This window comes from Oenanthe melanoleuca, chromosome 1A, assembly GCF_029582105.1.
Source record: "Oenanthe melanoleuca isolate GR-GAL-2019-014 chromosome 1A, OMel1.0, whole genome shotgun sequence".
NCBI lineage: Eukaryota > Metazoa > Chordata > Aves > Passeriformes > Muscicapidae > Oenanthe > Oenanthe melanoleuca.
This window is the reverse complement of record NC_079334.1, coordinates 25,895,101-26,039,279: the sequence shown is the minus strand read 5'-3', so window position 1 is coordinate 26,039,279 and position 144,179 is coordinate 25,895,101. Positions and strand designations below refer to the sequence as shown.

General features: G+C 38.2%; 4 protein-coding genes across 9 annotated transcripts in view; all 4 read left to right on the top strand.

Moving 5' to 3' along the window:
• SCYL2 (SCY1 like pseudokinase 2) overlaps positions 1-29,607 on the top strand; it is a 34,023-nt gene extending 4,416 nt beyond the window's left edge. Inside the window, exons 3-18 of one of the 2 annotated variants that reach the window (XM_056508867.1) lie at positions 3,824-3,981; positions 7,829-7,973; positions 8,630-8,779; positions 9,361-9,582; positions 10,404-10,520; positions 11,885-12,010; positions 13,473-13,649; positions 16,948-17,070; positions 18,332-18,445; positions 18,888-19,020; positions 20,557-20,675; positions 21,262-21,362; positions 21,896-21,962; positions 22,086-22,172; positions 23,265-23,384; positions 23,978-29,607. In XM_056508867.1, coding sequence (XP_056364842.1) covers positions 3,824-3,981; positions 7,829-7,973; positions 8,630-8,779; positions 9,361-9,582; positions 10,404-10,520; positions 11,885-12,010; positions 13,473-13,649; positions 16,948-17,070; positions 18,332-18,445; positions 18,888-19,020; positions 20,557-20,675; positions 21,262-21,362; positions 21,896-21,962; positions 22,086-22,172; positions 23,265-23,384; positions 23,978-24,628 — 2,610 coding nt within the window. In that variant the 3' untranslated portion in view covers positions 24,629-29,607. The remainder of the gene's footprint in view (positions 1-3,823; positions 3,982-7,828; positions 7,974-8,629; positions 8,780-9,360; positions 9,583-10,403; positions 10,521-11,884; positions 12,011-13,472; positions 13,650-16,947; positions 17,071-18,331; positions 18,446-18,887; positions 19,021-20,556; positions 20,676-21,261; positions 21,363-21,895; positions 21,963-22,085; positions 22,173-23,264; positions 23,385-23,977) is intronic. The other variant, XM_056508874.1, reaches the window with a different exon arrangement.
• A 16,577-nt stretch (positions 29,608-46,184) lies between these two features.
• SLC17A8 (solute carrier family 17 member 8) lies at positions 46,185-66,194 on the top strand. The gene is made up of 11 exons (XM_056508855.1): positions 46,185-47,437; positions 49,908-50,026; positions 53,280-53,394; positions 53,864-53,951; positions 55,822-55,908; positions 56,770-56,909; positions 58,458-58,607; positions 61,132-61,264; positions 62,523-62,633; positions 63,827-63,954; positions 64,594-66,194. The coding sequence occupies exons 1-11, from the start codon at positions 47,324-47,326 to the stop codon at positions 64,930-64,932; spliced, it is 1,524 nt and encodes a 507-aa protein (XP_056364830.1). The 5' UTR covers positions 46,185-47,323; the 3' UTR covers positions 64,933-66,194.
• Positions 66,195-82,759: 16,565 nt separating this feature from the next.
• On the top strand, positions 82,760-117,924 carry NR1H4 (nuclear receptor subfamily 1 group H member 4). 2 transcript variants are annotated; one of them, XM_056516398.1, is made up of 10 exons: positions 82,760-82,899; positions 88,001-88,140; positions 96,059-96,421; positions 101,591-101,731; positions 105,055-105,188; positions 105,701-105,799; positions 106,375-106,474; positions 107,421-107,567; positions 116,205-116,318; positions 117,247-117,924. In XM_056516398.1, exons 2-10 carry the CDS (start codon positions 88,056-88,058, stop codon positions 117,483-117,485), a joined length of 1,422 nt encoding a protein of 473 aa, XP_056372373.1. In that variant the 5' UTR covers positions 82,760-82,899; positions 88,001-88,055; the 3' UTR covers positions 117,486-117,924. The 2 variants fall into 2 exon arrangements, with proteins under 2 accessions (XP_056372373.1, XP_056372371.1); XM_056516396.1 differs by having other exon boundaries at positions 82,761-82,899; positions 101,591-101,743.
• A 948-nt stretch (positions 117,925-118,872) lies between these two features.
• GAS2L3 (growth arrest specific 2 like 3) lies at positions 118,873-135,862 on the top strand. Of its 4 annotated transcripts, none has more exons than XM_056481968.1 (11): positions 118,873-118,983; positions 121,767-121,819; positions 122,595-122,722; positions 124,057-124,103; positions 125,028-125,196; positions 125,585-125,703; positions 126,386-126,527; positions 129,057-129,120; positions 129,800-129,938; positions 130,782-130,889; positions 131,599-135,862. In XM_056481968.1, exons 4-11 carry the CDS (start codon positions 124,086-124,088, stop codon positions 132,973-132,975), a joined length of 2,136 nt encoding a protein of 711 aa, XP_056337943.1. In that variant the 5' UTR covers positions 118,873-118,983; positions 121,767-121,819; positions 122,595-122,722; positions 124,057-124,085; the 3' UTR covers positions 132,976-135,862. The 4 variants fall into 4 exon arrangements, with proteins under 4 accessions (XP_056337943.1, XP_056337940.1, XP_056337942.1 ...); XM_056481965.1 differs by having other exon boundaries at positions 121,767-121,826; XM_056481967.1 differs by lacking the exon at positions 118,873-118,983 and having other exon boundaries at positions 121,413-121,819.
• Positions 135,863-144,179: the final 8,317 nt, after the last annotated feature.

Genomic DNA, 144,179 nt, shown 5'->3' with positions numbered 1-144,179 from the left:
ACATGAGATTACAGATTGATTGGTAGCACTTGGTAAGTGGCAGTTAAAATCCGACTGGACAGACTAATGTTAAGGGTACTGAAATGGCACAAAGAACTCAGCACTATTTAAGTATATTGTTCTCACCTCTGTAACTGATACTTGCTTTAAGCCTTCATTGTTGGAGAAATAAGTGGTTCTGCATTCATAGCATAGAATTTGGAGCCAAGATCAATAATTCATCCGAGTTAAAAATGATCAGAGAAGAAGGAAGAAGTTTGCTTTAACATGGATTGGTTCCCCAGTTTGTTGAGTCTTGCAACTTTTTTTTGGTAACAATTCTGGCTTTTTACAGTTTAAAATAACTATGAAGTATGTCATGATTTGTTGTCAGCAGAAGACACTGTAGTTTTTTGCTCAGCTACCATACAGAAATTGAGCAGTTAGAAACGTTAAGTTAGGAGATACAGTAACAGGAAGGCATGGGATAGAGAATGAGGTTGTGGAGGAAGTTAGTTGTGCTTTCCCTGTGCTGCTTTCAGATCAGTATTGTTCCCTTTTAGTTTCCTTAAAGTATTAGGGTTTAGAGCACTAATACTCAAACTTTTGACCCACTTGAAGTCATATGTATAAATGAATATGGGGCTATGACTTCAGAAGAAGGTTTGCCAAAAACAGAGTTTAAGAATTGTTATTACTGAAATTTTTTTTTGTTACACTGGAGAAATGTGAAAGTTTTTTTTCAAATTTGAGGAGGAAATACAATTTTCAAAGTGTAAATAGAAGTGCAAATAAATTAGTCTTTAGTTAAACGTAATACTAAGTGGTGTGAAGTCACTTAGGCAATGCATCAGCTTGCACATGTACCAAAAAGAAGTGGACACAAAGGAATAACTTAGGAAAGTGTTTATACAGTCTGTTAGATCATAGGCAAATAAACAATAATAAATACAGTACACAGAACAAATAATCTGCAAAGAATGTGTGATCTGATTCTGTGTGACAGCCTGAATAATGTTTAATCAGGTACTTTTGCCATGTCTTCATGCATTTTTTTAGCTACTGCAGAGCTCTATGCATCTTTTATTTACTGAATTTTCCCAACATACCAATTGATTTGGTCTTTTTTTTTTCTGGCCTTACTCAGGTGTAGAAAGAAGTGGTAACTCTGGAAGCATGTTAATTTTGATAGGTTCTATGCAGTCTATGTGCCCTGTAAGAATTTGACCTGTAGCAGGTTTATCCTTAAGGTATGGAGCTGTAGCAAGTTTCTTTCACTCTGTAGTTGTATATGTATATGTAGAGTATATGTAATTAGGTTCCTGTCAATTACGTTTTTCAAGCCTTGAATGTTCTGACCAATAATTTTACAGAGTTTTAGTTCATGTGCTCCATGTTGTCCTGCAATATCTCTGTAAACCCTGACCAACATCTGTGCAGTTGTATGCCATCATTAGTAATTAAACAAGGCAGCAGTTGTACTGCATGGAATTTTGGGTGGCTGGTGTTTTGACATGCAGTTATCATTCATTATTAATATTACCAGTTAGGTAACATCATGTCAACATTCACTTTGCCATTGCAAAACAAAACTGTGCAGCAATACAGCTTATGGTGTGTAGTATTGCAATATAAGTTCTTTTACATTATTTTTTATTTCTCTCCTGTGTACCTTCTGAATATTCTTTGGACTGGCTGTCATTTTCCAGGTGATGGCAGTCACTTTTGGGAAGTTGTACACATTTGCTGTATGACAAGTGTGTATGTCTAAATTGAAGCTATAAGCTTTTTTTTTTGCAGTGTAAGTAAGAGCATAATTACTCCTGTTGTTATCACTTTATCACAACACAAGTAATAGTTTAAGTCATTGCAGCCAGATAAAACAGCTAAATTTGGAAGTTTGATCAGAAGATCTCATCAGAAATCTTTGTTTTTCAGGATTATTTTTGTTCCTATTTTAAGTCAGCGGACAGTTACAAATATTCCATCTCTGGTGACAATAGATATCTATAACTTTATTCTTCTTTTCTGAGTTCTGGCTGGTTCTTGCCTTGCTGCTTTTTCAGGCTTTCTGAATGTTTATTTGTTATTTTTTAATGCACCTTATCTTTCCTTGCTTACTGTGTAGGGACTGAGTAACAACCTAACAGAGTGTGAGGAGATTACTTACTTGTGTGCATATGCTTGTCTGGTGCTATTTCAAGCTGATTTGCTGCTGTTTGTTTGAAAGATTTATGAGTCTCTCTGGTTGTATATAGATGTATAATTTCACAGTATATTTCAGCTCATCTTAGATTTATTAACTTAGACTTTATGCACTTACACTTTTTCTGGCATAATATGGCACTTGTCCTTCTGCTTAGAAAGTGCAGTCATAAATAGATAGGGTAAGGTCACAAGGTACTTGCCAGCTCAGTTGTAAAGCTATCAGAATTCAGAAGGTAAGTCCCAACAAAAGGCTACAGACAGTCAAGGGTGACCTAATGGCCTATAGTCAGCTGGTTAAGGATCTGGAGCACAAATTGTGTTCTCTTGTGCCAGATTCAGGGAATTATGATTTAAAGAAACTATGCAGGATTGCAGCAAGCACCAAAAGAACTTACTTAGACCCATGACAAAATAGTCAAACCATAGCTGATTAATATACATTCTGATTCTTTTCACTTTTCATCAAACAGAATTTTTTTCAGAAGTGCTGTCTTAGTTTGAAATTCTGTTATTGGTCATGTACTGCTCAATGTATGTCTTCCATCTTGTCATTGCTCTTCTCTGCCTTGTGTTAATGTTTGAGCCATCACACTTAAAAGCTGGAGCAGGGAGCCAGTATGGATAGTGGCAGGAATTCACCTGCTAATGGGTTAATGAAAATAGCTGAAAAACAATTGCTTTGTGTATTGGGATGAATTTCATATTTTGGATAGCCTATTTCTAAAAGTTTATAGGGTTTTTTTTAATTAATAATGTAGCTGCTCCTGTGAGATTTTAATTAGAGTAGTAGTTATAAAATGTGCAGTGAAAGAGCATTGAGTTCCTCTTGGGACTGAAAACTGTATTTTCATACTATTTTCTACTGTTTCTAATCTTTATTATTATTCATAATGCTGTTGTAACAGCATATAAAAGTCTGTCTCATGATAAAAGTTTATAATTCTTTTTTTCCATCAGTTGATACATTTCACATTAAGGACTTCTCAGGTGGTGATGCAGTCTAGTTTTTTTATTTTACATGGACCTCTGTAATTTCAAAGTTTCATACAAATTTCTTAATTTTTTCCTTCTCCAGTTGCAGAAGTTGGAGAGGATTTGTCTGGTTTTAACATTTTTATGACTATTTTTTATACACATTTAGGCATTAAACATTCTTAATGTTTTATCATGTGAGTGATCTTATCAGATTAATAGACTACTGTGACTATTTTGTGAGGTTGTACTGACTTGGAGCAGAACACTGAGACAGGACCTGGTTTAATAAAGCAACACTTGTTATATACTCAGAATATTTTAACTGTTCATAGTTGATATAAATGCTTTCATCTACTTAAAATCAAGCTGATTTCTGACTGTGGATCTGCTGCTTTGTCACTGCGTAGGTAGAGGTTATATTTTACACAGTACTGTTTATACAATAAAAGAACATTAGTACCTTAACATGTATATTTCAGAGTTTATATACAGTAACCTCTCCCATGATTGGGACTAAGTAAGAACAAATCAGTTTCTTCATTTGGTTATTGTATGGGTGGGATTGTACTGTTGATTCAAAAACCACGTTTGTGTATAATTATGCATAAGCTTAGGCTTTGGCTGTTTATATACTGAGTAAATTATATTGCTTTTTTTTCAGGAAGTGGCTGTTTTTGTCTTTGATAAGAAGCTAATAGACAAATACCAAAAATTTGAAAAAGATCAGATTATTGATTCCTTAAAACGAGGTGTTCAGCAGCTAACTAGGCTTCGACACCCTAGACTACTTACTGTTCAGCATCCATTAGAAGAATCCAGGTAAGCTGTAGTAGAGAATCATTGTTTTGGTGTTGGATATAAACTGTCTGGAACATTGAATACATACATCTGATGAGATTCAAGTTTAGTATATTTATTCATATGACAAGGTATTCACCCTACCCCCATATTTCCCCCCTGCCTCGCCATAGAATGCAGTTCTAGTGTGAATCTAATTAATAATCTATTGCTTGATTTCAGTCTAGTTGCAGCTGTAAGGCTACACATGACAATATGAAAATTTGGTTCTTTAATTAATATTGCTTTTAAGGAACTTTTCTTAAAATGGTTTTCTCTCCAAAACTTATTCATACATTTTGTTCCATGTATGAGTTGTGTTTAGTACATGCGAGATTAGGGATTTTTGGTAAATTGTTTGTGTTGTAGCTAATATGTTGATAAGGCCCTCAAGTGCCAATCAAAATTTGATTTTTTTGAATTTTGCCAGGCAAAATTCAGCACGTTATTCTAGTGCTTATTTGATTTATGAAAGGTTGGTCACTAGGCACAGTAACTGGTTAGTCTTGCAGATTTATTGTTCAGCTGTAGAGATAACAGCACACTGAAATCTAACAAAGAGAATCAAGTTTTTGTATTAAAATAGGAAGCTGATCCTGATACTACCAAATAAGATCATGGAGATTTTAGGGGTTTTTTTCCCCAGATAAGAAGGGGGTTGGACTAGATGATTTCCAGAAGTGCTTTCTAACCCCAGCCATGCTGTGATCCTAAATGGTAGCCTGATAAAGATTCATTATATAATGCCTTTCTTGTCTGTGTTGTCTTGATTTTTTTTCCAAATGGCTTTTAGGGGCTGAGAATACTGTAGGAATGCTTCTTCATCTTTGCAATGCCTGCTTTGAGACAGGTTTATTGGATTAAATTGCACTTGCATATTCATATCTGTCTTCCCTCCAGTGCTAAATACATTTCACATTAACAGGTGTCCAAAGCTGTCATTGCACCTGTGATCTAGTATGTCCCTTACAATGGCCTAAAGAAAATCAATTAGGTAGTTGAAGACAGCTCTCAGTAGTCTACAGCAGTAAATAAACTATTACATGCTAAATGGCCTAGGATCATCTCAAATTATAGTGTATGCAAGTGAATCCCAGAGTATACCTCAGGCTTCCTCCTAAAATTGTCACAGTTTTCCAGTTGACTCAGCAACTTTTCCCCTGAACTTTGCCTTTCAGAAAAGGCTAAGATTCATACCTTTAAGAAAGCTTTGGTGGTGTTCTTGTGAAGCATTTAAGCCTTTTGAGTAAAATTAACAGTGTAGTTACATCAGGACTGAACTCTGAGTTTTTAGTAATGCCTTACACTTTGCTTCTGCTGTTTTTGTTTCCATACTCAGCACACTCAGCTGCTGGTAGAAACACCAGAAGCTCAAAACCTTTACAGTTGTTTGCTGTGCCAGAAACTGATGTAACAGTTTTTGGAGGAGATTAGTGAAAGAAAGGTTTATGTAGAAAGGTTTATGTGTGTGGCCTTGTGCAAGCAAGCTGTAAGATTGCTTTAGGATTTCAGGTCTTTCCAGAGCACTTACTCTTTAAGAGACCTCTCGTGGGCCTCGGGCTAGACTCTAACTGTTTTGTTTTTTTTTCTTGTTTCCCCAAAGTAACATACAGTTGTTATGAACTGCTTGCAGGTGATCCATTATTCCTCTTTTATGAGGCAAATAGATATTTGATGTACCTGTAGGGCTGAAGTACATATGGAAATAAAGGCCATACCTTTCTGACCCTAGTGTGCAAATAGTTTTTCCACTATGAATAGAGTATTTCTACTGAAAATTATTGGTATCCAACATAGTTATGCTTAATATAAATGTACATAATACATATAATGATGTATACCTCTTAAAATGTATTTTTATGAGTAACTCCTCATTTATACTAAATATTTAATATGAGTTTATTTACAGATGGTCTTGAATTCCATGAACAGCACTGGAAGGCATTAATTTATATTTAGCTTGTTATTTTAGAAAAGGATTAAAAAAACCAAATTTTGGATTAACTCATAATATCATTACTACCCTTTGAAAATGGTAGTAGTGTGAATTCTCCCTGCTAATTTATTAGACATTGGATTTGAAAACATATGTATTTTTGGCTGTCATTTCTTATTTTTAGAATGTTTTTATCTTACGATTCTGAATTTCATGTTGATATTATTCCGAAAGCTGTTAAGGCAGTTGCACTATATAACAGACATCAACTTTTGCAATATTCTGCTGTTTTAATTAGATTTACTGCATCCCTCCAATACTGTGGCTTGAGCCCTTTTTTTTTGTTTACCTCCTAAAGTGAAAAATAAACAGCCATCTTTTTATTCCCTCAAAACGGGAGTAATCAGAGAGTTTGTTATGAAAACTGTTCCTCAGGTATTTTCCATCATCTGTGCCTATAACTAAACAGATAAGCTCTGTAGTAAAGCTGAAGTCAGAATGAATATAAAGGACTTTGTTCTCGTTTTGACTTGTGTTTATAACAGGAACAAGTTTTATAGCCCTAGTCATATTAATAGAAACATGAAAGGTATGTCATTAACACAGTGGTAGTGAGGAAACCAAGCAAAAACATTCTTTCAGGTTGGCTGACACTTAGCATGCAATGTATTTTACTTTTCAGTTGTTTTTCTTTCAGAGAGGCAGTAGATAAAACTAAAATCAGGATGAATACCAAGAGGTTTGCATGTTTCAATGGCCTTATTTTACTTCAAAGGTCAAGCTTGTTAATTATTGAAATATATAAAAAATATGTGGTAGTTTCATTCTGAGACCTATCTTCTGATTTTTTTATGGAGTGATCAAAAAGTTAGGCTCTGTCTTCTTGCCTGTAACTTTGTATTAAAAAATGTATCTTTGTTATTGTTACTCAGTTTCTGTTTTCTGTGTTGATACTGATGCAGTATTTAGTGTTCTCTTGACTTAATGATCGTTAAGGTATGGGTGCTACCATCCATGTAGTGCTTTCTCAAAAAAACCCCTTTAAAACAATTAAGGAGTGAATTGCAATGGCTGTCCAGGGCCTCACTGCTGTGCAGAGCAGTATGAAGAATGTGGATATAAAGAATGACTCTGTATTGGATGAAGTTCATGAAATTGAGCTATGTATTGTTTTCAGGACCAATTTTGAAATTTGAAATTTTGACAGTGTTACAACCAGTCCTTATGTGTAGAAGTTTGCTTCTGTGCTTTTCAAACACAATTGACACAAAAATGCATAAGCAAGACCATTAATTTTTATGAAGGAAAAAAAATCAATAAAATAATTTAGAGAACAGTCACTTTACATGCAAACTACAGTTTGTATAACAAACATATTTGTGTTTACAGATTTTCATCTCTACCACTTACTGAAGTAAAAGAATGTTTAGGTGTTCCCTTATATTATCTTAATTTAGTTTCTGATCATTGTCTGACCTCATTAAGTACTGCTTCAGTCAGGGACACTTTGGTTTGAGGCATAGGTAGAAGTCTAATTTTACAAGTTTTAATAGTAGTAAGTATTATTTGATCATTTTTTCCTGGATGAGGACAAGAAAAGCATTATTTAAAAAAAAAATGAAGCATTGTATGAATCATTAGTGATTTATGTGAATATTAGGGTATAAAATAGCCTAATTTTAGTATTTTTATAAACTTCAGGCATTTATGTGTTTCTCTTTAGTATAATATTAAAAAAATTCAAAACCTGAAATATAACATGGCTTTTGAATGGCTTTTGGTAGCACCAGGTGCTTTGGCAGTGTATATTATGGTGTTTATATGGTTCTTTATTTGCAGTCAAGAGATATATTGCATTTATGTACAAGAATTTTTAATGCATTTCCTACACAGGGATTGCTTGGCATTTTGTACAGAACCAGTCTTTGCAAGTTTAGCTAATGTTCTTGGCAGCTGGGACAATCTACCTTCACCTTTACCATCAGACATTAAAGAATACAAACTTTATGATGTGGAGACCAAATATGGTTTGCTTCAGGTATGGTACAGGTTGTCTTTATAATTTTTTTTCTTCTTTTAGCATTACTGGTCTTTTTTTAATGATTTCAGTACACTGCCAAAGTTTTGTCTGCCTTTAATAAATCAAATAATAGTAAGGTGAGAAATAGTAGTGCCCTGATTGCTCTTCAGTGTGAGAGAAGATAAACTCTAGAAGCTCTAAGCTGCTACTCTTTTTTTGATTGTTTGAAATGTAAAATTTCAAATGTAAAATAGAAAATACAATTAATTTTTATTTTCCGTGTAAATGTCTATGCTACAACTGCCTCTTCCATATGTGAATCTTTTCTTTACATTCTGTGGAGAGCCATAAGCTCCCAGGTTTTTTTTGGTGAATATGTTGATCAGCTTCATAAAGATTTTTGTTCTTCTGAGATGATGTGGCCTGAGGGAAAAGGGGAGTGCACCACCACATTTACACTGTGATAGTTAATTGACATTAGTAGTCTCACCTGCTGGTTACCCATCTGTGTTTCCTTCATGCATAGTTTTTAAGGCATAGGCTAAAATAGTGATGAAAAATTGTTTTAGTTAACTTAGGAATTTAATTGTGACCATAGGAACAGAATTTTTGTAAATTTCTTATAGGATGTTTGGGGAAATATTTAACCTGAAATAATAATCTTTTATGGACAGGTTTCTGAAGGTTTGTCATTTTTGCATAGCAGTGTCAAAATGGTCCATGGAAATATTACTCCTGAAAATATAATTTTGAATAAGAGTGGATCATGGAAAATTATGGGCTTTGATTTTTGTATCCAGTCAACAAATCCATCTGAACAGGAGGTAATAATCTTTATATTTATCATCATTCAGTTTCAAATTCAGGTCTTTGCCTGAAACCAGTTTCATGATCTTGCATTACAGTATAGAACCACTTATTTAATAGTCACCTCTGTATTTAGTTTGCCAAACATTAGAACATATGGCCCTGGTCTGGATTGAAGTGCTGCATTTGATTGTCTCAGAAAAAGAGCCTGAGTGGGCTCAGTGGGGTCACAGTAGACTAGTGTGGTTTCAGACAGAGCTTGGAGCCTGTGACACTCCTCCCCTTCATGCTTCATGCTTCAGTGCCTAATGCTGCCTCTTAAAATGAATTCCATCATACTCATGTTTCCCCATTACAGCAGTGCTTTGATTTTACATTACACTTCCCAGCTCTAATACTCAGAAAAAACTGCATCAGCTAATCACTCTAAGCTACAGACAGAGATTCTTAACAGTTTTGCCTTACTCTGTTTCTGTTTGATTCATAATTGAATTTGAGCGGCTTAATTATTTTTTGTTGCTTGAGTTTCCTTTTGAAAATGGTCTTTAAAAATCCTTGATAAATGTACTTTGTTTTACTTCTCATACTTCTCTTGTAGCCAAAGTTCCCTTGTAAGGAATGGGATCCAAACTTGCCATCCTTGTGTCTTCCAAATCCTGAGTATCTGGCACCAGAATATATTCTCTCTGTGAGCTGTGAGACAGCCAGTGACATGTACTCTCTGGGAGCTGTTATGTATGCAGTGTTTAATAAAGGGAAACCAATTTTTGAAGTCAACAAGCAAGATATTTATAAAAGCTTTAGTAGACAGCTGGACCAGGTATTTGTTCTTTTTATGGCTATTGTTTGTTGATTTTCATATTTGAAAAGCTATTACTGTAAAATAAATTTAAATATTGAGAACACGATCTCTGCTCCAACATAAACCATCTGACAATAGTATCCTACCCTGCAGACTGTTGTTATAACAAGAAAAAAATTGTAGCAAAATATGAGAAATCAAAATATGTTTAGAGGAGGTTACATGTACCAACTTTATAAACTAAAAATTGCATTTTTCACCTGATTTCTCTGTAACCTGTTGAGTGTTGGTCTTGTGAAATAATGCTTACCTGTCGGTATGAAACACCTGGCAGTGAATTACCTGTGTAGGACCATTGAAGAGGGCTGGGTTTAGAGTGATTTGACACTTGACAAGGCAGTTGATATCCACTTAGCTATCATTATTTCACATTCTTTGTGGACTGTGGATATTAACAGAAGACTGTGTCACAGTTAATTGCATCAGCTGACATCATGTCTCTTCATATGCAGGTTTCCTTTGTTGTAACTTCTTTGGGTGCCCATTGCCACACAGTATGTACTGTGTTTAAATGTGTGTAGACAACACCTCAGATAATGACATTTGCCGTTTTAAATACCATGTTTGTGTTCTCTGATAACCTGAATGCAATGGGAAGTTGAAAAAACAGGGGTGGGATCTAAAACAGGTAGGTTCTTGGGAAATAGAGAAGACTGAGCAAGAAGGGAAGGATAGAGAAAGCATCATGGGGAAAAAAGTGTAGGCCTGTTGTATATTGGGACTAGTTTCATGCAGGGTTTTCTGACTTCATGGTGTCCATGCTTGAATTGCTTCCACAGCTGAGCCGTTTAAGCTCCAGTACTCTGCAGAACATACCCGAGGAGGTGCGTGAGCATGTAAAGCTACTCCTCAACGTAGCTCCAGCAGTCAGACCAGACGCAGATCAAATGACTAAGGTCAGTCCATGGAAAGTACAGTAGCCATAGGAAAGGGAGAAATTAGTGTTTGATTTGTAGAGCTATTGTAAAGAGTTTTCTGTTAATCATTTTAGCTGAAATGTTAAATATTTTTTAACCATTTAGATGCAACGTTGGTTGATGCCAAAAGTTATCCGTATGCTGACGTTTATTTATATGGAAAAAGTGGATGCTGAGACAGAATTTGGAAAAATTATTAAATTATTCAAAAATTATTCAGTGCAAAACTGTTTTATTCCTTCCATATAGTTGGAAGCTTTTCTGTGTTGCGATTTTATACAATTCAGTCTTTAAAATTATATTGAAAGGATTTGAAAGTGAGTAAATTATAAAGGGCAATAAACATAAGGATTAACTTTGGCTTATGATTTTTGATGTATTCCTAAGCATGCAGAAGAATAAAGTATGTTTGGAAATTGTTTGCCCTAACAAAGCAAAATTTAATTGCCAGTAGGATATAATGCAAATTTTAATTTGGCAAAAGTGTTGCTCCATTTTCCTATCTAAAAGTAGAACTTAAAGTATCATTCTTCCCTGGTCTTATGCCCCATTTTCTCCAATCTAGATAGCCTTTCAGATTGCTTATTATAGATTTGTTTTGCTAAATGATTTTATTCTTTTGCTGTGGTGTAAAAAGATGGTATGCAGAGGTAGAAATCAGTGTTTTAACTGTTGAAAGAAATAGTGGGTGGAGAAGGGAGTGGAAGCAGTTGTTGGTTTTGTCCAGCTGTGTGCTGAAAGATGGGAGCAAGGGAATTGGCAGATATTTCTCAGGTGTCAACTCAGTTTTCTGAAGGATTACAACAAAAAAAATCTCTAAGCGGTTGTGTTATGCAGTTATGGCTTTATAAAGATGTTGAGTCTCTTTTACCATATTTGCACACTGCACAATGAGTCATAGCGTAGAGATATCAGAGCTTCCAGGGTCTTCTGGGGTTTCCTGGAGTGGGAGCAAGATGTGGATAACCTAGTAGGTAATCCTTTGTTGTAATATAATACAGCATAATGATTCCTAGAAGAATATTTGAAGTTTTTATTTTTCATTGCGTTTTTTTGTAAACCACTTACTGTATGTGAAGTAATGTTTTAACTTAGATACACATAACATGCATGAGTTTTTGAAAAATGCTAGGAAAATTTTGTCTTAATAACAACCTGTATATTAATATTATACTACTTGATATGTAAAAATTTAATTTTCTAATAGTTAGCTGCAATCATGTCATTGTAAAGGCTTACTGTCATGCATTGAAAGGGTAGATAGATGATTATACTTTGGAATTATTGTAGCAGTGTCAGTGTTGTCCCTCTCCAGATCACAAACCTTTTAATCTTATTTTTAGATACCATTCTTCGATGATGTAGGAGCAATGACGCTTCAGTATTTTGATTCGTTATTTCAAAGGGATAACCTGCAGAAATCACAGTTTTTTAAAGGACTACCAAAAGTTCTGCCAAAACTACCTAAGGTATGCCTGAATGATGTCTGAATGTTGAAATAGCAAATTTGAAGATATATGAACATCTGTTAGCATTTTGGCTCTTGGAATGCTGGGCTTTCTATAGCATTGTACCCTATTAGACTGCTATAGAATAGAGTGGAAGAAAATAAAGGAAGATTACAACATACTTACTCTGGAAGTATTCCTCAGTAATCAGTAATACTTCAAATGCAAAGTGGCAAATAAGCCAAATAAGGAACCATCATTTGCATGTCCTGTTGTAGTTCATCCCAGTTTGAAAGGAAGTTGTCTTCTCTCCACCTCCGAGGCTTTCCCTGTGTTTCCAGATGCCATCCTAGCTCTTTGAAGCCATTTTGCCACCTCCTCTTCCTACAAGATTGCTTTGGGTTTTGTCATAGCAAGGCAGTACTTTAATGTTGAATGATGCAAAGCCTCCTTCCTTCAGTAGACTAAGTGCTTTCTTGTGCTGGCAGTGCTCAGAAATCTCAAAGGCAAATTCCTGTCAGTACATACTTCTCTCGTGCACTGTCTAGACTGGCTCCCTTTCCTTTTGTGGTGTACTTTAATTTATATAATCTATAATGCATATGTGAGAAAAAAGTAGTAGAAGTTTAATACATAATAGAATAACTGAGCTTCACAACCAGTGCATTAAATTTCTTTATTTTTAATTCTGTTTTGTACTACACAGTGCAACATTTAGACTCCATATTTAATACTTTATTCTTATTAATTCGGTAATATTTTCCTTTGATCAGAAATGGTTGCTGCTTTGAATTTGGAAATAAGTGGCATGCATTTCATCTAACTTTAGACAGCCACTGATTGACCAAATCATCTTTAGGGCATTCTTTTTATTTTTTTTCTGTCTTGAAAGTGTATTTTATGAGGGAAGTAACTGTGCCCTTGAACCATATATTTCTGTTTATTGACTTCAAAAGCATTTAAGGATGTCTAATGTTACAGTAGACATCCACAGTTTAAATAACGTTTCATCAGCAGAATCCTATTTAGGGAATGTACCTAGGAGGTATAGTAGAATTATGTGTTTTTTCAGTAAATGATGGGACACCCAAAAAAAAAAAAAAAAAAAGCAATTTGAAGGGTTTTTTGGGTATTTTTGGGGTTCTTGTTAGGGTCTTTTTAAAGAAAGCATATAGAGTATGGTTTTCATAACTTGTGTGTGGCTCAAAGTCCTATTCTCTGTACAGTTTATTACTTTTTGTTGATCTTCACCATTGTTAAAGTCTTCATTTATGTTTTGAGTGCAAACAGAAAATTAAGCAGAGTAGCACAATGTAAATTAACTACAGTGTACTGTGCAGATAAGAGATCAAAACTGAAAATTATCTGTCTACTTTATTGTAAATATCAGGCTGATACAAAAGCTGCTGAACTGGCACAATGGTAACCTACTGCAGTGCAGTACACGATTCATATTTGTTTGTTTGTTTGTTTTTTCTTTTAGCGTGTTATAATTCAGCGAATTTTGCCTTGCTTGACTTCTGAATTTGTGAATCCTGACATGGTACCCTTTGTCTTGCCTAATGTTCTATTAATTGCTGAGGAGTGCACCAAAGAAGAATATATCAAGCTCATTCTACCTGATCTTGGTCCTGTTTTTAAGCAGCAAGAACCAATCCAGGTATGTTAATATTACTCATATTACAGTTTTTCGTTTTTGTTTTGTTTTCCCTGAAAAAATGACTAATTGTTCTATTTCCCTTTTCCAGCTTCACTCACATTGCCCAGTCTGCTCTGTAGTTGGCCAGGCAGTCAGTCTTGTTTCATTCAAAACAGATTTTTCCAGGAAATTCTCAAAGCTTCTGCCTTTGCTTTTTTAGATGGGTTCTGAGGGTATATTGCATTTATAGATGAGATTGGCAAAAAAGGTTTAATTTACCCCTTGGTTTTGGTTGATTGTAGAAGACAAATTTGTAAAATTTTTAATTTTAACACTTTCATGGGCAACCTGAGCAGAGTTGTACAGTACTGTGTTTGCATATATTCTACCAGTAGATGAACCTGGGATTTTTTGGGTTGGTTTTTTTTCTTGTATCCAGTTTGCTGACATGGGGATCATGGGGTGGAAAAATTGTAGCTTTGACACTCTCTAAGAAGTGCTATTTATTCAAATTAAGAGCAGTATTTTATTTGAGGACTGTGCAAAAATTTGTGAAATTAATTTAATTTCTTTTTGACAAGTGTAATGTATAAGTAAAATATGCTGCTTTCCCTGCTGTTTAAATGTATAAGAGTATTAAGACATAATTGTTACTGTAAAGGAGCAAAAATTTGCCTCTTTTTGTCATCATCATGATGATTCCTGAGAAATCTGTCACGAAGTGGGCCACTGTGCCTCCACAGTGACAGATGTGCATTCCTTCTATCTTGCTCCTGTGTGCATTATATTTCTGCAGAGCACTTAAAGGGCAAGGTAAACATAGCAGACCTTTTATTTCTGGGTTTCAGAAAACTGGACTAGAGAATTAGGAGGTGGGGAAGGGGACAGCTGTCTAACTGAGAATGCTCAGGAAATTTGAGCTACTTAATGCTGTTTATATTTGGTACACTGAAGCTTTATGTTAGTTTTTTGTCTTGAAAAAAGTCAATGTTTAACCATCCAAAAGCCAGTGAACATCTCATTTGTGCTGTGTCATCTTAAAAGGTAACTCTGTTCTGCTGCCTTTAACATTAGATTTGTGACATGATCCTTGCTGCAAAAAGTTTGTAGCAAGGATACATCTGGAGCATAATGAACACAAAAAACTGGTGCATATCCTGAGAGATGAAGGAAGCAAAATACAAACTTGGAGTCAGTTTATAGAGATGGAGCTTTGCAAAGTTTTTCTGTTGACTATCTAGACATTATTGAATTCTTACACTGCTATTTTTAAAGAAAAGTACTGCATGGCTTATTCAACTATTATTTCTGTGGTTTTTTTTAGTATGGAAGAGTTTAAATAATCTAGGTCATGTTTTCATAGTTAATATGTCAGGAATTCTGGAAAAAATACAAAGGCTCAGAGTGCCAGAGGAGAGAATTCCAGGTTTGACTGTCTTTGTACAAGACAGAAATGTCTAATTTCTATGTGCTTGTACCTCCTGGAGAGGGGCATTCAGGGAACTTGCCAGTGTTTCTTCCAAACACTCTTTCAAGATTTGTATGAGAGGCCTGTTGCTTGACTTTAGTAGGATATTTGAGTTAGGGAATGCATGTATCATAGGAAAGTTGCTCTAATTCAATATGAAGGAATTGTTAGATAGTGTTCACAATGTCTTTTTGTGAGGGAATTCATGAAATATTTAGATAAATTTATTCTTTGAGTTAGTGTGGAGTAACATGTGCTCTACATTGACATCCTAGAATGTCCTGACATAGCTTCCCAGACAAACCCTTAATTTTTATCTTATATTACAGGATTCTATAGGCAGTGGGCATAGGATGTGCTGTAAATTCATTTTCTAATTGACTACACAGAAATGTTCCCTGACAAGTAATGGGCTCTGCATTAATGAATGAAGCATTGTTACTTAGAGTGCAACTGCTGTTAAGTGCTTATTAAATGGTGTGTGTGTGAATCTGTGACTTCTTAAGTTTTACCTGAACAGATAAAAAGAATCAAATAGGATCCTAGAAACTGTAATTCCACAATATTTCATGATTAGGGTTGTTAGAGAAGAACAGGTGTTAAGAGCAAGTGTAGGTCTTGGAAAATCAAGTTTAGGACAAAGGTTGTATATTGAAGAAAAGTAAAAAATCTGGCTTTAAAATTGATCTTGTCTGTTTCGCCCTGATTGTCCAAAATATGGGAATATTGCATTAGAATCAATGTTCATGGAATGAATGATTTTTTTGTGTGTGGGCAATTTGGGAAATTATAAATAAACAATAAGAAGACACATATTAGCTGCACTATAAAAATCTACTTTTCTTCTATAAAGAGAAGGGGAAATAAATACAAGGGGGAAATTTGTAACGGGATCTTGGTGCATTTCTGTTTCTGCACTGTTTTTTTAACATAGAAGCACTGATTGCCATGTATTTTTTTACAAAAGTTGAAGTCTTCCTATAAAATACTTTGCTTTTTGTTATAAATGTGATATTTTTAAAGATAATTTATCATCTAGCTTAACGCATTTTCTGAAAGGAGTTCTGGTATCAATGGAGACTCACTGTCCCCTCTAGCACCTGTGATAACAATCTTGAGTTACATAATGCTCTGTATTTGAGACTGAGCTGGCTGAGTGATTTAGAATAGTGTTTAACTTTTGGATAGCTAATCTTAAGCAAGATGGATCCCACTATGCTTATGTGCTATTCTGGTGTTACTTTTTAAGTTAATGTGATGTGAATATTTTGTTTGAGATTGTTTATTTTATCATACACAATTTCCATATGAAATAGAGTAAAGGCATTTTTTTCTCCATCTAGTAGCCATAATATTATTTTTATTATGTCCCTGATTTTAGACACGTGGAATACAACTTGTATGTGTAGAGTTGTGATCAATGCTTTGAGGACAGAATTTGAGTTACAGCTTTTTGGAAGTTTAGCTTTTGCAACAGTGATGTGTGTTATAAAGGTTTTCTGTGGGTATATTTTAACAAAAGACTATAAAGAGAAACGAGAACTATTTACAAGTTCTTGTAAGTAGAAGCAAGAACTCCTTACTGAGTCATTATGATTTGTTATTTCAGAAGTTCAGTCTAGAACATGCATATTTTGTTTGATTTGTATTTGCTGTTTTTAAAATGCAATAACATGTCAAAGTGTTTTTTGTCTTCCATGCCTTCAGGCAAGCAACATGGTAAGTGACTACATTTACTGAGTTATAAGAAAACTTCTGAAGTTTTTTTGATGTGATACAACACACTTTAAATTGTAAATATATCATTTGCAGTTAAAACTTTTGGCTTCTGAATTGTCTTTCTTTGAATAGATATTGTTAATCTTCCTGCAAAAAATGGACTTGCTTCTAACCAAAACTCCACCAGATGAAATAAAGAACAGCGTGCTACCGATGGTTTATAGAGCCTTGGAAGCACCTTCAATTCAGATCCAGGTATAGTAGTTGCAGCCTTTATTTAAAACTTTCCTTTTCCTCTTTCAGCTGACATGCCAACTTTGTGTATACTCATGTGTTTGTTTACATTAAAAAAAAAAAAAAAAAAAAAGCCTGAATGTTGAAAATATGAATGCTTTATTAAAGAATATTTGTTTCTGGTAAAGTAAAATTTAGTTCCCTTTTTTTCCAGGCGGGTAATCACTTGGCTAGTGTTCTAATGCTCTTATCTTAAATTCTTACTAGCCACCATAGCAGAATGTAGGATATGCATTTATCTTTCACTGCCTGAGCAGCAGAAACCATGCAGGCGTGCATGCTAGTACCAGTCAGTGAGAGTTGCTTATTTTGTGCTCCTACTGGTGAGAGCAGTTGTGCTGACAGTATTTCTGTTACCTCAGGAGACCTGATGTGCTGTAAAATCCTATTAATATACATTCTCATGACATTTTTATGTATTCTTTTTTTTTTTTTTTTCTTCTCAGGCTTTCTCTACCTTTCTAAGGTTCTTCTGGCGATTTTTTTAATCACTCAACTGCAATTAACTTCCAGTTACCCAAAAGCATTCAGAAGTGGGAGATAAACAAAATATTTCTCAAAGGCAGTTTTGGGTAATCAAATGTGACTTCTGCCTTTGCAAAGCCTTTGTAATATTAGGGACAAAGGTTTTTATTTCTGATTACCTGATTCTGATTTTATTGTGATTACCATGAGTTTCTTTCTGCATCAGTACTTTGATTACTGAGGTGTTTACTTGCAACATATGTTTATTTTTGAGATTGGGCTAAAATTGTGTTTGTTTTTTTCTGTGTTGCTAAAATATGGTTAACCTTGACATGATATTTTATCATTCAGTCTGTCATTGTACTGCAGTGTTATTGATAGTACTCATTGAAATTTTCTTGATTTATGTAGGAGATTCATAGTTTGATGTAGTAAAAGCTGGTTTTTATATAAAGATGCCTTGTGAAAATGCAAGATATTCTTGCTGCTTAAATATAATGAAGTTATGATGTTCTTTTTTCTAAAATCCATTTTTGAAGGTTCTGTATACATACCCTAAGGCTTTATTTTTCTAGCTTTTTTAAGTGAGTCTGATGGAATAAGGGCAACTTAGTGGAAGATATTTCCTTAAATATTTCCTTAAGAGGAAAGCTTAAGAAGATATTTCAAACTAACTGATATTTAGTTATATTAGTACTAATTTTATAATAAATATGCATGTTTCTTTTTAAACTTGTGTGGATTTTTTTTTTTTTAGGAGCTTTGCCTAAACATAATTCCCACTTTTGCCAATTTAATAGATTACCCATCAATGAAAAATTCATTAATTCCAAGAATTAAAAATGCATGTTTGCAAACTTCTTCTCTCGCTGTGAGTATCATAGTAATGTTCTCTAGTGTTCAGAAAATATTGTAACCTTTAATTACTTTGGGTTTACCATGTCATTTCTTTAAAGAAAAGCCCATCAATGTGCTCTGATTTCGTACTAAAATTTTATTTTAAAACTTGTTAAAAGTGTAAAAACACGATTTCTTTGCTCTAACAATTTTTAAAGTTGTTAACAACTTACTGTGTTAATAATACTGTAAAAATTACTGAAGCGGGTTCCACAGTAATACAAATTGGGTTTGTCATGCAGAAAAGCCAAGTTTTTGTGGGCATAAAAACAAGTGCTTTTCTTTCATTATACAAAAGCATTTTTTAACTTGTCTTGAATTTTTCAGTACAAAGATTTTCTCATTAGTTTTGTAAAGTTGTTTTGCTTTTTTTTCTATAAATAAGGAGTTTGTTTAATTCTTGCCATACTTCACAGGTCCGGGTAAACTCACTAGTGTGCTTGGGCAAGATTTTGGAGTACTTGGATAAATGGTTTGTGCTTGATGATATTTTACCTTTTCTCCAACAAATTCCATCAAAGGAACCTGCGGTGCTCATGGGAATTTTAGGTAACTAATGCTTCCAAATTTCTTGTTTGTGCTTTGATACTATAAATCCAAGAGCTTTCTGTATTATCATTTTTACATAGTGTGGCCCTAAAATGACTATTTAAAACTTTCTGGTTCTTGAGTATGTCCCTGTTCAGTTGCCTTATGTATGACATTTGAGCACTAGTACATATATTTTTAGTTTCAGAGTACTCACTGCAGTTCTTGGGGTGTGACACTTACATGGACTGGGTGCTTGGCAGAGACAGAGGCTGTTTTCTTCAGAAGAATATATGAACCATCATCTTTCAGATGCTGGAGCTTTTGAGATGTTACTGTTGCCTTCTTCTACCACTCTTGCATAGCAGATGCTATAAATGATGGTGTACAGATCTGCTCTTCTTTGTTAGACTCATTTTGTTGAATATTTAGGCACACAGTTGTGCCTGTGCACAGAAATGGAGCACAGTTTGGGTGAGGTCTCACAAAATGACTAACAAAACCTAATGGCCCAGTACTTCTGGAAGGGGAGACCTCACTCCCACTTGAGCTTTCTTCCTGGTGCTTGCCTATCTCAGGATATGTGATTTTAGCAAATTGAATGGGCTTAAGGAGTCCAGATGACCAGAGCCACTGCCAAGAAAGAGATGTGACTACTTGGCCAAGTCTGGAAGACAGTGACTATTTCTCCTCCTGACACCAAAGTGATGTAACAATTGTGACATCTGAGCTGCATTGCCAGTAATCCTCATTAAACACTCTACTAATATGTGATGGCAGCATTATTTTTATTTGCTCAAAAGCAGCAAGAAGGAATCTTATCTATACTGATTTAAAGCTGTCTGTTTCCCTTAATCCTTGCAACTTTGACTTGTATTTGCTATCTAAGAATAAGGGACACTATTTTTTGCTTTAGTTGTGTTAATTCTACTCAGATACAGTGAGAAAGTGAATCCTGGTTTGGAAATGATGGGCTGAAATCAGTTTTATATACTCAGGCTCTCCTTTCTTCCAGAGTCATATTACCATCCTTCATCTTCTTTGTCTTGGTGACAGCTCTGTTCTACTACCATGGAAAGTGGGGAAAGCTGCTGTGTCTTTCATGCTGATATGTTCAGTGTTTGCCACCAGAGCTGGACTATTTAAGCAGAGGACTCTTCCTGTCAGAAACACTACAGAACGCTTGGGCTTAAAACTGGATCTCTCATGTCTGTCAGGATTCTTTTTTCAGTGATTTTAAAACAGACAAAGATTATGCATGAGTTCTGATATGTGTAACAGCCCAAGCCTTCTATTTAACAGTGTTTATAAAAAGCCATCAGAGAGCAGGATGATAATCCGAGGACATCCTCTTGTCCTGAACAGTAGCAAAGCCTCTTGATATTTGTTGTGGATCACTACTTAGCCTTTAAGATTCTCTTGGTCATGTTTTCCTTGCTTGCACACAAACACAGTGGTTGCTCAGATTATCAATACATGTATGAGTGTGCTACTTGGAGTTTGTTTACATTGTTTACTAAAATTAACAATTTCTTCTATTTTGATGTTCTGTGTTAGGTATTTACAAATGTACATTTACTCACAAGAAGTTGGGAATTACCAAAGAACAGCTTGCAGGAAAAGTACTACCCCATCTGATTCCTCTTAGTATTGAAAACAATCTTAACCTCAATCAGGTAGGAAGATGACTGTTTTGCAAGCTTTTCCTTGACAATTATCAGAGAATAAATTAAGCTGTTGTCATAAATTCATACATTACTGCATGTCTGTGTCTATTGAAAAAATAAGCAATACCAAAATCCTTCCCAATTTTACTGTATTTCTGTGTTTGAAGATTGTTATTTTTCAGTGTATTTAACTGATCTGGTGTAAACTTTCTGAATTAATACTATCACCTTCCAAATACCCTGCAAAAGTAGTTAGCTACTAACATAATAAGTATTCAAATAAAATGCTAATTGCTATGAAATATTGGAAAGAGAATAATAGGTCGGTTTGTTTGTTTGAAAATGAATCTGGTAATACTCGTATTTGGAAGTTTTGTCTGCATTGCCCCATTTCAATTTTTTTGTGTCATGTCTTATTCTCTGTTTCAGTATGCACTCTGATTGTTATTTACTGTTTAATGCATGATAATGAAAGTAGAGTATGAATTATTTAAAAGTCTGCACCTTATCAGACATTATGTATTGTAAGTTTATGAGGTACCTATCTGAATTCCATCACTGCCAAATTCTAATTTCTTATGTATTTCTTTTCCAGTTCAATTCTTTTATTTGTGTTATAAGAGATATGCTCAATAGATTGGAAGCAGAGCATAAAACAAAACTTGAGCAACTTCATGTCATGCAAGAGCAACAGAAGTAAGTGTTAATGTTTGTGTTGGAGAAGTAGTCACTTTTTTGGCAAATGTTAGAGAAGTCTAGCCATAGCAATAAAAATATCAGGTAATTCTAAGTTCAATAGTTGAGAATTACCTCAAATGAGCACAGTTGTCAGAAGATCTGCTTCTATGTGCTAAGTTGCTGAGAAATAAACCATGTCAGAGAAACATGAACACTGAAGCCTTTTAGAAGGCTGTGATATTTTAAAGTATTTGGAGCTATTTTATAGAGCTTATGAGCTCTATAATAATGAGGTGAGATTTCTCAGACAAATAATATCTGAAATCTCGGTCACGCTGCTTAAAGGAAGAACTGAAGACCATGGGAAATTAGATGTTTACTATTTCTCAAAGGATCATTTGCCAGTCTCCTGAAGGCATTATATAAAAGTGGTTGCTCTCATAATGCAATTGTTTGGTATTATTTAAATGCAGAAGAATGATATGCGTTGTTAGATTGGTGTTGTGGATGTGATTGCAAAGTTGTCTTGTAATACACTCTGCACTGTGTAGATCCTTGGACATAGCCAGCCAAATGAGTGGGTCTGAAGAAGCAAGATCTAGTGGTACAGGCAATCAGGTAAGCAGCTATATGTAACTTACACACAGAATGCTGAAATTTAAAATCACTTGGTTGATATTTACATGGCCTTAAATTACAGTATTTCAAATAATGAAGGTTTTTTTCTTTGAACTTAAACAGATTGACAAGGTATTTAATAATGGAACTGACCTTCTAACTAGTGGATCTGATAGTAAAGAGAATGAGATGTCATCAATACAGAGAAAGGTGTGCTTTATTTTTTAATTCCTCTTTGTCCATCTGTCTAATACAGGGCTAATAGTGTTGCAGAAAAAGTATGTGTAAATATGTACCATATTTAAAGCTTTAGTGGAAAAACAAACTGCTTTTATTTATAGCACACCACCATACATAGTCACATGAGAAGGCCCATGAAAAATGTCCAAATCATATCCTTCAATTTCTGTGTAAGCCTTTCCTTGAAAATAACTTTGTACAAAGTAAGCAGCAACTAGGATTATACATTTGTGATAATTTTCTTTCTCCTTAATTATAGATTTAAATGAAACTAAAACTTCACCACTGGATTTGGGTAGGAAAAGCAAAATAAGTATCCTTATGATAAAATGACAAAGAGAAATGAAGATAAAATGTTCAAAATAAAATTTTACTGTACCTTTCAAACTTAAGTGAAAACAGTCCATATGTGGTTAAATACAAGAAGCGAAGGAAAGACATAGCATAACATAAAATATAAGCAGCAATACAGTAAACATAAGCTTTAAGTATTGTAAAATTATTTTCATAGTAATAATTATGGAAATGGTTCCCCAGAATCTATATATTTTATCATTTCTTTTTCTAGTTATCTGAATCCTCACACTAACTTTAGACTAAGGGGGAATGATTTAATTATTCCATCCTTCAGTATTAACAGAAGCAGATTTAAAATCCTCTAAAGACTCTTGAGCAGTTTGAAAATGAAATTCTCATTTCATCTCCATGGTCAATTGCATTTCTAAATCAATTTAGTAACCATATAAAATCAAAAACTGTGGAGAACACTTTTTCTTATGCCAAATATTAAGGAAACAAAGCTAAAGTGGTTTTGTTGATTTATCTCTTTTATTTGAGATCTTCCCAGATTTCTCATTATGCTGCTCTTAATATTATATTTATTTGCTTTCTAGCAATATGGTAAATATTGTAATAGATTTCACTTATTGGCTTTCTCTTTTGTGTAAATAATTGTATTGTTTACCACATATTATTGAAACAACAGTGCTAGTATGAAATAAAAATTTGAATATCAGAATAACCATTTTGTGTAACTTACTACTGGTACTTTCCCTTTTAAAGGCCTCCCTTACACTGGAAGAGAAGCAAAAGTTAGCTAAAGAACAAGAACAGGCACAGAAACTAAAAAGCCAGCAACCTCTTAAGCCCCAAGCAGCTTCAGTAACACCTCCAGTGAAGCAGGTGAGAGACACCAAACAACTGCACTGTTTCCTTTGGAGCTCTGATGCTTTTTCAAGGGTTTTATGCATTTAGAATTTTTTTCCTCCTGTGAGTCACTTTTATTTTCTCTGGTGGTACAGTGGCACAGCTGAGAAAAGCTAAATTGAATTTTCATGTGCCTTCCATTTGCATCATTAGCAATATTCCCAGTTTTAAAATTGCTAGAGTTTTCAAGGGTATCATTATTATCAGAAGGTCATTGTACTAGATAAGGAAAAAGGACGTTCTAGGAAAGGTTTTTCTCTGAAGAGTTTATTAGGGAACTATATAAAGGATTTGGAGATAGGAATGGGACATTTAAGGAAATAGTCACAGTACTACTTTGTGTGTAGTGTTAGATGCCAAATTAAAGCTGCATAACAATTAGTTCTTAGTAGCAAAGAACACAAATAATGTCATTTTTCTTGTGTATCATTACATTTCATGCCCAATTCCGTGCAGTGAATTCTAATTTCTGAAAAATTAATGCCAGGTCTGCAGGGGTAAGGATAAAATACTGTTGCCAGAGTGTCTATACAGAAAGAACATTTAACTGCTTTTTATGCGTTTTGCAGACAAAAGACTTGACAGATACCTTGATAGATAATATGTCATCTTTGACCAGCCGTCCTATCAACCAAGCTCAAGTTGCATCTTCAAACAGCTTCTCCTCTGTTCCTTCCATGGGTGTTGGATTGGGATTTTCATCACCCATTGACAACACAAAGAGAAATATGACAAACGGACTAAATACCAATATGGGGTTTCAGACTGCTGGATTCACTATGGGAGCAGGTCTCGCTACTCAGAATTTCTTCAGTGGTCCAAGTGCAACAGGGGCAACCAAGATGAACATTGTACCACCTGCCAATATGCCAAATTACAGTCCCATGAATGCTGCATCTGCAATCTCTCCACTGACACAACAGAACAGACCCCCAGATATGTCTGCTTTAGATAATCTTTTTGGTCCTCAAAAACCTAAAGTTAGCATGAAGCAGTTGGCTCAGCAGAAATCAAGCCAGTGGGTTAATCAGTTTGTGCCACCACCAGGGTCCCCAAATGCGAGCAGTACGGCCTTGGGACCTCAGATGAACATGGTAGCACAGCCAGGCTTTGGTATACAGGGTAATCCTTTCTTTTCTCCTCAGAACTTCGCACAACCAGCAAACACAATGACAAACAGCAGCTCAGCTAGCAATGACTTAAAAGATCTTTTTGGGTAAAATGTTTTGTTTTCTTCTTGCAAAGATTGATGGAATTTGGATCATGGGTAAGCTGATTAACATCTTGTTATGGTTAATAAAAGCATGACTTGGGGAGACTTTCAACCCAGCAAAGTAAAGACACTTGGACAGGAAAAAAGGCTGATGTTTCATTCACCTGGTACTGCACTGGAATTGTGTAAGTGCACAGTCATCTTACATGCTAAAGATTTCCTGTCTCTTTACCAACATGAGAGTGCTGAAGGTGGGATGCTCATATTCAGCTGAAAAAGAAGAAGTATATTGAAATTATTCAGAGGTGAACTCAGTCAAGCCCTATGAAATTTCCTACAAAATATTGTTAATCTTAAGTTCAGCAAAAATGCTTAGGGGATAATGACGCTATTGGATGCAAACCTGGAGAATTACTCATGTTGCCTGAATTTGTCACAAGCTGTCCTATTTTGTCCTATGACAGTTTGCAAAAAGAAAATTCTTACTCTGGCCCAAAAATTTTGATAGCCAAATTATACAGAGAGAGCTCTAACCAATAACTATGGGTGATACTAAGAAAGGAGCATATTTTGACTTTCTTTCTCATGTAAGTTAATGTAATGAATGTGGTAGTAAACTATAACAAGCTTCATCAGGCATAAGAAGTTGTTCTGAAATTTGGTTCAAGTTTGGGACAGAGTAAGAACACTGCTTCAAAGGTTATGCTGGTTTATAATCTCTTCTATAATGCCACATCCTTGTTACAATTCCCATAGCAAAAGCAACATACCACTTAAGCAGGATTTTAAAATACATGTGGTGATTTCATCACATTTATTATATATTCCATTGTTTTGGCTAATATGATACTGCTTCTAACTGATGTGAAAGAAAAAAAGTGTAGTTATGAAACCTCACAAAATGAATATAAATGCAAAATTCACATGTTGACTGCCCCAACTGTGTAACTAAACACATTATATAGTTACACAGAAAGGTCTTGAATTAATTAATAGTTTTGGCTCAGTTGAGATGATGAAAAAGGATCGCCTTATACAATTTGCACAGGGTCATGTGAAAAAGCAGACTTCCATAAATTGCCTTGACTAGAGTGACCTATTTCATTTTAATTTTGGTTTAAATCAAGTCCTTACGAAGCATAGATCGACATGAAGTGATTTCTTGAATATGGTTTGTAAGCTCTAGAGTGTATGATGAATACACAGGCATTTCAGATCCTTTTTATTGTATTACTCTAAATTCAATAAAGGTCTCCAGAAATCCAAATAGTAGTTTCTTCTACTTCCAGAAGGTATATGTTCAGCTTGCCCATGGTGGAATCTCTGCTCTGTCAGATACTACTGTTGGGTTTTAACTTTCTTTTCCTAAGAATTTCAGGAGCTTTCTTACCTAGTATTTTGAAGACTATAAATGGTTATTTTGAGAAGGAAAGAACTAGTTACCTTTTTTATGGAAAGCCTACCTGCTTTATTTTTCAAAGCCTTTCACTGAAGAAACTCTTCTTTTGTTTGCTGCTTAAGAAACCAAAGGGCCTTATGCTGTAAATATGACTTGTATTTTGTTATATTTCCACAGTTCTAAGCGGTGATAGCATTAAGCATATTTCTTAAAGAATCCTTTATGTATTATAGCTACTGCATTAGTCCTATTATTTTAAAATACCTGGGACCAATAAATTCATGGTCTAGAAAACAATACCTAATACATTGTGATGCTTATGTGCTGTTAATATTCATGGTAAGCACTGTAGGTTATGTTAAAATATCCATGTAAATTTAAGTACAATATTAGAACTGTTGAACTATTTAAGTTCTTTTACAGTTGTGGCACTCTATGTTCTCAATCACATTAATGTCTTCTTTTATGTCAATTCTTGGAAGATGTGTTTTTTTAGAGTAATCTAAGGCAAGCCTTTGAAGAATTACTTGAATCTGTATTCTTGTAAATTATTTGGAAAATAAGTTTATATTAAAAACAACATCTCATAGGACTCTACAATGTATTAAATTAATACATTTATGGCAAAGGCAGTCTTAAAAGTCAATGTCCTGATCTGGGGTTTCAGTCACTGATCCCTCTGGACTGGGAGCTTTTCAGAACTGGATTTAGTTTTACCTGCTGCAGGGAAAGTTAAGTGAAAAAATTTGATCTGATTTCATATACTAGACCTCCTAAACTGTGTGGTTTGGGGTATGTGCTTTTGGCATGGGCTATAGCAGAACATAACCTATTTAATAAGAGTGAAGTAAAAAAAACTCCTACAGGTTCAAATTAAAAGAGGCTCTTTTAGGAAGTGGTAATGCAATAGAATAAGGTCTTTATCTGACTCAAGCAATAGGACTTTTCTCCATTTATATCTGAGAACATTGATTTCTCTTTGCTGCAATTTTTTGAATGCTCAGAGTAGAAGAACAACAAAGAAAACTGAAAAGGGAGCTTATAAAAAGCTCTAACAAAATCTTACAGTTACTTAAAAATTTAAAAATAGTGAGTCCAATCCCTCAAGATGCTTCTTGCTTAGTGTGTCAGGAAACTCAGTGTGTTTGAAGTTCTCAAATTATTTCTTCTTAAAGGAAAGAGGACTTGCAAGAGGTAAGTCACCATGGCCACCTGCTACAATAGTTTTTCTTTAGGAAGCCTTGGCCAGCTGATCTCTCCACTTAAAAGTCATCATTCTGAGGCCTTGCAAGAGGTTAAAAGATTTGTTTTGTGGCCAGAGTGAATTGTTTGAGAGCAGCAATTGTGCTTCGCATCCAAGTCAGTTTTTGGAAAAGACAAAGGGGAAGGGACAATGTTACAAAATGTGGGTATTCCAGGAACCTCCTATGGCTGAACTTGGATGGAAAACAGTGCTACATCTAGCTTGGCTTGAAGCAGAGGGTCTATCTAGTCCTCATGTCAAGTAAAACAGAGAACACAGGTTTGAAATTATTACCTGATTAAGAAACTATAAATGCTGTTAACAAAATAGTAACCTGGTAGTAAGTGATTTCTTACAATGCTTTGAGGAAGACTGTAAATTACACTATATTTCTGCCCTTTATATTTCACCTAGTTTAAAGGAAAAAATGTGAAAGCCTCTCAGATGATCACAGCACCTGCTGTGCACCCACTGTAAGCATGTCTTCATTCTGCTGTGGAAATGAGAACAGAGTCTGGGCTGAAGTGCCCAGCCCATCTAGTTTACATTCATTTGTAAAGGGGAGGTAAAGGGAAGGGAGTAAGTTCCTATTCTTTAAGTGATTCATCTATATTTTATTTACTATAAAAGGAGAAGCTAAGTGAAAATAGCTGCACATCTTACAGCAGTTGTGCTTTGGCTGCTCTGGTGTATGCTAAATTAACATGAGAGCACCAAGACAGCAGTGTTTTCCATATTAGTGCTCTTGGTTCCATTTGGGTTTAAGTGTGAAAGTGTCTGAAGCATCCTGTCAAAACTCAGTCACAGAAAGCAAACTAAACCTGCTGGAGGGAAGGATTGTATTAAAGAGGCCTGGAAAACCTCTATTTGGGCTGATGGAGAGCCTTAAAAAACTACTGAGTTTCAGGTCAGCTTAGAACCCCTAGTTCTGACTCTTGAGAGAAATTGAAAATGAAATGGTACAGGTGTCACTGGAGGAGGGAGCTACTGTTCCTTTTCATCACGCAAATGGTGTGAATAAGGCCCAGAAGAGCCCTTGGAACTTGCTTATGCAGGAGGGCAGCAGTACTAGAGGAGTCTTTTGAAAGGTAAAGGAGTCCATCAATTATTTGGGAGATGGGAAGAGAAATTTTACTGGGAGCAAGGGTAGAATGCCCACGTTTGTTTTAATGAAGACATTATCTTCTCCTCACTGTGAGTAAGTAACATTGTGGGGAAGTTGTGGCCTTACACAATGTTGAGTACCCCAAGGCTGAATTTTTGGATGTGTAGGTGCACAACATTTCAAGCCTTATTCTTTAAAACTTTCCTTTTCTGTTTTGTCTATTTAGCAACAACTGGTTCACATTTTTATGGAATCTTAACAAATACCCTGATTGCCTTTTGAAGTAAGAAAAATGTATGTTGACTTTTGTATTATAACTGCTGTTGTAATGTTATCTGTGTCTGTAGATAGATGAGTGTGATTATATTCTAGATCATAGGATTTTTGGATTTTTCAGTTCAACTGCACCAAAAAAATAGAATTGAGAAGCTAGATTTGAATCAAATTCCATAATGCTTCTACACAGGCTAAGAATTATATGATACTTATATTCTCTGTTATAAATAATACATGCTTAGTCTGCCTGCATCTCTGTGACTTCAGCAGAAAAGGAAAGTTTTTAATACTTAAGTTTATGAAGACTGGATCTCACCTACTGGATCTTGCATTACAATGAAGTTTTTGGACTTTGGAGTGACCTTTGCTTATTGATTAAGGTTTTTTAATTGGGTGGGTGGGATATTGCTGCTTTGTGCCATTTCCAATGAAAGAAGTATCAGGAGGGGGAATACAGAAAAAAATACCCTGTTGTATATGTAACACTTCTTTTTCTTTGTTAAGAGATATGCTGCATTTTATATATTCATTGTAAACTTTTCCTTTGGAAAGCTGTGAGGAAACCTGTCTGGAGAATTTCAGATGAGTTAGCTGATTTTCAGGTGAGGTTCTGCCTTCTACCTTACCTTCCATTAGGTTTTGACTGCTTTGCAAGAAAATTACTCAAGGCAGTAAAACCAAATCCTACATCATACACCAAATGCTCTTGCTTTTCAGGCCTCACCCTTGTATCAACATAACAAATAAACCCTGAAGTTGTAATGTCTTTAAGGTCTCTGAAACAGGTCTAACTGCTGTACAGATTTCTGAGATGAAGCTGTAAATCAAAATGTGTTATAGTGAACTCAGGCCTTGTGCAAAATATTTAATACTTGTTTATTTGTCTGATTGTACAGTCTGTACTAGTGGCAGTTTTATGTTCTGATTGTAAAACATTAAAATTCTCATGAGATTTATAAAGTGATAATGTTGTGTCAGCCGTGATTCATAAATAGAACTGTCATAGCATGGCATTGGTGTATATCTGGTTTATTGGACAGCTCTTCGAAACCAAAATTATTCTTGTATCAACTTTTAGATCAGTTACTTTAAAGCTATGTAAAAGGTACAGTGACAGTTTTGAGAAATACACATCACTTTGTACTCTGAATTAGGTTGCCTATGGAAATAAATGAACTTTTCATATTTTCATGTTGGAAGATATTTTTATTGATAATTTTCATTACATGAATAGTAACTTCTGTAGAAAACTTCTTCCCTGTACATTTTGTTTGAAATACATTTTATCCCATGTAGTTTTGAGTTCATTTCATAGAGATTGCTGCCCAGAAATTTGTAAAAGATCATCACATAGCAGTGGATAAAAGTTCTGGGGAAAAACTGCCACACTAGATGCCTCTAAAATTAGCATTTGCTCTTTCTGATGACACGTAGTGATCTCAATTTGCATTTTTACAGCTCATTGACCCAGAAAACAGCCCTTTCTCTAAACCTGAGTTTCAAGATACACTGCTTTGTCAGGTTAGATGTTGCCAGCACTCTGAAGGAATGTAGTTCTCAGCTTTTTGTATGGTGTAAATTGTTCAAGCACAAGACATCTGATGCCTGATCTGATTAGAAGCATCCATTGCTGGCCAGAGATAGTGTGGGAGAAGAGAGTGAAAAAACAAAAGGATAGATTAGGTGAAAATTGAAAGGTTGCATCAGGTGGCTTCAGTTCTCTCTTCCTTTTCACTTGCTGAGGATGACAGCAGCCCCTCTCCTTCCACAACAGTATCCATCAAGTGAGCACAGTCCTGTCATATGCCAGGAAATGCCTGCCTTGATTTGCTCAGCTGATCACAGTCCTGATCTCTCTGGTATGTCCTTCATCTTGGTAATGTTCTCTTTGTCTCTCCATTTCTGGATATTGGATCCATAACTCCTACGTGTTTCTTAAGCAAGGAGGTTTCAAGTGCTGAAATCCAGGTATTCTGGGTTGGTTTGCTGTGGAGTAAAGTTGACATTTTTATAAACTCTTTCACGAATCCAGATAGCCTAAATCTTCAAACAGGGAAGCTGGAGATCTTTGCTGTTGGTTTTTCTTTGCCTGGAATCCTTTGATATTGGCAGCTAATTGTATTTAATCACTTAAATATCTCTAGTCCAGCCTTTGGACTTGTCATACACCAGAACTTTAGATTAATCTTCTTTATATCAGCATTTTTAGAGCTGTGTTATCAGCACTGCAGTTGCTCAGTAGCTTGGAAAATGGTTCATAAGGTGATTCTGATTTCCTGTGCCAAACTGAAAAAGCAGGAATGCAGTTTATACTCCTACCCATGTACAAACCCAAGAGCAGCTCAATAAATGCTAGTTATTCAAGCTCTGAATAATTTACTAAGTATTCTAGATGTAAAATTTAAACTCTGGACTTTAAAAAAAAAAATCTTTTTCTTTTTTTTCCTCTGTAGGACACCTGGCTATGAACTACTCTTGGATCTCTTATGGATCTATTGCAGTTTCGTCCTGCAAATTAAGGCAGTCGTGGGTGTGGGATGATTGGAAACTCAGAATGGTAGAAGTTTAATGACCTACCTATATTTACATAAAAACTTTTAGAGGTTTTCTTTTTTTCATCATTTTGCTTGTGCCTTAATTATTACTTGGCCTTTTATGATGGAATTTCTTAAAATGCTTCACCTTTTGCACAACATCAAAAGACTAGGTTTTACACTCTCCTGCAATAATTAGCCAAATAATCAAAGAAGTATCTCAATTTCTAACTACATCAATAAAAAAATTGTTATCTTTTACCTGAGAACCAAAGGGTTTGGGAGCTGAAGTTATGACACAGGCAGCCTTTCTTGATGTCAGTCTCTGTGTCTCCTTGATGCAACATAGTACCTGTAAGAATAAACAAAATCAAAACCTTGAAGAGCTTGCTTTCCTGTAGGTGACTTTAGAACCAAAGACCACACAGAAGAATTGCTTATTTTTTGAACATAAAAATAAAATATTAGAGCAGAGGACTAAAAAAAGTAGAACTGCAATTCCTGCTGTTGCCATGCTGATGAACTAAACACCTACCTATGGCACCAAAGCTGTGAATAAGCATTTCAGCCAGTATCACAGCAATGGCTTCAAATACTGCAAATAAGAAAAATGCTAATGAAGCAATCAGATGCCTCTGTAATTACAGCAGTAAATTTCATTTGAAAAATCTATCCTAACTTGGCACCAGATAAATATTATTTTTCTTTTTTAAGAATTTCTAAAAATAATTGTGTCTTACGATGATTGTGACTTGCAATGATTGTATCTTAGAAAAATCAAAGCAGGATAATCAGAAAAAAATAAAATCAGACTAGCATAATTTCTATGCTTTCATTGTTAAATGGGAGCCTCAATGGTAGACCTTCCTCAAATAGCCTTATCCTACAAACCCTGGCTTTACCAAAAAAAAAGTATTTGTGGAACTATATACAATTTTGATACAAGTTCTGCTTAAATTATTGATCTGGCCTAGAAAACTAGCAACAGAAGTATTTTCTATGTGATTTTCTGATTTGATAGATACTAAATGCCATTTCTGCAATTGGGGTGATTTCAGTATAAAGTACTAACATATTTTCATCATTATTCTGCACAGGATTAAATTATTGTTTGTCTGTTCTTTTTTATTATCTGGTAAGGCAACAGTTAAATTAGCTGTTTGGTTTTTTTTTTCAGTTTGATTGTCCTTACTGATTTTTTATGTTTCCTAAAGAATTCATTGCTTGAGTCTTACTGATTTACAGCCATTTCAAATAAAATATTTGCAGTGAAATAGCAAATATATATTGTAATATCATCATTGCCACAGTTTGCAAACGAGAGCCATACAGCTGAAATTCTTTGATTTAGCAAACACAAAATATTTCTTAAGCTAACCAGATCATTAACTGGGTAGGAAGTGTTTCCTTATTCTATTAATGATGTAGACAGGACAAAGCTGTGATTTCCTGCAGATTTCAGAGATTAAATAAGTGCATCCTAAATTACATGTGTCTCTTCACACATAATTTCCAATTTAACTGAGCTCAATCCCATACACAGCACTTTCTTTGTCAGAATTTTCCTTTGCCTGCTACTTTTCCAGGCCTGTTCTGGTGAAGCCATTTCTTGCATCTACTTTCTCTTTGATTTTTTTTCTGCATCAGTGCTCCCAAGAAGTGGCTGTAAATGGGCAAAAAAAACCTCAGAGGCTTCTGACAATTAATTTTCTGGTGATGCTTGGTAATGAATGCAGAATTTATGACAGCCTGAATTTTGTGCTTGTTGCTTTTCAGCTGGAGATTGTTGCTGTGCTGCAGAAGGGAACCTAACATGAGGCTCAGCATCTCAACTTGATGGTCCAACTCTGGCAAGCCAGTGGGATGGGCTGATGTGTAGGCATCTGTTTTCCTTGTTATCTATTCCACAGGCAGGATGAGCCTGAAGTAGAAATGTTAAAAACACTCTTATAGGAATGTTTAATTTCTCTGTGTTTGTTTTTTCGTTGGAAATGACTACTTTGTTAAATTGAATGACTGTGATTAGGAAGGTGAATAATTCACCTTTTTTTCCCACTCCCTGTTCTGCTGTAGCAGACATGTTCTGGTGAAAGGTAGGTCAAATATTCAGTATGTAAATATGCATAAAGATTAGAGACATTAGAAAGGAACTTTATTAAATCTGTGCTTTTTAAAACAAAATTTATTTGAACAAAAGTTCAAGTAAGTAAAAGTACTGTCCTGAACTGTGAGTTACTGGTCTTTCAAGAAGCTACAGTTGTTTAAGTTCATTTTTCTTAGGTTCTTTTTAATGCAGGTATTATGAGGGAAGACGTTTTGCTTTCTGTGTTGCTCAGTTTTTTAATTTTGAAAAAACTAGTGGTTTTAAATTGAAATAGAACTGGTTTCCTTTCCATTCTTTAAAAAGAGCTCCAGGTGATGCTAAGGTGTTTAGTCAGTGATTTCAGCTATCTTAGCAATGGAAATACCTTTAAAACTGTGACAAAAGCATGTGGGTTTAAACTTTTTAATTTATAGATTGTAAGAGATTTGACATATTTAGTCACTGACATCTGTTAGAACTTAAAATATTAATTTTGAATGAATATGTTGCTCAAAGAAAAAAATGTTTATTTATCATTTTAAGTTGTCCCTATGTCAAGTTTTAAACATGAAAATGGTACATGAAGGTATTCTGGAGTTTATTTTATTCTAGCATAACTAAGCCCTAACTGCAGTTCAGCAGAAACACAACTCCCCCTTCAAGTCAACATGAATATTTGTAGGTTTCCATCTCTGTTTTTTAGATTAATGGACTGCTCAGTCATCCTTCTCCCTCATTGCTTCTCAGGCCTTTGCAACTTCAAACCTGTTACCCACTGTCAACCCTTGTTTGATGAAAGCATTATTAAAATACCAAAGATAAATAATTAATGTAAGTTTTATGGTAACTGTTGCCTCATTAGAGGGAACAGCTTTGCACTTCAGGTGAGGGAAGGGCTGTAGGTAGAGGTAGCTCTGGTTAGACACTAGAAAATCCATGTAAGGGAGAGCTCCAGGAAGGCAGATTTTATAAATTCTGATCTTCATGTAGTAGTGAGTTTTATTTTTGTGTCCCACAGTTTTGGTTTCCAACAGAATTTAAAAGGAAAAATAATTTAATTAACATCTATCATGATATTTTCTTTTAAAGAGTTCAGATCTAGGGTTAGAGAAACACAATGAGCTACATGCTATAATATCAAAGACTACTCCCCTTTAAAATGTATTTTTCTAGTAAGAGGAAAAGGGAAAACACAGGTTTGAAGAGGTGGAATGATCATTTGAGTAACTTCTAACCAGAAGAGTTCTAAAAACATCAAAGCAGCTCCTTACTGATAGTGGCAGGCTGTAAAATGTTATGAGATGTTAATTTCAAAATTATCTGTAAGATACAATAAAACTGCCATAAGGTGTCACTATAACCCAAGAAACTTTCAAATACATGTCAAACATTATAGAAATGCTCTTGCCCAGCTACAATACTTTCCTTATATGAAAAATTGTGAAATTAATAGAAGACATATTTTTAATTAAAAACTGCATTTCTGTATCCACAGAAATCATCATCCAATGTATCTGTATTAGTGCAATGGTGTAGAAACTCTGCCCATTTTCTTTTTGTGAAGAAACAGACATACTTCACATAGGACCTTTCCACATAGAAATGCTTTAAAAGCTCTCTTACAGGGTAAGGTAAGAATTGAGTACTGAATTAGCAGCTTTTAGTAAGGAAAATTATAAATAGGAAATCTTTTTTCCCTTATTGTTTTATATGTTAATAGCATCCCAGGAGCCACTGTTTTTCTTTTGTGTCCAACTGTGATCAGATGTCTTTCCTACCAGCATCTGATCAGGAAGCAGAAATTAGAAATTAAAGAGGACTTGTTTTAAACATTTGGAATTTGGGCAGGTTTTGCTGCAGTTAGGGAAATAAACATAATATCTGAAAATTTGGTTTGGACTGGCTCAATATGAAGTGTTTTAACCCATCAGGAAAACACTAAGTTCTCATATATGATAAACTAGAAATCAATATTCTTTGAGTTCATCTTCATTTATAGCATAAAATTGTAGGTGTAAAGCCATAGGTTTCAAAATCAGAAGGACCAGATTGATCATTTACTCTAAACCTTTATGTAACACGGGATCCCAGGTCACCTCTTTTATCTTTGACATCAGATGCTGTAGATTTTGAAGGCTGAATTCCTACAGTACCCTCTTTTTTATGCAATGTTGCAATGCCTTTTACAGGTGCCAGCAGAAATAGGGTCTCTAGTACACCAGACACTGTACAAATACAAAGGAAGAATTGGCTTCAGCCCAAAGTTTCATGCCTAACAATGAAATATGCTTGTCATCTGATTGAACCTCTTAGGCACCACCTAAGGACATGGTTTAGTAGAGGACTTGCCAGTGCTGGGTTAACAGATGGACTCTTAAAGGTCTTTTCCTGAAAGAATAATTCAATGAAATCTCCCAGACAACTTTTACCAAGGCCTTTTTAAAAATAAAACAAAACAAAAAAAAACTTTAAAAGACACTTAGTTTTGAAACATCAAAATGTTTTAATTCAATTTAATTTTAATAAATCTTCAGCTAGGAAGAGAGGTCACTCAGGATTTTCTAGCCTTTGAGCTCTTGGTAAGAGTTAAAAAGGCAAAGTCATCTCGGTTTAAAAAAAAGAAGGCTCCTGCAAATAACAAGAGCAAACTGTGATTCAAAAATTATCTCAAGCACCAGGGATGTGATCACATGGCCTTGAACCAAAAAGAAACTGATTAAAAATTGACAAAGTTATTCTTGAGTATTTCCTCTGGAGGAGCCCAGCAGCTTTTGATCATCATTAAGGTTGGTCATTCAGCATGAAGTGAAGCATCTTTGTTAATTCAGCAGAGACACCAAGACATTAAATTGATTTTCTCAGGATGTTAATGTCAGGATGTCAATTGCTATGATAATTAAATATTTGTAAAGGGATCAAAATTTTATATTTTACAAGCATTGGGAGAAGTGACTACTTGGAAGACAATCAGCTATCCAGTCTGCACTGAAACCAGTACCAAAAATCTCTTAAATGTGGCAAAGACTTTACCCTATCCATTATGTTGAGGAATCATTGGTAGGAGCAGCATAAAGATGGTATTTCAAGGCTTTTCAGCAAAAGAAATAACTGTTATAAATTAGATAGCTTCTAGGTGCACATTTACTTGCACCTGTAGAAACTATTGCTCTACATAAGTTATTTTTATTGCTAGTTGTGATATTTGCAAGCTTGGTTTTCTTAAGGGGTTGCTACAACTCTGAATCAACAAGCCCTTTGTCTGCAAGGCACAGTGCTTGTCAGGAAGGCACATCTGTATGTGCACTTGACCAGTTTCAAGTTTTCTTGCAGCTCACTTTACTCTTTACACCTGAGGTAGTGATGGTGCATGAGTGTGGATGTGGTAAATGTAAATGAGACTGATAGAACTGTGGATTTAATCAGCACGTGCAGCTTGATAACCAGGGTGCCTTGGCAAGGGCAAACAGAGCTCTGAAGATTGCAAGAAGATTGGATCAAGTCTGGCTGACAGGAAATAAAATAAAATAAAATTTTTTAAAAAAAAGTAAAAATGTAAAGTTTGTCTGTGTGGTGTTCAACTAAATGATTGTTGTAAAATTTACTAGCCTTCCTACCTAAATGGTATATAAGCATCTGTATTTCTCAGTAAAAACTGGATTCTGACCACCAGTCAGTAATCCCTGTCTATCAATACATGAGCATAGAGCAGTGGCTGTCTGCATGCTGGTTCAGGTCTGTATTGGATCTAAAATATGGTTTTAATACACTTACTAGTGATCTCTGGGGATAGGAGTCTATAGTTTCAGTAGTATCTACAAGCTATGTGAGCCATATAGTTTTAATTTTGAAAAATATTTCCTTACAAGTGCAGGCAAATGCTGTGTCTTGGACTTAGCCTCCAACTTGCAAACAGCAGACTCAAAATGAAATTATATAATACATTGTGTTTTAAGGAGGTCTGAAATAGCAAAAGGAGAATCACAATGTGGTATAAGTTTTGAAAATGAAAATTAGGGCATAGGTTAAAACAGGAAAGAACAAAGCAGTAGCAATGACAGCTGGGTCAATAAGGGCTATCATGTTAGGTCTTATCAAGGCAGAGTTCCTCAGCTGATGCTCTGAAACGTGTGCTGGGATTGATGCCTGGGGCATCAGGATTAGTCCCACAGGTATTGCCATGATCTCATCCAGCTCATTCTTGTTGGGAATGGGGTAGTGCCCCTCTGGATGGTGTCCCAGCAGGAGCAGGGCTCTGCAAAGCTGCTGTGACAGTCTCTGCAGCAGTGTTTTGGAATCCAGGCAGTGAAAGAGTAACACACTTTATACCTTAGAGAAAGGATCAGTGAATTTCAAAATGAGCTACTGCTGTAGCACTGCAAAAGTGCAGGTAGTGAAGAAGAGGGGAAACCTGCTGTAGGAAATGTGTGATTCTGTTAAGGGTGAGGCAAGAGCTATTGCTCATGAGAGACTCCTACACCCCTGAGGGGAACATACCTTGCCAGGATAGATCTCTGAGGGAGCCACTTGAAACAGCCCCAGATGCATGGAGGACAGACTTCAGACATCTGTGCTAAATGCAACTAGAGAATGTGTGGATAAGTAAACAAAACGCTACATTTTCAGCATAACTCCTTTCTTGTGCCTGCTCTGTGCTCTCTTTATGCACACCAGGAGCAGAAGTCCAGAAAGATGGGTGAGATAAAACCCTTTTTTCCACAGCTGCTGGCAGGTATGGCTTTTGAGCACCACTTTTTGAGTTCCAGTCTTACAAAGTGAATTCCTAGCACTGGAGTTTGCACCATTTCCAGTTTGGAAATGGCCAGATGCAAGGCTGAGCAGTGTGAGGAGGAGGAAGAGGAGGTGCAGCTGCTCTCAGGGCAGCAGGACATGCTGCAGGGAGGGTTTCTGGTCAGTCCTTGGGTTGGCAGCCAGAGCAATTGCTGTTCCACCCAACAGAGAGAAACACAGCCAGAGATGCCCTGCTGGAGGCATGTGGGTAGGCAGTGCTGGAGGTACCCACGTTCCAAATGCTTGCTATGGGAGGACTGCTCTGCAAGGACAAATGTGTTTGATGTGCCGAGCCAATACTTCTCTACATCACATGAATTATTCAAAGAGGAGAAAGAAACTCTAACCAGTGCTGCAACAAAAGAGACTGCAGCAAAGCCAGACTCTCAGCTCCTAAGTATGCTCCTTCTCCCTCTCTTCTTCACTCCTGGTTCATACTAGGAATAAAGGATTTCAGTGAAAGCTGCTTGCCTGCCTCACATAACCTTGAGAAAATGTATTTTCCGAATCACCTTCCTCAAAGTGGAGCTGGGATAATCCAGATGTTTGGTGTTTGTATTTTGAAGAGTTCTAAAACCCAGAGACTGGTCGGCCATACAAGGAGCCAGGAGAGGAATGGAGTGGTGGATGGATAGTCCTTGCACAGCTTTGGCCCAGATTTACATCCCACTCATACCTACTCACTCAGTTCAAACACCCAAATGAGGAGTTTTTAAGTGAAATGAACTCAGATCCAGTTTGTTTCTCTGGAGGAAGTGCTTTCTGGGTTTCTATTTTTCTCCTCTCTCTCTCTGTAGAATCTGGATATACCAAGCTCTGCACAGCAGTTAGGGGGAAAGGGTGGCCCCTGAGCCTGGAAGGATAAGGGCAGTGCAGGGCAGGAGGGAGGGTTCAGAGCCACGGCCACTGGCTCAGGGACACCAGGTGGCCTGTGGCAGAACAGGAGCTGGGCTTGGTGGGTGAGCAGCTGCCTGCCCTCCACATGGCAACTCTCAGCTGGGGACTTCCAGGGGAAATCAATTCTTTTTGTGCTGATGGCCTGATAAGGCACTGTCAGGTTCTTAATTTAACTTTCCTTGTAGGAGTGAGGTACCAAACACAAAGCTCTCCATTTTTCTAACAATCTACAGAGTTTCTGCCTTCCACATCACCTAAAGGGAGGGACTGGTAGGGGAGGGAATATAGGAAATGGTTTGTGGCTTTGGTTTAGGGTTTTTTGCATTTTTTTTTAACTTGTCCATAACCCAAATCCAATATCTAATGCCTTGCCAAAAGCAGAAATTCTTTGACTCCAGCCAGTGTGCAGGCATGATGAGTGGAGAGGAAGGCTGCATTTCTGTAAGAGTTTTCATTAAGTGCTTTCTGCCATGCTAGGAAAGGTATGTTGTCATGAAGTCACACTGAGTTGGACTGGTTCACCTCTTTGAGCCACTCTGTGTTTCAAAAATGCAATGGATTCAATTTCTGGCTGGTCTTTCATTGCTTTTTCAAACAGCATCACACCAATGCCCCTCCATGTCTGTCTTCCCAAGGGCCCAGCAACATCAATAATAAATGACCAGGCATGGGAAGGCAGCCTTGGGTTCAAAGCAGCAAGTGTGCTGGGGTAGGGGCGTACAGAGTGAATGGGAACTGTAGCTTGCAATAATTCCCTCCCTGCAGAAAGGACTCATAAATATTTAATAAACTTCTGGCCCTTGCCATGGACGAGGTCTTATTAGCGAACTGGAGTGGCTTGAGGACAGGTATTGTGTCTGTTACTATAGCACCACCTTGCACAGGATCTCGGTGTGGAAGAGCAGGGGAGGGAGGGAAGCAGGGAGGGAGGGAGGGATGCACTGAGGATGAGCCCCAGCGAGGCAGGCTGAGGTGTGCCTGTGGAGCAGCAGCACCTGCAGCTCCCGTGCAGCCCCCGCAGCAGGTACGGACCCAGCACGGCTGAGATGCTCCAGGGGCCACGAGCCCCTGAGTGCTTCTGAGGGGGCTTTGCTCCACAGCTTTTCCCTTCTGGCTTTGCAAGACCTGATTCTTTTTTTTTTTTAATATATATATATTTTTTTTTTACCCGCTCCTTTCTTGAGCAACTGGTTGTTGTTGCAGAGGTCACCGAGGGGACTGGTGGAGGCTCCCGACTCTGGCTTTGGGAAATATGACAGCAGAAGTGAATGCTCATTAACATAAGGAATTTACTGAAGAAGAAAGACAAAATGCCTTTCAAAGGGCTTGGTTCACTGAAAGAAAGATTTTTTAACCCAGGAAAGGAAGAGGTGAAGAACACCATTAGTGACTCGCTGGGGAATCTGAGAAGGTAAAACCCAATAGCAAATTCCCAGACAGGACCATTGATTCAATTTATTAAGAGAAATGCAATATAGAAAAAATGTATAAACATAAAACGGAATATAGAGTTGCAAAATTAATATCTGCGTACAGAGAGCGAGACAGTGTGCTGTAAGACAGAAGATGTAAAAGGAGCAGTTACAACAGCATATGACATAGATCATAGACCATTTATACTAAACAAAAAAAGGTGAAAATAAATGATGAAATAATGTTCTAATATTAAAATGTGCTTTAAAAAGTGTTTAATTAAAAAAACTTCTAAATAATTAAATATGACTAACTCTGTGGTTTAGCTTGCATGAGAAAAAGCAATAACTTAATGGGAATTAACACTCCCAATGATGCCACTCTTGAAATTAGACTTAATGTTCCTAAATTACAGGTTTGAGGTTTTTTAAAAACTTGTTTCAAATCAGTAAGAGAAAATATACTGAATAGAGATGTGTATGTGTGAGTTTACTGACACCAGCAAATTAGAGAGAGAATAAGGAGAAGCAGCTGTTTGCTAGCAAAAGCAGAGAAAAGATTAAAGATTTTCATCTTAACCTGATGGGTTTATAAACCAAGACATGGAGAATTTTTCTTTTTAGAGAAATGAAAATCTGATGGAACAAATGATCAGTTTCATAAAGGGAAAGATATTTTTCATTTAAACAGAAGATTATTTCTGTTAGTAATGGCTACTGACAACACTTATTTGTGTAATCAATAGATGAGAGCCAGAGGGATTAGTGGCATTTCTTTCATGCTTGATGTTGTGCTTTAAGTCTTGGTGTGAATCAGGCCAATATTTTAACTGAAGGTGTTTCTAGTGACTGAATTGTATTTGCTTTCATATCCACCCTTTTGCCTTCTAGTGGGAATGCTATTTTGAGTCAAGAAGTAGCTCTTGGTATATCTAAACAAACCTTTGATCACAAGAAAATGTGTAAGAATTTACATATATCATACTGCAGTTATTATATTTCTTTATCACGTGAACAGAGTATCTGTGTTCTACACAGTTTCTACTTAACTTTTTTTATTTGCAGTGTTACAGACGAAGCCTGATATTTTGCTTTTTTTACTTTTACAATACGCCACAGTAATTCCAGGAAATCTATTTATCTTTTGGAACATTGATTCAAATCGTTTATTCAGTGATAAATTCTATTTGCTGTGGGCTCTGCTGGCCAGTTTAACCAAATACCTGTAAGGTTTGTATCTAGTGAATATGTGATGTGGCAGTACACTGGGCTCACTTTGGATTATCCAGATTGCTCTCCTCTTGTAGCTATGTATTAAAGATGTCATATTGGTTCCTACACAGTTGATAGTACAGGCAGCCAACTTCAGCAACACTGCTCCTGAGTCAAATCAACCTAAATATCACTTGAGATACAAGAAAGTTTGCTGAACTTAATTATTTTCTGTTTTAAATATAGGTATCTCAGGGCCTTCCTTAGAGATACCAATGAGCAGAGGAAATAATCCAAACTATAAAATCTTTTTACTACGTCTGCAGTCAGATTTAAATAAAAATTGCTCCAACTTGAGTAGTCTTGTAGGATTTGAAAGGTTCCATAAATGAATGAAACATGCATGTTTATTTTAATAGAAACTTTATTCTCTACAGCTTAGTGTACAAACGAGAGCATACACTTGTGCTTTTATATGGTGGTACATTTACCTACATACCAGCTGTTACTTTGACTTTGCTCTTTATCCAATCCAATCATCTTTCTTATGATGAAAATCAGCAAAGAATTTGGTTTCCTTCTAGCATTCATCACAATTTGATGAATTATTATAATGCACACCCTTGACTAGACCTCCAAGTGTGATTTCATTGACTGTGGTGTGTTGATGCCAAAACTGGCAAAGTGGGTAGAAAAATGTGTCTTAGCTTTGGTAAATATGACTGGTCTATGCCTTCCTGCCCCATTTCCTCTGTCTTGTAAACAAAGAGAGCAGACCCAGATGCTGATGCCTGGCAAGAGCAGCTGCTCCATAGCAATTGTCCACAGTCCAGCTCAACTGCTAAAGCACAGGCAGCATAAAGCAACTTACTGCCTCCTCACAGGTGGGCTTCTTTGGTGGGTCCTGCAAAATGAGTCTGCTCATAGGAAGTGACTTTAGAGTGTCTGGATCCTGAAAGGGAGGTGGTGGGAACTGAAATGAGAGATCCAAGAGCCATCTTTTCCTTAGGCTGTTGGCAGCTGTTCAATTTGTGAGATCTTAGAAGATGTTTTAGAATATGTTGTAAATGCTTTATATAATTTTTTTTAATGCAAATGTGTTTTTTTCTTTGTTAATTTTATACAGTGGGGCAGTAAAAAAATAATTACAGAATTCAAGGCTTGGGTGAATGAATATCAGAGTTGTGGCTCTGTCATCCTTATGTTTCTCAGAAAAGAAAGCTTTCATGCAGATCTTCCTGACAGACACACATTGTCCTTCTGTGAATTTACTGCAGTCAAGGAAGAAGTCAAAGGCTGAAGTAAGAACATAGGCTCTGCCCACTCTAAGGATTTCAGGAGTCCTGGACCAGCTAATGACAACTGTGGGCCTCCTGATGAAGTGGGAAGTGTCTAAGTGAGTTTACAGCCCAATATTGTCACTTTTAATGTAAAAAGACATATGGGCCATGCCACATGGCTGCTGTATGAAGTGTAGCCCTGATAGGTGTAGTTCTGGCTGCTGTAGATATCCCTTGGTGAATTTGCCTGAATTGCTGATAACTGCATCTTGCAGCTGGGTGAGATGCTTGCATTGGACAGGGCTCTCCGACTGTGCTGGATCATGGAGTTATTCCTCTCAGATTTTCCCTTTGTGCCCAAGCAGGGAGAGTTTAGTGCCTCCCAGACTGTGCAGCGCTGTGAACACAGCATGGGGTGTCCAGACCCAGCTGATGTGTGAGCTGTGCCTCTGTACCAGTGTTAGTGCACTCGTGCAGACCCAGGGGCAAACATCCCTCCAGTGCTCCCAGCTGGGCTGAGCAGAGACTGCCCTGCAGCCTGGGAGTACACACTTGGGACATGCAGCCCCTTGGGGCACGAGACTTGTTGTGGGTTTCATGTAAATGACATGCAGAAAACAGCAAGAGAGGTCCCATGCCCTGAGTAACCCAAGGGAATTCGGATATTTGTGCTGGGATTTGGTACCAATACATCAAATACTAGATTTATTATGGAAAATTATCAACTGGAAAAACCCCCAAAGAATTAGTAAGATCTTAGGAGATTGTATCTGCTTTTGGATTAATGATATTTTTTGATAATTACTGTATAGGTTTCTGAAGTTACACAGGGATCATTGTAGTTGTACTGTACAGTACATTGTACTGTATTTGTAGGTGTGAGCTTTGAACATTGTGTATGATTGTGCTCCAGATGCCTCTGAAAGATTGACACATCTGGTGAAATCCACTCTAGAATATGTTTTAACATGACAAATGTTAACATTTGCCTGTTACTGTGGAATCAATGAGTTTTTAATAAAATGAAATTAAATTCTAGTACACCTAATTTATTTTTTTTTTTTATCATTTAAAGAGAGAACTAATTCCTCTGCTAAAACCCCCTTAAAGACAGTGTTGAATGTATATGTGCTCTAGGGATTTCATTTATTACTGACAGGGATTTTTAAAATTTCTTTCATTATTTCAGAATTCTGTATATGCCAGACTAGGCATTCAATAAAAAAGAGAAATTTTGCATAAAGGTATTATGGGCACAGAATATGGATGCAGATTCAAATAACTTAGCTCTTCTTACTTGCCAAGTGTTGTACATTTGCTGAAAAAAGGAAAATCAGGTCTAAGGAATGAACATTTCCTGTGCACGCCTGTATATCCTGCATGAAGCTGATAATTAGAGAGAGAACTGGCCCTGAAGCAGTCTTCTTCTAAGTCATTGGTCTACAACTAGTAACATTTTTCACTGACACTACAAGAATACATGGATAAACTAAACCCAAAAAGCAAGTGCAGACCTGGCTGTGTGAATGTCTGCACTGCTCTAATACCTATGTGTCTGGACTGCTACTGAAAAAGTTTTCTCCAAGACAAACCTGGTATAGAGGCACTGAAATTAATCTCTGGGGATAGGAAATAAGCTGTGTGGATTTGGGGTAATGGATCAGTCCTCAACTTGCTTCCTTTACTTAATCAAATACAATAGCAGAATAATTAATTTCTCTGCAGAGACAATATTGGTCCATAGTTCTAGTCCTAGGTCACCACTTTTAGCACTGAATTTGGAACAGAAGGATGTTTTCATGCCTATCTGAATTGACAGCCAGTTGAAAACGTCCAGATGTTTTGGCTTTGCATGAAGGGTCTAATCTTTGCCCAGCTGCCCAAAATAATACACCCACTAATGTCTCTCTTATAAACAGATCCTGGTAAAGGTACAAATATTTGGAAAATTGTTAATTGATTTAATTCCATCAATGTCTTATATTCTTATAGAGGAAGACAAATTATTTCTTTTGGCTTGTTAATAACACTTTGGAAATGACAACAGTTCTAAAAAAATAATTATTTAATTGTTTTTTCACTTCTTGAGGTCTTTATTTTTGGTGTCTCATTTTGTTTGCACCCACCTCTATTAACACATGGAGCATGGAATGTATGGTGTCTTCCTTTTAAAGTGCCTGACTGAATTAAGTCTCTGTACTCCCATTTCACTAACAAATGCTGTTTCCCTGCAGGTGAATCATAAGATCTCAATCACCCCCAATAACACCACAGTAGGATCACATTTTCTGTGCTACCTTGCTCAAATGGAAAGTCTTTGCTTCAGTCTGACAATGAGCTAAGGATCTAACTTTGCAATGAGCACTGGTTTGAGAAAGGAATTAAATAAAATAATCCCAGAAGTTCCCTTCTAGCCTAAACACTGGGATTCTAGTTTTCTTGAAAATGTGAGCTGATGGACTCAAATAGCAGGCTTATTTTCTTTTTGCTAAGACTATGGCTGCAATAATGGGTTTATATTGTGATGTAAAAAGGAGTAATATAGTAAATGATGCTCCAGTTAGCTCTAGAGCCTAAAAATTATGTGATTTTAACGTGAAACTTTATATTTGGAATATATATTTAAGTGCACAAGAAGCCATACTTACCACCTATATCTGCAAACTGTCTACTGTGGAGTACTATCTGTTAGATTATAGGTAGTACATTAAACTTACAGCAACTGGGGAAAGCTGTGATTAAACCAACACTGTCCTGAGAAACCCAGCCCAGTCAGATGTAGCCCAACTATGTATGCTCTGCCAGCCTTTGCTTACAGTTGATTTTCATACTGAAAACTGAGGTTTCAAATATATTTCAAATACATTCAGCCAGATGTGTGAAAGAATAAGGTAAGTTATTTCTTATCAGAAAAGAGTGAATGAAATACTATCATCATTTTACATGGCAAGCTGTGCTGCGTTTAGAATAATTAACTATTCATATTTTCTCAGTACTCCATGGCAGGTACAAAAAGAGCTGGATCTAGAGCTCAGTGCTTCAGAGTGATGCCAAAACTGAAAGGCTGCTGATCAAGGCCTCTCTTAGTAAAGGCTTGACCTTAAGCTCATGGTTAGTGTCCAGTGGGTTAGTCACATATTCACAGCTAGGCATGCCCTCAAGTGTTTCATAATAACCTGCATTTTAAAATAGGCCTGGACAGGTAATGTTAGAAAAGCAATTATCTAGCTCTGTTCTGGTGGGTGTGTCTAGTTTTTTCTTACCTCACCTTTCCTACTAAAGACTTTGCCTGGTCCTGCAGCACGATGTTAATAGCCCTAATCAGGTTGAGAGACCAAATTAAACTTTAATTGCACTATCATGCAATTCCAGATTGCATGGAAGTGCCATTTTGTTTAATATGAATATCTCAGCTGGATTGCCTGTAGGAAAAAGGCTGGATATGCAAAGCCTGAGGAGCTGCACTCCTGTGTTAGTTGGCAGCTGTGACCTGCACAGGCTGATAGGACTGGGTGCCACTTGCTCCCATTCAGGCCCATCCCTGGCACCTTCCCTCCAGTTCTTCACTGCTGCACTGCAGTTGTCACACCAAATTTGATCCCAGGCAAAACCCTTTCAACCTCTGCTGCTGAGGAAAGGTGAATCTACTGCCCAGAAAGCCCCTGTTTGCCTTCAGATCTCATTCCATAGTAAGTATTTTGCATGTTCCACAATAGGTGTTGCAAGGGCTCACTTTGGAGTAAACGAAGTCTTTGTAATGGCAGGATATTTCAGAGAAGAGGGAACATGTGACTCCAAATGCCTCCAGGCAGAGGAAGTCTGGGCTTGTCTCTTTTGCATCTTCAGTAGGGGATCTGATGACAGAGATGTTTCTCCTCTGCTGTACTGCCCTGATTTTTGCCTCACAGGAGAAAACAAATTCCAGGGAGTTTGGGGCTGAGTGAAACCATGTCTGTGTTGTATTCATCCTTTTCCTTGAAACCTGCTGACAGCTCTGCTTAGTAGGCCTAGTTAGAAATTTTGGTTACCTAAATAATACGTAAACTGTAATGGAATGGAATTTATCCCAACAGACGTCCAGTTAGATATCATAGTTACGCTCATGAACAGCCTGTGAACATTTTCACAGCTGGCTGTCAGGCTAGATGGCTCAGATGTGCAAACTTCATGAAGTCCCTCAGGGCAAAGCGTAGTCTCTGCTAACCCTTCGCGGCCTAGTGAGCGAGCAGGAGACAGGAGACAGGAGACAGGAGACAACTCTCGCAGGTGGAGTTAGCATGGAGCAGCCCGGGCGCGTTTCAGCAGCTTTCCCTGAGGAGTGTCCGTCTCTCCCGCAGGAAGCTGGAGGGCGGCGCGGCGGAGCAGCCGCTGGAGCTGACGGCGGACGGGCGGCCGGCGGCGGGCGGCGGGCGGCGGGCGGCGCCGTGCGAGTGCCGCTGCTGCGGCCTGCCCAAGCGCTACATCATCGCCATCATGAGCGGCCTGGGCTTCTGCATCTCCTTCGGCATCCGCTGCAACCTGGGCGTGGCCATCGTCCAGATGGTCAACAACAACACCGTCTATGTCGACGGCAAGCCGGAGCTGCGGGTGAGAGCGCTGCGTCCTCCCGCTCCTCTGGGCGGATCCCAAAGTCACCCGAAGGCCGCGCAGCAAGGGCCTGTGTATCCACAGATTAAACATACATCTTCAAGATCTGAGGATTTGCAGTGTCATAGAGGATATAAGTACCAGAAATGAGAACTGAATTTGTATATTTCCCATGTCCCTGATCTGTCAGTTGTAGACAGATTTTGCTGTGGTGGCAAGAAGCTTTTGCTTTTTGCTCTCTCTCAGGGAAATGTGCTCTGATGCTGCTGCAGAAGGAATTATCAATTATTTTATGTAGGGCTGCAGCCACTTACAGTCATACCAGTGGATAGTTTTCAAGATCTTAAAGCAGTCACTGGCAATAAGGCATCAGGTTTTTGACAATGTGAATTGTTGTCTGGAGCTATTAAGAGCTAGGTGCCAAGCTGTTTTCAAATTTGCAGTGTTCCACACTAACAGCAGGTCCTACACAGCTTTATCAATGTACCCAGCAGGTTCAATCCACACCTTAGCATTGCCCATCCTCTCTTGGTATTTGGCTGTGATTTCAAGTGCCCCTTTATGGATTTTATGCCTGAATCTCTACATTTGCTCTACTTGTTGACATTTTTTGACAGCTTTTGAATTTTTGTCCTAGGAAAATCCACAGGAATCTTGGCTCTTGAATGAAATGCTGTGCAAATATTCATCAGCTTTTCTCCTAGATATTTTAACTTCGGTAAAGAACAGTGCAGAAAATGTCTATCATAAGTTTGCAATGTTAAATGTACGTCTGTCTCCATGACTCATTATCTCAGCTTAGACTTCCTGCTGAATTTGTATTTATTCAGTCTAATCCCCTCTCCCCATGGTCCTGCTGGGTCTTCCAGGCTCGGTATTTAAGCAAGAGAAAGTATGTGCCTGCATAGGTTGGGAATTTCAGAAAATGGGAATCAATTCCTTCCACAAACCTAAACTCATAGTGTTTGGGGACGAGCACCCCCTGAATTAGAAGGAACCTTCTTCCATATCTCATGGTATTTCTGCCTTCAGAAATTAACAGTACCTAGAAACTCAGCTGGAAATCACTAGTAGAAAATTAGGTGTTTACAGAAGTGCTTCTGCACAGGAAAGTGGGACACATCAAAATGCATACTGATGGGGAGGCAAACCCTTCAGCCTTCTGTAAACATGTCTGGCTAATTAATGCCACCTTGCTGTAGGTCAAAAAATGAGCTGTTTTTCAGTTTGCTTCTGTGTGAGCAAAAAAATCAATGTAGTGGGAAAAAACTGTTTTCCTTTTAACATGCAGAAAGTAGTATAAAAGAAGAGATTTTAAGGCTTATCTAAGGCTTTAACTACAATTGCTAGCTCTCTGTGGTATTTTAATGACAGTTTTAATTTTGAATTTAAAAGCTATCTATGCTGCTTCCTCACAGAATGCATAGCCACCTTTCCCAGACATGTGATTAGCATGAAAATGATCACAAAGCACAACATCATGTTTTCTTATTGCTCCAAAAGAGTTCTTCAGAGTTGAGGGCTTATGGAGAAAAATTTAACATTGACCTTACAATAGTGTTTATACTGATTCAGGCCCAGAATGGAGGGCAGAAAGGGCACTCTTTCTTTGCTTTATTTTCCCTATATTTTGCCCTGGGCATTGACTATCCCTCTTCTGAGCAAGGTATGTCAAAAAATGTCATCAGAAAATAGAAAAATTCTTGTTCAGGAAGACCTTGAGAAGACTGAAACTGCTTGGTATTCAAGGATGAGGTGTATAGTAAAAGCATTTCTCTTGGCTGCAGGCATTTTTGACTAGGAACCCCCCATGACCAGCCTATGTCTGTCCTTCTGTATCCAAAATCCAGCCCTACAACTGGCATCACTTCTGAAAAAAGATAAACTAGTCACTGGCTAGTGTTACCTGGTTTTATTTTCAGATTGCTTTGTCTTCAGATGTTCTCCATGTCCCCAACTCTTTTCTGCTCCCATGCCATTTAATGCTGACAGTAGATGATCAGAGTTCAGTCCTGACAGGGAGAACCATGAACAAATCTGGCTAGGAAGCAAGTCAACTCAAAGGACTTAGGCAACCTTGATAATCTAACAAAAATGGATATGTCCATTGAAAGGTATCAGGTTCTTCTTTCAAGAGTCTTTCAAGACTCTGAGCAGTCTTGAAAGCAAAAGCTTCAAGTTTAAGGAGCCCAGGGGAAGCAGTGGCAAGTGGCAAAGTTGAAGGTCCAGCATTAGCTGCTTTATGGCTGAAACCTTTCCTGCTCCTAAGAGCAAAGGCAGTAATCTCACAGGGGAATTGAACATCCTTTTCCCTTAACTGGGGGCTTTCAAGCTCAGCAGTCCTGAGCAGCCAGTGTAAAAAGGCTTGATTTGGAGCATGGGGAGCACGATTTCTGTGAGACTTCTAAGCCACGGTTACCTTACAGTGAGTATGCTTTATCTTGCAGCATGTGTCCCATTTCCTTTGCAGTCAGCCCAATTCAACTGGGATCCAGAGACTGTGGGACTCATTCATGGCTCTTTTTTCTGGGGTTACATTGTGACACAAATTCCAGGAGGGTTCATCTCCAATAAGTTGGCTGCTAACAGGTAAGAAAACAACAAGCAAATGAACTAAGCTTTAAAGCCTGACAACTGTTTTACACTGTGTAAATGAGAATTAATAAAACAGCAAATTAATGTGTTTCAGAAATGCACATCTGAAGTTGAACATTCAGTATTTATGTCCGTAATCAAAAATTATTTCAGAGGACAAGACTTCCATTATGGGTCTATTGCTGATTCTTTCAATTTAACTTGTTCATCACAAATATTTACACATTTCTTCTCTAAACAATAATGCTTTCTTGAGAGTTCAAGGAAAATCACACCTAATGCTTCCAACAATGGTTGAAGCATTTGTCTTTAAGAAGTTGCCTTAGTGCTTTTTGGCTCAACTTAACACCAAACAATAGTTTTCCAACAGCATTTGGTTTTCTCCTTTAAAAAATCCCTGTGGACTGAAGCTGGGCATAAGAGAATTACAGAACTATTTATGATTTGAGGTCACAAATTTATCCTCGTGCACACAAATATCCTTGCTATGGCTGGATACAGTACTGACTGTAATTAAGATTGTATAGAATTTCTAATAGAGCCTCCTGATTTCTGCTTGGTGAAGTCTGAGCATCTATATGGGGTTTTTTTATGATCAATGTGTCTGTCAGCCAATTTTTATTATTGTTTTTTTTTTTAAATTCAACTGCTTTTGAAAATGTGAATAAAAAAAGTAGATAATTTTGTCAATGTTAACTTTGATTTTGGACTTTACTTCAAAAGGTCTTCAGAACTTTGAACAAGATCACAAGAGAGAGGGAGGTTTTCTGAAGACAGCTGGTTGTGAATGAGCTCATGAGATATGCATATTAAGGGTATTTGGGATCTACAGAATAAATTTTAAAAAAGATGGCTGGTACTAACTTCATTCTCTGCAAACAAGATGTGACTTATCTACAAATAGTGTCAGAAATGGAAAAGGTCTTTAAGACCTTAGTTGTATGTTATATGTTATACTTTGCCCCAAATCAAAGTACTTTGCATTCTGCAAAGAGCTATCAGGGTTACAAGACTGCCTTGGCATATGAGTTCTTCCCACTCATATGCCCTTGTGGAAATTTCTCCAGAACTGAGTAATCCCACAGAATTGCCCAGACTCTTCAGTCCCACTCTCTTCTGTCTGTAAGAAAAGGCACTCAGAGTTTGGTTTGCACTTTTCTTCAGCACTGTTCACATCCTCAATTTTTCATTTCTCCATCGCCTAACAATGCCTAGGCAAAATGTTTTTCCATCTGCCAAGTAAGCCAAACAAATTAGCTGAGCTTAATCACTTCTCCAGCCTTTCTATTCTTGCCACCAGCTTTTGCAGCAGAAGGGCTCCAAAACACAGATGTTCACACTGTTGGCTGAATAATCCAGCATATTATTAGTTTAGCTTTTGTTTCCTTAATTTACTTGCAAACAGTAAAATCAACCATGTTTACACTGTAACTTGATGTGTTCTGTCAGCAGAGTGTTTTCTTAAGTCCAGGCTATGCACAAGCACAGAAAGCTCTGCATTTATCCCTGTGAGAGTTTCCAACTTAATCTAACACTATACTACAGCATCACATTATGGATTTGCCCATCATAGCTGGGTTTAGGAGTAGAATTTGCTGAGGAACAAAAATAGCTCAAGAGCTAAGATCAAAGAGAATTTCTATTTGCAGTACTAGGATTTACTAAGTCCTTTATTCTTTGTTTACCCAACCAATTTCAGCTTAGGTAGGTTCACCAGTGGTGCCAAGTTTCAGTTTCAGAGGGGTTATTTGCTAAGACACAGGGCAGGAAAACAGGGGTTCTGTGGCCAATGAACCTACCAGACCTAGAAAGAGAAAAAAACTTTCTTTTGTTCCAGCTGCACTCTGAAAATGAGATTCTATGCTATTACTGCCCTTACAGATTTAGGCAAAGATTCCTTTGACACTTGTTTAAAAGGTGCAACCTTGAGCATACAAATGGATGACCCACCCCAGGCACCTCTCTGATGTATATCTGTAATAGTGTGAGATTCAAATGGATCTCATAATGTCTGAAAGTATTGAGTGTTTTATGGGTTTGCACCAAAACCCTCTAACACCAGGTAATTTACTCAATACATTCATCCAAATGGATGTGATCTCTATTTCACCAAAAAGTTCATCAACCATTTACTGACACCATCCCTTTAGCTAGTTGCTTGTCCTCAAACACACATCTAAATGTGATTTCAGCACTGTTTGGTGGATGCATGAAACATGAGACACCTCTTGATATCAGTTTTCAGTAAGATCACCCTGCTGGACAGAGGAATCTGTAGCTGAAGAAGCCTGTTTTGATCCAAAAGTAGCAGCTGCCCAGGGATTGTGGTAGAGAGGACAGAAGAATATGTGAATTAATCGAAAAAAAACTTGGAATATTTCTTGTCAAAGTGGAGACCAACTTCTTTGGCATAAATGGCAAATACTCAGCCCTTTAAATAGCAGCAGAGAGTGACTGGTTCTACCTCAGTGCAAGTGATGCATTTACAACTTAGGCTTATTAAGAGTTGGCATTAAAATAAGTAGCAGAGATTGGAAAGTCAGTCTTTAGAGATAGCTGTTTGGATAATTAAACATGTTCTCTTTATTACAGTTTCTTCTTTCACATGGTTATTAATTCGTATGGTTTGCTGTAGTTCCCTGAGTCAATAGTGTTATGATGAGAGACCTGATATTTCTATTAGCAGTAAGAAAGCAAAAGGCAAAATTCTTTTCTTCAGGGATCACAACAGAGAGATAAGTAATACTTATTTCTCAGTTAAATGTTTACTTGGCTTTTGAAGCAGTCTCCTAAATGTCAAGATATGACTGTAAGCTTTGTATTCCAACTCATATTTAAAGACCTTTTTCTATATAAATAAGTTCCTTTGTCACTTCTCTCTGCCAGCCTACTCAGCTTCTTTGCTTTTGTGCTCTCTTGTCACTCAGATAATGAGGTGTCATGGCATGGGCTGTGGCTTTTGTCAAGGTGTAGAGAATTTAGATAAAACAGTGTTGTTTTCTGACTGTAAATTTTTCATGCTATAACACAACCACTGCTGTGAATAAGACCAGACACAAAAATGGAGTCACATGTATTTCCTGTGAAAAAGTTTTCAGAGACTGAAATGCAAACAATTTAAATACTTATTTAAAAATAATTGTAAATGTTTTAAAATAGGTTTATGAATATTTTGAAGTGGAACATGAAAACACTTCTGAAGAATAGATACTAATTGTATTCCCTTTCATGCTACTTTTCTCCATAGGGTATTTGGGGCAGCTATCTTTCTAACATCTACACTGAATATGATCATCCCTTCTGCAGCAAGAGTGCATTATGGCTGTGTGATGTTTGTAAGGATTCTTCAAGGTTTGGTGGAGGTAGGACCACACACCATTTTGATCTTTTCAAAAAGAGTTTGATTTTGAGATTTGGTGCAAGAAGTTCTAGGATCTCTTTCGATCAGGATTTCTGATCAATATGGTTTTACTTGCTACTGATTTTGAGATGAAAATTTTTAAATTATGTTGATTTCTATTTCTAAGTTCATTTAAAGTAAGGAAAAATGTATGTTTCTGGTGGAGCAATTTGAGTTATTTTAGTTTTCTTGTGCCATCAATTGAATGTACTAAACAGTGTTTTACCTCAGAACATATTATATTCAAGTAATAGGTAATTCAGATTAGTTTGACATCTTCACACTCAAACAATCCAGTTCTTCCAGAGTTACCTAACCCTTCCTGTATCATTCCATGGTGACAAACAGCTAGGCAGTAGGGATAGTATCAGCAGCTACTTCAAGTGGAATGCAGTGAAAGCAAATCATGTGATGTGTGAAATGTCTGCCAGGGCGTCACGTACCCAGCCTGCCACGGGATGTGGAGCAAGTGGGCCCCACCTCTGGAGAGAAGCAGGTTGGCTACCACTTCATTCTGTGGTGAGTTGATGGGCTTGTATGGTTTATGTAAGCATGTATCCCTATTAAATTTATTCTGTTAATTTCATTATTTGAAGGAAGTGCACAAAGCCTCTGCCCTTTGCTGCAATCAGCTTGTACTCTAAGCTTAGGAACTTGTGAGTCCTGTTTTTGTTTAATACATCATCATTTTATCATTTAAAGCCAACACTCAAAATGGTTCTCATAATAAACTAAAATTGGTCTAGAGGTTCACATGAGAGAATTTATATTGTATCTTTTTATTTGCATCATCCTTAGGGATTCCATTTATTGTACATACTCAAGGGATGCTCCTAAACAAGTACACACTTTAAAATTATCTGAAAAGGACTTTGGTACTTTATGCTGGTTGCTCAGTGTACTGCAACCAGTGGAGGTGATGTAACTTCTTGCCAGTAGCTGTTCTGTTTCATTCTGTTTTGAGTTATGATCAGACATGTACTTTGCTCTCTGTGTCCTTTTCCAATGCTGACAGCTGAATGTCTGCAGGAGTAAATTTTCAGTAAAAATGTAAAAGTCACAGAAAAGAAATTCTGTCCATCAGCAGTAGAGTTGTATGGCTGGGGAAAATACAGCACTAAAAAACAAGATAAAGGATAAAAGGAGGAGTGAAGCAAATGGGAAAAGTCCTGTGTTTGTATGTTATGAAAATTTTATTTTTACTACTGATGGCTTCAGGTTTTTATTATTTAGGTGTTTTCACTTCCTGCAGAAGAAAAGATTGAAAGAAAAGCCACTCCACCCTCAATGTTCCCTCCTTGAAATTCCTAGCATGGTGTTTCTAGAGAAAGATCCATCCTTCAGCTTGACACCCATTTTAGTGGCTACAGATCACTGATACTTGCATTTGAAAGGTGCACAGGAGCAATGGGAAAATTAGGAAAATCCAGGTTAAGTAGGTTCCTAGTTCTTCTATCTCCATTCTGACCTAGGGCTTTTCTGTAGGAAAGCTGTAGGAAAAATTAATTACATGAAGATGAGCAAGATGAGCAAGAACCATTGCAGAGAAATATTTGCTAATAAGTAGAGCATTAACAAACGTTTATTAACAAAACATGTACTACTCTCAAAACCACAAGTATCTCATTTCCTAGAATAATTCAGAGAAGTACTCTTCATATGTACAGCCATTGGCACTGTCTTGCATTGGAACCTATTGTCTGCATTGCACTTAAATACTCATCTCTTTCCACAAGACACTTAGAAATATATTTCTCCAGTATTATGTATTTCCCAATCAGAAACCTTGGCACAGACCACATTTTTATCCTTTTTTATCCCCCTGTCAACATTTGCCCATTTATTCCAGCTGTTTGTTTATGCTGTTGATATGATTTAACGTGATTAAATCATGGTTACACAGACCCAGGGTTGGTTTTAACACCCTCTCTGCTACCAGTGATTGTTTGGTCATGGGTCTAGGGTCATGACAAGAGTGTACAAACATATCTGCAGTCATCAGGACTGCATCAGGATTCCTCCATGAAGCTTCTGGCCCATTATCTTCTCCAAAACTCACCTCATACACCACAGTGCCAGGTGGGATTTCTCACTCAAGTGCACACATATAGCTTATGCCTCTCTAGTGTATTGTCATCAGTCTTGGTTTTGCAAATCCTATTTCTCTATAGGCACAACTCTGCAAAATAAGACCGGTGACTCACGAGGGGTCAGTGCTTCTTGTCACCCCAGTCAAAATTTTGCAGCTTCCATCCCATTCTCCATGTTCATGAAAAATCAAACACATCCCTCCAGTTCTGCTGTCATGAGCACCTGTCTGGATTATTGCTCTGAAAGCTGGGCACAGCTGCTGCAGCTGACATGTTTTACTGATCTCTTTTCTCTCCAGGGTCCTACGCAGGTGCAGTGGTGGCCATGCCCCTGGCAGGTGTGCTGGTACAGTATATAGGATGGTCATCAGTCTTTTATATTTATGGTGAGTTGCCTGACACGAAGAACATCTGCCACTAGATCAGTACTGCCAGTTGTTTACGAAAACCCGTCTAACAAGGATGGATCAAAGTTGTTTTGATGAATGAAAAGGTTGCAAATAGGTGCTTCAATTTATTCCCTACTTATTGCAGATTCTGAGAGCTCTCATTTCATAATCATCTGTTACAAAAGGTTGTAAATTTGTAATGACCAGCCTGCAGCCCATGGTTACCCAGTGACAGGGTTGGATGTGGTTGCAAAGGTTCCTCTGCAGCACAAACATTTGTGTGGGACCTGCCTCTTGTGTGGGAGTGCACACTAACAGCAAAAGCTACAGCAAGTGCTGCTGACAAGGAGCCAAATGGAGCTGAAAAACTCTGCCTTGAGAAATCTTCCCCATGCTGCCCATCTTGTAATAAAGCAGTGCCATCTTTACAAAGTGGTCCCATTGGTATGCCCTTGTGGCTGCTCTGTAGTGCCCAATTCTTCCCCTCACAGTGTATGGCAGAGTGTCTCCAACCAACCTTACACATCAACAGCTCAGTTAAAGTGATTGTTCTCTGTCTTCCCCAGAGATACAGGACACACCACAAGATTTGCCATTGGCATCTTATGGTGAAGTCCCTTCATGTAGATTGCAACCACATTATGGCCTGTCTGCTTTTTTCTTTCCCTAGGTTCTACAGAAAGCTTTTCTCCTACCTTTTCTTTATAATAAAATAAACATAATAAAAGTGACAAAATGCTCAAATGCTTTGCAAGCAGTTTTGTTTAACTGGTACTTGTAACAAATTTCAAGGCTTGCAGATACTGAAGTGTAGCTTTATTGGCTTTGAAAACCAAGTCGCTTTTCCTGCCTCTTCAGGAATGTTTGGGATTGTTTGGTACGTGTTTTGGCTGCTTCACGCCTATGAGAGCCCTGCTGCACATCCAACAATAACCAGTGAAGAAAGGATATATATAGAAACAAGTATAGGAGAAGGAGCCAGCCTAGCTAATGCAAGTGTAAGTAAAAAAAGGCTTTCCTTGCTGTCACTTGTGAGCACTTTTCAGAAGATGAGCATATGATTGGATGGATACTATTATCTGTATAAGAGAGGCAGAACCAGGGGCTTTTCCTTTCAAGAAAATTACAGAATCAGGTTCTTGCAGCTGGACAGGATGAGTACAGGAAAGCCTGTAATGCTGTTTAAGCTCTTGGCTTATGGAGCTTCTCTGATCTAGGGAGGGAAGGGATGGGTTGGGAGGGGGAACCACACATTCTGGTCTCCTGCTCTTGAGTAACTGTCATGCTTGTGCATGAAAAATATTAATGGATTCAATTAAATAGAAATCTGACTGCAGATGTTAAATTATCCAGCTGCCTTTTGTACTCCTATTAAGGATGACTGCAAATCTAATAGCTTAAGGACTGGGTTTCTGCCCTGCTCACTCTCACAGCAGCTCAGGTCCTTTAAGACTTCTCATCCTCTCTCTGAGATGATCCTGGAAACTTGGAGTTAAAACCTATTTTACTATAAAACTTCCCTCCTTTCCCTTAGGCATGAGCTGGTTTTTTTTTGCCAATAGTGAAAAACAAAGGTGTTTCTTGATAAACTGTTCCTTCTCAGCTTTCAGTTTTGAACATTCTGGAGCAAAGTAACTCAGTTCTTTCCTCTACATGCCCTGCATAACAGCCTTGATAGGAGTAAAATACCAGACTGTCTTTTTGGGCATGCATCTGAAATTTGTCTGATCAGGTCTTGGCTGGAGACACATACACAGTTGTTCCAGGTCACAGATTTTCCTTGCAGTATTATGGTTTTAATGCAGAGGAAACTGGTACCAACTTCATGGCTGCATGCACAACTGCAGGCATACAGTGGCCTGTAGAACACAACTAACCTTAAAAAAAAAAAAAAAAAAGGAAAATATCAATGTGTACTGCCATAGATACAGATTTCAGCTTCTGATTGGAATTCTATTAAAAATCAATAGGTCTCTGAAGTATGTTTACTGCTGTATGGAGTATTGGAGCATAATACTAATTGATAATGTCAAAACCAAGTTATAGAAAGCAAATTCTGTAATTTAAGGCCTGTTTTTTTTTTTTTTTTTCTGTAATTTAAGGCCTAATTAATTAAATTAATTAGGTTGAAGCAGATATTAACTTTTTGCTACAGTACTGCACGTGTCTTGGCTTGGACAAGGTTTTTTTCCCACTCCTTTCAATAGAATGTCTCAAACTGCATCATGCCAAAAAGTGGGGAATGGCACAAGGTTTTCTCTAGTTTTCTTTGATTCTTTTACTGATCCTGTTATCTCAATAGCAGGATTCCAGAAGATCTCATGTTATTTCAGTAAGCAGGGTAATAGCAGTGCAGTATCCACCTTAAAAATCTTAACTGTTCTAAGAAAATTTCTCTCTCTCTTTTTGCCAGTAATTCAAGGGGTATATTTGACTTGCATTTTAAGTGATGTAAGTTGTATGCAATGTACCTAATAGGCTTGATGATAAGATACTAGTTCTTTATTTTGCCTCTGTCTACTCAATTTTGTGGTTTTTTCCCCTAGAAATTTAGTACTCCCTGGAAGAGATTTTTCACTTCAATGCCAGTTTATGCAATCATTGTGGCAAACTTCTGCAGAAGCTGGACCTTCTATTTGCTCCTCATAAGTCAGCCTGCTTACTTTGAAGAAGTCTTTGGATTTGCAATTAGCAAGGTAAATGTCTGAAAATAGGCAGTGACCTAGGAGATGGAGCAGGAGAGGTTCAGGTTGAATGTCAGGGGTGGTTAAATATTGGAATGATCTGCCCAGAGAGGAGGTAAACATCATACCTGGAGATGTTAAAAAAATAACTGGACATTGCACTTAGTGCTGTGGTTTAGACCTGGAATCATTACAGTAGATTATTCCTAGTATTTGGGATGACATACTTCTGCTGACCCGATAGAAATAAAAGTATGTGAGCATCAAATTATTAGAAAAAGGAAAGAATGGAGAAGTTATTTTGGGAAATAGTTGATTAAAAGCCCCCATATATCAGAAAAACCACTAAGTAAGTAAATAGAAACACACATTTTGTTTAATGTTGACTGTTTAGCACTTAACCAGGTCATTTTTATCCTCTTCTTGATTTTTGTTAGTTTTCATTAACAATGAAAATCAAATTCTTTATAGATTTATATTCCATACCACCACCATTTCATTGAAATCAGAATTGTTACACTCCCTGTTCAGACCATGAATGAGGAATACAGAATAATTGTTTTAAAAAAGTTTTTTAAAACTCTTTCATTTAGCAAGCATACTTGGTATGTGGTAGTTATTTTCAAGTAAGTCTAAGACTGATAACAACATCATTATTTATCTATTCTGGAAGCACTATGTGTCCAGGCTCTGCAAGAGAAGCAATGGTTGTGGCATGGTAGCAATGACACTCTAAATGGCCAAGTACAGCAGGGAGGTGAAGAAAAGGGACATTAAGAAAAATTAAATCTGTTTATTCTGAGCTGCTTTTCATTAATGCTAGAGTTGTATCTCTGTGAACCTCACTAATTTAAAACCAGTGTAAAACTGACTGTCAATGTAATGAGGTTGCACACCCCAGAAAGTAAACTCAAACTTCTCACTAAATTACTGCTTTAAAGAAACACTTCTAGAGGATGACATGCTGATCACTAAAACTCTGCCTCAGGGGTCATACTGAGATCCTATTTGACATCTTCATTAAATGGCCTGGATGATGCAGCAGAGTGTACCCTCAGCAGGTTTGCAGGTGACAGAAAATTAGGAGCATAAACACAAAATTAGTGGCTGATACACTGCAGGGTTGTGCTGCTGTACAGAGGAACCCTGGCAGGCTGGCAAAGAGCTGACAGGAGCCTCATGGAGCCCAACAAGGGAAAGTGTAAAGTCCTGCACCTGGGCAGGAACAAGCCCATGCACCAGTATGTGTTGGGATGTGTCCAGATAGAAGCAGCTTAGCAGACAAGGACCTGGGGGTCCTGCTGAACACCAGGCTGGACATGAGCCAGCAGTGTGTCCTTGTGGTAAAGACTAATGGTATCCTGGGCTGCATCGTGCAAAGGCCACCAGGTAAAAGGAGGTGATCTTTCCCCTCTACACAGCACTGGTGAGGGCACACCTGAAATACTGCTTCCAGTTCTGGGCTCCACAGTACAAGAGAGACAGGGACATACTGCAGAGAGTCAAATGAAGGGCCATGAATGAATGGAAATATTTCTCCTATGAGAAAAGGCTGAGAGAGCTGGGACTGTTTAGCTTGGAGAAGAGAAGGCTCAGCAGGGTTCTCATCCATATCTGCAAATATCTGAAGGGAGAGTATAAAGAAGACAAAAATAGGCTCTTTTCAGTAGTGCCCTGGGCACAAACTGAAACATGGGAGGCTCCTTTTGAACATGAGGAAACACTCTTTTACTGTAAGGATGACTGCATACTAGAACAGGTTCCCCAGAATGGTTGTGGAATCTCCATCCTTGGAGACACTTAGAAGCTGTCCAGACACATTTCTGGGCAACATTCTCTAGGGAATCCAGCTTTAGCAGAAGGAGGCTCCTTCCAGCCTCAACCACTCTGAAATTCTGGGATTCTGTGAAAATGAAAAGAAGATGAACATCAGTTTTTAGGCTGTAATCCCACAAGAATAAAAATAAATCCATGTTTTTACATATATTATTATTTCATAATTTATAAAATTATGTCATAATGTCAGGTTTTATGCTCTATGGTCTTCAGTCCCTATGCAATGTGCAGGTGCTTCCTTCCTTTACACAGAGGCAGGCAACAGGGATTGATTTGTTATTCAGGAAGGAGATCCTTGAGAATATGAATAACAAAAATATATAAACACAGTTGAAAACCAAGATAGAACACTCCAGTATCAGAACATATATGACAGGGCTTTGTGATGTCTACAATAGAATTTAATATAAACAGTCTTCCAGAATTTAATAAAAAACAGTATTCCATGCAACTCTTTAGAGTAACCATGAGTACTAGGGATACTGCATGGCTTTTCTGAGGTGAGATTTGCACTTGTGCCCTGGTTTCTCCTCCTGGGCCACAAGGAGATGTTTCTTCCCTCACCCTATTTTGAGCATCTGCTGTAATCAGAGAAAGCGATGCAGGGGAAAAGAAGTGAAGAAACGTTACAGTTCCTGTTTGCTCACCCCAAAATCTTGAAGGAGAAATGACAATTAAGCAGTCATTTGTCTGATTGCAGGTTGGCCTTTTGTCAGCAGTTCCTCACATGGTCATGACAATCATTGTGCCCATCGGAGGGCAGCTGGCTGACTTCCTACGGAGCAGGAAGATCTTAACCACTACCACTGTAAGGAAGGTCATGAACTGTGGAGGTACTGTTGGATTCTGAAAATATGACATTTCAATTGTGTGCTGCAGTTGGTGCAAGTATCATAGTTTTGCCCATGTTTAATTGTAAAAAGAGATAATTTACCCAAGATTGCATTTATAGCTGGTTCATCTGAAGCACTAAGTGGAGAGCTGATGCCTCATGACATAAATCCTTACTCATATGAGCATGCTTTAAAAAAAGGGAGGCGACAAGAAGCCTGGTTAATAACTGTGCAATAGCATAGTATGAGCAAATAGGCCTAATTCTGCAAACTCATACAAAGTTAAACCTGTACCAGGGTGCTGGAGAGACCATTTCCCAGTGGATACGTTCTTGAAGTACCTGGCCATGTTGCCATTTGCTACGTCCAGCAGAATCCACTGACAAGTTTAGGCTGAAAGGTTTAGGGAGAGGGGTAAAAAGTGAGGGTTGGACAGGACAGTTTTAACTCAGCATGAAATAACTTGTTTCCAATTTAGTCATCGAAATGAAAATCATGGAGGGATGATATTGAATTAGAGAAAAGATTTCAAGCCAGACAGCCTGTGGAGTAGTTAGTTCCCCACTGCCAATAGCTGGCTTGCATTATTTATAGATAGCAAAGGCTCCTAGAAATAGAGATGCCTGCAGCCGTAACTTGGCTATGCATCCTCAGAAAGGAGGATCAAATTAATTGTATTTTCAGGGCATATTAATAGTGTCATGAAAACAAACTGAAACAGAAGGATTGTAATGTTGCATATTTGAAAATATTAATTTCCAGTAATGGCAGAGACTGGAATTTCCCTGTGATGCTCAGGGATGTCCTATTGTGTTGGTAGCACAGTTGTATGTAAAACACTCTTTTGTTCCATTTACCAAAAACATCCTGTATCACTACAACCATGAGAAATTAAAAGCAAGTGTTTTTATTCTTTCACTATAATGTTTGTAGGTTTGTGAATTTTTCTGCCCTTTGCTCATAGTCACCTTCTCAATTGTTTTCCTGTATTGCTCAGTGAATACAGTGAATTAACTTCACCAAGTGCTCGGGTAATTTATACAGCAGTGAATGAGGAGAAAAGAATTATTTATTCACAAACAATAGATATAAAAATACCTCTGCAAATGCATAATGCTTCCAAGTGTGTTCAAGAATAGCTGAAAGATACAGAAGAATTTTCTCTCATTTTAAACTGCTATTCTGGATAGTGCTTATTAGTATTTTCATGGCAACTAGAAATTTAAATGTAATTCATTCTTATGTGTTTCATTTGAAGGCTTTGGGATGGAAGCAACCTTGCTTTTGGTGGTTGGTTTTTCTCACACAAAAGGTGTGGCTATTTCCTTTCTGGTGTTAGCAGTAGGCTTCAGTGGCTTTGCAATTTCAGGTAAGAATTCATCTTCTTGCTTTTACTATTCATGATAAAAGTGATGTTTTTATCCTCACTGCTCTTACTGTAATAATTTCTATTATTTTGTTTGCTCCTAATGTAGCAACTTATGGGGTGTTCATTATTTCTTCTTATATCAGAACTAATTTACTCCAGTATGTATGAAACACTGCACACAGGACATGAAACTTTGAAAAGAACCTGTTCTTTGCTGATTCCAGTTTACATCAGCTTTCTGCTGTTATTTACTAATATACTTTTTCATTGTCAGTCACCTTTTCATCCTATTTAACTGTATGCATAAAAGGAAAGAGAGGGAGACAGAGGGGGAGGGAGAGAATTACTCTGCAGTGAATAGCTGCTCAAGGCTATCAGCTCCAATCCTGCCCTCAACCCTTGCACCTGGTTTCTGCTTTCTACATCAGCCCTCCCTCTGTTGCAGCCTGCAATCAGCCCTTCTCCAGAAGCTGTTTCCAACACTTCCATGAGTCTCACCCATGTTTTATAGTCTCAAGCTGTTTTGTGGCACTGTCAGTACCAGCATCACTGAAAAAAAAAACCTTTTGTTAGGAAGATTAAAGATTTTTTTAAGATTGAACATCTTCCAAGAAGACTGCCATGAACATGGATTTATTGAACAAAATTGACCAGCAAAGTCACTGCTGGTCTCCAGTTATTCCAGGGTTCTGAAGATGGGAAGTGGTTTTGCTGCTCAGTTATGAGGTCCTTGCATATCTGGCCATTTGTATCAATCAACTTTTATTGCAGGATTTTCCCAGTAGTCTAATTCTTGCCAGACTTATTACCATGCACGTCACTTCTTGTGATCAACCATAGTTAATATGACTAATTTTCATTATGTGTGGAATGATAATTATCTGAGCTGATATTTAGTATTTGTTTTTATTTCTTAATAAAATATGTGCTCAGAAGACACACTACAGTAAGGATAATTATTTTTCCAGTTAAACTGTTACTTAAAACACTAAAGAAATTAATTAAAAACACTTCTACAAAAATAAAAAGACAGAAGACATTTCACTAATTTGAGGCAGATTCCTTAATTTAAAATATTTGCTAAGTTCACTGTTACAGTATGAGAAAATGGAAAGTACAGACACTTTAAGCAGGGCCAGACTAAACTTTATTTTCTACCATTTCTACATTCTAAACTGTTTCATTGTTTGTAGGCTTCAATGTGAATCACTTGGACATAGCCCCTCGTTATGCCAGCATTCTGATGGGGATCTCCAATGGTGTGGGGACACTGTCAGGAATGGTGTGCCCACTCATTGTTGGAGCAATGACAAAACATAAGGTAACATTTCTCCTTGTTTCCTAGGAGAACAGTTAGGTAATGCAACAAATTTAAGGCATTTCAAAGATTCCTGGGGATGCCATTCCATCATTGGTCTCTGGAGCTGCTTTTTGATTGTCTTAAACATGCACTTTTTTGATACCACCTTGGCCTAATTCTCAGCTATTATAACTCATTATTTCTGTAGGCAGATATTATTTAATACCACCTGAGCCTGAATCTTTCAATATCTCCATACAACTGTACAATGCTTATAGGGCTTGGGAAACTCCTCTGCAATGCATCCATACTCCCATGGCAGAGTTTCTAAGAAAACTTTGATATACAATAATATTTATGTAGTTGTTAGAGAAATCCCTGCATTTCCAACTGCACAAATATTTCACATGCAAGAGAGAAACTTCAGTGTGAGAAAAAAAAAAACACAAAGAAACCTAAGTATTATTTTATTTGCTGTAGTTATATAAAAAGAGTAAATCTATGCAATGGTTCTCATAAATTGTTCTATCTTCAGCATCAGGAATCAAACAGTGATCACAGTCATTCCTCAATATGTGCTAATTCATGGTGTAATTTGCCAGAAAAAGAGCAATATTTTTTATTACTGGAAACTTAATGAGACCTGCACCATTTTTTCAGACCCGTGAAGAATGGCAGAACGTCTTTCTGATTGCAGCCCTGGTGCATTACAGTGGTGTGATATTCTATGCTATCTTTGCATCTGGGGAGAAGCAGGAATGGGCTGACCCTGAAAACCTCAGTGAAGAGAAATGTGGCATAATTGATCAGGATGAACTGGCTGAAGAAACAGAGATGAACAATGAAACTTTTGTAAGTCCCAAGAAAACGTATGGTGCTACCAGTCAAAATAGTGAAGTACAGAGAAGGGAATGGAGGAAGCAAAAGCAAGTATCTCAAGACATAGAGGAACAGACTTCTTACCATTATGAAAATGGAAATTTTCAAGATTTGTCTTAATACTTGAAACTGTAAGATTTGTATAGCTACTCCCATGACTCCTGCCTAGCTGCCCCAAATCCACAGGTATCCATATTTATTGTCTTACTCAGTTATATAATATCAATCCACACAGCTAGATTTGAGGGGTGATAGTTCCCTCCCAATGGTGTGTAAGAAAGCTAACAACAGTGGGACTGGGATAAGTGATCCTAAATCCTCTCCCAGCCTGCATGGATTGGTCAGGCAGCATGACCTTGGGAGACCAGGCCTGGCAGGGCTACAGTCTGATGCAAGCTGTAGAACTGACTGCAGGAGCAAGGAGTTCCCCCATCATCTCATCTAAACAGAGAAAGGACAAGTGATATCAGATGGTGGATCCACAGTGATCTGTGTAATTCCTGGGTCTCCAGTGGTGTCACAGTCTTTAGGGAGCAGCCATGCTTTGCCTCTTTAGGATTCCTGTAGGGGGGCATTTGAGCTGCTTAATCCATGTCAAACCTCAAGCTCCTGCTAATAGATCAGAGCAGACAGAAAAGCAGATTTATGACAGTAGGCTGTAATTAATTACTAATAGTCACTCAACAAGGGGAAGAGAAACATGTGACAGATGTGGCACAGGATTGCTTCAACAGTTCCTACAAATTGATAGGCAGATATCTTAATATGCACACTCCACAGTGTGACAAGACAATAAAATGGATACTTGTAAAATTTCTCCCCTCCAAAGATTTTGTGCTGGCATGAAATAATTTTGAATACAAAATCATTGTTAGTGATGCAATATTAATAATCCTTATGGAAGGAAATCATAGCCCTGTTTTGATTAGGATCCTCACTCAATTCATTATTGTGAAGTAATTTGAATATATTTTTCTAGTATTATACTGATAGAGTTCTGGTCTCAACAACAGTCCTCGTTTAGGTGAACGAGCTTATTTACAGGACTAAAGTCTTTAGTTCTAGATCTGTAACTTTTCAATGCCTCAGTCTTGTTCTTGCCATGAATGAAGCGCTGTACCATTTGAGAATTAATGGGGTACCTATGTATAAAAAAAGTAATTATCCACTGCCATTGGTATATTTGACAATAAAAAGTGGCTTTAGCCTTTTTCTACCATTTTTAGAATCAAACAGTGGAGCATGCTGTATCATCTCAGTTAGCTGCAACTCAGAGACTCATTGTGGCATTAATACTCTTTTCAGAATGGATAATTTCAGTAAGCTGTGATTTAATTTGTCTCTCATTATAACTACTGCCTCATTAAATTCAAGTGAAAGCTATTGTGTCTAGCCTACGCTGTGCTTTGTGGTGTATCAGTATTATTGTTCTCATGTACCATATGCAGTCCCTGTGATGCACTCGAGATTTGAACATTTCTCAGACACATTTTGCTATTTTATTGAAGTGCAATTGAATAGTATGAGTGCAATTACACTTGTACATTCATTTGAATCCATGGATGATTTATCTTCCCTACAAACAGGTATATTGGGAAGTTAACTAATTCTCTGCTCATGTCTCGTTTCTCTTCTACTCAGCAAAATCCAATCTGCCACTGTATATAAGTAAGAAGGAAAGTGAGTTGAATGGATGCATGCCTAATTTGGCTACAGTGAAAACTTTTTAATTGATGTGAGCAGATAATTTAGTGAAAAGGGTAGTTTTATGGTACAGCTCAATCCTGCTAAAAAAAAAAATCAGTTTACTAATAAGCCATTAAAAAAAATCTTGTCACTTTATTCTCTTTAGTCAGAAAATAGTATTTTTTTTTAAAATTCAAAACTTCATTTTAGATTAGAGTTGCATATTTAGAACAGGTGTGAGAAAATATCCTATTTCTTTCAGGTGATAGTCAGCTTTTGGGGATTTATGTGGCAGGAAATTGGGTCAAATATTCTCATCAGTCTATCACAATCAGCTGCTGTCAAACTATTTTGCAACATTCACCACAATTTACAAAAGAAAGAGGGTCACTGCTTTGCATATGTGCAAAGCAAACAGCTTCTTCCTCCTCTCCAATAACGTAGCATTCATAAAGTTGCTCCAGGAAGTCTAATAAGGAAAACCATATTATGAAAGGATTTAATATAAGAATCTGTGTAAGTATAATCTGATGGAGAAAAGAGAAGACCAGACAATGTATTATTCTAGAAACAGTGACATTTGCTTAGAAGCAGCATCATTTTTCCAGTTATGATGAAGGGTAACTTTTCTGTTATTAAGAGGAGTACAAAGAGAGTGAACATTGTTGTTATGACAAAGAACTACAAACATCCCAGCACTCTGGGAAATAGCCAGCTGGCCCATGAGAGCTCAGTTGCCTCTCTGGTGAGTAGCTGCTATTTTTTTCCTTTTGCAGATGCACCACAGCTGTCACAAGTGACAAGCCACAGCTCAGTTTAGCAGGATCATTTTGTATCCACAGAATGCACTGATTTAGGTCAGTGGAAGTTTGACTTCAGTGGTGTCCTGGGGTGACATTTGAGCATTATTTAACACATTTAACGAATTGGCTTAAAAACATCTGGACAAGCTTTTGCATTTTAACCCCCCCTTTCTTTCTTTTCTGAATTTAACTGTTTCCACTAACCCAATATATCAACTCTTGCCAGTTGAAGTCACATACATTCCACAGTGCTTTTCCAGTCACTCACAGTGAGATGTTTGGGCTTTCTCCCTTTCCTTTTCATTTGTTTAAATATTTCAGGTGCATTGCATCAAGTGCAAACATCAGCACTGGTTGGAAACAAGGTTTTTTTCCTGGAAATCTCTGTACTTAATCAACTCTTTGATTTACACAGTGGCTTCCACAATCCTATATGACAGAGTAAAGACAACCTATTGAGAACAAACTGATTTTGTAGCTCCAGTTTTGCTGGATGTTTCTATCTGAAATATGCTCCAATAGAATTTTCTTATGGAGTCTAAGGAAATGCAGTCACTGAGGGTGTTTTTCCTACAAAATTACTTCTTAAAATATGTCAGAACTTGGAACATTTAAACAAACAGAGAAATTGGCATATTTCCAAAAATATGGCAAAAAAGTCATGTCTTGAATGGTAGTGAATGTGAATAATTGAAATTATGTCTTCTATAGAGAAATAGTAGCCTGATTACACTTCATTGTTTGAATATTTTTCTGTCCCTGTGTCCAAAATAACTTTTGCATATTTTCAAATATGATGGTGCTCATACAAGTGAGAATTTCTGTTGGAAATGGCTTTCTGATTGCAGAAAGAAGTAAAATTTACTTTACACTGGAATAAAGATCGTAAGTAAGCCAGAGAAAGATTCAGCTCTCCATAAGTTGAAATGGTAGGATAGTCCACAGAAATGAATTCAAATCTGAGGAGACAAAAATTAGTACAATAAGTCCCAGAATGTGTTGTTCAGTGTTCTTATCTATTGCTCTTTCTTAACAAAGAAAGCTGTAGCTTTTATTTCTTTGACAGCTTATATTTTTTAGGCACTACTAGTAGACATTTAATTATAATCAAGACTCCTCTTATATTTTTGTAAGAGTTAAACAAAATACTCCTTTTAGTGAGAAAGGACAAATTAATGACAGAAATTATGAAAAATTCACATGAGTAGGCACTTCTCCAGGAAAATAATCACTTAGTCCAAAAGAATTTGCAGGCTTTGGGGTAAAATATATAACAAGGACATCCAGATGTTTGCAAAGTGCCAGGAGGAGTCTCATGTATAACATAATTAACTGAAAGCAGGAAGGTCAGAATTAACTCAAGGTCATGCAAAATGTATTAAGGCTTTGCATGTATGTTTCCAACCAACTTCTTTTGACAGGTACAGAGAACTGTAATTTTAGTCATTATTTTAAGGAAAAATTTGCAAAACACCAGATTTGCTATCCTGTTTTTCTTTTTATTTTTCCATTGAAGGTCTTAATTTTAGACTATTTAATTATTCATATTTTAAGAGAGAGGAGGATTTCTTGTGATTTAAAGAGTAGAAAAGGGAATGGAGAAAAAGAGAAAGCAAATTGCAGCCACAAGGCCATGCAGACAGAGGGCTGAGGACGGAGAAGAAATTAATTTTCAAATGCTGGAAACAGAACTTGGAATTCTCTAGATTTTAAAAAACCTACAGGATATGCCAAGATCTAATATTCTGTATCATCCTAGGGTCCAGGGAATTCACTCAGGTCTCATGTCAAAGCTTAAATCTCATGAAATCAGGTATAAATGGAGAGATTAAAAACTTCTCATGTCTTACAAATGCTTATGTTGAATTAGATAATACTGCTGGAATGGTAACGCTGCTAATACTATTGCAGTTCTATATGTCCATGCAGAAGACAGGCTTCCTAGTAAAAATGCTTTCAACTACTTACATACTGGTATCAGTTATTTCTTAACTTCCATTTGATAACAGTGTTCAGCTGTGACAGAAAAAATTACCCCTTTTTTATCTCAACTTCTTTGTTTTTGTATTCATATTGCTTATCATTTTTACAGCTCTTCTGCATGCAAAATTACATAAGTAAAGAAGGAAATTTATGTAAGAAATGTAGTAAGATTGCACTTCTTCATATCTATAGCATGATAAGAGCCAACATATTTTTTTCCACAGAATATTTGCATATTATAAGTCTTGATCATAATAAAAACTTGACCCATTTATTTTGTTGTCCCCATCCCATGCTATTGTGTACTGCCCCTCAGTTTACTTTCTGTATTGGATACCTACAGCAGCTAACAGACTACATTTGTTTATGTATAATCATTTTTATCTGCTCAATAAAGTCAGTGGTCATACACTTGCTGTACAAATTTTTGACAGCAATTTCACTCCTTGTTTTAGACTTAACTCTGACTGCACAACAAAATCAGAACTCATCTGAGCAGGTAATGACTGTTTGTTAAATATGTGTCAGGAAGACACTGGAACTCATGAAAAACACATCTCCTTTGGCTAAGAGTTTTGGTTGCCCAGAGGCATCTGACAAATTTTTGTAGCACCAACCAGGAAGAAAACAACGTTTGTAAACCAGGAAGTATTTGAGTACCCCCTATAAAGATACCTCTGCTTTCTGAAGCTGGCAGTCATCACCAGAAGCAACATGCCAGGTGCTTTCTCTTGGCTGGGAATAACTGTAATGAACAGCAGGGGAATTAATGGGAAAAACCTGCTGATACAGTGCTTAAGATAAGGAAAATGGGATTTTCTCTTCTTCTAGGGAAGGGACTTTGATCCTGTCTGCTTGTTCTCTGCTCCTTCTCCAGTGTGTAATCAAAAGAAAAATGTCTGCAGGTCCTGAGTGACCCCATTTATTTCTTGGCAATGATCGGTTGTGTAGTTTGTACTGGTACAAATCTGCAGGGGGCTGGAAGTGGCTTATGGGTCCTTGCTGATTTATGTTGGGCAGGGGGAAATCATGGCACTAACATGAAACTTGAATTTAGATGTGAAAGAGATTCATATTAAGGATGAACAAGTGAAGGACAATCAGTGTGAATGGATGTGATGTTACTTCTGTGGAATAATGCTGCTGTGTGGGGCAGGCATGGGCAACTGGGAGTAACTCCAGCAGGTAGGTTTTCCCTCAGCTCTGTTCACCTCCCACTTCCCAGTGTCTCATATTGACTGCAGGTTTTCCTGTTACAATGCTTGGATGGAGGGTAGAAAAGTGCTGCAGTCACACCAGACCCCTATCTTTACCTTATATTTTCTTCTTTTCATGGGTGGCTTCCCTTAACCCTTACCAACTGATGGAATGGTGCACTAGACACCAGGGCGACCCAAAGTCAAAATTGGCAAGAGTTTACTTTTTAGCAGATTCCTTAATTTATTTTATAATTTCATTTCATTTATTTCATTTCATTTTTGCTAGGAAGAGGCAAGTTTTGCCAAGGTTCCTGGCAGCAGAGGCTGGAACTGTGGGTCCTTGGTGGGCAGCTGAAATGTTTCCCTGGCTGGCCAAAGGTCAAGGCCAGGCTGGCCTGTGCTGCTCCCTCTGCTCTGCCAGAGCACACAGCAAACTGTCACGCTTGTAGGGGGCTGAAGGAAAAGCTGCTGACAAAGCTGCAAGGGGAATTGCATTCAGGATCTCTGTCCCCCCACTCTTACTGGCTGCCTGGGTACAGGAGCTGTCAGACCATGAGAAACTTCTGGTGTTTCCAAGAATTTTTCTGCTTCCTCATCCACAGTCTTACTATTCCCAAGGAACCACCTCTTTTCCAATTTAATGGAAAATTGTGAGCAGCTTAAAGTGCCCCTTGTCAACTGGCATCTTCTGCTGTTGTATTTACCTGAGACAAGAAGTATCCCCTCAGCAAGCCTGGAGCTCATTATGCATCAGTGCTTCCAGTCCAACCTTCCTTCTCTGCCCTTGAGCTGTACCTTTGGTCCATGCACCCCTCTTGCCCCCTCCTTTTTTCCTAGAGTAGTGGTAGGTGTCCCAGCCCAGGAAACATTCAAGGTCAGGGTGGATGGGGCTCTGAGAAACCTGGTCTAGTTGAAAATATCCCTGCTTATAGCTGTGGGGGTGGACTAGATTACCTTTTAAAGGTCCATTCCAACCCAAACTATTCTATGATTCTTGGGCAATTGTATGTCTTTCAGAAAAGATATGGTGCTGACTCATGCCAGTTATTGGGAAAGACCTCAAAAAGATGTGCCTCTTCAAAAAAGCACATGGGGAAGTTTGCTAACAAATTGTTCTCTGTTTGTGTCAATGGCTGGAATTGGTTTCAGAGGACACAAACACCTCTGACACGTCTGAAAAAAATAGCACAAAATGTTTTCTTGAGCCATCAAATTACTGCAAGAGCTGAAGATCAGCAAGGCTTCCAGCCCAACACACCACACATGCAGAATCAGGAACTGATTCTTATCAGGAATGCCTGGTACAAACCCTACTATGAAGCAAAGCATTTCCTTCAGTAATATTTTCATTAGTGCTTCTCCCCAGAAACTATGAAATATCTGAGAATGAGCAACTAGAGTCCACCAAACTTGTGTAGAATTTGAATTTCCACATCTGGTGTTCTCACCAAATTTTGGCTTAACATTTTAATTTATTTAGTGATGATATAATTTTTTTGGAGATTTTTCTATAGCTACTGTCTTGGTGAAAGATGCCCAGGTCAGTTTGGATACTCCACAGGGCTATTCCTCCCCAGCTGCAGTACTGGAAATTCCCTTTGTTGGAGTTTGTAGGATACCTGTCAGGCCATTTCTGCAACCTGCTGAGGCCCCTCTGAGTGGCAGCATGATGAGCCATCGTACCAACCACTTCTGCCATCATCTGCAAAGCTGTTGAGGGTGTGCTCTGTCCCATCATACAAGTCATTAATGACTGTATGCTGGTCTTAGTATTCAGTCCTGGGATATACCACAAATCAATGCCCCTAGCTGGGCTTCCAAACCTTTGAGATAAACAGTTTAGCCAGTTTCAAATCAAACTCACTGTGAACTTATCTATTATGTGCTTTATGATTTTGTCAATGAAGACAGTGCTGAAAGCTTTGTTAAGTTCAAGCTCTGTCCTTGTTCTCTGAGCCTGTCTTCTTGTCATAGAAGACTTTCATGTTCCTTCCCTCCTTCTTAAGTATCAGAGTGATGTTTGATTTTTTCCCAGTCATCAGGAATCTCTCCCAGTAGTTACAATCCTTCAAAGGCAATTGAAAGTGGCCTTACAGTGGCATCAGCAGTTCCCTCAACACTTGTAGTAAATTCCATCAGAACCCATAGACCTATGTATGTCCAGTCTGTGTAGATGCTCCTTAAACTGATTCTACTCCATTGAGGGCAAGTCCTTCTTCTTCTGGACTTTTATACAGGTTTCAGGTACCTGGAATTCCAGGAGGCTGCTCTTAGCAGTGAAGACAGAGGCAAAGGCAGCTTTGGATACCTTGGTTTTATCTATGTTTGCCTGCTAGTCCCTGTCCCATTCAGCAGCAAACTCAGATTTTCCCTAAATTTTCTTCTGCTGCTTATACACCTGTAAAGTCTTCCTTGTTGCCCTGCACATCTCTTGCCATATGCAATGGGCTGAGCTTTAACTTTGCTAACACTATCTCTGCATGCAATGCATGCTTTGTATTCCTCCTAGCTTGTGTAACACAGCTTCTGCCTCTTCTGTGCTGCTTCTCTATGTTTGATTTTGGTTAGAAACTCCTTGTTCATCCATGTGGGCCACCTGACGACTTTTCTTGATTCATGTTTTAAAGATGGACTTCTCTTTAACTTAGAGGAGGTGATTTTTGAATGATAACCAGCTCTTCTGGACCACTTTTCTCTCCAGGGCCATATCCCATGATATTCTCCCAAGCAAATCCTCAACATGCTGAAGTGTGCAGAGTTATGGTCCACCATCTAAAGCCAAATAAAGGAGACACACCAAATTTTTAATTAATTTCCAAAACTCTCAGCTGGGGAGTAGATTGCTAAAATACTGTTGAATTCTGAAATTAACTGGAGAGATCAAACATAGGTACAGGAAAAGAGTGCTTTTCTGTACCTGAGTTATTGCCTTGAAATAATCCAAGGTCAGGTGTAAAGGCAGTCAAGGTCTCATTTCATTTAGCACCTGCTGGCTGACATTCTGATTAGAGAAATCATGTGTCTCTGCCCATTCTACTGGTAATCTCAAAAAACTGTATCCAGGCAATTATGGATCAAAATTTTCCACCTAAAGAAGCAAGGAACAGTATATTAACAGAACAGAGATTTATTACATTCAAGAAGCCTAAAATATCTGGTTAATTATAGTTAATTCCTAGAATAAATTGATGGTATTCCAAACAAGATTTTATCAGCCTCTTTGCAATACAGTGCATTTTACTGGCATGCTGTTCAAAGGTTTCTATTGCAACTCATATTCAGGAGAGTTACATAAAACTTGATGTAGGAATAAGTGACAAAGGTTTTGTTTATTTCATATTATTATCTGTTGACTTTAAAAGCCTAGGTAACAAGACAAGTTAAGCAACAAGTCAATGATTAAACAGATAAAATGGGTATCAACTCTGCTAGTTTAAAAAGATTTAGAAGATATGAAAAAAAACCCCCAGTTCTCTGAGTTGTAAGAAATGTGAAGTACTACTTTTTTTCTGTTCTGCTTGTTTAAAGTCCCTGATATTTATTAATTATCCCCTTTCTCAGGCAATTTATTTTTGTATATTTTTTAATGTTTTAGGAGAGGCATATTTTTGGCAAATTCCGTTTATAGATCAGCTTTACAGTACAGCAAGGTTATGCTTTGTCAGTTTTCCAAAAAGATTTAAGACTTGATGTTTCTTCAGAGCAAATATCTTGGAATATAAACAGGATCATGCAATAGCAGTGACATAAAGGTCTTGCACAGTTTAAGGTTACAGTTCATCACCTATTTGAACAGCAGTTCTGTCATTGGGAAAATAGCAGTTCCCTCACGTTTTCTAACTTTGACTCACCACCCTTGAAATAAATTGAAAACGGTAAGAGCTAGGTGTATTCTTCCTTTGCTCTCTCTGGAATGAACTGGATGTGAAGAAAAAAAAAATGCAATTTCAGGGTTTATGTACATTTCCAGATTGATACCACATATCCAGGAGAAAAATGTTTTCTGCTTTGAAAAGTAATGTTGCTACATGCATTTTTTTCCCTCTTCTATTAATCTTTTGTTTGGCAGTATTTGTGTTTAGGAGTTTCACATTAGTGAGGCACAATCTGAAACAGAATCATCTGCCTGTATCTGGGTAGTTTTCATGCATACAGGAAGGAATCCCTTTTGTTGTTGTGCTTACATGAGGATGACTTTTTGGAGGTATACATTATATATATATATATATACTGGAAGTAATCAGTTATTAATATTAGAACAAGAATTAGTTGCATCTAATAATCACTGTTATTCTGTTATACTGTTATTCCAGTATTTGGTACCATTGATGTTTCCATCAACCTCTGCCTCTGAGTTTAACAGCAGCAGCTATTATGGGGAAAGACAACTGGAAAAAAAATAGGGCATGACTTTTGCCTCTCTGTTGTTGCTGATGTCAATTTAATAACATGTAGAGATTCTCTTTCCTTTGAGTAGGAATAACAACAATTGCACATGGACATATACATGCTTCTCTCCCCCAAAAAATTAATGTGTAATTTTTGCTGCAGCTGAGACACAGCTGTAGTCCTCGTGATAACCAGAACAGCAGCTCTGATTATTGGTGCTTTCTTGTTTTAATTTTACACTCAAATTTAAAAGATCAGAAACTGAGCTGTACTCTCCATGCTACGTGGTGGCTGGTTCATGTGGATTGGGGATGCTTTTGTTAAGAAGTTCTGTACATCAAATAGTTTGGTAGAAAGGCTCCTGAATCCTACTGGAGCTCATTTCTTTACTCACTCCCTCTGGACAAAACAGTTAACACCAGGGCTGGCTGCTCAATCCAGTCACTTCTCTGAAGAATTTCCTAGCTGGTATTTCTGTGATAATAACACCTTCCTTTCCCCATTTCCATTGTGGGAACCAGTTTTTATGTCCAAGAAATACAAATATGGCTGCAATTAGCTGTGATACATAGCAATGAATCCCGCAGGCTCACGAGGATTTTTTACACCATGGATTATCAGCTGAGAAAGGACCATCTCCTTATGAGCACAGCACATTCTCTGTCTGGGTAGGTGACCCCACTGACCAAGGCAAATACAAGTTTTAGAGGAAGGCTTGTAAATTCAGAGAGCTGTAGGCAAAGTCCCCCAATAACTTGAGGCAATTTTGAGGAAACCTCAAGGGAAAGGATAAAACCTCTAATTTGTGTCCACATTTGTGAGGAGCCAGTGCATAGGGAGGAACAACAGCTTAAGCTGCTGATTAAGTTGTGGAGTAGGTGAGCTGCCATTCTTTGAATCGATTTTTTTACCCCTTTTCCTCGTGAATTTTCTTATCTCACACACCTACTTAGAGAGTCAATGCCTAAAATTCACAGATTTGTAAAATTCCCTCCTTTGTGAAGGTCTTGCAGGAGGGGGTCACAAACGACAAGAAACAGAACTAGACAAACTTCCCATGCATGCAATCTACTCTAGATAGCCTGGTTTTGTTATATGTTTTGTGTTTTGGGATGAGATGGGGAGATGAAATGCATCAGCCAAGGGAGATTTGACATAAATGAGGGATCTGCCAATGCAAATGATCCCACATTTTGGGATGAGACCCAATTTTGGGCAAAAATGGTATTCAGATTAGATATTGATAAATGAAGCTTTTGTTCAGATTGAGCCCAAGCTAATACTGCTATGAGATAAGTAACCTCTCCATTTCCTGATGTGTGTTATTTAAATTTAATAAGCTTTATACCACATTTAGTTTCTTTCTTCTAAAAAAGGGAAGTAATTTGTTTTCAGAATGCAATGATGGCAACTGAAGATTAGGAAAGAAAGGAAAATAAACTAATTATTCCAAGATCTATTGTTCAATATGCCATTAACTTTCCCTTCAATGATGACACTTTTCCTTGATCTTCAAATCCCTTTCTTTCCTTAGTACCAACTCTTTTTTAGGTGGAAACTAAGAGCATGATCAGATTGATCTGGACCCTGGTACATGAAACTTCTTTTCTGAGTTTGGAAATAGCTATATCCAGGACCCAACATTATTGAATTTCCAGTGCCTTCCTTCTCTTCTTAGGTGTGTGTAGTCTTGAGTACTCTTCAGCTAAACCTGTGGCATATCTCAGTATTTTCTGTGCAAGTTGGATGTTGAAGGTCTAGTCCTGCTGCTGCTCCTCTTGCCTGCCACAAGGTCACTGCTAGTCTAAATTCTCTTAGGGAGCAATGAAGAGTCAACAAAAGTTTTGAAAGCTGCTCTACATTAGGGTCCTGAGGTACTAATAGTCTTTAAAACACCTAATCAGCCTCATCTGGAGCCTCCCACGTGCCTTGCCTGTGGGTTGAGGATGCTGTTTAAGCTCAAGCCTGGCCTTCTAGTCCTGGTTTGTGTTAAGTTTCTGTATGTGTGTGTTGTTGGATACTGCTGGGAACCAGGGAAAAAGCAGCCTTGAAGCCTTGAGTTTTTCAGCCTGTTCAAGGACAAGAAATTATAACAATGATTAACACCTCTTGTTGATCACAGAGATATACATGATGCTTTGCAGAAAGCATGTTTTCAGAGAGGTGTTGCCTTCTTAGACCAATGAGTCTTTTCTATTCTGTTTTGCACTAACTACCCTATATAAACTGTAGTTTTCCTTGAATAAAGCTCTCTTTTTCTTCTCCTTTACACAAGGAACTATGTTGCATTTTCTTTTCCACCGTTCCTGTATCCAAAATGCAACAAGTGTGTTTGGTATTGTCTTCTCACGTCCTGGCTAACGAGTGGATTTTTCCCCAGGTGGAGTACAGGAGTTAAGCTGTAGCCTGCAATATCTGCAGTCCTGCCTCTGCTCTGGCAGCTGCTGAGTGTGCAATATTCCCATTTTTCCCTGGTTGGTCATGGACTTCTTAAGACAGGATAGGGAGATTGCCCCAGGCTTTGCCCGGGTTCCTCTTGGGCATCTGATTCTGGCTCTGCAGCCCTCCCTCTGAATGAATAATGAGAGCAGTCATCTGCCTGCAGTGCTTCAGGGCATGGTAGAGCCTCCTCTAGAACAAGAAATCGTAGAACTGAGGGTTTAAGAGGTTAACAGATGCCAGAGAGCATTAGCAGAGCTCATCCTGCACCTCCAATGCTTTACACTCCATTCATATGATGTCTAATCTACACTTCCTCTCCCCTCCTGAAAAAATGGTTTCTTGCTAGATACTGAACTAGTCCTTTTAAACATCTGTCTTTTCCTTGACACTAGACAAAGAATGAGAAAAAAGTGGAGATTTAAATGTTTGTACAATGAATTTACTTAGTGTGATTATTTTAACAATTCAAAAACTCATCTAAAAATATTCTAATATTTATTTATTAATAATACTTCACTTGTCACCGTTGACATTTAGTTTAAGAGAACTACTTATTAATGAAAGGACAGTGCTTTCATTTACTGGAATAAATCAACATTTCTTAACAATTTTATCTCTCCAAATATTTACATAAATGAAGGCTAACCCTTATTGAACTCAATCACTATCACACTGTAAAACATCAAAATGTCAAGAGAAAAAAAAATTGTAAGAATAAAGTATATTTTTAGTCCAAGGAGAACTTCTTATCAGCTAATACTGTACCAACATGTTTAATTTAAAGCTGTGATTTCTTTAGGAACATGTAAACTTGTAACCTCTAGGAGGGGGTAAGGATGAGGAAGAACATGTAATATCAGTGTCGTAATTAAAAGTTAAAATAATGAGAGACAATCTAATGTGGGATACCAGCAATTATTAATAGAAAAACACATCTGAAATTTCAGTTTAGTCAACTAGAGGGAAGTAGACCTAGTTTCCCTTACTGAAACTTAATGTTTGATGCTGTAGCTGATTCCACATATAGTCTGCTCTGCTCTTGCACCAGGCAGCTGTAAGATGCTATCTTACATATATGGTCTCACCAGAGCATGTTGGCTAACAATTAACTGCCTGTCACCAGGGAGGAATTCCCCCTCTTAGGACAGATTGTTCTGTGGTCATTTTACCCTTCATGACATTCCACTTAAAATATGCGAGTGACAAAGGCAGATTATTTCATCAGGGCAAAATAGAAGGTTATTGAATAAATTTTGCCCTGCTCAGAAATTGAATATTCAGAGAGCAACTTATAATGAAGATGCTCTGATTAATGAAAGACTTATTCAACAAACTAAACTAATCTTAAAAGTGGTTATTTCTCCGCTTTTGAAATGCAAGAGGTAAAAAAAAAAAAAAAAAAAAAAAAGATTAACAGACATTAGAGTTAATTTATTGAAACTTTGAACCCATTCCTTACTTTAACCTGAACATAAACAACCATATCTCTTAAGATTGCTCAGTTATCTTCAGATGATAAAATTTATTGTAAGCTTGTGATAATCTTGGACATCTTTCCAGAAATGAAAAGGTGAGGGTGTCTGAGAATAAGAAATGGCTGGTTTGAGGAGACAGACCATGGCCCAAAGTGGTGTAGAGGATGTGTATCCTCTGGATAGCAAGGATAAATAATGTGTGCCTCAGGGATGAAAGAAGATCTGAGGGTGACTGCTGCTTAGTGACAACTGTTTATGGTCATGCTGTGAACCCTTTCTGAGCTGAAACTGATGGTTTGTGCTGAAGCACAATTTAGTTCACATGATCTCTCAGGTGTCTGCAGTGCCATTCATTCCAGGTGCTGTAAGAATAAAGAAGCCATTGAAGACAAGTAGATCTTGGTCAAGACCCCTGTCTCTTGGCCTATGAAATAAACACAGATCCATGGTATCTCTCCCATTGTGACTGCTGAAAATTGTATCTTTTTTCAGAAATGCCCAGGTGTTTTCAGGGTATTGACAGCTCCAGGTGCCAGTTGGGAAAGCTGATTTATCTTTCAGCCAAACCAGATCTACTCCTTGCAATTCCTACCTGCCCCAAGATGCTCCCAGGTATCCCTAAGCCAAGAAGATACATTTTCCCACTGGCAAGACAGGAGGTTTCTCCCTTTGCATCTTGGGCAACAGAGAAATTAATCCATTGGCAGAGATCTATGTGGCTTTAGCTGCTCATCCTTACTTTCCCTGTGGTAATGACTGTCTAATGCAGGGAAGAAACTGCCTCCAGTTGAGCCAGGGGTGGTTGAGATTGAATATTAGGAAAGCTTTCTTCACCACCAGGGTTGTCAGGCATTGGGACAGTCTGGCCAGGGAAGTGGTTGAGTCACCAGCCCTGGAGGTATTCAGAATTTGTGTAAATGTGGCACTGATGGGCATGTTTTACTGGTGGACTTGGTGGTGCTGGGTTAATGGTGGGACTCATTGACCTTAGAGGTCTTCTTCAACCTGAATGGTCCTTCAGTTGTAATGTGTACAATGTTGTTGGAGCTCCAGAAAACTGGCTCTGAGTAGTCAATAAGCTTTTCAGCTGCTGGAAGAAAATTCTGAGCAAAAAGGAGCAGGTATTTCTTATTTGTGGGTGTATTATTTTAGTTTTTTTTTTAAATGTGTGATGATGCATTCATTTGGATGGAAAGAGAAGGAAATGTTGAAGGTGAGCACCCAGCCTACTTTTTTCTTCTTTCCCCCCTATCTCTTTCTGTACTATATTTTTCCCATCCAAACTTTTGATGGAAAACTGCTTTGTTGCCAGGATTTGTCTTTCCTTTCCATGAGGTACCTTGTCAGTGGAAGTGGGAAATGGCATTTATTTCAGTGGAGAAAAGACAGAGTAGCAGGAGGAGGAGAAAAATGAGCTATGGCAAACACACCCATTCTTTCATGGAGTGTGAAGTTTCTGAAGTGGTATTTTCTAGGCAGAAAGATTTCTAGCTCTGAATGTTATCTATACCCCTGGTTTTGTTGCTGAACATGTATTTGGGGTGGTAATTGCATAGATGTAGTATAGAACACATGCTCTTTGTCAATTATAGATGGAATGTTACTATTGTCTGGAAAGTTTCAGGATGTCAGATAACACTCTGAAATTTTAAAAATTATTGAACTCAATGCTATCTTAGAGAAGATACTCCATATATAAATATCTGTGCTTGAATATTTCCTCAGCCTATTCTCTCCCCTGATGCTGTGAGTATAATCTCTTGACACAGCACAGAAGATATATTTGATTTGCTCCAATTCCTTTCTCTTCAATTTTAATTTGTACATGAACCATAATAAATATGAACACCTGGCTTTAACCAGTATTGCCACATGTCATTGCTACAGGCAATATCTCCTCTTTTGATCATGTGAATTATTTCTTTGCTTTTTCCAATATTATCTTGAGTGTATTGATTGGTGGACAAAGCACCACTTTGGCACTTGGCTCTTTATTATTGTAAAGGAAGAGAAAAATGTTTTAATGCAACAAATGTGTTGGTGAATAGGGGCATTAAATTCCATTTCCTTTGTGTTAAACTCTGCTGTTTGAAGAAAACATCCACACAGAGGAAAATGCTTTTTGGGAAAGAACATTTATTGAAAGTTAGTCTCTAGGGACTTCTAAAAAGCAATTGTTCTGTGCCACCAACTACATCAGACCAATGCTGGGGGAAGCTAAATGATGAAAAGGAAATTTCAGATCTTTGGAGACAGAAAGCTCCATGAGACATAATATGACATTTTTTGGACTTCTTGGCTCCACTCCTGCTTTTTCTCCTGGTATGGGACAAAACCCATCACTGGCCTCAGGATGACCAAATAAATTGTATTTTTGGCATGTGTTTTCTAGGCACAAGTGGAGTGGACATATAGGAAAGGGTCAAATGACCTGTTGGCATGCTGGGTTGAAGAGACTGCCTGTCTCCTGTGAGTAGGGCTCTTTTGGAAGAATTCTCTTACCTGAAAGTACTTTGTCAATTTTGCTAAACATGAATTTGTCAAACAGAAATCTTGTTTACAGAAGTGGGATGCTGTTTAGAGAGTCAGAAATATCCAGAGCCTGCTGGAATGAGCTGTAGGCATAAATCCCTGGAAACAGTAGTCCCTTGGGAGTTAGTGTCCAGTGACAGCCTTACAGCATCATTCTCCCATTGCTCTCTTCAGAAATCTGTCCTACCATGAGTGTCTGGGTTGCTACCAGCTGAATTTGCAAGGGACAGAACACATAAAAGACACTCATTATTAATAATATTTTCATGACAAGCATAGAAAATTTATCCCTGATAAGAGCTTGAGGATTAATATACCTTTTTAAAGTATTATTTTTTTGTCCTAAAATAAGGAATTTTAAAAGTAAAGGAATTTTATTCTTGGTAATTTTAGGGCCAGCAGCTCTCACCTTTCTCAAAGAAAGGACTGTGTTTGCTGCCCAGTGCCTCTCTTTGCTCAAGTAGGAGGCACAGCCTGTGTCCTGTGTATCCAATCTTGCTCAGACAGTGCAAATATGTAGGGAAGGACGGACTTCATACATTGTGTGGCAATCATGAGCTCACTCACCATGAGTGATGCTGTCAGTGGTCTCCTCTGACTGAAATTTCTCTGAGAGCCACTGCCAGATCAACTCATGCCCTCTGGGTATGCTTAGCAATGCAAACCATGGAATTATTATGCTTCTTGTGTAGGTGGGATGTTGAAATACAACAGCCTTAATCCATTCCTCTTCACTTTAATTTCCTCCTCAGGGTAAATGGGGATGTGGTAGTTCAAGGTCCCCTTTCTGTCAGTGACAACACATCAGCATTTTCAGATGCAATACAACCCACTCAACGATGTGGTTTTCCATCTACATGTACCAATTTCTTTCCCCTGTGCACAACTAGTGCATGAGTCTGATAGATTTAAAATTAGGAGCCTCAGTTTCTTGTCTAAAGCTTTATGTGATAAGCCCAAATCAAAATGATGCAGTTTTTTAGAGATTGTTGCAGATACAGGAATTAAACTTGAATGTCCTCACATCCCTGTGATGCTGTAATTTATAGCCTATTCTGCTTCAGTACTCAGTGTAATGCTCAGTCTCCCTAAAAAGTCTGAAAAATAACAGAAAGACTTAAAAATCAAGTTTATGTCTTGGAATAACATCTGGACTCTTCGGATGGGAATGACAAGGAGGTTGAGGATGTCATAAAAATGTACATGTGCAAGGGGAGTGTTATAATTAGCAGCAAGGTATTATCACCCCACTGTCTGAGCTAACTTCCCCTCTGCACCTCTGTATTAACAAGCACCTCAAATCTCTGTGCTGATGGTCAAGCTGGAATTCACAACATTTTAATACAGCCCATGTTTGGAGAGTTTCGCAAAGAAAGAATTGTTAATGAGTAATCCTTGTCCATTAGGGCACTGAGCCAATAAACCCAGGCTTTGATTCATTGTGTTATCACTACAGGCTTCTGCTAAACATGAAAGAAAAACAAAACAAAAATGTTCCTATGTGAGAATCGTTAGGATACTGAACTGAGTGCAGAACTGTCTTACATCCTGCCATCTGCAGTCTTCCAGAAAAGAACAGTAAGTAATAATTCCTTAAACTGTTAGCTCTTGCTGTTTTGTAGTATAAAAGTAATTTTATCACCCGAATTATTTAGTGGATGTTAATGGATTTTTGATCAGAAAAGAAGTGAAGATAATGTAAGAAGTCATTTCATCCACAAAGCTGTCTCAACAGTAGGAATTACACTTGGGAAAAATGGTAAGGTGAAAATAAGGTCATGTTGAAATTTGTCTTTAGAAAGTTGGCTTCTGTGTGCCACTGGAACAGAAGGCTTAAGTTTGATATTGAGACTTTCTTGCAACAGCACTATTAAGTTAATTGTGTGCATTAGCTTTGAAATGATCTATATATTTACTTTTTTATCCTTTTAGAATCAGGAAATATTTTCAATGTGATTAATGGGAGAACAGAGAAAAATCTGGAAAGAGAAAATTGAATTTGTTTCATACAGTTTTTTCTTTGACAGTTCTGCGTACAGATTCCAAGTGCATCTTCCAAAGTGGAAGACTTTAACACACATTTCACATAGGAAAAGTAAAAGGGTGTTTCAAATTTCAAGTGATTTCTTTTTGAATCCATTGCTAGTTTTTAAGAAAATGCAATTCTACTCTGAGTGTTCCTGCTACTCATTTATCTTCAGAAAACTATAACTGTGACAGAAGACATTTGACTTTTATTTTTATTGCTATTGCTTGTGTTACAGAAAACCTAGAGACTGGGAGTTATATTGGAATTGCACTAGTCTAAATAGGTGTCCAAAAACAAGTTAGACTACTACTAACTAAGGCTTGAAGTTTTTTCACGTGAGACATGAAAAGGTGCTGGAGAAAGCAAGAAACACACAAATGGTGTTAGGAGGTAATCCCAGGCAGAGTCAGAAGCTGGCCCCACTCCTTGAAGTTATTTACCCACTTACAGAAATGTCATTGATACTTATACCTGCTTTTCTTCAGAATTGAGAAGTGGGAATATTCTATTTTTTTTTTCCCTGTGTGCTCTGTCTCTTTCCTGTTCCGATTTTAAACTCCGTATTAAGAAATTAACAGAAAATTCCAATAAACACAATAATACTAGTCCTGCCTCTGCTTCTCAAACTTGCTTGTATGGTTGCTTGCATTTTGCTTCAGTTGCTGTGCAGTTGCCTGTAGTGCTGTGCTTGCCAAAATGACCTGAGAGCAGCAGGCTGGAAATAGAGAGCATGAATCTTCCTAAAGCTTTCAGGTCCCTTTGATACACTTTAAAACAAAGAGGTAAGCAAATAAAACAGCTTCTCAAATAACTGAGGCACTGCATTAAATATTCTAGAGAAAGGCTATGAGGCCACATCAAAAGCCTGTGAATGAGATAGGAATTTATCTTCCTATTGATGTTAACAATGTGTGGATTGGGCTACAAATTAATGATGTTACTGAAATTTCTCTTTGAGCAATAGGCAGTCAGATGTGTGAAGAATAGGAAAATATTACAGGACAGATGGAAGGAAACGTACTTCACTGATATTTGTGGAAGATTTTGCATGTGCTTTGATATATCTTCCTTTGCTGAGTAACTGAAATAGATTCAGTCATTCTTCTGAAGGTAAACCACAATTAGACTGTCATGGAACTTTTCTGATAATCAAATGTATTTTTACATTGCTTGAAAATGTGTCTTCAATGCTGCTTTTGTTTTCAGTGAGCTCAGTTGATTTAACTTTAATTATTTAAGTAAGAGACATGGCCTTGCTTACACAGAAGCCAGGGAAAGCTTTACTATTGACCATAACAAGGCCAGGGTTAGTGCACAGATAAGAGCTCACAATAAATCTGAAACCTAGAGTTCAGTGATAAGCCCAATTGTGTATATGCACATATTTATATACCTTGATGAACATATATCCCATAAGAAATCTTAATAAATATGGATATACACCCATAAAGTGGAAAAAGCAAGCCCCATATATAATATTATACATGTAAACTTTCTAAATTAAACATAGAACATGTAAACATACATTGATTGATCTGAAGTATATTAAAGGTTGCATGTAATAAAATTTGTATGCAACTTGGAGTTCTTAACATGCAATTGAAGACAATAATCTCAAGCAGTTGGGCACATATTTTACTTTTTGCATACAGATCTCTGTTTTTCTTTGCTGTATATTTTGGCCTATGAAAACAATCTCCAAAGGTGGTGGAGTAAATTGGTTTATTTTATTTATTTAACTAAAAATTATTTGGGAAAGAAGCTTTCTAATTTATCACATGCCTCTTCTTTCCTCTTGAAGGGGTCTTATTTTGGAGAGCAATATTGATTTCCTTTGCTTCTATTGCCTTCATTTCAGCTTTTACATGTCAGATACTCTTTGTTTTTGTTGTTACACCTCAGGATGGAGCATCAGTCCAATACAGTGACCTATATTATTTCCCAGAACTGAACAATGTATGGAGTGAGTGTAGCTTGAATGCTCTGTTCTGTGTACTAGTGTAGGTCTTAGAGCTGAAAATCAGCACCTGCTGTTTTTAAATACATGTAAAACTAATTCTGTGGATAAGTCCAGTGTAGGTTAGATGGCTCACAGCAGGCTGGACTCAGGAGAAAATCAAAGCCAAATATCAATCAGTATTTAATGAAATTTGGTATTCAGTGAAATTTGCAGTACCAAAGTTAGGTGCATTGGAAAATATATTTCTGGCCTTTTTTTATGGTGATCTTGTGCCTTGCAGAAACCCTGAGAAGATAGGAATAATCTCTGCAATGAAATCTAGTAAATTGCCTACATCAGCTGGCTATATTAAAGAATATGGAGTATTAAAGTGGTAGGAAATGTAAAAGCATAATGAACATTTATTTGGCTTGAACTGAATCCATCCAGACAAAAAAGGAGGCATAGAGTTACAAAACCTGTAATGTCCCACAACAATGCAGATTATTACAAATATGTACTCAAGATTCCTATTATCAACAAGGCAGTATTATTAACATGAAAGTTTGTGTGTGTATGCAAAGAATAATAAGGAGTCCACCTTGAGGTTAAAGAGAGGCATTATACAATGATATGCTAAAAAAGGGAATGTCCTCAAAGAAACGAGAAAGAAGTTTATAAACACATCAAAGAGGCTGTAAAAACACAGACACTTTATAAGCATTTAGAGACATAAATTGCCCACTTTCTTCTTTATTTGCAGCACAAACTAACAGGATGCTGAATATAAAACTTACAAGCTCAGAAGCTATGCATTGAAAATCTGGCCACATACTGGCAAGAAATACTTTTAAATATGTCTTATTGGGACTGTATTTAAAGTATTTTGATATAATTTCCAGTATTCCCTAAGAAAATAAATTCTAGGCAGAAATTCACAATCCCAGTGCTGGTGTTAGGTGCTGCAGTGTTGGGCCCTCAGACAGGGAATGGTGAGGAGACATGAGAAGTATCAGTAGTGGTGGAAGAGTCTTCATGTCTGGCTGGAAGGAGAGGTGATCCTGCAAGGAGCTCTAAGGGCTGCACTCCCATGGGCTGTAAGGAAGGTATTAAAGGGCTGGGACATGAGGAGAAAGTGCTGATGGCCTCTCTTCTCTGGTCTTCAGCAAGAAAATCCAGAAAAATATTCATTAGCCCTCTGAAAATACTTCCTTTTGGTCTTTTTCTTGCTGGCAATTATAATGGTCCTGTGCTGCTGTCTTCTCCCATCACAGAACACTTGCAATGGGCTGTAAGAGGAATCCCATCCCAAGGGATTGTCTTGGGTATTTAATGACAAATCTTCTGTCAGGAGTTTTAAGACCTTAGATCCATGTGGGTAGCCTCACCTCTTGATTTCAGCAGATAACTTCCCTGGAAAATGAGGCAGCAAGGCAATAAAATGGTTGGAAGTAGACGTGGACCTAGTGGGGTGGCTGGGCTGGTTGCCAAACCCCATCCAAGACCCATGGAGTTTTCCTGCTGCTGCAAAACTATGTTTCTGTGCTAGATTTGAGACTCTGTGTTTACATCTGATTAGCCACAAGAACTCTATCTGGTCTGTGATACAAGTAGCTTTTGACATTTCTAAGTAAACTGTTTAAATTATCTGTGGGCAGATATTTAACATGCATCTGTCTAATTAGAGGGCCTGTGTTTATGTTAAGAAAGAACTTAATGAATCCTTATGGACAAATGTGAATATAATTACAGAGTGTGCTTGCCACTCTCACAAGCTTCTCCCCAGCCTGCTCAGCACTGGGGCCTCCTGCAGCATTCACGTTTTTGCCAGATGACTTCATATCTCCTCCAGAAACATGCTGAGCCCTCACTGGGAAGCAGACTGGGCTGCAACTCTCAAATGCCTTCAGTCAGTGGAAATGCACTCCCAGGGACAGTCCCACGCTAATAAAACCAAGGCAAGAATTAAGACTATAAAGCAGATTGCTGACAGCTTTATGCAGAATCCTCTTGGTGTCTGTGTAAACCCTTGAGACACTAGAGCTACTTCTGAGCTCTACATTCTGCCTCAGGTGCAGTCTGGAGCTGGCCCACTCCACCCAGGTGAGCTGGGCAAGGGAGCCCTTTCCCAGCTCTCCCAGCTCCCCAGGTGAGAGCTTGGGGCTGCTTGGGACCACAGAGACAGCAGAAGGGAGAGCCTGGTTATCCCAGCAGGGCTTGGCTGTCTGCATTCACCACCATTCATCTTGTTCAGATAAAGAGCTGGTCCCTAGAAATTAAACTCAAGTTTCCTGTCTCTGTTCTTCTGATCTAACCATAAGCTTACACTTTTTCAGCAAGTGAAAGCAATGAAATGGTGAAAGGGTGGTGAAAAATAATGCAAACAATTGGTATTGCATGGTAGGGGGGCTGGGCAGCAAGCTCCAGCAGGTCAGGCCAGTGCTTCAGTCTGAATATTTGAATAAATTTGGGCATGAACCACTATTCATTTAAAATGAACAGAAAGAGAGCAAATAAAATAAGCTGCAGCAAGGAAAAAACAAACAGGCTGGAGGTAGCATTTTATTTAAAGGCCGAATTAGGTATTGCAATTTCAAGACAATGTTTGTTCCAGCAAATATTGAAACAACCTCCTGCATCCTGCTTTACACTAGGTACACAAAAGTTGGTTATCTTGTTTTAAATGTTCTTTTTTGCTTCATGTGTTTCAGGGTCTCTTTTCAACCTCCTGTTTAATCAGCATATTCGTCTTGAACTGAAGAATAAATGGGATCTGAAATGAATTTAATAGGACATCATCAGCTAGCCACTGCTGATGGATTTCCTCTTGCTGAAGGTCCTCATTTGTTTGGTAAGTCACCAAATGAGGTTGAAATAGCAAGCTGTCCTGTACTCAGAAATCTAGAAGAAAATGAGCTGAAATTTCAAGTCAGGGATATGTGGCTGAAATGTGCCAACCTTCTTGAATCTTCAATACTTATGGGAGGAATAACAAACAATAGATCTGTGGTGTTAATGTAATCCTGCACATCATTGCTCTCATCTCTGCTCACAGCAGAACCTGTAGGTTGTTTTTGAGACACTCTTCTAATACTGGAGATCATTTGGCAAAAACAGACCTTTGTATGGAGGCTGCTTGTTACCTTCATGTGAGTCACTTAAATCAAGCTGAGCAGATATATTTCCAGTTAATCTGTAACGAAATTATAGTGCAATGTATTTGCATTGCCATGTTATGCAAATTTATGAAAGTAATTTCACCTACATTGAAATCTTTGTCTTATTAAGACCATTAAAAACTTATCCTAATAACTTCAATAAAATTTATAAAGCAGGTTGGAAGATTCTTCTTGCTCCAGTTCCACTAAATTTTTCAAGGCTAAGCATGAGTTTGTTAATGAGTGAAAAATTCTTGGTCAATATTTTATAAGTATGGGTAAGCTCTTTTCTGGTATATGTACTACTTAGAAAAAAAAACAAACAAAAACAAACCAGAGAATAATACATTTTTAGCTTTTCATTTGACAAGAGAGTGGGTCCTTCATTGAGTAATTTATGATACATTGAGGGTCTCACACACAATACAGACCCCCACAAACACTTCAGAAGTTTAAAATCCAAACAAGACCAGAATTCTGCCTTTCTGAGTGCTGGAAAAAGTGAACATATTCCAGTTTGAAACAAGAGCAGTGCCTGGGGCCTGGAAGGAAGGCACTGCAGAGCTCCTGGAAGTCAGGACCATCCCTACAGGTCAGACCACCTGTCAGTGCTGTATGCAGGCTCCATACAGCTAAAATAAAGCATGGTCACTAATATAGGCAGAACCCACTCCATTATTGTGTATTACTGGCTGTTATCCCTCCTTGTTTTGGGGTTTGGGTGGAGAAATGTTTTGGAGTTGTTAAAAAAATATGTTCTAACAGCCAAACAACTCCTTTGCTTCTTCTGATTTCTAATGTCAAACCATGACATAAAGAGAAGAGAAGAGAATGCTGTTCAGATCTAGGGTGGCAAATTTTATATCCAGTCATCTTTCAAAATCCTGCATACCCAAGCTACTTCAGATTTTTGTCAAGAAATTTCCCTGCAATATCTACTTTTTCATTAATTATTTCATTATTTTTAAGGAGTAATTATAAGGTTGCTTGAAAATACAAGGGAGAATGTTAATGTAAAATACTTTTCCTCCACAGGGTAGTCTTACAAATAATGAAGCTTTCAGAAGAGAGACTGTGTCTCTCTTTATAGGTGTCCAGAGTTTGGCACAATGGAGATTTAATTCAAACTGACATTTCTGTAACAGAAAGAAGTAATGTATTAAGGAGTTGAATCAGGAGTCCCATTAGGAAGGAAACTTAGCACTCCTGCTGTGTTTCACTTAAGCTGACTTTTGTTTTGTGGAGTGTCACTCTAATATGGTTTCTCTTTTGCTTTTATAGCTGGAAAGCAAGCCTATCAGAACTAACATGCCAGTGCAGAGAAAGTTACTCATTGTGAAAATATTACTCCATCTTTGCAAAACACTTATAGAAAGTGGTTTTGCCTCTCAATTCTTTATCTTTGTAAACTATTTGCAATTTCTGACATTTGGCTTTGGCAGGAAATGACTTGTGAATCCCAGAAAACAGGAAGGAAGCTTTTCTTTGGGATGGTCCATATAATGCATGTTTCTTTTAGGTCTTCTCATACCTTGCAGCTCACAAGTTAAAAATTGCTGGCTTACAAACATTACCCTTTACACAAACCAGTCTCCTTTATTCAAAGATACACACTCACATTCTGTAAAAAAACCTTGGAAACACATTTTCTTTTCACTACACTTTATTCAGTCTACAGGGAGAGTGTTCTTTGACCTTCAGAAGAAAATCTAAGTGCATCTCCAAACATTAGCTCCAGGTTCAGGTCTTTCAAAAGAAGTGTTGTCAATTCTGAGTTGCTTGTGCTTTGAGCCTCATCACCATGGTAATTCCAGGGCACTTCTACATCCTTAACATCAAGACTTCTAGATGCAGCAGGTTTCAGAAAAAAGGTTTTCTGCCTTTCAGTAGATGAAAACTGTATGCTGCCACTTTAACAGTATATGTCTTAGTGTGTTTTAACCTTAGTTTTTCACTTCTGCAGCTATGAGTCCTTGGAAAAAGACCCTTAAAATGCAAGTGAGAAAGAATCTTTAACCTAGTTAAAGTGAGGGTCCTTCCCTTCTACCCTGCCTTCCTGCAAAACTGCTTCTCTTGCTCTAACTCTCTACTCAGGTGATTTAGAAAGGTTATATATTTGTGTGGCACCTGAAATACATGCAGTATGTGACTCAAACTCTCATTTCTATAAGTAAGTAGCAGGCCTCTGAAGTACTAGTTCCATTTTATTTTCTGTGAAAGCACCTTATATAGAAGTTGCTAGTATGCAAGATACTAAGTGAGAAACTTCAGATATCAGAAATGGGATAATTTCTAAGAAGCTTAAAAGAAAATTATATGCTTAGTTTGAATGAAGACCTATTTCAAGTATTTTCAAGTATTTAAAGTATTTTTTGATGGCCTGAAAATGTTTTCTTGCAATGTGACATTAAAATATAACAAGACAAGGAATGCCACCATTGCTGTAAGTGTTCCTAGCTGGGAAAGAAATTTTTGGGGGAAATGAACACCCTTAAAAGCTGTATTGAAAAGGATGAGGAAAAATAAGAAAAAGAAATTACATGTAGTAAAGGGGAAAAGAAAGCAATACATCTAAACTTCTTAATGAAAGAATAACAAATACACTGAAAATTGTTGTAGACACAGAACAGTACCTAAGAGGAGCTTAAAAGGCTGACTCCTTTTAGGTAAATCTGCTTTATTTTTTTTTCTTGGTTTGGTTCAGTTTGGTTTGTGGGGTTTTTTTGTTTTGTTTTGTTTTTGTTTTTGAAAATTTGTTATTGTTTTTTGGGGGGTAGGTTTGGTTTTTTGTGTGGTTTTTTTCTTTATTGTTTCTTTTTGTGTTTTTCTAAAATAAATAACACTAAAGTTAGTATTATTATAGTTAGTATTATAATACTAAAAAGTTAGTAGAGTCAAGTGTCCAAACTGATTAAACAGCTTCAAGATCATGAGATGTGTTAAATAACTTCTTGTCTTTAGCACCACCCGGCAGTTGATGCAACATCTGGCTTCATCCCTGCAGAGAAGATAATTAGGCTCATAACTGACCCTCAAATCAAAAAGAAACAAACCAGCACAAATTAAAACAGAAAACATTGGATGCATAATAATTATTAAGAGAGCTAAACCAAACAGAGTGGCATTGTGAATAAAAAATTTAATTAGAAGGACAGATTGGATGTGGCTTTCAGCAACCTGTTCAAGAGGAAGGTGTCCCTTCCTATTTCAGGGTTTGGAACTAGATGATCTTAAGGTCCCTTCAAGCCCAAACCATTCTATCTTGTCATACAGGTGTGTCCAGTATGGTCTGAGCACTTTGGCCTTTCTTTGAGAATGCAGCATTTCTGCACTTAAAAATCCTGCTTCCTGTGATACTGGAGTGGTTAATCTATGGCACAGAACCACCTGACCTCACCAAATATTTATTGATACAAAAGTTTGTTGTAACTAAACCACAATAGGTGCAAAAATACAATGGCTAGGCTTTTTGGAGGCATCCCCTCAAATTGGTAACCAAATTTTGCCCAGGTGAAGCCACACTGGGAACAGACATTGTTTCCGGCATCCACAAACAAGTTGCTCGTAATGAAGTTAATTAGTAAACTATACAACCTCTGCTCTGTGTCACTCCTTCCAGTCTTAAAGAAAGTTCTCACAGAAAAGAAGTGAACAGGACACAGACAAAGCAGAATGAAGAAGTTTCATATATAGACTTTAGGAGGTAAAAAAGAAAAAGGAGAGGGAAATGAGGACTGAAGCATCTTAAGGAGAGGATTTTTCTTCAAGAAATGGTCAGACTGAACACAGCCTGAGGTAGGATACTGCCATAATCTCACCTGGATATCTTTGTTATCTGTTCTTGCACTCTTCCTTGGTATTGTAGGATGCTAGGTTTTTTAAACCAAGTGATCTTTACAAGATATGCAAATAATTTGTTTGAAATCAAACCAGGATTTTGTTAATGGCTATGCCATGGTTTCTGAATTACCTGATTCTGAATAGGTATTCTTCATATTCCTTCATGAATAATGAAGGAGAGACAGGGATTCATAGTTTAAACACACTTAGAATTTAATTCTCTTCTTTGAACTTTGTATTAGTGGAACAATAACTTTTACATTAAAATGTGATCTCATTGCAATTTCTGTAATATTCTGCATAAAATCACCTTTAGTTTACACAAATCCCAGTATAATTCTGTGAACTGAAAACAGTTTATTTATTCCTGCAAGGAGTATTTCTACAAGTCAAATATGTTTTGAAGTTTTATGTAAAATATTCTGTGTAAAATTGAAAGTAACAAAAGTAAAAATCTCTAGTAAGTTTCAGTTGAAAGTAGAAAAAATATTTGTAAAACAATGATCTCATGCATGTGAAGGTTTCACTTTGTTTTAGTGAGCTTTCATAGTTTTGTTAAAGGTTTTACTTGAAAAACCACTTATTTACAAAATATAAGATTTGCAAATAGAAAAAAACCTTCAGTTGTAAGTAGCTTAACATTCATGTGTGCTTAAATAGTTCTACCCTAAAATTCTGAAAGATATCCTTCAGAAGGATAAAGAGATAAATGTTTCTGAAAAAAAAGATCTGAAAAGTATCCTTCAGAAGGAAAAAGAGATAAATGTTTCAAAATATTTAAGACCACACAAACAAAATGTCGGTGTAGTCATGTGAAAGTGAGCTCATTTCTGATTTCACTTTTTACTACTGCAGCTGCAATGATTTTACTGGGCTGCTCATGCTTTAGCTGCATGAGACCAGTCCACCCCAGACCTCTACTAATATATATATATGGAGAAAAGCTTATGTACATTCTGCTTGGTAAGATAAGATTATTTTCTTTTGTGATAAGAAATTATTTGATCTAGACTCTCACGTACAGGTCTACAGGTAGATCATGCTCAGGTCTAGTTAAAACCAACCAAACCAAAACCAAACAAAAAAACCCTCAAAACTTCAAGTTAAAGTGGAAAAACTTACATAGTTCCAACCCAATTATCTTCAAAAATCATACTGATTTTTGTGTCTTTGTGTCTTTGAGCACTTCTCAGAGTTTAAGCTGTAAGTCTGTCTTACATAATACAAGACCATGTTCTCTCAGTCTCTCTCAAACCTGTCTCCCTCTGTCCTTCCATTGATCTGAGCATGGACTCAGTTCAGCTAAAAAGTTTAGTGCTGTGTTTGAGGGAAGGAAAAAGGATTTGGGTTGTTTGGCTTTTTTCCCCCTGTATTTAATTAATTAAGACTCTTTTTGTTTGTTTGTTTGTTTCCTTTGGAAGCAGAGTAGAATTAATGATTGGGAAGACTTTTCTAAACATACTTGTAACCCAAATGGCTCTACAGTTGTTTAAATAAACCCCCAGTATTGTCTCAGGATGTGCTGCAGTTCTTCAGTAGCTCTGAGTTTTTTAACAAGCCCTGAGATTTTTCTTCCTGTGGAAGGAATGTTCCCTTCTTGCTCTTTCAGAGGCCCAAGCAGTTCAAGAGGCTGGTCTACAGCTTTTGTGGAGTTTCCTGTGTATGGCAGAAAGCTGAAAATCAACAGTTTCTTCCTTTTCATGTTGGGACTATCCCACTTTCTTTTACCAAACTCCATTAACTAATTACTAACTAGCACATGAAAACTTAGGTTTCCACAGTGAACAGGCTCCTTTCTAAAGAGAGACTGACTGATTGTGTATCCCACCATTAACCCCAGCTATTGTAGCTGAAGTACCTTGACCAGTCTTCATGAGCAGCAGACTCAACGAGTGGTAATGCAGCTAAAGACCTACCACTCCTTAAACCTATACTGGATATCAAATCTGTCCTCATCCTTTATTTGTTTTGTCACTGCTGTGGCTGGCAAGTATCAGTGAGTTTGCATCTGATGTATGAGGCTGTAATGTCACTTCCAGGCTCTGTTGTGGAGTCCCCAGGTGCCCTCTGTGTATCTACACTCTTGTTTAAATGGCATAACCTTGGATTTGGGGAGTGCCTTCTGCTTCTCTGCTTCTGCCACTGTAGCACTTGGTGCCCTGGCCTCTTGCAGAGCAACAAAATACAACCATAATTAAACTAATTGCTGGTAATAAAGGGCACCACTTTTCCCATTCAGTTTTGTGTCACGTTTTTCCAGACATCCATCTTGCTGCTTGTTCTGGAACTGGGACCTCAAAACTTGTTATTGGCAAAGATGTGCTGTGGGCAATTATAGAGTGACCACACAAACCCAAAACATTTGCATGGCTCCTGCAGTAAAATAGGAAGGGCAGAATGTGAAAAAGCAGGTGTAATTAAAAGGTTAGTTCCTGGCACCAACTGAAGTGAGACAAAGGAGAGGCAAGGATCTCTTGCTATAGATTTTAATTATTTTTGTTATTATAGATGTTCCCTCTTCTTAGCTGTCAGCATTTGTTCATTGTTTTTGATTCCTCACAAAAGGACACTTGTCTGGGACCAATTTTATGTCAGCAAAAATGTTTTTGGAGTTCTTCTGAAGCACTGTTAAGTGATGTTCACCAATGAACATTAATCTATGATTTCCTTATAAATACTGCTGTTGATTCAAACAAAACTGGCCTGGTCATCTTCCTGGAAATATGCACTATTTTTCTCAGACTCTCTTCTTAGAACTATTGAAGGAATTGAGTCAGTGTTTTCATTAAGCAGCAAGATGTGGCTCTCTCCAACAGAAAATAAGAAATAGTCTGCCAATAACTTTTAAATTCAGCTTTTCAGTCGTTTGATGTGGACTTGATTTCCCCTACACCATCCAGGACTGCTAGATGTTGTTGTGCTTGGAGTACAGAAAAGAAATGAGATTTGAGTTGGCTGCAATTTTGAGTATGCTATTTAATGAGCAAGGTTTAGGTAACCTCCAGACACCCGAGAGGAAAGGTTGCTGGTCCTTGTGCCACTGCCAGTCTGATGCTGGCTCAGAGGTGACAAATGCTGCCTTACAGAGGTGCTTCCTATGGGAGCTGCCCAGCTGCACTGAATGGCACAGGATTGTCAGGGTTGGGGGCCAGGCTGCAGAGCCTGGCTGGCCACTGGATGGTGAGACTTACATTAGGAATGTCCTGGTAATGTCACCCTCCTATTTCAGGCTCCTCTTGAAGGTTTATTTCATCTTTTCAGTCTTCTAATTGAGCCTCACCCTTGTCATTTTTACGTATTGCAGTTTTAGTCTGTCATGATGTATTCATTCAGAATTAAATCCAAATTAGCATGATGTTTGAGTCTTGATTTGGCCTTCCCCAATACCATGGGGTTTTTGCAATTTTTTTAAAATTTTATTTCTTCCATTATGCTTTTAGGCCTAATTTGGGATGTTAACTTCTCTGGGGTGGAGTTGCTCTTACTTGTAAACTGAACAATTATATGATTACCTGCACAATATTTTTCAAGATTTTTTTAGTGCAACTGGCAGTGCTGAACATTTCCACCAATTATAAAGGAGTGTCTGAGAATGAATAAATTACTTTCAAAACTTCTTGCACTGTATTTGTGTAGCAAATCTGAATTTAGATAATGCACTCTCTGTGTTTGTGCCTGGTTTTTGAGATAGATGTCTGGAAGTGGAAATTTCTCTGATAACTACAATTTAATGGTAGTAATAGAAATTGGTTTTGCATTATTATTTTCCAGGTGTCCTTTCAGAACCAATGAGCTCTCCAGTGCAAGAGGCAGATGTGTCACCTTATGCTCAGTACAACAATGTGCCATTTCCCCAGGTTCAGCCTCAGATCTCATCGCCACCTTATTACTCCAACCTAGGCTTCTACCCTCCACAGCACGAGGAATGGTATTCCCCTGGGATGTATGAACTCAGGAGGCTACCCTCAGAGACCTTTTTCACAAGGGAGACAGAGATCATGGATATTCCTGCAGCCAAAAAGCCTAGGCTGGGTCACTCCACAGGAAGAGTGAAAGGAGAAGAGCTCTGTGTGGTCTGCGGTGACAAAGCCTCTGGGTACCACTATAATGCCCTTACTTGTGAAGGATGCAAAGGTAGGATGAAATCAATTCAGCTCATAGGCACAGCATCTTCCCAGGTTTTTAGGATTTGGTTTTGGGTTTCTTAATTTTTACTTTTCTTGTTAATTTTGTCCGAACCATTAACATATTAGAGGTTTGCATTTGGATCCTGTGTACCCTATTCTGTATTTTCCCCTGACAGACTGGCAGTGTCTTCTACCATTGTCCTATGGTTATACAGCATAACAGGCCAGCCCACAGCTCTTGAGTGCTTTAGCTTTTGGTGAACTGAAGGACAGCTTCTCTGTGGAGACTGGCAGCCTGGCCCTGCTCTCTCTGTGGGCTGTTCATGCCTTGCTCTGCCTGTGGAAGGAACAGCAAATATTGCTCATGGAGGGCCCTGGGAGCTGAGTCTAGGCTGCCCTACAAAACAGCCAAAACCAGCCCAAGTGCCTCTGCTAGTGTGCATTGAAAGGAAGTAAAAGCTGTCAGCCCCCACCTGCAGGCTGCTCCCAGGGGCTCTCTTTGCCCAGCTCCCAAAGGATATGATGGGTCTTCAGGTTTGTGAAGTGAAAGGATTTCTAGTTCTTTCTTCTAAGGGTAGCCCCTCTCTCTAGGGAGGGAGCTTCTTCAGGAAGAAGGTTGTATCTGTGAACAAATATCTTGCTCTTAGAAGAATATTATTTGCATATTATTATCACGATGAATGTTACGTAGAAAATAATTTCTCTTATGGTAAAAATTATTGTCAGAAATTTTAGCAGAGAGGGACAAGAGGTTATGTCAACTATTATACCTGAAGAGGTGCAATATATCTGTGGCAGGGCTGAGGTACGTTACAGCCAGAAAAATAGTGATTTCATCCTGTTCTGTGAATAAATATTTCACTAATATTTTTGTTTTATGGGTAAAGACTAAAGCATGGTCACTACTGAATTACTGAAATATCTAAATGTGGAATTCAGTGTTATAGAGTGGACCTGGATCTAATTTGGGGCTTTTGCTTTATCAATCACAAAATCATTTGTGAGGAAAAAACAGACCACAGTAGTTGAACACTCTAAACATGAATACAGCCAAGGCTCACACAGTTTATCTCAATAATTCCAATAAATATGAGATTAATTTATTTCTGCTGAGTGAATAGTCCCCAAGTCAAAAGCTGTGAATTAACTCATATTAGTGCTGTCATTATAAACCAGGTTAAACTCAATTTTGATGTAATGACTCCAAGTAATGATTCATTTATTCTTATAGTAAGCTCTTCCTTCTCTTTATTAACTTCGGTATTAAATGTGTGAGAAACTTTTCAAAGACTTAAAATTACAAACTCTGAAATTTGTATAGAATGTTTCTAGAAGAGAGGTTAAAGCTATCAGGCAAATATTCAGACTGAAACCCATGGTGAAAGGAAAAGTGCATCCACTTCCCCACTGATTCAGTTTGGATCACTCTATCTAACCATAATTTTACTGCTATATTGGGATAATCTATTTTATGTTTTTTACCATTTCATGACTGCAACATCAATTACAAAGAATAGTACCCTTGACCAAACATAGTAAAAGTTGAATTACTTAAGGATAATGGATTCTGTCTCTACAATAAAGATGACTAAAGTATCAGATGATTCAGAAGAGAGATGTGCTGAGGACAGTAATTCTGTCTCACAAGGCAAACCAGACACTATGTTTTCTAGATCTCTTGATCATTCTTGCTATCTGTGGAATTTTTCACTTGGGTATACATTACCTTCAAAACATGGAGACCAAAATTCAGCTTGGTACTTCAGCTGTGCTCTTATCAGTGCAGTAGAATAATTACCTCACGTGTCTGTGTCTTGCACCTCAGTATGAGATTATCCCTTCTTTTTGGCAACAAGACTGCTAATTCATGCTCAGTATGTGTCCAAAATAATATGCAAGTCCCTTTCTGTAGGACTAGTGGTCACCTTGCAGCACCTCTGCTCCATTGATGCAGTGGATGTTTTTATTCAAAGGAAGAAGCTTTGCACATATTTTTATGGGATTCAATCTTCTGTGAGAATATGTTAATTTTTTTTATTATTTCTTTTCTTGGGTAATGCATTCAGCAACACTTTCATTCCCTTGGGCAGATGGAACAATATTAGGATCTTATCTACTGTCCTCATGAGAATATTAATCTTGGGATATTTGCAGGAGGGTATATATATATATATATATATATATATATATATATATATATATATATATATAATTTTTTTAATGCATTAACAAGTATGTATGAACTATTTCATTAATGTTTTACAAAATATTTACAGCACAAGGAGCAATACACTGTGTTTAAACCTGTTTACTGTAGAGACCATTTCTGAAACAATCTTTGCAGAATGACATCAGGTACAGCCTCAGCCTGGACAGCTATACTGGGTTTTAAGGGCCATTTATAGGTGTTACAGAACAAGTGTGACATAATGCTGTGCTTGTTTAGTTGAGCCAGAGAATAAGTTCTGTTGAAACAGAAGGTGCCCATCCTCGAGATCCCTTTCAACCCAAGCCATTCTATGACTCCATGAAAAGCTAGTTACACATTCCCTCCATGCAGGCTTGCAGTATTTTTTGCAGTATTCAAACCACTCCTGTACTGCTTGATGTGTCTCACACCAGACTAGAATTCTTCTTGCAAAGAAGGGTCCCTCTTTAATCTTCTCCTCACACTAACACCCACCATGAGGGCATAGGGCAAAGGAATTGTGGAAGATGTCTTGATAGTCTGACAGAGCAGAGCAGGTGCTTTATTAGCAGTTGTGAATTTCAAAAACTTTTAAATTTAAAAGCATCAGGATGCCAAATAGAGATATTTCCAAAGCTTTCATCTACTCTTTTTACAACTGCACTCTTTCAACTTTCATAGTATCCAAAAGAAAAAATCAGCATCAGTAACATTGGAGCAGTTCTACCATAATTAATCATATTCATGACTATCTGAGAACTAAGGAAATTCAACATTTCCAGCCAACATAAACTTTTTGTAATCTAGTGAGATCAAATATTTTACTAACCCTTTGTTCATTTAACATATGCTGTTTCTGACTTACCTTTGAATTTTAGTAAAACTCCTCCTGTTATAGAGTCACATATAAGTATTTGCAGGTGTCAATGTAGGTTCATTTCGAATTAGTAGTGAACAATATATACAGAAATTTCATTAATACCAAAAGCTAATTTCAAAATTAGTTATGAAGAAGTCTGTTCAAAAAGACAGTGATTCAAGAGTCACTTCACAGAAAACTGAAGCAAGAATAGGATTAACACTAGTGTTTGCCAAAAAGAAAAAGTTATTTCACTTTTCATTTCAGATTATTTCACTTTTTCAAAACCTTTGTTTCCAAGAGAAAGTATTTGACTACTTGTTGGTTCCCTAGATCCATGTTTTTGCCTTTTTTCTTTATTGCACATCTTAAAAAAAATACTTATCAAATTTTTTTTCTTTCTTCCATCATGAAGAAGTAAATGCATACCGTGTGTCTAAGTTAAGTGAGAAAGTCATCAGTCTTAGAATGTTATAAATACTTGTGCAGAACTTTTCAGCATTTACTACTAATTAATGTATTATAAACTATAGAATTTAAAATTTACAAATGAAACTTTAAATTATATAAAGCAGATGCAGTTGCCTTTAACTGACAGTGAGAATTTACAGCTTAAATCCAGGCTTTTTTCCCTTCCCTGATCAGTAAATGGTAATGTATTAAAACCATGTGAGTGATGAATAAAAATAATGCCTGGGGCTTCTGGAGGTTCTAAGTAATCTGCATTTCAAAAGAGAGTGATGCCAGTCAACTGTATTTGTTTGAAGAGTAGCCAATAAAACAGACAGCATGGAAGAGATTTCAAGCAGGAATTACTGGAGATTCAGAGAAATGCCAGATTTTTTTGTGACCAGGTAGTGGAATTGTTTTACTGGTTGCTACACACTGGTGCTTGGAAGAGATTAGGCAACTATAAAACCATGGGTCAAATTTGGGAAATTGTCATCTGACAATGCACAATTCTGCAAACACACAGACAGTCCTTTAGATTCACAACTGAATTTGCTGTATGGTTTTAGTATGGGAGACTGGCTCTTATCTGGTCCCTCTCTTAATGCATCAGAGTGCCAGGTTGGAGAACAATAGCTTTGCCAGGCAGTGGTGATAAGAAAGCAAAAGCTTTTTTAATATCTCTGATTAATATAAATGTACACAGAGCCCTAGTTTGAAGCACAGTATAAATCAGTTATGTGGCAGCAGAAGCTCCCAGGAGTTCATTTCAGAAACCTGCCCTCACATGGGGAAGAAAACTGATTGCCACTGTACTGATGCTAAATAGTCTCTGCCATGTGAAGGGCAATGTAAGATTACAATGACACAGTCAGTAACACTAAAAATCCAGGGAACATTGACAGCAAAGATTCTGTTGCTTTGTGATGACCCTTATTTAATCACATTTAGTATCTCATGTACCCCATGTTTTGCCCACAGTGCTGCTCTCACAGATGGGCTGCAGCCAAATAGGAGATTTGGACAGACTCAGGAAGGGTCCTCTCAGTTTCTTGTATCACTTGGTTTGAAGTAATTATTGTGCAATTTTTGAGTGAATCCAGTAACAATACCAGTAGAACTGCCTGTGTAGGTAAAATTAGGTGAATTACTTTACTCATCAAGTGGACAATACTTAGTGAATAAGGCTGGAGTATCTTGTAAAGAGGGATGGAGCAACATCTACAAAAAGCAGATACAGTGCAGCTTCCCTATTAAACTTGAGGGTGGGTGAGCAGAGCAGTATGGGGAGCTTCTGTTGCTCCAGTGAGCTGGGGGAAGGGTGAAGAGTTACTCATCTCTCTTTCTTCTCATTCTGTACCTCAAGAGGCTTAACAGACTCAATTTTTTTCCACTGGCTATTTGTAGGGTATCACCCTACGGCTCTAATGCTGGTACAGCCTGCTGCTGACAGGTTTCAGATTTGGGTCTGAATTTGGGCTCATTTATTAAATTATATGACTTGGATACTGTTGTCAGTACAAGTGTCAAGAATGTAGTCATCCAGGCACTGAAAGAAACTGATGGTCTGGCAGAACTTGTATCATTCAGAAAATTCAGTGCAGATGGAGGTGAACTTCACCTCGATGACTTTGCTTCTGAGTGTTTTCTTTCATCTACATCACTGCTGTCTTGTGCAGGATTCTTCAGAAGAAGCATCACCAAAAATGCAGTATACAAGTGTAAAAATGGAGGCAACTGTGAGATGGACATGTACATGAGGAGAAAATGCCAGGAGTGCCGTCTGAGGAAATGCAAGCAGATGGGCATGTTGGCTGAATGTATGTATACAGGTATTTGCATCATCTAGTCAGAGTGTGCATTAAGTACTGTACTTGCTGGAGTGGTCTGGGTTTGATAATAAAGTTATAAAAGATGTCATCTGGCAGGTGGAAGGTGTATGAAAGAAGATGCTGTGCCTGTGCATCAAACCCTGTGGAAAGACAAATGCACTTTTAACCATGGGATTTAATTGGTGGTCAGGGATGTGAGGGCGTAGGAGCTGAGCAAATGGTGAAGGAGTGGGAAGGAGCAGGGGAAGGGAGTCTAGGGGAGACTCCCCAGGAGTGAGGATTTTGCAGTGTTATGGAAGCCAGAGCAGGAAAGTCCTGGCACTTTTCTGTCCTACTCTTTCTGGTGCTTCCCCACTCAAGTTCATGCTGGCAAAGTCAAAGTTTTGGCACACACACAATGTCGTTTTCAAGAAAAGAGCAGGAGTGTTTTTAGCAGGAAGTTTCTGTGGATTTGCCAAATGTATGTTCCCAGACCTCACCCAGCAATCAGGCAAAGCTGGGTAAGGGCTAGCCCTTTTTTATAGTCCCATTAGCTTTTCTTGGGGTGCTGTAGATTTTCCTGCCTTGCATATAGGCACAAAGGTAGAACTCACAGACATATAGGTCTCCAGACATGAACCCAATGGATTTTAATAATGTTTCATATTAAAACAAATATCCTATTCAGACTCACAGTTTATAAATTTTATTGAGCTTCAAATTGGATAACTTAGAACAATGGGGATATTGGAGTGCAACTTTTAACATGTTTAAAGCTGCTCTTTGAGTTATTGCATTATTTTTGTAAGCTTGCTCCTGAAAACACTCTGTAAGCATCTGCTCTTTTGCCTTCCATGAATAGGATTACAATTTTTTTTTTTTTGATGGCTCCAGTCCCTTTAGCATACACATATGTGTGAAATCAATTTAGGTTCATACAGGAAATTAATCTACTTGGAATTTTTAATATATTTCTATCCTTCAATCTGATCAGAAGATGCTATAGTAACTGTGGGTTATATGAGAAACAATAAGCTCCATCACTATTTCAAAAGTGTTGCCAGCATAATGTAATTAATCTTTCATTCTGCAAATTGAACAGGCTGCAAAGATCCTGAGATAGGACATATTCTTGTGCAATACATAAATATATGAGCACACTTTGATGGAAGAACTCTATGAGTCCTGCATTGTCAGAGGAAAATAACTCCCCTATGGAGCTCACCCCTGATCCATTGCTTCAAAATTTTGAGGATTCAAAATAGCTTGAGTCACTCAGTGCAGCAAAAAGCCCAACAAGCCACTGCTGAAAAAAACCAAACAGGTCAGTGTAAATAATACTGACTGGGACCACATGAAACTTTTATACTGGCCTATCATTTTCACAGGCTGGCATACAAGAAACAAAAGCCAGTGGGTGCTGCTGCCATTTGACTCTCCCTCTGCAATGGAAACACAGGGTATCTTGTGTTGCTCATGACTTAACCATAAGTGTGCTCTAATGCACTGCAATGAGGATGTTTGGCAAGGCACCATTTAATGGCTTTAAAGTAGGAGTGTGTCATATAATTGCTTTTAGTTCAAGGCAATCTAGGACAGTAAAACATGAAACTTCTAGTAGTATAGGGCATTTATTTGAAAAAATATGACTAGGAAATAAAAGGTTACCTTGAACTTTGTTTCACTTACTCATTTTGTAGGATTGTAATTGCAAGCTCTGTGGTTTCTTTTTTTCCTCTGAACAAGGAGCTAAAGTATTATAAATATTTATGGCACAGCTGCTCAACAATCTTTCTCCTGCCCTTTATGTGCAAACTACAGACAGACCAAAATTACTACCCATCAATTTCAGTCATTTGCTGTCATTTGGATTTAAACTGCAAGTTTCTTGGGTGAAATGTCTACCTAGGGAAGACCTAGGTTCTACCACTCTGCCTGGAATTTTACACCCATTGAAACCTAGCTATTTCTGAGCTAAAAAGTGATGTTCTGTCACACTCACAAGTTTTTCAGAAGATTTAAATGGAGCCAGAATAAGATATCAAGGTAACACTTAGTAGCAAGAAGCATGAGAAAAATCTGCCTTAATGCTTAAGGCAAATGTAAAACAAATTTTCCCCACGAAGGCAGTAGACCAGATCCTAAGCTGGTGGAAAACAGCACAAGCCCATTAACAGCACCAAAGGATGCACTGAATAATTTAGAAAGAGAAATCTATGGTGCTGTGTGGCACCACAAATTACATGGCTCAATACCAATTATTATCTCCATCATTCTTATTCCCTCCTTTCAAGGTATTCTTTGCAGGTCTTATTTTAATCATGTAAATTTCCTCTTCTCTCAGCAGTTCAGGTAGGTCATTTTATATAGGGCTTAAACAGGAAATTAAAAACATTCACAACAAGATTCACTGGTTTCATGGTATCTTCCTCCACATCATATACTCACTGAATGAGCCTCTTTTCCTGCTCTGCATTTTTAAAGGTGAAGAGTGGGAAGAATATTGAATGAATGAAAGAAAGGAAAGAAAGAAAGAGGAAGAAAGAAAGAGAGAGAGAAAGGCAGGCTTTATTTTAGATGAATACTTAGGTGTTTACCTTTTCATTTGTGATTTCTGACCATCTTCCACAGATTGTATAGGGTACCTACTGCTCCTTCCTTTTGTTAGCACAAGAAAATTGATAGTTTTTTATGACATCCACACAAGGATACCTCCTGGTTCAAGGTACTTAAATGTAGTCTAGAAGCAAAAATGACTAAAGGAAAAACCACAAATACAAAAATCCCTTTTTGCAAGTGAAACTCTCTAATAAAACCAGGGCTTTATGCACTCCTCTAATACAATGAAAACCAAGACCATCAGGGTAACTTCTTAAATAAATGCATTTTAAAGGTAGGTTTGCCAGTCTGAGGTACTTCTCAGTTTATGTTTTCAGCTGTTGGTCTACCTGTGTAGTGGTGCAGTAATGGCTAAAGTCCTCAGAGTCCCCTCTTCTGCACGGGCTTTCTTTCCAAAGATTCTGCACAACAGACCTAATATTTCTTAAAGATTATTGAAAATATCCAATGCCCTTTGTGTAAGAATAGCTGCACCTCAATCACTGTTTTGGATCAGAGCAAAAGGACATTATCTTATGCCCTCCAGTTGTTCCTGTTTATTGCTCTCCAGTATATTCCCATCACTAATGGCTTTTTGCCTGTAAGAATAGATCAGACCTGGTCCAAAGCAAGACCCCTGACATGCTCAGTGTGTGGATTCTGGGTCAGCAGAACCAGCTGTTTTGCTCTTCAGTGCCTCAGGCATATAAAAATCCAATTGCTTTGTGTCCTAGGTCTCTTAACAGAGATACAGTGCAAGTCAAAAAGGCTACGGAAAAATGTGAAGCAGCCCCCAGATCAGACAGTCAGTGAAGACAATGAAGGCCATGATGTGAAACAAGTCACTTCTACAACTAAAATATATAGGGTAAGAGAATTCTTGTAATTATTCACAAAGTACTGGTGATTTTTGTTAAATGCATCTAGTACAGTGAATAAAGATTACTGAAAACCCTCTGGATCTACCTCTATTGATTAAAACTCTACCTTCCACTAAGTCAAGGAAATACCTTGAGTGTAGTAGTTCTGATATTTTTAGCCAAAACCCTGTAAAGTATCTGTAACATCCATGCAGTGTTTTTTCTGTGTTACATATATCACATGCAGTGAGGTATGATATTAAAACTTGAACATACCTAGTAATTTGCTAAACATTCCCTTATTTCTGATAATTAACCACACAAACCTATGCAGTTAAAAGCATTATACACCTCTGTTCTGTACACTTCTGTAATAGCATCAGTGACAAGCAAGCAAACTCATTATCTCCTTAGTTTCCAAATGGTGAAAAACAGATGTATAGCTTTTGCCTCAAGCAAGAGATGCTACTATGACTGCATTTCATGATGAGCTTTTTTTTTTTTCTTTTTGCCAGTATAGGAGAAGATAGAACTTACCCCAGAACAGCAGAAACTTCTTGATTATATTATGGATTCATACAGTAAACAACAAATACCCCAGGAAGTGTCAAAAAAACTAGTAAGTATATTGACAAATTCATTTTTGAAACACTGATAAAGAAACTGAGGATTAAAAGGCAAAAAATATTTGTAGTCAGGATAAGTAGGTGTAGTAAGTTGAGCAAACTGTGGGCTTACACTTAAATATGCTGAAAGTGGGGCAGAATCTCTCCCATTCAGTCAACAATTAGACCACATCTTCACTCAAATTAAATTACATTAAATAAAATTAAATGTTAAGAAAATTCTTTCAACTCTAGAATAAGACTTCTATGATCAAATCTAACCTTTGCTGACTGGAACAACTTTTTTTTCATTGTCAGTGTAAGCAGTGATTTGAGCTTGACTTGTTGTCAAGCTTCTTTTCTGCAATGACACCAGCCTGGAATACTGAAAATACTTTCTAGAGACACTGTCTACTTCTTATGTTGCATTCCAAAATACTTGATTTTGACAATATTTGAGACAAATTAAAGTGTTTGATGGAACTCTTGCCTGGTCCAGTCTAATAAAAAATCTAGTCTTGATTTCATGCTCCTAAATATGAAATGTCAGTGAAAATTAACAGATTTTGTTTGGTTTGATTTTTTACAGTTGAACGAGGAATTCAGCGCTGAAGGAAATTTTCTGATTTTAACAGAAATGGCCACCAGTCATGTGCAGGTTCTTGTGGAATTCACCAAAAAACTACCAGGTATATATATCCTGCATGTTGGGGAAAATTTTGTTACTGCAATGCTTACATACCTATCTGTTGTCTTTTGGCAATCTTTGTGTATATTTTAAAGACTATTTTAAAATACCTGATCCTTCTACACATTGTTTAGATACTGTATAAAGAAAAGATGCTTTGTGCTCACTAGACTGAACAGTCCAAACTCTACTACTCCAATATGCAGCACCCCTTAGCTATTGACAAAGAAAATACTCAGAGAAGGGATTGTGTCTGTAGAGAGATTTTATTTCTATATATTGCTTCAGTGCCAAATATTCTGCCTCTAAATTACCACTAACACTTGCTAGACTCTACTTCATTCCCTTTGCTGCCTTTCTAGCAATGCCTCTAGGTTATCACATCCACTGAATTGTGAGTCTCACACAAGACCTTTCTCTAGTTGGTGGCAAATATTTATGGTCTGTGCACAGTGTGTTATGGACAAGTGCTGAACATCTGGGTTTATCAGCATTTTTTAACTCTCAAGTTCATGTTACCTCAAGACTGAACACTGGAGATATGGTAGAGGTCCCTTTTAACTGAGGAAGGTGCATTCTAACACTGAAAGTAGCATGGCAGTGGGAAAGGAGTATAGAGAGCTCTGGTGGAAACATGACAGAAGATATTATGGAGCAGCATCAGGCTAGACAGAATTCTCACTATTGGTTATGCTACACCACACTTTGCTTATCCTCTAAAAGCACCATGAGCACTGAAATACGTGTGCAATCCTCATAAACTTTGGGGAGGCTCAAATCAGTGTTATTTTCTGAAGTCCAGGTTTGAATGTCTGCAGCACTTAGCAGCCCCAGTGACACCACCATCAAGGTTATGCAGGTGTGTGGCACCTCACATGCAGGAATTTCAGGACAGAAAGAAGTGGGAGCTGTTTCTGCTGCCTGACTTGTCTCTACTGTGTCTTCAGGCTTCCAAACCCTGGATCATGAAGACCAGATTGCTTTGCTGAAGGGCTCAGCAGTAGAAGCCATGTTCCTGCGTTCAGCTGAGATTTTCAGCAAGAAGCTTCCCACGGGGCACACTGTCCTTCTAGAAGAAAGAATTCGCAACAGTGGTAGGTGTCTTGCTTCATGGGGCAAAACCCCATCAAACCCCAAAACCAAACCACACCACTGCACTTCTGTGTCAGTATTTGGGCCTTGGGAAGCTAGCAAGATGGTTTAGTAGCATTGAGATAGATTTATCTGAATGTTGTTCTTTACATTAACTAGAACAAATCTAACTGAGCCTTGAGTCTAAAGTTCATAAGGTAAAGGATTCTTTACAAGTACATCCCAACTATTATGAGTAATGCTGCATCAAATAAACCTAGTGCATGTCTCCAATGAAAAGTATGAAAGAAGGACAAAGAAGAACTATTACCATTTCAAATTGTTCAGGTAAGGTATTGGTAATCATGGTTTCAAAGACAATCCCTATATGAAGAAAAGAAAAAAAAGATTTTAGGATATTACTGAAGATGACTGAAGGCAAGCACCTATTCTTAGGGTTGTTCTGGTAAAATTGAATCACATGTAACAAGGTGCAAAGAAGAATTATGAATATAGCATGTTCTCAGTATGTTTTTTGCTTCTTAAGGTCCATTGAAATCTCAATGACTCTGGTAAATTCCACTGGTTCTAGACATAAATTGTAATAATCATGAAAAGCCAAATGGGGCTAGATGTTTGTTACTTAGAGAAAGTGGTGTTGTACATGATTATGCATTGTTTGTGCTCCACCAATGCACTACTGAATGTTTTGCCTTTTTCTGTATTGACCAGCAAGCTTTATCCAACCCTCAGATACCTATCAATGAATATTCAAATAGATCAACAATTCTGAATAAGAGAGTCAGTCTATAGATTCTGGCTTCTGAATTTCCTTTTTAAGGATCAGAAGGAGAAGAGACAGAAGAACTAGTCAGTTCTAGTCATGGAAATGGGCTTGAACTCAGTTCAGAAAGTACTCCTGGTATAAGCAAAAATAATCCAAAACTTACATATTTGCTTCACTGAAAAGAAGTCAGAAAACTTGAGAATAATTCACTAGCTGAACATATGTATTTATTTTGGTTTAGCACACTCATTTACAATTATTAGTTTTTTATATTTCTTTCATTTTGATTGAGTTTAAGAGGGAACTATTTAATGGACTGGAAGCAGTGACTTCCAGAGTGATATAAATAGCTTCTGGTTCAGGTTCTGCAGGCAGAGAATTATGCCAAGAAGGCCAGATATGTTTCCTGGAAACTGTAATGAGTTGTCACAGGTCCAAATGTCTTCATTAAGAGATTTTTTTTTACTGGATTATAACCCACATTTTTGACAAAAATAGGTTTCAGAGAAATGAATCCATATGGCAACATGATTAATGAAAGCTGCTCTTCTCTAATCTGTACAATGAGTAGGAAGCTTCTTTGTTCAGGGTATCAACTATTCATTAAAAAAAAACCCCAAAAGCAGTAAATATTTAATCCAGAACATTGCATAAGCCATTATGTCATATCAATAATTTTTCCTTAGTCATAATTGTAAAATATTCTTTTAATTCTCTGCGACTACTGAATCCAGATGAGATTCAATATTATATTTTGAAAGTTTGTGCTTTGACTTCATGATAACACAACTGGCTGAAATATTACATTGTATCCTGCCTTAGTATTAAGGGATATTGCAGATTTTTAAAAAAGCATTTAATGTAGAACAATTTAGAAGAAATTTGTGTAGAAATTTCAAGAAAAGTAACAACTGTGGTAGATTTACAGCAATTTTTTTTTTTTTTTTTTTTTTTTTTTTTTTTTTTTTTTTTTTTTTTCTGTGGGGAGAAAACTCCAGGGTAAATTAAAAGCAAATTCTTAGACCAAAAACCCTGGGTGAACAGTTCCCAAGAAATGAAACACAATAACTTTTTAAATGTGTATGCATGAATAAATACAAATGTGTATCTTCTTGCTCTTAGAAGAGGCTTTCTAAAAATCTACCCTCAAGCCAGGATCAAGTTGAAGGCATGAGAGGAAATACTGATGTTAGAACTTCCCCCTCTGTGTATTACAGGAGGATAATGTATTATCCAGCTTATTGCTGCTGACTGCATTTTTTCCTTCTATTAATAGCCAGAATACAGAATAAAATAACTTTTCCCTTATATTTTATCTTTCTACTTAGTGCAAATTCAAACCGACTTCACAAGATTTTCCTTTGCTGCATTTAATGGGGCTGTGACAATAAAAAAAGCAGCTTGTAAATCTTTGCATTTGTAGTTTAATTACTGCTACTGGAACTATTTCACTTCTAAATAAATGAAACTTTGAAATAGTTTTAAAATATTTACTACAGAAACAGCATATTTTTGTGGCTTAAATCCTCGTTTTCATGTGTAAAAGTTTAGACAAAATGAAAGAAAGGCATCCAAATTCTTCTGTTATCATTGTTTACACATACAGCTTTCAATGGTATTTCAGTGATATGTAATATAAATCATAGTAAAATAAAATATTACAAATATTTAATATTAAAACTGTTAAGTATTTTGCAGTTCACACCCCTGCATGTCATAGGAATCAAGACCAGGGCTCTAGCTTTCCTTTAACAAATGTGACATTAAAGTAGAAATGTAAGCAATCCTTTCCAGCCTTAACCAGTAAGGACAAATGCTACTAAAAGCTGCAGCTGCCCATTATCATGTGGTCCAAGAGATAAGAATGGCCAGAAGAGATTAAACCCCTCTTTTTCCATATGCCTCACTGGAAAAAAACCAAACAAACACAGAAATAAAAGGGGCTAAATGCAGCAAACTGAAACATGCAAAGACAATAGAGAGCATGGAAGAAATTCAGTGATGGCTGAGTGGGAGTTTAAAAATCAAGATTATAGGTAACAAATGAAGGAACAGCATCAGGATTATTTGTGGCTTCTAGTGAGGTCCTAAACATTGTCATGCCAGCAGCCATAAATTATTGCTGTCAGTCAGAATTTCTTTCTGTCTGTATATTTTCAGGTACAGACTAATGCCTGAATATCACATAAGTTCTATTGTCAAGCTTTGATGCCTTATCCATAAAATCAAGGAGGGTGGTGGTGGTCCTGCCTAAAAGTCACAAGCTGTCCACACTTCTGTCACCTGCCACCATGTCCACTTTGAAGCTGCTCTCATCTATGAATATTTATGTCTTCTCCAGTCTGACTGTATGGAATGTTAGGGTTTTTTTTTTCTGATAAAGAAGTCAGAGATCTGGTGGTGATGACCTTTGAGCATTATCAGCATTCATTTTCATTCTCATGCTGATGAGGTGTATTTTTATTTCTCAGCTTGTGCATATTGCTCAAGTCCTGCTGCACCTCAGACTGCCTTTGTTTGAGCCCTGATGGGCTTTCTCTATAAGCTGATATGAAAATCCTCACATTAGGTTCGGTGCTCCTGTGACTGAAATCCTCTCCTACTCACCCTAATATTGAGACCTAAAGAGAAATACAGACCTTTGTTTAATGTTGCTGTGAGTTGGTGCCATTTCCTCATCTTATTTAATGCTGCATTATGCATATACCATGGTGTGATTGACTCATTCTGTGAAAGGCTGACATTCTAGGCATTTAATTCTTAGTGTTTTTCTGTTATTTTGAACCCCTCATTATTGAGCAGTACAGTATTTTTAAAAAACAGAACTGAAATACAGAAATTTTTCTCTGTGAGCATTTGTAGTTTGTTTTGCTGAAGATCCTAGGTTTCAGTAGTCATGAAAAGACAGGGATTTTTATTTTGTCATATTACTCTACAGAGCAGTTCTAGGAATTGGAGTATTGGGAAATAAAGTACTGATATTGACAGAAAGGGAAGAATCTGGACCCAAATTTTAAGTTGGCAGCAGGAGCTCTGACATTGTGAAATACACTGTTGTCTTCCTGGATGGGTTACAGGTGCTGAAGTACACTCAGATCCAAGGAAAAAAAAGGAATAGCCGCACTTTCAAAGCATTGGCAGGAGGCCACCTTTTTCCATTGAATGTGGGATACAAAGTTCCCATTGGTTTGGATAAGAGGCTCCTGCAACCTAAAGCAAGGTTTGGTGTTGGAACATGGATACCTAATAATTTCCATTGCCCTTGTCTTTTCTAATTTGGTTATTAGTACTGAGAAAGGGTGGTGCTTCAAACCCCCTTGTGCTGGGGTTTGTGCAGAGAAACAAAATGATCTTCACTGTGCAAAGTGTCTAACCCTCCAAATGGTCATGTGCATCCTCGTGGAAGGAGACACATCATCCTGTGACTCAAGGCAAAACTGGCACACTGCCCAAAACATTTAGAAATTTAGACCACTCTAAATTGCAAAATATAGGAAATAACTTTTCTGTTCACGCAGCTTTCCTGCATGATCTACCACACAGAATCATCCAGTGCTAGGTACCTGAAGTACATATGAAGTTGCTAAAATCATTTAAATTATATCTACAGGATAGAGCTATACCCATGAAAGCAAGAACATATGTCAGAGGCCCAATCTCTTTTCTTCTGCATCTTCTTCAGGCCAAAAACTTTTTTAGATTCTGCCTATGAAGACTAGCTCAAGGCAGTGCAGATGCTGCTACTGTGTGCCAGAGACATTTCTGTCTTGACTGCAGGCACTCAGGCCACAGCTAAAGGAGGATATATGGAAAGGTCATTTGCATCTCCTTATAGGCTTGGTTTGTTGTTTGGTTGGTTGGTTTTTTTAAACTAAGGTTTCTTTGCTTGCAGTTATGGCTTAACAGAGGTCCTGTCCTATGGATTGCTTTAAAGAAGATGGGGGTTTAGTACTTAGTTGTGAGTTCTGCTCAGCACATGCTAAAGTCTCATTTAAGTTGGCCATTTAACACCTACAAGATAATGGCAGAAAAGTATGTGCCCATGCTCTGGTGTGTCTTTTCTCCTGGCTAGATTTTCCCCTCATTTGGCACTCAGCATCAAGGGGGTGAATTTGGTCAGTTTGATGCATTTGAATAGCTCAGAAGGGAGAACTAATAAGCAGCATGAAAAGCAATTCTGGTAGATGGAATAATGTGAAAGATAAAATGTAAGTTTGTGAGTAATTAGAATATTTAATTTGCATAAAGCAGCTACTAATATACCCTTGGTTTCATATTCACTAACACCTCAATGTTTATCAAGCCAAAACAATCTCTATCTATATAATTAACACTGTGCTAGTTACTGTTAATTAGCATTTAGTCTCAAGCTTTCTTCTTGCAATAGAATAATTATTCAGTTTTGCAAAATGGCCAAAATAGAAGAGAGAATGCTGTCTCAAAAAGCTGGCAATACTGACTTGATATCACAGTAAATACAAGTATTCCAGGATTATGTTAAACAGATAATTATTCATGGCCTGAAACTGCAAACATTATGAAGGTATCAGTCATCTTACCATTAAAGAGAAATCATAATAAAACTCTAAAAAAGACAAGGTCTAAAGTAATGCTGTGTCTTGAACTACAGATGGGGATGAACTTGTGCAAGCAAGGGATGTTGAATGAATAATGTCCATGGGTTTAAATCTGCTCTAGTTTGATGCTGCAAAGCTGCACTCAGTAAAGCTTGTATTTCCCACAGACCATGCTTGGGTTTGCAGCCAGACATGCATAAACATAACAAAATAATCAAATTATCTGCAGTATCTTCTGCAGGTGGCTGAGCTGGGTTAAGTAGGAATCCAGATAAAGCAGAAAGATGCCCAAGGACATATGAAGGATAAACATGCTCTTACTGCCATAAAGCTGCATGAAACTAGGTTTTTGAAACCTTTTTGAAGAAAATTAGGAAGGAGGCACAATTAGCAGTGACCAGGAAGCTGTGCCTGCCTGACAGCACTGTGCAGGGCTTTCATCTGATCTAAATATAGAGGGTTAGGCGGAACTAACTTTTCTGTTCTCAATGAGGCCTGAAATATAATTTCATCTATTTGATTTTTTTTTTCACTTTCGAGCTATAACTTGTAGCAGTAACATTGGGAAAAATCATGTAACTCATTTATTTTCTAGCTTTTTCAGATACAAGCACCAAATCACCTTTAATTCTTGTTCTGATAATCTGAATTGAAATGGAAACATCTCATACAGTAGATAGGGAAAAAAAAAAAAAAAAAGAACTATAAACATCTGTTTCCTGTGTTTCCTGCTTTTTTTTTTTTTTTTTTTTTTTTTTTTCTGTTGGGGCTTATTAAATCCAAACTGAAGCATTTACAATCACATTAGAAAACAGCCCCCTCTTGTGACAGAAAGCAATCTGTGTAACTCATATACAGGAAGATGAAGTAATAGCAGGGAAACTCGACAGCAAAACTGCTATGAGAGAAGATTCCATTATCCTAGTTTAAAAATTGCTAATTTCTCACGGATTCTTTTCATAATTGTCTTGTGACACATATCAGTTTAAAGATTTTGAAGTTCTGTTCTCCTCAGGAAAAGTGGTAAATAACTTGCATTGCTCAAACATCCCTTTTTCATTCCCTTTCATCTCTACGGTTTTATTTCTCTGTTTGCAATACACTAATGCAGAGTTCTCTGCAGTAATTTCATTTGCTTTCAAATCTATACTCATTTTTTGGTTTACCCTTTCATTTTTAATGTTTGGTTCTAAGATTTCTGTGCAGAGATTTTTTCACTACATGCTTAGGCATTGTTTGGACCAGTGAGGACCTGAATTAGTTTTTCCACATCCTGTTTGGCAGCACTATTTTCATCCTACTTCTGCTATATAGATAATAGGATTTGAGGAGTTTAGGGTCACCAAAACAATTAATTAATACAGCTGAAGCCAAACCTGACCCTCAAAAGAAAAAAGAGAAAAAAACCTTAAAATTATGAATTTGAGAAACAAATGATGGGAGTCTTAGTCAAAGCCCACTTCCTACCATTTCTTGTTTCCTGTCAAGATGATTGTGCCCAGCAGCATACCTTGCACAGAGGCTTCTAAACATATCAAGTTTGTCTTGGACTTTTCTTGTGTTGTTGCTGAGCTACACATTTTCATGAAAGGAATTCATTTGCTCTGCTTCAAGGTCCAGCTTTCTACTTCTATTTTTTTCTTCTTTCATGCAAACTTTATGTGCTATTTACATATTATAGGGAACCATGGCATTTAAAACCACCCAATAGAGAGACAGGTAGTTCCCCAAAAGTGAGCAATAACAAGTATTCAAAATTTTCAGCAGTTAATGCTGATGACTAACAACATAAGCCTCGCAGCACATTAGACGATATGACTATTTGCCCTGTAAGAAGGCCAGCTGTGTTATTAACTTCTACAGGATGAGCTGACCTGCATCATATATATCCCCTTAATTGACTTAGAATCAGTAGTATTGAACTCATCACAGAAACAAGATTTGTGGCTTGTAATCTGAAGTGAACATAAGTTGCACATGTCATGTGTCTAAACACATGAATCAGCTGTAAAATAAACCACGCCCTGCAAGACCATTCTTTCACTGTTGAGACACATAACTATTCCACTGCTTGAAGTAAATTCACTGTCACAGCAAAATGTGACTGTTTCACAGTTGAGTCAAATGACTTCATGTTTCCCTTCCTTGAGTTCCACCTGCTGAGTTTCAGTTTGAATTTCGCCTACTGGGGGCACTCCAAATCTCACTAGCCCTGGACTTCATCTTTGTGTCGTACACAACGCTCAAACCCACATTATTTCATGTGACTTCCGAAGCAAGTTATAAAGACTTCTCCTAGAACAGCTCAAAAGTGAGATTAAATCTACAAGAGATCCTATGGCCCTCATCTGTGGGAGCAGAAGAGGTTTCCATCCTTTCAGCCAAGGAGAGCCAAAAGGTTCTTGCTGCAGAACCACTGGTTTGGATGCAAGCAGCCGCTATCAACAGTTTAGTGTCTGCTCTGAGTGACTCACATATCATTTAAAATAGGAATAATTTTGATGTCACAGGACTTCTCTTTTACCCCAAAGAGCAGGATGGAATACATCTGTAATTTAAGGCTAACTAAGAACATTGTGATCTGATGACAAAGTCAGCAAGAAGAAGTCCCTTTAGTATGCCTTAGTTTGGAAACTCCAAAGGCTGCTGCTGCTGGTGAATCATATGATCCCATTCTTAAATAGGCCTGGATTTTAGCTATTATTGGCTCTGTATTTCATAATACATTATTTTATGCTTTAAGGTAGTAGTAGTTGCAAGCAAGTTGATCTTGGACTACAGGTAATCCTAGACCTAATGAAAGTTTCAGGCTACATAAAAGGAGTAATTAAGTGTCTTTATGGAGACAACTAAAGCAACTGCCCAAGGCAGTTAGTTAGCTGTGGAGCTGGGCTGGAATTAAACCATACACCCTGAGAGGTTTCCACATAACTAATGCAGAGACAGGGAACACAGGGTCTGCTTTGCAAAGAGGATTATCAGCAGACAATGAGGAAACCACATATGAGACTTGTCCTGAAGAGCCAGATGGACAAACCTACAGAGTAAAAATGGTTTGAAAGACAGACTTTGAAACCGTGCAAAAAGAAATTGGCAGTGTTTGCCTGTGCCTAGTTTGCTCTGGAAAACAAGGGTGTGCTTGTGCTTTTGTAACTAATTGTCTTGCATCATGATTTCTGTAGTAGATTTCTCCCACCAAGACAGTTAATATGAAATATGAAATAATTACTGTGTAGCAATAAACCAGAGTGCTTCAGTAATTAAGACATACTATGACTATTTTTTCACTCTCACAGGTATCTCAGATGAATTTATAACTCCCATGTTTAATTTTTATAAAAGCATTGGAGAGCTGAAGATGACACAGGAAGAATATGCACTGCTCACAGCCATAGTTATCCTGTCTCCAGGTAACTTCTCATCCAGAATTAAATATTAGTGGTACTGGAAAGAAAGCATGAGGAGCATGAAGTGAGATTTGTAAAAACTTACATTCTACATGGAGTAAGTAAATGTGCGTGCTCATTCTGTATATTCAGTTGTTAAACCAGAAAATAAGCACATAAATAGAAATTCCAAATGTCCTGCTACACCACTTGGTTTTGAATACAAAGAAAAAACTGCTTAAATAATGTGCTTTTAAAAATTACAGGTATCTCTTCACCGCTTAGCAAAACAGACATCTTCCTTCAGAAAACCCCAGATGTGGCTACATGCACATCACCTCTGACCATTGTGGAATGCCACATATTTTAGAGGGAAATTGGGTAACCCTATAACTTAGAATAGAATATGGCAATGAAGGTCTTCAGACTTTATTGGGAGATTTCCAAATCAGGTTTCATGAAAGATGGGAAGGTGAAGCATTTCCATCATTCTTTAAGTCAGTGGGTCTAAAGTAATTTTTTTACATCAAAAATCCCATCCTTGTCTTTTCCTCCCAATCCAAGTATCCAGACATGTTTCCATATGAACAAAACAAAAAGACAAATATTTTCCAACAAAGAAATTTAATCTGAGAATGAAGATGTTTGATTTCACCCTGGTGACCTGCTTGTACACTCTTCTCTGCTGGCCAAATTCACTTCAGTCTTTGAGAAGGTTAGAAGTTTTCTCTTGCTAGACGTGAGAAGCTTACATGAAAACCCTGAAGCAAAAATACAGCATAAAACCTTTTTATTTCATATTAGTTTGAAAATAACTATTCTTAGTAGGTATGAACATCAGTGGCCAGTGTAAATACTTGAATATTTTTATATTAACTTTTCAGTGTAAATAATTGTAATGTATCAGAGCATATATTTGCTAATCACTTATTTTCTTTAAAATCATAATCAGATCGGCAATACATAAAGGACAGAGATTCTGTGGAAAGGCTTCAAGAACCACTGCTGGATATTCTACAAAAAGTCTGCAAACTTCACCACCCAGATAACCCTCAACACTTTGCATGTCTTCTGGGCCGTCTCACAGAATTACGGACATTTAACCATCATCACGCAGAGATGCTGATGTCATGGAGAGTGAACGACCACAAATTCACACCTCTTCTCTGTGAGATCTGGGATGTGCAGTGATGGATACTTCCTTACTTTATTTTAGGAGAAATATCTTTTTAAAGGACCACATAGCACTTATTTTCATAGAAATGTATCCCACGGTGCATTATATTTTCTTTACTGAATTTTTATAGAAAGATACCATGGATTCATAAAAGTCATTTTGTTCACTATGCACAGAATTTTGTATAGCTATCAGATCCTCACACGTGAGTATAACTTTTTCTGTATTTATACCCTCTGATCAGAAAGAGCCCACCAGCTCTTCAGGGGAACCCAATTAATTCCTGCTGCAATTGAGCTGATGCAGTTACTGTTCCTCTGTAAAGAAATGAGGAAATGCAAGTTTCCATTCATAATTTTTCATTGCAGTGTTTTGGTTTTTTTTTCTTTTATTTACCTCTGTCAAAGAATATATTCCAGATAGTTACAGTAATAAACCAGGTGAAATGTTTAATGTCATAGTCATTTGCATTTCAACTCTCAATGTGTTGATGTAAGGTGTGCAAGATATTAGCTCTTCACGAGATGAAAAATTATGTAATGGACAAAAACCACATACATTCAAAAACTCTTTTCATGATGTAACGTGTAACTTCAATTGCATTATATTTCGAAGTAAAAATTATAGAGTATCTTTACTCTGTGAATGTGTGTCACAGGTTATTTTGCTTTATGACTTTGATTGCTGGTGCTTAATGGCTCTCAAAAATACCATCAGGTAAGCGTGTCTGGATGCTGTGCGCGGAGATGCGGATGCTGCAGGCAGGCTGGGGGTCTCCGTGCCGGGCTGCGCTCCGAGCCCCGCCAGCCCAGGCAGCGAGGGCTGTGCGAGCGCTCCGGCGGAACGCCGGCTGCCGGGATGGGCTGCGCGGCTCCCAGCGCCCGGGGCCGGGGGCGGTGTCCCAGCCCGGGGGCGGTGTCCAGCCCGGGGGTGATTCCCAGCCCGGGGGCGGTGTCCAGCCCGGGGGTGATTCCCAGCCCGGGGGGTGTCCAAGCCCGGGGGTAATTCCCAGCCCGGGGGGTGTCCCAGCCCGGGGGCAGTGTCCAGCCCGGGGGTAATTCCCAGCCCGGGGGGTGTCCCAGCCCGGGGGCAGTGTCCCAGCCCGCGGTGCCGGTGGCGGTGTCCAAGCCCGGGGATGATGTCCCATCCCGGGGGCGGTGTCCCAGCCCGGGAATGATGTCCCATCCCGGGGGCGGTGTCCCAGCCCGCGGCGCCGGTCCCGGTGCCAGAGGCAGTGTCCCAGCCCGGGTCCGTGCCCCCGCCCGCGGTCCCGGTGCCGGTGCCGGTGCCGGAGGCAGTGTCCCGTCCCGCGGTCCCGGTGCCGGTGCCGGTGCCGGTGCCGGTGCCGGGAGCGGGCGGTGCCGCGGCTCCGGGCCAGGTGCTGCGGGCCGGCCCCGCCCCCGTTGCCGATTGGCGCTTTCGAAAGGAGCGGCCGGCGCGGGCCGGGGCGGTGCCGCTGTGCCGTAAGGACACAGCCCGGGACCGGACAGCACGGCACGGCACGGCAGAGCGGTGGGTGTGACGGCAGCTCGGCCCCGGCCCGCGGGGGGCCGAGGGGCAGCGGGGCCGGTGTGGGTTCGGGCGGGGAGCGGGCGCGGCGGCGCAGCCCCGCTGGCGGCGCTCGGGGTCCCGCCTGTCCGCAGGGCAGCGCTGGGAGTGCCGCGGGTCGGGGAGCCCCGGCAGAGCCCGGCGCTGGCGGAGCCGGTCCCTGGCAGCGGCCCGGTCACCCGTCCAGAGGCTGCAGTTCCCATCCTGCGTCTCTGTCACGGATGTCGGAAGGGAAGTGCCTCGAAACTTACCCGGGAGAGGGGAGAGTTTTGCATAGCAGCCTTCAAACCAGTCTCTCCTGTGCCCTACGCAGGCGTTTGAGGATGCAGTGCTGTTTCTGCAGGAAAATTTGCCCCAGTGCTCTTGGCTAAGACACTCATTCATAATGCTTAATAAGCCGGAAAGCGTCTGGCTCCTTTCTTCGCCCAAAAGCTGGCCGTGTTCCAGGGATGCTGTGTGTCACCTCTGGCATAGTATCAGATCAAGACATGGGGAAAAGTACGTGTATTCTTTAGGAGCTATAGGGACTGACTGGCCTATGCGTTTGGAATTGTACCGGGTGGATCTTTCAGAATAAGACACGATTTTTAAATTTGGGTCATAATAAACTACTCTTGACTGTGGCCAGCCAGCAGCCTGCTAAATGGGCATGGAAAAACACTCCCCTCCACGTTGCTTTGCTGGAGAAGCGTGGAGTAGAAATGGGAGGGAGAGAAGGGCTTGCCTGTGTACGTGGGGGAGCAGCTGGGGCAGCGTGTCTGGTGCTAACCAGCCCCTGCCCAAACTGGATGCTCCTGTGGGAAAGCAGCCGTCTGCCTGTCTCCTGCGGAGATGCCAGCTGCTGAGACAAGTGCTCCTCCCTGATTTCCAGTGGCTTTCTCTGCCCTGACAGGTGAACCCAGGCCCTTGCTGCCATTTGGTAGGGAGAGTGCTCCCTGCTCTGCTTGTGTGCTCTTCATGGAGAGGTGTAGGAGAGCAGTCAGCGTGCCTTAGTGTGGCGAGTTGGTTGCCACCTTAGAGCCCATCACCTCGGACTGACTAGTCTGGTTCTTTCTCTTTCCTGCCTCTGAGGCCTCCCCAGGGAAGCAGAGCTCCTGCTGACTCAGTAGTGCAACAAAAAGGCTCTGTAATTGCTGTAGTGATGGAGGGAGTAGCGTTCCGTTCAGTGGATGTCTCTTGTGCCTACCCCTTTTCTTCTGCATGTGTCTGTAAAAAAAAAAAAAAAAATCTTGACTATCCTGTAGTAGGTTTCAACAGATACTGACTTGACAACTTCTTTCGTTTCAGTATGTTTATAAACATGAGTTTCAGTAAGTACTGTCAAGACTAATCCAGTTGCTGTGGGTTAGACTACTGTGACTACCTTTGGGTGTTGATGGAATAGAAGATGATGTTATATATCTTAAATACAGGGTGAAGATGTAGAAGTGTTTCTACCCAGCTTTTTCTTAATGAGCCTGTTAACAGAAGGCATTTTAATGAGCCTGTGAATCCCTTTAGGTTTCACTAAGTTAGGCCAATGGCAGCTTCATCAATGTTTTAACTATCTGTAGGGTTGTGGATTTTGCTTGCTTGTTTGTTTATATGTAAACTGTTCAGTCAAGTTAAAGGGGATTTGGACTCGGTTCATCTTGTGCTAGAATGGGTAATTAGTGTAGCATGTCTTGCTGGCTGGGCCCTGGTGAGTGATCTATAAATCCTGATACAACTGATCCTAAGCAGGCTATCTCTTGTGGCATCTTGGAGCAAGTGTTAACACCCTGAAGTGTTTGTGTAAAGTGCTTTAGCTTTGATTTGCTGACTCTGCTGTTTCTCAGTGTCTAGGGGCAAAGTGCTGTGGGGAACAAAGGCAAACTGTGGTCTCACAAGTCTATGTGGGTCATGTCCAGGGTGTGTCTGCACCCCCTTTCCTGAGGAATCCCTGTCCCTATGCCACATGTCAACAGATAGGGATGTTTTTCTCATCTCCCTTACCAGGTGTTGATCCATAGCTCTAGTCCTTCACAGGAGGCTTGGCACTCAACCAGCTGAAGGCAATTCTTTCCTCTCCTATATATCATTTGGGGCTGACCACCCTTCTCCCAGTAAATCAGTGTCTCTGTATTGATCCAGCTGTAAGGTGTGGCTAGGTGTCAGCTCCTCTCCTTCCATCCCACAGAGCCATTAGCAGCAGAAATGAAGTGTTTATTGAAACTGGGGTTGGTGGTGAGGGACCTCTGTGCTTACTGAGCTTGGAACTGGACTGGTTGCCCCCTAGGTCAGAAATGCTCACAAGTTTCTGATGTTTCTGGTGTTTTCCTTGTCTTAAGGGGTGAAGCAGGGAGGGGGAAATGGGAAAAAAACATCAGGAAGTGGAAGAATTATTAAAAGAATTGTTTCTACTGTGATGGGTTATTCAGTCTTTTGTCCCAGGGGACCTTGAGAGTATCAAGGGCTGCCTGGAAATGAGAATGGCCTGGCCTGAGGCTATGCGGGGGATGTGTTACAGTGTACTTTTATTCTGAGGTCCTTTCTTTCAGTGCCTGAACATCAAATGCCTGTTGAATGAGTTGATAAAACTGGCATGTGTAGAAACTGATGCAGTCCTATCTGGAGCTGCCAAAATTCAGTATCAGATCCTTACTTCATTCATTATGTACAGCTTTTTGATGCAGGGAACCCAACTGGTTTTAGAAGTCAGATTTGGTTATGACTCTGCCTGACATTGCAATATTCACCTCACCACAGCACCTTCTGCACATTTGCAGGCTGACTGCTTGAAGGTGGCAGATCTGGGTCTTCTTATCCTGTGCCTCTCCCAGTAAGTGGTAAGGCTACATTTATCTGTATTCTCTGCAATCTCTCAGCTGAACCATTTGGCATCTGAAAATGGGTAATTGTTGCTGTATTAATTTTTCAACTCAAAATTCGTGCTGTAGCTTGCATCATCAGAGGGGGTTTTTGTTAAGTGTTTTTCAGATGGTCTTATAATAAGTGAAGCCTTTTGACTTTCTAGGGAGCTCTGACATATGGGCTTACAAAATAACTTGTTTTAGAAAAGCAGGCCCTTGAAGTTCAAGTGCCACAATTTTCCTCAATCTGCTTTTTTTTTTTTTCTTGGCAAGACTAGTTTTTGTTAGGCATGCCACAAAACTGCAGATGCTGAGCATTCCTGTGATAGCTGCAGTGTGAATATTTTGCTTTGTTCATGTTTTGAGTGCTCCCTGTGAATTAGGCTGCCTTTTGTTTTCCCTTGGCAGTTAATATGCTAGAGCTCTTGTTAGCCTATATGGAACTCCTTCTTTTAATGAGACCAACTTCTCTACTGGCTATTCTGCTGTTGTTTTATTTTTTTTTTTTAATCAATGAAGCCTCTTATTGAGCTTCTCTTAGGACAATAGCTTTCTTATGTCAAAGGAAAACGTGTTCCCCTGGACAAAGCTGTGGGAAGCATAACATGCTCATTAGTAATGCTTGGTATATACCCTTCCCTTCCCTTGTTCATTCATAGAAGGAAAAATGACATCAAGGAGAGGATGTCTCTCTTTTGTTTTGTTGGTTTTTGTTTTTTTTTTTTTTTTTTTTTCCTTCCCTAGAAATAAAAGGAAAGGGCAAGATATTGCTTGGAGTGTCTCTGATAAGGTCTGAGAAGTGCTAGCAGTTCTGGTACAAGCAAGTGTCTTCACCTGAAACCAAACAGGTTGCTCATTTGCCAGTTGTGGAGGTAAGTTGTTTGAAATGCCTGATACGTGTGGTCCTATGTAGTCTGTGAGACTTAAGGCAGAGGGAAGGAACAAGGGGGAGAAAATGACACCATTCTGCTTTCTTTGTAGGGTGAAAGGATAGAATTTTTACAAGAATTGTGTTTTCTGTGATGGGCTATTCAGCCTTTTGTCATAGGAAGGCTGGGTTGTGCAGGAGAGAAGATGCCATCTACTTACAAAGCCTAAATATCTGGGACAGGAGAGGAAAATTACTTACTTTCAAATGAAGCCAGATGAGTTAAAAACATCTGATAATGTCTGCAATCTGGTTTTCAGTTTAATCAGTATGATGAAATTTAATTGCAGCTATTAAGTAACAGAGCAAGTAAGTTGCTTTTAGCAGGCTTCAAGACACAGATAGGAACTTTTTGACATTGTAAAATACCACTGGAAAATTTTTATGGAGAAATACCTTCTGTACACATGCATGCAGCTAACCTGGCAATGCTGCACATCTTTAGACCTGGAGCCTCCAGGGAAAGACTTACTAATCTTTAGCCCAGTGTAGAGCTTGTGCTGGATTTTCCCATGGTTGAAGGCTTTGCTGGAAAATAGTGTTGGCTTCAGGAGAGAAAGCATTGACTGGATTGTCTCCAAGGTTTCCTTAATGTTCATTTTGCCAGGGATTTGTAGTGATAACTATATTGCTGCAATAGTTTGCAGCATTCTGTTGGAAACTTAGTGCCTGTATGCTGCCTGCAAAGTCACAATCCCAACAGAGATTTATAAAAAAATTGATTTCTCTCGTGTCTATGCTAGAATTTGATGATCTTTAAGGTCCCTTCCAACCCATGCCATTCTATAAGAGAAAATCTTTTTTTTTGGCAAAATTATTTCTTTGCTTTAAGGCTTTCATGATCTTCCAAGTATTTAATGTAAATTCAGGATCCATATATCTGTCTGCACACATATACAAGGTACACTTGTGATAACTTGGAAGAAAAAACTCAGTGCCAACAGTGTTAAATCCAAGAATGGTTTGAAGTATGTGTATTACTCTTTGGCAAAGTAAATGTCATACAGCTCCTTAAAATCTTGCTAACTTTGGAGCATTATTTGTGCACACAAAGTTAGTTGCTACTTTTGCTGTAATAACTTCACTTTTATCTAAGGGCAGAGAACTGAAGTTGACTGAATACTGGATCAAAACCTTAGCTGCTAAGATATTTCCCTCTTTCCCTTTGCCTTCTTATTAGACTCGTTATTTTTCCAAAACAGCACTGATGGGTTTTTCTCAGGATTTTCATGAAAGCAGGAGACTGTTTTAAAAATCTCTTATTTTTCCCCACCCCAGGAGGAGAAACTAATGTAAAGCAGGTGACCATGCAGAATGCAGTTCAGGTAAATGCCTTTCCAAATGTTTAAATCCTGTATACCTGTATAATACTTTTTTTTTTTTTTTTTTAATATAAAAGTCTACCCTGAAGCACATGAAATACTAGATTCCCCAGTTACCTCTAATAAAAAAAAAATAGTAATTTTCCCCTTTTACAAGGAGCAATGTGACAAGGATAATCACTGTTATTATCAGATAGGTGATCCATTCTCTTTAGTGCTGTCAGCTAAGAAGGTTTTGAAGTCAAAGTCTGAGATTACTGAAAAATTTCCATCACGATTAAGAAGTTTTTTTAATAACCTTATATTCTAGCTAGTCACTTAAGTATAAATAAATAAATGTATTTGACATACACACTGAACTGAAGGAAAATAGTTAAGGATACCAGAAGGACTCTGTCTTTGGAAATTTTTCTTCACAAAATTTCAGTGTGGTCCTTTTCTTGAAAGGACCTCTCATTTGTAAATTACCTCTCATCTAGACAATATGCAGTCCTGAAGAGAAATGTTAAGTTTTGTCTTCAAGAATGTATTATGCCTTTGCCTGGAAACATGATTTAAGCACAAAATGCCTCTGAAATGTTTGATCAAGAAATTGGTAGTCTGTAGTAAATTATATGATAATTTGCAGATTTAATTACTTAAATGTGCTGAGTTAAAGAAACTCAAAGCATTTAATGCATTCCTCTGTATTCAGGGAAGTAATTTTAAATCCCAAGGAGTCAAGAGTGGGTGCAGTGGTATTGATGCAGGAGTTACAAGAGCAGAACCATTTCATTGCTGTGTTGGTTTGCTGTACCTGTCGATAGGGAAGTGAACACTTACTCTTTGAATAATAGTTCTTCAGTCTCATTCAGAACCACGAGTTTTTTGTCAACTGGCTGCAAATAGGAGAGCTTCCTGTCTTCATCTGACTGGAGTCTTCTGCAGGTGTGGTTTGGAGATGAGCTGCCCTTGAGCCCCCGGAGCCCCCTGACCCCGAGGCACGGGCCGGGTTTGGCGGACGTGTGCCTGTACGACCAGTGGATATCCGTGAGGCACGAGGCCACCCTGCTGCCCATGCAAGAAGATCTCTCAATCTGGCTCTCTGGCTTGCTGGGTGAGCTGAAAAATAAACCACTCTCTAATGGATTTGAAAGCACTCCCCATGTTCTAGTCAGTGCTGGTGTGTAGTATCTGTAGGGCTATTAAGATCTGGTGTGTTTGAGTTTGAGTGGCTGGGAGAATTGCATTAAAGTGCATGCTTTGATTTCAGTTTTATTAGGTGCCACCTCTTAAGGGTTCCACGATTAATTATTCTAATTTATATTTCAGAATCTTGTTAGTCTAATTAAAATCTAATTAAACAAATATTTGGTTTTATTTTACTTACATAATTATTCTACTTTTCAGTGTTTAACACTGGAATGCTGTTTGGATTGCCTCTAAGTTCATATGACTTTACCTTCTGTGGAATAACTCTAATATTGACCTTCTATTTCTTAAAGGAATGGAAGTCAAAGCAGAACAACTGCTAGAAGAACTTGATAATGGGGTGCTGCTTTGCCAATTGATTGGTGTTCTTCAGAACACAGTTAAAGAATGTTGTAGCACAAATAACTTAAGGGTGAGTTGTACAATGATTTTTAAAATACAAATATAAAGTCCTACATTTTAAGTAGTAGTTACAGGGGAAAGCAGGTGATTGAGGCTTCCCAAAGAAGTGTTTTGTATGCTGTGTATCCAGAGACTAATTAACAGCAAAGTGGCTTCAGAGATGGGTAAACTCATCCAACAAATTACTTGCTTTGCTAATCACATCCTAAGGTCCTTACTAGGTTTTTAGTTTGATTTCAGTAGAAGCCTTGCCAGAGGAAAATCTAGTCCAAGTCTGGAGTTTGTTCCCCTGACAGCAGTGTGGGTTGTTAATAAGATATCCATTGACACTTGGTAGAATGCTTTATACCAGAAAGTGGTGGCTGAATTCATGTCTACAGGTCAGCCATAAATGTATCCAAACCTAGAGACAGTGTTTTCATTGAGAAGCAATGCAATGAATCTCAACCAAGTCTGTTACTTTGGATTATAAAGGCTGCAGAACTAAGGACTGTTCACTCAGTGATTATTCACTGTAGTGCCTTCTGTATTAGTGTTGCTTTTTTCATAGAACACATAGTGGATGAACACAAGATAGTTACAACTGTTTCTGTACTCTGAACTTAGGGTGTATTTTCCTTTGCAAATATGCTTTGCAATCTGTTGGCAATGTTGATGTGCATGATGTACTTTCTGTTTTCTTCCCTTGCCAGAATTTTCCTATGAGAAAAGTTCCATGTAAGAAGGATGCTCCATCAGGATCTTTTTTTGCCAGAGATAATACAGCCAACTTTCTTAACTGGTGTAGAGCCATTGGAGTTGATGAGACATACCTCTTTGAATCTGAAGGCTTAGGTAACTCTCTCTTTTTGTAAGATTTGCTTTGATCTCTGTATGAATAACTACCTCGTCAGGCAGATGCCTTGTTACAGACTTTTGAACTTTTTTCTTGACTCTGCATGTCTCATGGAAGCTTTTATTTATTTTAAGGCAGTGTCCAAGTAAAAGCCTTGAAAAATTCCTTCAGTAACTAATATAACTTGCATGATACTTTTCCAAGCTTCTGAAAGTAACTTGTGTGGGATGAAGTAGGCACAGAGAGCTGTGCAACAAAATGTCGTGTTTTTCTTCAGTAAAAAGAACCACTGAAAAACAGAGGAGAAATTGTGGTTTCACTTTGTGTGTGGGAAGACCACAGGGCCACAGAGTCAACTCACAATAAGACACTTTTGTATTTTGTATTAGAGCTCATTCTTGTTGCAAAAATCCCTCAGAATAATAAATTCATGATCGTTAAATTTGGTAACAACATTAAGGTATTTTGTCTAAAATGCAAAAGCCTGTTGGTAATGAACATTTACTTCAAGACACACTTAATATGGCTCTAAATCATTTGTATTTTCCCATTTAATAAGATAGATATAAAAATTAATTTTGCCAACTATGAGTATGCCTGCCCTAGTGCACAACTGGTATTGTATAGCATCTTCTAGACTGATACCATGGAATAAAATGGTTTTGACTGCTAGTTAAGAGGATTGTATTTCCATCACATAATAAGTAAGGAAATGCTCTTCTGCCAGCTATTATGTCAGTAAAAATTAATTAAAACAAAACTTTCTATGGCAAGCCAAATTATGGTTTCTGTTGTTTGACTTTTTTCTTAATAAGCAAAATATCTGCCTGCCAGCAGACTAGCAAAAATAACCAAAAAACAATCATAATGTGTGCTGGATTTTGAAGTATTTGAGCCATTAAATGCTATTTACATGCTGGCTGGACTGCCCATGCATCTCTACTGGATAAGTTATCTTTTAAAACAGTTGAGAAAATTCCATCATTTGCATCTGTCTCATTTTGATTAACTAGTGAGTGTATCTTTTTTCAGTACCAGGAACTACAGATGACTAAAACTGAGTTGCAAGTATATATATATATATATATATATATATATTTTAGCTCCTTGTGTGAATTGTATTGCTTAAACATATTAGTTCCTGTAAGTAGACAGGTAATTAGAACCTGTTTAGCTTCCCTGAGATAAGCAGACATGATTTCCTAGTGTTGTGGCTTTCACTCATGGCAAAGAAGTGTTTTGAAGTCTGTAACTCTGACACAAGCTTCCTTTGTGTCATAAATATCTTCTGTGAGCCTTTCTGGCAGTTGAAATGAGCAGACTTGCAGCCTGCTAGATGAAACATTCTTTCCACTGATGTTTTCCATCAGACTTTCAAGCCATTCTTCATAAATGAAATAGAGGTAGGATAAGTTGGCAGTTGTCTCTTTCCCATCAGGTACATAGAGCAGCATCCCCTGAAAAGTGTAGATGACTGGGAAGGAAATAAATCAAGAGGCTCGTGAGACAGCAGAAAGGAAGAGTAGGCATTGTGGGGTGCCCTTTGACATCAAATCAAAACAAATGTCTTGGTCTTTGCTAGGAGTATATTTGGATTTTTCCCTTTTGGATCAAGCAAATTAAAACATTTTTGTTACAACTGGAAAATGCATTTAATGTGTGCATGCATGTGTGTGCATATTAATACACTTAAAAAGAGATTAATTGGCCTCTAAAAGTAGGTTTTAGATTATGGCTGTGTCAACTTTCTATTCTAGATTTACCCTTCATAATAAGATCTTTTAATAAGCAGACTTAGAAACTGGAGTAGATGATGTAAGCAAGAAAATCTGACTTCATTCTTGGATTGTACTTTAGGAAACATTTAAAGAAAAGGCACTTTAAATATCAAATTGAACGACAGGATGGTGTTGGATTTCATCTGTAAATATAGAGCTGAAACTTTTGAAGTAGTGATAAGAAAAAAGATCTGTTGCTTGCTGGAGTGGCAACAGGCACAGATTGTTCTTTCCCAGCCATGGTTTAAACCCACTCAGGCTGGTTGTGTAGCCATCCACTTGTCACTAGGGCCTTGCAGTGTGTCCTCCTGTGGATGGTAACCTCCAGGCTGCATGTACCTAGTCTGTAGGCATGAGCATGAACAGATGGGTGTCTTTTCCTACTTGTTGCTGAGTGCTTTTCATCTTTAAGACTGTGATATTGCATTTGGGGGTGGGGATCAGGAGGCACTCACATCTCTTTCTTTCCTGTCCTCATCAAGGAGGAAGATCATAAAACTTAGTCCTCTTAGGAGGAAGAGAAGAGTGGTTTCAGGAGTGCCAGGATGGGTTTAAAGCTTTATGGAATAGAAAATTAGAGTTGTAAAGTATGTAGTGCTTTATCAATGATAATGTACCTTGCCTCTGAGTAGGATGATGGGAAATTTATAGTCATGGATACCTCATCTTCCCTTCTCTTGGCTGTACCTAATTGCAGAGGCTCCTGCAATAAATATGACTATAACTCCTCTTTATTCTCTTCCCTTTTAGTGTTGCACAAGGATCCAAGACAAGTGTATCTTTGTCTGCTGGAAATTGGGCGCATTGTGTCCGGGTATGTGATCCACACATGCTCCTAACAAGAAATTGAAGGATGCATCCTACTAAATAAAAACTAAAACAAAGTTAGGACATTATTTGCAGCTCTTATGTGCAATGCAGTGGATATTAATTCTGTGCAAAAAGTAATGAGTAGCTTTTCTAGGACCATCATACTATATAAATATTTTTTTTTAAATATTTATCAGTCTCATTCCATGGAGAGGTGTTGTTCCATACTGGTTTCTATAGCTGTGTTTAAGTTATACATTCAGCTTATATATAATGTGTAGCTCTTGGAAGAATTCACTGAGTATTAAATATGATTTAAAGGGTTTAAATTTTTCAGCTTTTTGGAAGATATCTCTTTATTATCTAAATGTAGACTTAATTTATTTCTAGTGCAGAGCTGGAAGCTTTAAGATAGTCTATCTAAATTGGATGTGACCTCAGCTGTGTAGTTTTGGAAGCATTTTTACTGCATCCTCTGGTAACACCAAGGCTACCTTGGGGAAGGGCTTTGCTAGAAACTCAGAGATGCTCCTTCTCTTTGGATTATCAAGGCAATTACTTGTCTGACTGTTTCAGATGTACCTGTCTGTCAAGCCACTCCAATTTTGCAAGTTTGTTATCATCAGTTTATTTGTGTTTTCTTTAGTAAATTAATAATTAAACACTCTGCTTTGGTATTTGAGGTATGGAGTTGAACCTCCTGTACTTGTAAAACTAGAGAAGGAAATTGAGCTAGAAGAAACCCTGCTGATGACCTCTGGGCCACCATCACCTCTTAGCACACCAAAGTCATGTTGTCACCATGGCGAGCTACACGAGGCAGTAAGTGCCACTTGCTTAGTGTGATATGGGCCTTAAATTAAACTCTGTTTTGTACTTGTATGATCTGTCTCAGTGAGGACAGGCTGGTCTTCATCTAATATGTGAGAGCCTTCTCAAAACAGAAGGATATGCACCTCTTTTTATCAATTTCTTTTGTTTTGAAAATGTAAATAAAATGCTGTTCTATATGTTTTGGAGTGCATATAACCTACTTTGATGTCCTTTCCTCTCTTCCTTTTCCTTGCTTCTTTGAGTATAAGAAATGCTCTCATTAAATTTTTCTGGTGTGTCAATATTCTATGACTGCAATGAGTTTTCTCTTCAATTTGATCTTTTCATAAAACTTCATCAGATGCTAAAGTAGGCTTTGATGAAAGTCTTTTGAAAGATGATTTTTAAATCAAACCTCTGTAGCTGTACCACTTGGAAATGAATATGTATGTAGAAAAAGGAAATTATTTGTACAGCTTGTGAACTGGTCCAGAGGAAATGATGAACAATTTTCCTATTCTGCTTAAAAATTCATTTGTTTTAAAGGTCCTCTGTCTTGTAATGTAAAAATTCTTTTTCTTTGGGAATGTCAGCCACCAGATCCTTACTGTCTCTGAAAACTCACTATTTCTCCTTCTTAGCAATAGTCTCACCATTCCAATTTGTTGCATCTCTAAGTGGCTCTAAGAGACAGATCTTCTTTTACCCAGCATTATTTGGGGACTCCCTTACCCCTTTTTTTTCAATGGTTTTCTTCTTGGGTCTTCCTTCTTAATAGAAGATTAACTCAATAGATGGTTAAACTTGTGCTTCTGCCAAAATACTAACAAATGCTTTCAATTTAATAACTAGGTAAAACATATAGCAGAAGATCCTCCCTGCAGTTGTTCCCATCGATTTTCAATTGAATACTTATCAGAGGGACGTTATAGGCTGGGAGATAAAATACTCTTCATACGAGTAAGTACTTTCTTAGACTTCCAGTTTATATTTATTGTGGGGAGAGAAATATTTTTAAGTGAAATACCTAATTTTTATGGAGTTATTTTAGATTTACAGAATTATTTAGGTTGGGACAACTTTTTATTCAATCCCTTATTCTAAATAGGTGTAATTACTCCATTCTTTAGACCTTTGATCAACAAACATTGATTTTACAACCACACTAAACTAAGGTAATGTTTCTCTGTGGTGTCTCTAAAATTTCAGTAATGACTTGCAACAAAATTAAGGATAATGCCATAGAATATCCTGAGAAAATTACTTGTTCAAAATCTGGATTTTTGGGATTTATAATTTGCAGGGTAGTTGAGTACTCTTGTTGAGTACCTTGTGTTACAAGGACATCCATAATTTAAATTAAACTCATTCCAAGAACTCTGTGTACTAAACAAAGATTCTTACAGAATGGTTAAAATGTTTTCTGTAAGGATGTTTGCATTACCACCAGACACAGAACTGTTATCTTAGGATAAGCAGGAGAAGCTATCTAATGGGAAGCATAAACCTTGTTTATCACATAATTTCTCTGTTCTAAAATGTTTCTCTGTAAGAAATGAAGTGCTATTTTTAGTCAATTTCAATAGTTGGTAATGTAGATCAAAGGAAAATAAAACAAGATAAATATTTCTCCTGTTCTTCTGCTCCCACCCCTCTTCCCCACTCTCAGATGCTCCATGGCAAGCACGTGATGGTGCGTGTTGGTGGAGGCTGGGACACCCTTCAAGGTTTTCTGCTCAAATACGATCCGTGCCGAGTGCTTCAGTTTGCAACTCTGGAACAAAAAATCCTGGCGTTCCAGAAAGGGGTCACCAGTGACAGTGTCCCCAACTTGTCAGCTAGAAATCAGGAGCCTCCTCTTATGAATCCAATGTCAGCTGTCAGTATGTTTCAAAAGCAGTCATCAAAACCTCCTACTCCTGTGTTAGGTCCTGGGGCCAGTGCCAAGAAGGCTCTGTCAAAACGTCCTCAGTCCCCTGCCCTGGCATCCCCGCGAGTGCCAGTGACCCCGTCTTCCACTGCCAAGTCATCAACAGCCAGGTCCAAGTTACAAGGGTCCTCAGCAGCAGGTGTGCAGTCTCCTTTCAAACCATTAGCTGGCACCTCAAAGAAACTGGAGTCTCCTGCCTGCAGCTCACCAACTTCTGCTCCTTCACAGCCTGGAAGCAAAAGTTCTTCCCGTGCAGGAGCAAGAGCAGCTCTTGCTCCCTCTGAAACGTTGCGCAAGCGTGTTCGATCCCCTGATGCTACCAAGGTGAAGTTTGCCCTGCCTCGGGGCTCCCCAGCACCAGCACTCCATCCTGCCCTCTCACCCTCTAAAAAACAGCCATCTCTCTTGTCTGGGACAGGTGGAACAATGACTTCAAAGCAGAAGAGTGTCCCTGCTAAATGCAAACCTGTATCTGCCACTAAAACCAAAGTGAATTCAGTCGCTCCCGGGGCTGCTCGGCTGCCGCCTACAAATCTGCACACTGTTGCCAAGTTTGCACATTCTCAGCAGCTCCTTGCAAAACCTTCTGAAAATGATGTTCAGATCTCAGGTGCAGGGTCTCAGCATCCTCAGAAAACCCCTCAAACAACTTCTCACCTAGCAAGGAACTTGAAAGCTGCTTCCGAGCTAAAACTTTCTGCTTCTGCACCTTCCCTTGCAGATAGCAAAGCATCAAGGTCACCACCTCCACTGTTACCCACAAGCAAAAACGTGTCTTCAGCTGGCAGCAAGCAGCCAAATGCCAGTAGTCCCCCCCAGGTGGGGCCCTCTTTATCCAAACCTGCTGAACGCACTCCTTTGTCTGTTGTACGGCTTCCTCAAACTTCAGCCAAAGCTGCAGCGACCAAAAAGCCAGCACAGCCTTCCACAAAGGGCCAGCATTCAACCAAAAACTTGCAAACAAACAAAAGCTTGGCCCCAGCAGCCAAGAAGACACTCCCAAAGCAGCAGGCATATAACAAAGGAACACCTGGTGTGTCAAAAGTTCCTCCTCTGAAGAGCAGGCAAGATGATCACTATTTTGTTATGACAGGGACTAAAAAGGCCAGAAAGTAAATTAATTTCTTTCTTTCTGTGGAAGGCTCTATTTTGTTCAAAAGGGCCTTTTGTAACTGCTACACTGAGGACAAGGAAAAAAGTTAAATAACACTACATTTAATATGAAATATTAGGTATAACCTGCCTTTTGCTGTCTAATTTATTGTAAGAACTGTGTTTATTTTGCGGTTTAGAAAATTGTATTTGGACAAGTTTAGAAGTGAGCTTACTTGCTGTGTAGCACTGTGGAATGGCAAATATCCTTGATCTGCTGCAGAAAAGTGTGGGAGAGGAAAAGGGAATTAAGGCTGATGCTTTTGCAGCAGAACTCTGGTAGTTCTTGGCACATCTGCATTGAGATGTGTGGCAAGCAACAGAGCTGTGCACAAGCTGTAAAATTTCTAATACCTCAAACAAAACTGTGGATTTTGTTCACTGGTGTCCCAGAACCCAAATCTGGGTCACATGTTTCGGAAAGAGAAGAAATTTCTAGTCCTGTTTAGATTTGACAGATGCTGTTATCAGTGTTCACTGTGCCCCCCCATATGCCTTAAAATGGATTCAGCTCACTTGGAAGTGGAGCTTGGTTTGTTTTAAATTGGACACCAATAATCATGGCCTTGATTGCTCACTTTCACTGTGCCTTAGCTTCTCAAATTCAGAACAGAACTCTTCAGTGAGCAATGCTCAATGCTAACCCAGGGCAGTTAACCTTGCTTGGTCTGTGCTCCAATCTCACTAGCTTGCCTAGAAAGCTCTTGCTGCATGGAGAGATGCTCCAGAGTTCCAGGGAGTACACTTTCCTCTGGGCTTGAACCTCATACCAGTTCCTACTCTGGGACTGGAGTCCCAAAACAGCTCTGCTGCAGCAACACTGAGCTGCAAGCACTGACCTGCTCAAGCAGAGCTTTGCTGCTCTGCAGGAGTGGCTTTTACATGTAAGACTGAATTGCTAAATACTTTTCTCACTGCTACAGGTTAATTTTTGTTAGCACTCTAGTCTGCAGTGGCCCTTCTTGTTTTGTTTTATGAGATCTCTCTCCTGACTTTCCTCTATCACTCTGGAGGTGAGAAGTAGTTTTCCAGTTATTTTGGAGTTAATGAACAGTTGTTCCTAGAGACACTGAGGAGCTCTGGAGGTCTTTGAAGACACACACTGATGGTTTCCACAGACCATCACTTCTGCCTTCCATTCTCAGTCTATTTAAGGGCAGGAGTGGGTGTCACTGCCATAGAGCCTCCTGGATGGTGGAACAGAGATCTTTTTAAAAGGAGAAGAGTTCCATGGAATATGCAGTTTCTGTTGTTAAGGGGTTTTATTTTGGGTTTGTTTTTTTTTTTTCCCTGGAGCTAGAGTAAGCAAACATCACAAACTGAGTTCTCATGTGATGTGGCAGAGTCATAGAGCTGCTTTTCTGAGCACCTTGTTAGTTTATTTTATTTAATTTATGATTCTATTTATGCATATCTACTGTACAATACTGCTCACAACCTGCTGGGAGTAAGCAGTAGATGCCAGTATCCAAACTGTAGGAGGAAAACAGATCTGTTCTGACAATGTGGACACAAGTTCTACAAGATTTCAGACAAAGTTGGATGTTTTGGGGGAGGCTTTGGGCTTGCTTGTTTTATATGTACACTGGTCAAAGCCACTGCTACAATGTTAGGCTGAGTATTGAATGCAGTGGATTGCTGTCAGGTTTGATAAATCTGGCACATAGTTTCATATGCTGAAAGCATTTTACTGTAGAAGACTTGCTTTTGATTTTTGAGCTTCCAAATGATGAGTTACATGTGATATATTTCATACAGATTAATAGTTGACTTCTTGGTTTTCTTTCTCTAGTGGGTCTGGAAGAGATGAAATTAACTTTCTTCACAGCATCCTGTATGGGGCTGTGTCTTAGATTTAAAATCTAAACCAGTGTTAATAACACACTGATGTTTGGGCTGTTGCTGAACAGCCCTTTCCAGGGTCAAGTTTTTCTTTTTCCTGCTCTGCTTCCACAGTGTGTAGGGAAGAGATTGGGAGTGACATGACTGGGAGCTGGCCAGCCTGAACTGGCCCAAGGGCTATTCCATATCATGAAGCATCACCTCAACAATGAAAAGAAGGAAGAGGTAGAGAGAGAAGGGTGTGCAGGTTGTGTGGCTTCTAAGGTGGCTGTTTGCCAACTGGCTGGGCATCAGTCTGTCTGTGGGAGTAGTGAAGGATTGCCTTTGCATCACTTGGTTTACTTTCCATATCTTTTCTTCATTCATTAAACTCTTTATCTCAGCCAGTGAGTTTTGCTTTTGCTGCTCCTCTCTCTATCTTGCAGGAGGTGGAGGAAGGATCAGAGAGTGAGCAGCTACTCTTGGCACTTGGCTGCTGAGTGGGGTCAACCCACAGCACCTTTTAAACCATTTACAAGGTTTTAGCATAAATTTAGACATTGAGGCTCTTGGATCTCTCTGTAAGGCAACTTCAACACCTACCTTTCTGAACTACAGAGAAGATGAAGCAAATGTCATGTAATAGGCTGAATTATAAAGTTTAAAATGAAATAAAAATGCATAAGCTGTTACAGTTGAAGCCTTAATCAGCTAATCTAAAGTTACACATGGGTAGACTTGGTTTGGTTTTATTGTAAAAATAGTGTATTTGTGTGTGATCCAACTTCTATGAAAACTGTAGTCTCCAGCTGCATACTCATGTAGCATGAGGTGAGTAACCAAGTACCTCCTAATGGAAATACATACTATTTTTGCAATGTTTGTTGCCAAATAGCAAGTCTAATCTTCAGTTTTATTACCTTTTGTGAGGGAAGGAGAATTTGGAGCAGGAATCTGACTGAATTCTCCATGTGATATCGGTGTTCTCTGTATGAGTACTTATTTAAAATAAACATACACTGCACCTTTTATGTGCTCATGTTTCTTCTCCTGACACCTTTTTGTGGGGAGGGGGAAAGAATACATTTCAGAAGGCTCATGTCTTCTCTCTACCACCACATAAATAATACATTCCATCTCTGGCATAAACAACTGCATCTAATCCATTGCTTTGTTTGGAGTTCAAGACATTTTTACTCTGACCCTGGTACCAGTGTGGTTAATTATGTAGAAGGAGCTTCCTAAGTAGTTTCAGATATACCTCTGAAAGTTGTGTTTGCAGCTCTACTTGAAATATAAGGCACCTGTGTGCCAATATTTTCCCTGCTTATATCTTGTCAACAAACTTAGGACCTATCTCTGTGTCTGTTGCCATTAATGACAGAAATTTAGTTTTGAGTGGAGAATTGTGTGGACCCACCTAGCTAACTTTTTTTCCCCATTCCCTACTTGATTTTTTTTTTAAACTCTTTTAATGCTTGCCTTTGTCTGCCTGTTCCAAAGTGCCTTCCAGTCTGGTGCTGGTGCCTAATCACACAGAATTACCCTTCCACTTCAACTATGTGAGCACATCCAAGTGGCACTGCCATCCTTGTTCCTAAAGGACTGAGCTCTGCATAGGTGTGAGTTGCAGCTTTTTTTTTTTTTTTTTTTTCTTTAAGAGGTGCTGTTACAGCTGGCCAATAAAAGGCAAAGGCAGTCCAAGATTTTCTTAGGTAAATATCATAACCCTATTTTATATATCCTAATCATATATATATAGTAAATTTCAGGGTAATTTTCCTTCTAAAACTCGAAGCACCCATAACTTTGAACATCAAACTGTTTCTTTTTCCCTGCAGGGAAAGTGAAGTCTGCTTGCTAGATGAGTGAGTGCTATGGGGCCATCTGGTGTCTATTAATTTTATAGAGACTACTCTGACAATATAAACCTCTTAACTTCTCTAGAAATGCACTGGCAAAACTTCTCTCTTTGATTCAAATAAAAATTTAGCTTACAAAATCCAGACTTGGCATGAAATAAATAATGCAAGATATGTTTAATGCTATAAGACCTTTTCATTTCATGCAAATACATTCTTGAAAACCTCCTTTTCATTATTTTCTTTTTCAAGAGCCAAGATTGAAGATCACTCCCTTACTAAAAGTTTTGAAAAATAAATTGAGATGTAAATAAGTTCAACACGTATATATTTCAGACATTTTAATAAAAAATAAAACATTAAAATATTCGAGGGGTGAGATCTGACCACAGTTCAGATCTGGCTAGCCAGCAATTCTTATTAATTGAGAAATGAACTTTCAGGTGTGTCACCTGGTAGGAATGACAGCAGTGGATGGCTTTCTACTTGGGGATGTCTAAAGCAATGCTTTTATGGCATTTTGTGTGAAGTACTTTGTTCCAGATGGAAGAAAAACCTTACAGGATGGGAGCAGCTGGCCATTTCTCCAAAGAATATAGCTAGGCAGAAAGTACTGACAGATTTGTTGTGCTAAGAGTTTTAGGAGGTAAGATTGCAGCATAGAACTTTGATGTAAAATTGGCCTTTAGTGCTGAGTAAGAAAGTACTGCACAAAGCTGAGGTCCTGCTAAACAAAGCCAAACTTTCCTGTTTCCTCAAACACCCTGTTAGGATGTTCAGTCAGGAAAAGTGGAATACATTAGAGTTTGTCAAAATACTCAGCCAGGGCACCTCATAAGAACCACATCATATGCATCTGTACAGTGAAAGCATATAATTTACCTCTTGCATTTTAAAATAAAATAATTGTTGACATTCAAGTTGAGAATCTTCCAATTTGCTGATCTTCTATATAAGCATTATTATTATTTACTTTTCTGAAGCACTACTGCTGTAACAAAAAGTGCCTTGTAGCAGAACCTATATTCCCAGAAGAACAGGAATAATTACTGTGATGTGTCATCCTGATGAACAATATGCTGCTTCATAGCTTTTTTTTTTCCTTTTTGCTGAATACACTGCTCTATAGACACCTGTGAAACAAAACTATAATAAATTGCATTTTTTGTGTATACATTGCAACGTTGACCATTGAAGTACCATGGTGTTATTTATTGCTGCATCCAAAGAGAAGAGCAGCAAAATGAGTTTATTAAAAACTCAAACTAAATATCTGTGTCTGGGTCTATAGTCCTGAAATTAAGCTTCTCTATAATACATTAGATTTGGGAGGTTCTTCTGACTACACAGTTGTATAGTCTGGATTTTAAAACACTCTTGGTTCTAGTAGGATATTTTTCTAGGTCAAATTATTTACAGATGTATCCATGAAGAAGCATTTTTGGTGATCTACATGACAATGGCCATAAGAATATCTGCTAGTTTATGGATGGGCATAATTGCTTAATGAAAAATATTTGGAAATTTCTTTGTGATTTTCTTCTTAAACCCCCATGAGTTTCCCCAAGGCTTGGGTCCTTAACTCAGTCCATTTTAATTGGTGTGTAAAAGGAACCTCATAAAATGCAGTAAAAACATGCTTGCCATTCAATTCAACAAATGAAATTCAGTAATAACAAATGAGTTTGTTAAATTGAAAGCAGCTATTTTTGTACCGGCTCTCTTGCTCATAATCCTACACCAAGAACTAGAAAATAATCCTTTGGTTTTTTTAACAATGAAAATTGCTGATGACTCAGTTATTAAGGGCTGAATGATGAAATAACAGGTAAGAAATAAGTATTTTGAAACAATTAAAAACATTAGGGGTCTGTGTGTGGCTGTGTACTGAAGCCAGGAGGGGTTCAGAAAAAGAGGATAATCATTCAGATTTCTATGAAGTTTTCTTTCTATGAAGTTTTCAGTAAGACTGTGTTACCCAGTGACAATGAAAACTAAGCTTCTCCATTTGCTACCTATCAGATGGTTCATTTTACTCTGACAAGCCTGGGTGGCCCCTGATGGAGCCCAGTGCATTCAGAGTAATAAATGTTCCCCTTGCAGAGCAGCAAGGTTGCCCCACATTCCAATGTCAGCATCTGCAAAGGTGGGGCTGACATACCTGAGCCTCTGCAGCTTGTGGAGGTCCATGTGGAGTCTGTGCAAGACAGGAAATGGGTAAAAGTTGCAGAGCTGAGGAGAGGATTTGTTCTGCTCTGCACAATGGGAAGGCTTTATTCAGTCTGCTCTGCAGAGCAGAGGTGTCTCTTTAAAGGCTTGACTTGTACTTCTGTCTCTTGCACCTTGCACAAGGCAGCCCTGCTGTGTCTCTGGGATGCACAGGTGAGACCTAAGGTGCCAAGGCTTTTGGGACAGGACCCATTTGGAGAATGAAGATGTTAGGTTATATCTATCAGGCAGCTGGAACATCTCAGTCTTCACCCCTGTTGACTGAATGAGTTAGGAAGAGACATTCATAACTTGCATCTAATACACAGTGAGGTTTTCCAAATAGATTGTGATTGATGCTCTCAATTATTTTTTGTCAAGGTCTATAGCAAACTCTGTGTTATCCATTTGTCAGCACTTGTGACAAAGCTGTTTTCTGAGCAGAGCTCTCCTCATTAGATATGAAAACTTAGTTAAATAGAGAGGACTGAGTGAATTTCATGCTGCTGTGAAGTCTGATCTTTTATTCTCCACTTCCATATAAAAGTTAAAGCCTTTAGGGTTTATTTAACTTTTATTCAGCTGGAATATCACAGTTATTGACAGGAAGAGAAGCTGCTTAGCTTAGGTTTCTTCCTGTGTAGGCTGTAGAATGCAGCAAGCCAGTCTCTTCTTTAACTGCTTGTCTTTTTCATTAAAATGCCAATATATGTCACCACTATGTATTTTTTAAAAATTAAATTATTAATTACTTAAAATTTTATACTGCACTACTGGGAAAGAGGACAACTAATAACTCCTCATCTTGAGGCATCTAGATTTCACACTCTGAATACTTTCTGCTAGAGATTGGCCTTCAGTGCCTTGCATCAAGTTTTTTCAGGAAAGATGTTTATAGTCATTTTTCTCCCAGGTGTTTTCTACAGTGGGGATTTTTAATGATGTTGCTGTCCCTATTATAAATATAAATTATTGTTGTAAATTTAATCTGTTTCCCATGCAGCATGAACCAACTCTCCCCAGCCCCTCTGCTATGGTATGCCTAAAGCAGTGATTTGCAGTGCTCCTTCCCCTTCTTGTGTAGCTGAACAGATGATAAAAAAAAAAATCCATCATGTCAACCACACCACTGATGAAGTGGACATCCACAGCAGAGTATTTTATTGCACTAACATGAAAAGTCACAGCAAGGGCTCTCAATCAAGTTGAAGTTATCTGACAGATAAGCAGTCTGAGGTATTAGCTGAAGATCAAGGCTTTTGTTAGTGGCATAGATCCTTATGTGTGTAAGCAGAACAAGTCTTTCTTGATGTTTTCTTTCAGATATTTCCAAACCAGCTACTTACACCTTCCACAGGAAGCAAAATCCTTAGGTAAGAAGACAAGGAAACCCTTTGTGGTTTTTAGCACTTTGTGTATTCTACCCACTGTTCTGCAGTGACACGGGTGGAAGCAACACCTTGTCCTTAATAATTTCTTATTTTTGCCTTGACCTGTAGAGAGCCAGTGTGATCTCCATCATCTGCCTATGATTTGCAGTCTGTCCTGATCTTGATACATTCCCTGTGTAGACAAAGACAAGCTGTGATAGTGGAAGCTGGTACTGCCCTTTCCCACAGAATTAGGAAACACACTTGTGGAATTGCCTCCCCAGAATAAACTCTTAAGTGCTGGTTGAATCCAGAAAAAATTGGAAGGAGACTGGAGGACCAAATGGATACAGTGGGTCATGGTTTACACTTCCTATTTCAGGAAAATAATTTAGCCAGCTCAATGAGGTAGCTAGGTTCCTTGTTCTGTATTGTTACTTAATGGTAAAAAGTAATGCTCTTATCAAGAATTATTCACAGACTAGAGTTCTGATCTTACTACAGATTACTCCAGTTGATCCTTCTCTCTTCATTTATGGGACAAACTCACCTCCTGAAGCAGCTAAGTGAAGCTGAGCCCTTCTGCTGTATGACACAATCTGCTGTGCATCTCTTCTGTGGCTGAGTGCAAAACTGACCTTGGATGTGTATCTATAGTCTTGACATGAACCAAAGGAAATTAATCACATGTCAGCAGATGCAACATGAGTGTACATTACACATAATATTTTCATGTATATGTGTTTTTATTTTCTACTAAATGCTCATATAAATATCAATTCTTGTCAAATCTAGACATGGTAATATAACAGCTTCACCCTTGGAAGTGTATTTCCTCCAAGGAGAGGCAGCTGAAGGATAATCCCCTTTTTACAAAGGGGAAAGGATAGAGTGATTGCTAAGATGTAAAATAATTTAGTCATGTCAAATCCCTGTTAATATTCTTGTATTCTCTTGTACTTGGTTATGTGTTAGCCAGTCTGCCAGCTAACAGCAGTATTTGAAAGCTGGACAAGGAGAGGTTAAGCTGAAAAGTTTGAATTGGGGCACACAGATAATAAAAAGCTGAAAGCTGTTTTTCTGCTTAACCTAAACTTTGAAAAAAATCCCACGTATGCACTTTCAGTTTTATGCTGTGTGTGAATGTCAAATATGCTTAGCTGGAACAGAATTTCTTGAATGTAATTATTGTAGTCCCATTTGGCTAAATATACCTATAGACATACCAGAAGTATGTAAGACTAGAAAATGCTGATATAGACTTAATAGCTTGGGCAGGCAGGGTAATTTAAGAGCTGGTACTCTTAGTCAGTTATTGTGAACTTTTTAGCCATGTAAGCTATATGTCATCTATTACCAATATGTATATTGTAAGTGGAAAAAAATTAATAAAGTGGTTTATTCAGAACTGATTATTTCAAAAAAAGGACAAAAAAATTGGGAATGAGATGTCTCAATCCTCTGACTGCTTTGAAGGATCAGAGAATTTGGAGAACCTTTTTCAGAGCAGGTAGCCTATGCAGTATTTGAGGCCAGATAAGCAAGCAGAAGAGATGGCAAGGCAAGTTCTGATGCCAGGATTGGTCCTGTCTCTCTTCTGCCCTCCTTCCCTGCCCTGCAGAGCTTTTAATCAGACTCCTAGGATAAAAAGAGCAGTTAGTACAACTGGGGGAGTTTTGCCCTGGGAGAAATGGGGTGTCCTGCTTTGGCTCCCTAGTGTGTGGATGCATTTCAGGTTACTTTTATAGGGGTTAAGTGGGATGGACTGGGATCTTTAGGAGTTTCCAGAAAGTTACATGCTGGCCACCCACAGCTTAAGCTTTTGGAGGGAAGTGTCAGGGTGTGTCATCCAGACTCAGGTGGTCACAGCTTGCCTCCCATGGCAACAGTGAAGGAGAGGAACTGGGTGGTCCTAACCTGCAGTAAACCTCAGCCCCAGATAACCTGTTGGATTTTCTGCTTCCTGCTCTGAACAGGAGCAGGTGAGGTGGGACAGGATCTCAGGTGGAGATGTAACAGTAAAGCTTAACACTGAGGTCTCTTGGACTTGGATTTGTTTTGTTATAGTGTTTATATTTCTCCCCATATAAACATTTCCTTTTAATGTTTCATCTTTTGTGCAGATGTATTTGACCCACCCTGCAGCAGCCTCATTTCTCTATGCAGGGCTGTGTCTGGTTTTGCCAGCTCAGCTCAAGGAGGGTTTAGCAGCGAGAAGGAGTTAAGTGAATAAATATATGTGTTCTTTTGCAAACATGTTTGTGCCTTTTTCTGTTCCAACCCCCCTGAGGGAGATTGTTTCCCTGTGGAGCAGCAGCCATGTGAAAGGACTGCAGCTCCTGCTGCACTTCAGCTGCAGGAGGGAAAGGTGTGTCTGATTGTGAAGATCAGCATTAGCTGGAGAAGTGGGAGAAGAGACCAGAGGAGAGAAGAGGAGGGAGGGGAAAAGAAAAGAAAAAAGCCCCAAGCCTTTGAATGGCAAGACTGCACTTCCAACATGTGGCCAGCATGTACCATGCAGGCTTCAGGAGGCAGCAGCAGCACAGGTGAGAGAGAGGCACTGGCTGGGCAGCAGCAGAAAGAAGCATCATAGCAGGATGGAGGATCCCAGGACACCAGGAAACAGGGGAGCTCTGGGGGTGCACAGGTCACAACAGAGAAACCGCTGTCACTGTGCAGCACACTCAGCCTGGAGCCCAGGCAGGGAAAATGCTTGGACTGTGCAAGGTATGTTATTTTTTCATCTCTCTTGGGTTTGGCTTGTTATGTTATAAGACAGAAGCAAGAGTTATGTGCCTGCTGTATAGCATTACTGCATTTCTGGTGTAAGAGGAACATTAGGGGGTTGGTTTTGAGTATTACTGCTTCAGGAGGATATACACAAGTTTATGTTTTTAGGGAGAATTTTTGAGTGTGGTGTTGTCTGTGGGAGAACAAGGCTGGGGGCAATCCAGCAGAGAGAAAACTCTGAGATGCAAATCCACCACTTCAGAGAAAACTGCAGAGAGAGAGGGAAACCTGTCTAACAGTGGAACAAGTGCATAAAAAATGGATGCCTGACAGGAAAACTTGTGGGACTAGGGTAGCCAGGTTTGCATCCATGTTCAAGCTTTAGGTTTGACTTTTCAGGGCAATACCTCTGTGATGCTCTGAGTGACTCTCAAGCCCCTTTCAGTCCTCTTCTCTTGGAAAAATTATTCCAAGGTATACAATTTATTTTAATTTAATTTCTATATTGCTAATAGAGGGTGCATGTGTTTTTTTTTCTCCAAAGCATTTCTAAACACTTGGGAATGGCATTAAGCTTGTGGCTGGAACTCTGTGAATTCATAGCTGTCCTCTTGTTTCCAAGCTCGATTCTATCAGGCTGTAAAGAGCCTCCTGCAGCACATCTCAGGCAACCCTTTCCCTGCCTTGATGTTGTGAGGGTCTGTTGAGAGCTGTATACTGCTTTCCTTTGCTGTTATAACACTGAAATTTTTGGTACAACTTAAAAGGTATGTAACCACTGCAAAAGTCTTTTTTTTGGGATCCTTCTGGTTCAGCTGCTGGTTTGCTGTCAGTTTAAAAAGCAGGCAGAAACAGCCTGTGCATGGATCCTGTAGTTAAACACATCTGTCTGTGCTGCTGCAGGGTTAGCCAGCATTCCCTGTATTTTGCAATGGTCCCTGGTGTTGTACTCACCTTGAAAGACATGTCTTTGAACTCTGACAACTTTTTCAAGTGGCTTTTTTTGTTTTGAGTGAAAACTTTTCAGGGAGCTTTTTCCCCCCCTTACAAAAATATCCCAATTGAAAATAAAATTTTCTGCAGATGAAACAGACATGGCTTTTCAATTCAGGAATTTCAAACTACTGCATTCACTTCTCATACATGCATTTTCAGGCTTTCATATCTAGGTACACCC

Coding starts and splice junctions, on each gene's coding strand:
- SLC17A8 (XM_056508855.1), top strand. CDS start 47,324: ATGAGCGGCCTGGGCTTCTGCATCTCCTTCGGCATCCGCTGCAACCTG. Junction 50,027..53,279: donor AATAAGTTGGCTGCTAACAG/GTAAGAAAACAA, acceptor TTTTCTCCATAG/GGTATTTGGGGCAGCTATCT. Junction 55,909..56,769: donor ATCAGTCTTTTATATTTATG/GTGAGTTGCCTG, acceptor CTGCCTCTTCAG/GAATGTTTGGGATTGTTTGG.
- NR1H4 (XM_056516396.1), top strand. CDS start 88,056: ATGGGATCTGAAATGAATTTAATAGGACATCATCAGCTAGCCACTGCT. Junction 88,141..96,058: donor TGAAGGTCCTCATTTGTTTG/GTAAGTCACCAA, acceptor ATTATTTTCCAG/GTGTCCTTTCAGAACCAATG. Junction 105,800..106,374: donor AGGAAGTGTCAAAAAAACTA/GTAAGTATATTG, acceptor GATTTTTTACAG/TTGAACGAGGAATTCAGCGC.
- GAS2L3 (XM_056481968.1), top strand. Junction 126,528..129,056: donor CTTTGAATCTGAAGGCTTAG/GTAACTCTCTCT, acceptor CTTCCCTTTTAG/TGTTGCACAAGGATCCAAGA. Junction 130,890..131,598: donor ATAAAATACTCTTCATACGA/GTAAGTACTTTC, acceptor CCCCACTCTCAG/ATGCTCCATGGCAAGCACGT.